At 46.0% G+C, this 144179-nt stretch overlaps 1 protein-coding gene and 1 long non-coding RNA gene across 2 annotated transcripts; both read right to left on the reverse strand.

The window, feature by feature from the left end:
- Positions 1-26095: 26095 nt before the first annotated feature.
- LOC136625121 (uncharacterized) lies at positions 26096-33517 on the reverse strand. Its single transcript, XR_010792507.1, has 3 exons — positions 33503-33517; positions 31156-31189; positions 26096-29218 (listed from the first exon to the last, which is right to left on the reverse strand). It is a non-coding gene; the product is annotated as an uncharacterized lncRNA (long non-coding RNA).
- A 6510-nt stretch (positions 33518-40027) lies between these two features.
- On the reverse strand, positions 40028-116845 carry JAM2 (junctional adhesion molecule 2). The gene is made up of 8 exons (XM_066601509.1): positions 116729-116845; positions 69133-69198; positions 66606-66722; positions 63854-64003; positions 52616-52806; positions 48322-48421; positions 44208-44388; positions 40028-40217 (listed from the first exon to the last, which is right to left on the reverse strand). Exons 1-8 carry the CDS (start codon positions 116778-116780, stop codon positions 40028-40030), a joined length of 1047 nt encoding a protein of 348 aa, XP_066457606.1. The 5' UTR covers positions 116781-116845.
- Between the last annotated feature and the right edge of the window lie 27334 nt (positions 116846-144179).

A 144179-nucleotide genomic window follows, 5' to 3' on the forward strand; every position in this document is an offset into this window, starting at 1 on the left:
ACCGTTTGAGGACTCCTCCCACCTTCAGGATCCAATGGACAACAGGGTAGATGCCCTGATGAAACGGGCCTGGCAAACAACGGCCTATACGCTGGAGTCCAATATTGCAGCAACGTCCGTGGCCAGGTCAATGTTCCTCTGGTTAGGGGAACTCGATGACCAGATAAAACAGAAGGCCCCCAGAGACGCATTACTGGAATGCATGCCTCTATTGAAATCGGCAACGGGCTTCCTGGCAGACGCATCTGCCGAATCCATGAGACTGGCGGCATTATCTAATATGGCCAGGCGGGCAGTCTGGCTGAAGACGTGGAAGGCAGACGCGGCATCTAAAGGGAGGCTATGTAATATCCCCTTCCATGGCTGGTACATCTTTGGCGCAGACTTGGAGGAGATCCTTAAAAGGGCTACGGATAAAACCCACAGCTTTCCGGACCAAGTGAGGACTGGGTTTTCTCACAAACGTCAGCCATCCTTCAGGCCATACCGGGGCAAAGGGAAGACGGGACGCTGGTCCTACCCCAAAGGAGGCAAGGGTAAGACTAAAACAACCCCTACCCCAATAGAAGAGTGCCAGGTGGGGGGTAGACTACTGAAATTTTCCCGAGAATGGCAGGGGGTTACAGACAACCCGTGGGTCTTGCAGCTCATAGCTCAGGGGTACAGAATAGAATTCTTCACCCGACCCCCCCCCCCCCCAATTTCTTCAGAGTCACCCCCACACAATCCCCGACCCTGCAGCATATTTTTAAAGATGAAATCGCGAAGCTGCTGCAAATGCGGGCGATAGTCCGGGTCCCCACAGTAGAGCAGCGCCAGGGTTTCTACTCGCCTCTCTTCCTGATCAGAAAGCCAAATGGTAGTTTCAGGATGATCTTAACCTGAAGGGCCTGAATAAATTTATTGCCTACAAAAGATTTAAAATGGAGACCGTCAGGTCAGCGGTAACGCTGATCGAAAGGGGGGACCTCATGAGTACCGTCGACTTAAAGGACGCGTACTATCACGTCCCAGTCCTGCCGGAGCATCACCAATATTTAAGGTTTGCCATCAGGATAGGGAGCAGGGTGCGTCACTTTCAATTCCGGTGCCTACCCTTTGGCATTTCCACGGCTCCCAGAATATTTTCTAAAATAGTGGCAGAGATGGTGGCTCATCTCCATCTAGCGGGTATAAATATTATCCCGTACCTGGACGACTTCCTAGTGATTGCTTCCTCACCCAGGGTCCTCAGGGACAATACTAGCAGAGTCATCTCCCTTTTCCAGAGATTGGGGTGGATAGTCAACTTCCCCAAATCTAGCCTTCTCCCTGAAGACGCGGAAGACCTTCCTGGGGGTACAGATAGACTCAGTGTCACAGACTTTGTCCTTACCCCCACCCAGACAGGAGAGTCTTAGACTGGCAGCGCAGGAGGGCGGCCAGGGAAGGCAAATCGTAATTAGGGATGCAATGAGGCTCCTGGGCCTCATGACCTCCTGTATCGGCATTATCCCTTGGGCCCAGGCGCACTCTAGGACACTACAGAGATCCATCCTGGGTAACTGGGATGGGGCATCCACCTCTCTGGACAGGAGAATGCCCATGTCTCCAGCTGTCTTAAGGTCCCTCCGCTGGTGGCGGTCATCCGACATCCTTGAAGCAGAGTCCCCATGGGTGGCAGAACCCTTCATCCCCGTAGTAACAGATGCAAGCCAGTCTGGTTGGGGAGCGCAAGTAGGGCAATGCCTGCTCCAGGGCGAGTGGGGGCCGACGTTGCGTGCCCAGTCATCGAACTTCAGAGAACTTAGGGCCATCTGGGAAGCGCTTCACAGAACCCAAGACTTCTTAAAGAAGAAACATGTAAAAATCTTCTGTGATAATATGACCGCAGTTTCACTTATTCGCCACCAGGGAGGCACCAGAAACCTTCACCTGCTGAAACTAACAGCGCGGATCTTCCGATGGGCCGAGACCACGGTACAATCCCTAACAGCGGTCCATCTCAAAGGGTCCCAGAACCAGACAGCCGACTTCCTAAGTCGAAGACGCCTGGACCCCGGGGAATGGTCCCTGAACCAGGAGGAGTTTCATCATATTACGGAAACCTGGGGCAGTCCACAGGTGGACTTGTTCGCGACCAGCAAGAACTCAAAATGCCCAGCCTACTTTTCCCTAGAACCAAGGGACAGGGCCGAGGGGTTAGACGCCTTCTCCCAGAGGTGGGACTTCAGTCTGGCTTATGCCTTCCCACCCATACCCCTGATCCCGAGAGTTCTTCGGAAGGTTCAGCAGAGCAACATCACGCTGATCCTGATCGCCCCACACTGGGAAAAAAGGGCATGGTTTCCGGTACTTCTAAAGCTCGCCATCACGGAGCCAATCCGCCTGCCATCCAGGAAGGACCTTCTAGTGCAGGGCCCAGTTCTGTGCCCCAACCCAGAAAGGCTGAACCTAGCGGTCTGGATATTGAGGAACAGACGCTAATAAGGCAAGGTTTATCCTCCAGAGTCATTGTGACATTACGCCAGTCCCGAAAGCCCGTGACTTCAGCGATCTATAATAAAATCTGGAAAAGATTCTCCTCCTGGAGAGGGCTGGAAGTCTCCAATCTCAACACTTCGGTGGCGGAGATTTTGGATTTCCTCCAAGAGGGTCTAGACAAAAACCTGAGATCGGGAACCCTGAAGGTACAGGTATCAGCGTTCTCGGCCATTCTAGATAAACCCCTGGCGGAACATAGATTGATCCGCAGGTTTATAAAAGCGGCAGAAAGAATTAGACCAATTAGCCGTAGTACGGTCCCCCCATGGGACCTAAACATAGTCCTCCTAAGTCTGTGCAAAAGCCCCTTTGAGCCTATTGATCAGGTACCAATTAGGTTCCTCACGCTTAAAACGGTATTTCTGGTAGCTATTACTACAGCGAGGCGCGTAAGTGAACTCCAGGCCCTATCCTGCAAAACACCCTACCTACTAGTCCAGGATGATAGGGTCATACTAAAAACAGACCCCTTCTTTCTCCCCAAGGTAGCCTCAGGCTAATTATTCTTCCTTCCTTCTGCCAAAATCCCCAGAATGATAGGGAAAGAGACTACCATAGCCTGGATGTAAGGAGGGCCATTTTATGCTACCTAGAACAGACCTCATCTTTCAGGAAGGCTGATTGTCTTTTTGTCCAATTCCAGGGGCCGGGCAGAGGAAGAGCGGCTTCTAGAAGATCCATTAGCCGCTGGATAAAATCCACCATCCAGCAGGCCTACTCTTCCGGCAACAGTTCTATCCCTGAAGGACTCAAGGCCCATTCAACCAGGGCAGTATCCTGCTCCTGGGCAGAGAGGGCCATGGCGACGCCGGATCAAATTTGTAAGGCAGCCACATGGTCCAACCTGCATACCTTCACAAAACACTACAGGCTGAATACGGACCTCTCCTCCGATCTCTCTTTCGGGAGAAAGGTCCTGCAAGCAGTGGTCCCTCCCTAAGAGTTAATTTAGTATACTCCATGTCTGCCGTCAGGATGACGCCGGGAAAAGGGAGTGAATTTCTTACCGAAAATTCCTTTTTCCCGAGTCATCCTGACGGCACGTATTTCCCTCCCAAAAATTCACACGGTTTGTGTGGGCACGAACCAGTAGCCCAGAGGCTCCTATATTGGACATTTCTGTTTGTGCGGTAAATTTGTGCATATTTCCTTTGTTTAATCCGGGTAAGCTACCCTCTTATTGTTTATGTTCGAATAGAACTAACCATGTTAATTTTGTCTCGGAGCAATAAAAATCTTCCTTGGTTAACCGCGACATGTCCATGTAAGTAATTTAGAAGACACTGGTGAATGGGAGGCAGGAGGAGCCTTTTGAGTCTCTTGCTTCCTGTCCCTACAAGGTCAAGGTGCAACCTCCATGTCTGCCGTCAGGATGACTCGGGAAAAAGGAATTTTCGGTAAGAAATTCACTCCCTTTTGGGCACATTATCTGCCCCAGACCGCAGCCAATATACTCCTATGAGGATCCGCAGTTGTCCCCAGACGGACGGATTTGTATCGCGTTTTTTCACGCGCTTGAAAAAATCTGCGACCTGTTCTAATTTGGGTCGGATTCTGCGCGTGAAGCCTCCAATACAAGTGAATGGGTGCGTTTTTTTCACGCAGTACATCCGCAGTGCAGCTGCGGATGGAGTCACTGGTTGCTATGACTACAGGAGGTAGGCATGGTAGGAGGCATCCCAACACACAGCACAGAGCTTCACAGGCAAATTTCAGCAGCAGCACTGTCCTTCCAGTCACCTCATCCACCAGACAGCAGCCACAAGCGACCAGCCTGCCACAAGCCACCAGCCTGCAGCCACCAGCCTGCAGCAACCAGGCGTAACGAATAATGATCGACATGGGCAAACTTGTCGCAATGATGCAGGACTTCCCTAGCATATGGGACAGTAACTCCCCAGAGTACTTAAACAAGAATCGAAAGGAACAATCCTGGCTTCAACTCTCCGCTCAGGTTTATGGGGATGCCTGGACGAACGCAATAGAAGCGGAAAAGAAGAATTTGCGTGAGTATTATTCGCTATTGCGTCAAATGTCCTTTTTTTTTCATTTTAACCCCTTAGTGGCCAAGCAGTTTTACTTTTGTTTTTATTGTGCTTTTTTCCATCCCCACTTTTAACCCCTTAGTGACGGAGCTTTTTTGCTTTTTTCCTTTTTTTTCCCCTACTCCCTAAAAAATCGTAGTTCCTTTATTTATCCATCGACGTCGCTGTATGAGGGCTTGTTATTTTTTTGCGGGACGAGTTGTATTTTGCAATGGCACTATTTATTGTACCATATAATTTACTGAAAAACCTTTAAAAAATTGTAATCGGAGAGAAAAAAAAAAGACATTCCACCATCTTTCGGTGCATCCTGTTTCTGCAGCGCGCAAAGTGCAACCAAAACGACCTGATATTTTTATTCTATGGGTCAGTACGATTACTACGTTACCAAACTTATATAGTATTATTTTTGCTGTAGTACTTGTATTTTTTTTTTAAAGATATTTAATTTTTTAAAATTATTTTCTGTGTCCATTTTCTGCGTGCAATAACTTTTTATTTCTTTGGCGACATAGTTGTGTGAGGGCTCATTTTGTGCGGTATGTCCTGACATTTCTGTTGGTACCATTTTCGCATACAGTTGACTTTTTGATCGCCTTTTATTACATTTTGTCTCGGAAATAGGGTGACCGAAAAAGTGCATTTCGGGCGTAGTTTCTTTATTTTTTTTGACCACATTCACCGTGCTGGGTAAGGGCGCCCACCCACTGGCGATTTTTTTTTCCTTTGCGTTTTGCGTTTTTTCTCAAGAGCAATCAGTTTTGAATGTACTCCTGTCCACTGGCGTTTTTTTTTCAGTCCGTTGCAATTTTTAACATAGGAACTGTCAGTTGCATATGTGTCCTTATTTTTCTCTTAATGCACCCATGAATGTCAATGGAAATTAACGGAAAAAGCCGCGAAAATGCCGCGAAAAATGCCGCGAAAAACGCGCCGAAAACGCTGCGTTTTTCACGCACAAAAATCGCAAACGCCAGTGGGTGGGCACCCTAAATCATACATTACTTTGATAGATCAGACTTTTACGGACGCAGCGATACCAAAACGGTCACACTGCAGGACGGGCGACTCTCCGCAACGCTGGCAGAAAAGAGCACATGACCGGCTCCATTGCCGGACTTGTGTTCTTTCCTCCAGCTCTGTGGAAAGACGTCCATCCTGCATTGCGGCCGTCTTGTGCAGGAAGACTGGTGCATCAGCCGCCAGGATGCGCCCAAGTTACTAAGCCCTCCCTGTTTGTTTTTTGCAGGAACAGTTGTATTTTCCACTGGTGCCACTGAAGCGGCATTTGTTGGGTTAGTAGCCTTGTTCAGCAGACACCCGCAATGTGTAGAGGGAGATAGGTAGTATTTCTTGCCAATGCAGGATGTAAGAATGCAAAATCTGTAGTAATGAATTCCTCTTGTGAATTTTTTTGCAGTGACTGAAATAAAGTCACGCTGGAGAAGCGCCTGAAAAAAGTTACATGGATCAACCATGCCCACAAAGACATCTGCTCACCGGGTGAAAGCATGTTGCCACAATAATTTAACGGTGCTCACACAAGCAAGAGGGACAAAACGGAGTCTGGGTGTTGGTTTTTAAGCTGTTTTCCAAGGAATGGGCAGTTCTCTAGGGGTTGGGTTTACAATAAGGGGTGGCTGCTGGTTTTTCTGCGCGTTTTTTTACGCAACACATCCGCGTATATCCGCGCGTGATTTTTCACGCATCCGCACCTATCCACAAGCACATTTAGGCACCATACGCGCGTGAAAATCCGCTAGCGGAATCCGGAACGCTCGTGTGCAGGCGGCCTAATTCTGAAACTGATAAACTGTTGAATGACCCTTTCCTGCGTTCCTCCTCTGCTCTTTGTCTACAAGCGTTGGGTGGCAGCGTTGAGTGTTGATGCCCTACAGCTCCCATGTACAAGTGAAAGATATGGCATATCACCATCACTGTAGGTGCTTGACGTATACCACCTTCGTACTTGCCGTCCGGCGTGTGGTTTTAGGACCTATCCTAATGATTTGTCCTTCGTGTTCGTTAGCAGATCCTCACTCGGGTTCCCTGAAAAGCACCACCCGCTCGTCGGATACTCGCTGTTTTTAATTTTCACCTTTTGGAAAAAAATTTTAAATCTCCCTGGCCCAATCTACAGTATGGTGCAAATTAGTCGCACGTTTCCGCTCTCCTGACCTACGCGTAACGGTGGGCAGCTGAGAGGCAGTGTCAACTGCTGAGAATCGCCCCGTCCAGACCGTGCGTTCCGCTATTCTAACCGGTGTAGGACAGTCCGCTCAGGTAGAGCGCCGGGTTGCAGTGTGAGCGGCAGTCAGAGACCACAACAGCGTATAAAGTCCATACAGGCTCGGCCAGCCAGGTCTATATACAGAACTCCTCGCCCGGCGGGGCGAACTCACATGACACCTGGAGGGGATCATAAAGCCGCCTCCGAACGGTGGCGCGCACCGGCCCGAGCGCATGACGAGGTATGCGCCGTCGCGACCAACTACCAGAGTGGGGGAACCCTGGACAGCATCGCCAGACCGGGCCTCCGCAGCACGCGGACAAGCAGCCCGCACCAACTGTACCCTGGCGCCCCCAGTGGTAACCCCATGTCTAACAATAACATCTGAATTGAGGTGGAACATACTGACCAGTCATTATTAACCCCTTCAGTGTCTTAGACCGGGTACAAATCAGCATTTTTTTCCTCACCACTGGTTTACCCAGGATAGTAGTTTGCCGCCTTCTGCCGGTAGCGGACTGGGAAGCTTACGGTACTTTACTGTTTTTTTTTTTTTCTCACCTGTTCTTTAGCCCCCGTGTGGATCGAGTCTTCCCCCACCCCCAAATTGGTGGTCCTCGGCACCCGTGCCCCTCATTGTATCTACTGCTGGCTAGAATGTACATGTCCTTTCGGTAGGGCGCACCTGTTAAAGGCACAGGTTCCCCTATCCCCCACCCCACCCCCTCCCTAATAATCAGCACCCTAGTAATTTGCAGGGTTTTCCCGACAGGCGCCAGTAACACGAACCCTTCCAACCTCCGCTATCACTATACAGAAAGCATTACTTGCCGGCTGCCGCTGGAGCTGGAGCTTGCTGCCAGCAGGCTGCTCACAACATGTTTTCTTGTCCCATTTTCCAGGATTCCTGCGGATTTTGATGTGGAATTAAAAATGGCTTAAATCTGCCTGCAATTCCGCATCACAATCCGCGGTTAGACCGGCACGTTTTGGTGCTGAATCCCGTAGCTTTGCGTCTTGCGCTGCATCCGGGCGGGATATTTTCACCTATGGGAGAGGTCTTGGGGTCTTTCTGTGTCCTTTCTACTACCATGGAGGTCGTGTGTTGCGTCCCTGAGTGTCCTGGAGGGCGGCAGGTGGGCACAGACGATTATATCCTGCGCCGCTCCATTTTCCTGCTCTCACCCACAGCGTCTGTCAGCGCGCCAACAGTTTATGTTCAACTTTATTGCAAAGCTGCGTAGGGGTGCATTCACTCAGGTGGGTGTGAGTCACATCGTACAGGACACTCCATCCATGTCCTGTGTGATATGTGAAAAACTGCACATCTGCATGTTGTATTCTTGTACAAAAGAGGATTCATGTGTGACTAGAAAGGATGTGAAATCTATATCCGAGATAACACGCTGACCTGGTGACCCCCTAACACTAATTCAGAGACCATGAAACTTTCACAACCCCTATCCGTGGACTATCAGTACTTACTTCTCTACTCATCCTGTTCACTGCAAATTCATCCCACCAGGTCTGTTCCTGCTCATTTGTATGTATAAATGCACGTGTCATCAGATCTACTCCATAAGCCTAAGGAAGAACCCTGAGAGGTCTGAAAGCTTGTATAGCATTATGTATATTTGTTAGCCATTACAAGGTGGTATATCTACAAGATTACTTGGTTTCTCTTGCTGGGAACAATCACATTTTGCTCTACTGGCAACACCGGACTGAACATTTGTCATTCTCATACAAGACTCTCACAAGGATAGAACACTCTGCAATCGTTCCGTCTCGCAGCGAAGCTGAAAGAGAAAAGTCGCCCATTTAAATAGACCCATTGAAAAGAATGGGTTCTATTGTCGCGCAAGTTTTGGGCATCTCGCAACACACAAAACTTGCGCTATTTTACCCTAACAGAGAAACATACGCGCATCAGTGTGCTAACAGTTTTCACCAGCAGGTGGCAGCAGACTTCTATAGTCTGCTGGTAGCTTTCCTTAGTGCTTGTATTACATTGTGTTACATCCGGGATTGTGCAGGTTTTGTGGCTCTAGTGATGCCTTATTACCACTTTCTCTCCAGTCGCTCCCAAAGTACAAACCAAATCTGCGCAGTGTGTAACCTGCCCAAGGCTGCCGGACACGGGCGAGCGCGACATCAGCGTGATATCATACTATCACACCGATAGGAGACACTTTCTAAGTATTTTACCCACGTGGTGGTTTTTTCTTCGACTATCAAACTTATTTTTGCAGCATTTTTTTCCGTTAAATATTAGGTTATTTTTTAAGATATTTTCCTCACACGCTATTTTTCCCCATTTTTTTAAATTTTATTAGAGGAAAAAAAGCTAAAAAAATGTAAAAAAATTAATTTATAGTTTTTTTTTGTTTTTTTAAATCAGTAGATTAACGCTAAAATAAAGTTCAAGACGTTCTGATACATAACATGCAGACTTTGGATCACATGGAGCATATGGCGACGGTTTTGGTTGGTGTCGGCGGTCGGGCATTTTCTTTATGTGTATATTTTTATTCTGTAATTTATTTATTTTTTACTTATTTTTGTAGCTTTTTTTTTTTTTTTTAAACATCCATGTCCCCCGTGACATCATGTAAGGCAATCATCACTAAGAGAGGTGATCTGGGTCTGCTAGTACCCTGCAGCTCTGACTTGGTAGGGGGCACCCGGCAATCACACTACATGGTGCTCATTGAGTGCTAAGGAGCCTGTGAAGGAGAAGGCAGAAGCAGTTAAAACCTCCTCTGGGTTCTCGGTTGACCCTTACAGCCGAGAACCCAACCTGCTCCTGTTTGATTGCAGGAGCTTTAATCCTGCGCTGTTCTTTTGCTATCGGCCGGGATTAAAGCCCAGGACCAAGCACTGTAAATTTACGGTACCTGGTCCTTAGAGGGTTCAAATATTAATGGCCTGACCTTAAAGGGGTTATCCCAGAAACTATTTTATCACCTATGTATAGGATGGGTGATCAAAGTCTTGTCACTGGGGGTCTTGGTGCTGAGACCCCAACCAATCCAAAGAATGAAGGTCCTGTTCCTCTTTTGTGCACCGTTGGTGGCCGATCGCACAGACCTCCTCTCCATTCATTTTGGTTTGAGGCTGCGCTCACACCAAATGATGTGGATTATGCTGCGGATCTGCACCAAAATCCGCCCCATGTGAACGCCCCCCGATGGCTGCAGATGGGAGAGCGCTTGTACTCAGCCGGCTCTGACAGTCCGATAGCGTTAGATGGAGCAGCGTGCGTGGTGAACCGCAACTTCATTCAAGCGCCTCCTTGCCGTGTACTGAGGGAGACACGGGACCCTCGCTCTTGGGATTGGTGGGGGTCCTAGTGCTGAGAAGCCCACAGTCAGACTTCTATCACCTACCTGTGGGTAACCTCTTTACCGTAGGCTATCAGTGTTTCACAGGGGATCGGCTGAGCTCCACTACCGGCACAACCACTTGTACAGACAGACCTCTATACACCACAGGAGGGGGGCGCATTTCTTGTTGTAGCGCTGCTGTCCCTTCATTGTGGAGCTCCTGGAATTCAAGGCCCCATTTATGGCATATCGCCGGTGTTATGGCTGCCGTCTTATCCTGGTGGCCGCAGCTTGCGGTCTCTCCAGGTTCTCAGCCGGTGTCATCCTTGTCTCTCAGCTGCCATAGGGGGTGCTCATGCTCAGACTTTAAGGTCGGCCTCACGCAGGATGGAATTCCGCCGCAGGACGCGACCAAATCTGCAGCGGCGGAATTCCACAGCAAATTCTGCAGGTCTAACTGAGGATTTTGATGCGGAATCACAGGCTGGTTTTTAGCCATTTTCAGTTCTGCATCCAAACCTGCAGGCAGCCTGCAGATCTTACTGCGGTGCATTATACAGCCTGCAGACTTTACCGCAGTGCATTGTGCAGCCTGCAGACTTTACCGCAGTGCATTGTGCAGCCTGCAGACTTTACTGCGGTGCATTGTGCAGCCTGCAGACTTTACCGCGGTGCATTGTGCAGCCAGCAGACTTTACCGCGGTGCATTGTGCAGCCTGCAGACTTTACCGCAGTGCATTGTGCGGCTTATTCCATTTCCTCTGGAAACAGCAAATTCTGGCGATAATCAACCAATGCACCTGCGGCCGCCGGCAGCGCACCTGTCAGAAAACCAAGTGACTATCAGACCTGTGAACAGAAGCCGATCAATCTTTGAGTGACTCCTGTTTACTGTGAATGGAGGGTGGCGGGCCGCAACGACCCCGATCCACTCCGCCTCCATTCACTGAATGACTATCCCTCCTGTGTAAGGCACTGGAGCACAGTCGGACGGGAGCTCATGTAAAGGTACCTTTAGGGTTCAAAGGGGCGGCCGGTCTGCACAGAACGTTCGCAGCATTTACATTAGCAGCATAGACTTCAATGGAGAGGTCAGAATCTGCAACAGATCCGCAGCCACAGATTTGTTAAAGTCTCGTTCATGCGCTGCTGAGAAAATCCTCCCAAACTCTGTGCAGAAGTCGACACGCCATGCGGAATTTAAATCTACATCAGGTCAATTAGCTGCAGTGGATTTGCGGTGCCTATTCCATTTCTTCAAATGAGGGGGTGAATTCCATCAAAATCCACACAAAACGGTGCAAAATCCGATTTTGTACCATAGATCTGCTGCGGGATGCCCGCTGCAAACCTGCTGCAGAAATGCCACGCTGTGTGGACATACCCTTAAAGAGCCAGCGCATGCCTTCCCATCCTGTCCCCTGCCGATCATGGAGCACCTCAGGTTATATCAAACAGCTTCCCCATAGGTCCTCCGACACGGACAGCATACGGACCCTTCTGCAATGAGCCAGCGCAAACTACTGAGTTTTACCACGCCGACACGGACTACGTGAAAAAACTCATCGTAAGTCCAATTCTTGCGCATGTCACAGATGAGGAATAGGACGCGCAAAGGCACATGGTGCGGCGAGTCTTAGTATCTGACCGCACACAGACAGGCGCGTGGTAGGTTGCATCCGCCTTTAGGCTGCATTCACTCAGAGCTCTGTTCAATTCTGAGACGGACATTACTTACATCGCATGGACAACGGTCAGTCTTTCACTGACCACAACCGCACCCGCCCGTGTAATTACATCATAAGGAAGATGCCGATGCTCTTGGTCAGGCTGAAGGTGCTTTTCATTTGCGCTGACTTCCCAGTTACTGACTGCTCTGCATTCTCCATTCCTGACCTTGACTGTTCTATCTGCCACCTGCCCCGACTCCTGGCCTTCTTTGTACCTTGCTGAACCCGCTCTGTGGGCCGTGACCTCTGGCATCTTCCTTGTCCTCTACCACTTAACTGGGACCACTTCTAGTGTACCAACCTGGCAACTCTGCAGCGAAGGCCTGATCCCACCTGTTGGGATGAAAGGGTGAAGACCGGGTTCCTCAGGTGTTGTCTCTGGTTTTGGCCCAAAATTCACCCAGTGTGTGGCACAGTGGGTCCACATCCGCTGACCCTGACAGCTGGCCAATCCTACGTCTATTAAAATCCTGGAAAAGCTCTTTGAAGTTCTCCTTCACGTGACTATTTATCACTCTGCACATGTATATTTAGAGACAAGGATAAGGGGATTCTTTCCTGATCTCACAGGACAGGATATAAATATAGACCTCATTTACAAAGCTGTCATATGCTCTTCTGCATGAGTCGTTAACCCCTTGACACTATAGGGTGTACATGTGAGACTTCCTGAGGTGGGGTTTGTATGGGGTCCATCGGAGAGCTGAGCCCACCTCATACATAGTGGGTGCTGGCTGTCTTTCACAGCTGACACCCAACCCCAACAGCCATGATGGACGACCATTTTCGTGTCTTTTCAGAGATATTCCATTGGGTTCAAGTCATGGCTCTGGTTGGGCCACTCAAAGACATTCACAGAGTTGTCCCTACACCATCCTGTGTTGTCTTAGCTCTGTGCTTAGGGTCGTTGGAAGATGACCCTTCTGCCCAGTCTGAGGTCCCTTGTGTTCTGGATCAGGTTTTCATTAAGAATCTCTCCATGTTTTGCTCTATTCAATTTTCCATGCCCCCTCACCGGTCTCCCTGTCCCCCAGCACCATGCTGCCACCGGCAGGCTTCACACTAGGGATGGTATTGGACCGGTGATGAGCGGCCCTGGTTTTCTCCAGACATAATGCTTAGAATTGAGGACAAACAGTTCCATCTTGGTTTAGTCAGACCAGAGAATCTTGTTTTTCACAGTCTGAAGGTCCTTTAGGTGTTTTTTGGTAACTCCTGGGGGCTTCCATGTGTCTTCCTGAGGAGGCTTCTTTTTGGCCACTCTACCATAAAGCCCAGATTGGTGGAGGCTGCAGTGATGGTTGACCTTCTGGAAGTTTCTTCTATCTGCACACAGGATCCTTGGAGCTCAGCCAGTGACCACTGGCTTCTTGGTCACCTCTCTTACCAAGGCCTTTATTTCCCGATAACCATAATAGGTGGCCTTGCACCCATACCCATATGAGGAGGCCAGTACTATAAAAGAAGCATTATCATTGGGGATCCTGTTACAAGGGGCCCAGCAGCTTCTATTTACACCTCTGACCAGCTTCATATTGATGTCCACGTATGGACCTGATATTGACTTGTCTGCCCGCTCTTGGCTGTATAGTATATAAATGTTGAGGTTTATGATGGCATCCATATTTAGTTCCAGGGTTCTCCTAATGGGAAGGGTCTTTACTCCCAGTGAAACTTGTGCCACCTCTTGAAATATGCGGCCCTGTCACATGGAGCCAATCTTAGAAATAATGTCTCACTTAATGTAATCTGGGCACAAGCGGGCGTGATATGAATAGCGCGGTATGTGTAACGTCAGCATTGTATGGGCTGCGTCCTAGGTTTTTCAAGTATGTTGGCCAAATTAACTCCCAGACTATACTGAGGGCTCGGCTCTGTCCATCGTGAAATTGATTTATTATGAGCTATTTCTAATGGTCCCTGGTGCGCAGTTGGACGGTACTAAAATATACCGATACGTCCTTCTAAATTGGGCAGAGTTATTTACTGCACATTGATTTCCACAAATCTATGGCAGCTATGCCATCCTGTCATCAGCGCTGAGCTGCAGGTTTATGATGAGAAGTGAGAATACCTTCATATGCTCAGCTGTCACAGGATCACGACTCTAAAATTAAAGGGGTTGTCCACTTCTGGACCATCGGTGACCTATTCCCAGGATACGGCATCAATAGTTGATCAGACTGGTGTCCTTGTGCTGTCCGATGTGAGTTGCTCCCATCCAGTTATGGCTAGTACGGCTATGACTACCTATCGATGCCCTTATCAATGGGGTGTGTCACTACTAACATTGAGGGTATGGCCCAACATAGTCACCACATGGCTAGGTTGCGTCTTGGTTGCGACAGTCAAGTGGCTTCGCTTCTGATTTAAAGGCTTGTGCTGAGATGGAATCTCCTGTTCATCAGCCCTGTTAGGACATGTGAATGTCATAGAGTGGGCTCTCCTGCTCCGGACCTCCCTCTACGGCCACACTAGAGAGATGGTCAGTAAGAGCAGCTCATGTTTGGGTGGACCTTCTACCATTCTTGTAGTAAATGGGTGGCCATTCATATGAATGGCAGTACTATAATGCTTCTCTACTTTTTGCCTTGATCATCCCATGCCCACGTTCTGAAAAGGCTTTGCATGTCGACGCAACCCATTTAGGTCTTTACTGACTGATCATTGTAAATGGCTGCATGGTTATAGGCAATATGGACACCTACTAATAACCTACAGCCAGTGAACACTTAATTCATTCTGCTGCGTGGGCTTGCATCAGCGGTGGGGTTCTTGGCCGCAACCAAGACCACTACAAGAGACCGTGTTCTGACACTTTCCAGTCAGTGCAATTTGCTCTTAATGCTTCCTGCCTCTTCAGTACGCAAAACTTGATGCCATGTTAACTCTTGAAGATGGCGCCCCTTTAAAAAGATTGTCCAGTTGTAACCTATTGATGGCTTATCTTTAGAGTAGGCCATCAATAATAGATAAGAAGGGGTCCACCACCCAGAAACCCTACTGACCAGCTGTTTGCTCTTGTGCACCAAGCTGATTTTTGCAGGAAGCAGACAGCTCCGTTTCCACTGCAGTGGCCAGGGCTGGTGTTACAGGCAATTTACTTCAAAGGAAACTTTGCCTAAAATACCAAGCCTGGCCACTGCAGTAGGGACAGAGCTGTCTGCTTCCTGGCCTTGTGAACAGCTGAATGACAGGGTTCCTGGCCATAAGACCAATGCTTATCTACTATTGATGGCTCATTCTAAGTGTATCTCATGCACACGGTCATGCGCAGTGGGACTCTTTTTTATTTTAAATTCCCCACTCTGTTTCGTAGCGGGGTTGTCTATGACTCGCCACCCACATGCCTTGTATTGCGTATGGACAGTGTTTGTCTATGATCAGCTTCTACGATGAAGTAAGCTCTAAGCTGGACCTGGGAGAGTCTATTGATCTTGTATATCTAAATTTCTCTAAAGCATTTGACACCGTGCCGCATAATAGGCTGATATATAAAATGAGAACCTCGGATTGGGCGAACTCGTGTATCTGGGTAAGGAACTGGCTCAGAGATAGAAAGCAGAGGGTGGTAATAAATGGTTCGTACTCTGATTGGGCCACCGTCACTAGTGGGGGCCACAGGGCTCAGTATTGGGCCCCATCCTGTTCAATATATTCATCAATGACCTGATAGAGGGGCTGCACTGTAACATATCAATATTTGCAGATGACACAAAATTATACAATATAATTAATACAACGGAGGACAATGTGCGGCTACAAACGGACCTGGATAAGCTGGGGGCTTGGGTAGAAAAATGGCAAATGAAGCTCAGTGCTGATAAATGTAAGGTTATACACATGGGCAGGAGAAACGGATGTCACCAATATACACTAAATGGGGTACAGCTAGGGAAAAGACCTGGGGGTACTAGTGGATTATAGACTAAACTGGAGTAACCAATGCCAATCAGCTGCTGCAAAAGCTAATAAAGTCTTGGGGTGCATTAAAAGAGGTATAGGGGCGAAGGACGAGAACATTATCCTCCCACTATATAAGGCACTTGTCAGGCCCCACATGGAGTACTGCGTACAGTTCTGGTCATCGGCGCTCAGGAGAGATGTTGACAAGGAGTTCTCTCATGAGATTAATGCTGCCCGAACCGCATGTAACGTGACCCTGAGACAGAGAAGCCTGTTGTCCCCCGTGAATGCTTTATTTTGAAATGCGGTGGTGATGTTTCAGAATAAATGCACTTTGAATTCAGACTTGAAGCTGAGCTGCGAGTCACGGGGGCGGGCCGGACTATTTCTCCACCACTGAAGACTGCCAACTCCTCTCCCTATCCCCAAAAAGGGTAGTACTTACCCCTCCTCTGCCCTGGGGACGCAGCAACCACCATGGTAACAATGTCTGTTATTGCCGATAATGTCATCGGAAGTCACCTGACCGCTGCACCAGCGCTGTTCTGAACTCCTGGCATTATGGCGCCTAGGATGTTAGCGCTGATGCCAGGAGAAGAGCGGTCATGCTATTGGCTCCAACAGTCAGGTGACTTTCGATGACATTAGCAACAACAAAGACTGGGATCACAGCGGGACTGCGGCGCTATACCCCCGGCAGAGGAGGGATAAGTATTGCTCTTTTTGTTATTTCAACACAGTTGGAACTATAGGGATGTGTGGCCGACAACGAGACAACCCCTTTAAGAGATATAGTAGACCTTCACTATCTAATTTATTCTTTTAGTTTTTAGTGGTCAGACAGAATGGATTGTTGGCCATTCATTTATATACCTAGTCGAACGAAGAGCAGGTACCATTGACTTGATTTTTGATGTGAAGAAGTCGTTTTTAACCCTTTCCAATCCACTGTCTGACCTCTGAAGACATTATGATTTAAGGCTGTACAGGTCTGATGTTGGAAGACATCTGTCGGGGTTCTCTTACTGTATATTGCCAGCCTCTCTGCTGTCGGAGCCTATCCAACGTGTCACCTCATGCAGTACTGGCTTTAGCCAGCATATAGCGCCATTGTATAACAGCAGAAAAAGAGTAATCACCCTAGGAAAATTAGGATACAAATTGGATTGGAAAGGGTTAAATATCAAGCAGCTCTTCCCTCACGTTAAGATTGTCTTTACTGAAATTACTCCTGGGTTACTTTGGACTTGTTAGAGTAGCAATATATATGTTTCTTAGATCAGCCTAGCCAAACATATATATATATATATATCTACCATCATGGGAAACAGCTAGCAGTTAAATGGTTAACGAGCTCAATAATATACCCTGGTATGTGCAAGCAGAATGTTGAGCTGTACACCCCTATGCATATTTCTCACAGGAAACTTATCTAGGAGAGCTGCTTATTATCTTCTCTCTCGTATTCCTATGGTTTAGGCAGGGATATTAATAAAACCTGTGATAGTTGAGTCTTAGAAACTACGTGTTTGGTAGCTGCATACACCAGCAACATTAACATATGTTAATCATTAGCGTCATTATATACTAAACCAATCATGAGTTGTTATGATGTTGGGGACCTACATGGGTATCAATGCGTCTTGTTCAACTATATCTGTATCGTTATGATGTGAATAAAGCAGAAGGGTATTAGAGAATGACTAGCATCGGCTGAGACACAAATACATCTGCATGCATGCAGCTTCTCATTATAACCAATTTGGAGCAGACCAGTGAACTCTTCTGGAATAAGATATTATTCCCATAACAGACTTTAGATCTCAAATTTGGGGGGAAAAAATGAGAAAATGACTAACTGTTCAGTGTTTATGCCATTATTAGGATGTTGTTCCTACAGCCGTGTGGAGGGTGGTCAGCCAGGACTCTACAGGTGGGATGTCTGATATCTATCCAACATTGGTTTGGATCTTCTGAATTTAAATCTACAGGAAATGATTGATATTGTAGTTGGTGGGATAAAGTCAGTCATGTCTTAAAGCCAACTGGCTGATAGGGTTAAGACTCTTTTACAAGGGCCAACAATTCATAGGAACGCTCATTTGCCCGATTGTCGGCTCATGTGAAACCGCACCTGATGAACAAAGAAACGGTTCATTTGTTGATCACATCTTTTGTGCAACCCAAAATATAAGCATTCTCAGCAATTTATCAACCTGTGTCAACAGAGATCTACTGCCGGCAACAATTAAAATAGCACTCAGAATTGAGGGGAAAGTTATGTACCCCATTAAGGTATGAGTGGTTTGGGTACTCTCTTACCTGGCACTTGGTTGAAGATGAAACTGCTCTGATCCTGATTGCCAGCACATCATGTGACCACTGCCCTGAACACCCTGTGCTGCCCGGATTACTGTGAAACTGGAAACTATGCTGGGAAATTGGCGGTTGTAGGATAGAATCAGAGTTTCATATTCAATAAAGTGCGGTGTAAGAGGAGGGTGGCACTACTCATACCTTATTCTGGGATAGAAGTGGCTCTCCCCACTAGCAAAAATAAAAATTCAGAGCGCAATTAATGTTTCAAATTGAACTTTGCATCCGCACCATCCATAACAACTTGCCTTTCATTATGTGGAAACTGTCAGAACTCTCTGAACTGAAGCAGGAAGAGGTCTACAGAGAACTTCATGTCACCGTGAAGGAGACCGGTCTCTCAGCATAACAGGAGAAGACTATTTTTAAAACTGATGACAGCACCCCACATGGAGATCTTTCTAAAGATGAGGCTCCTGAGACGCATCCCGCAGCACTGGACCAGATGGAGATGAGACGGGAAGATGTTACAGAAATCCCTCGAGGATTCTATGCCTCCAAATCTGCAACTCCGATCGGTGAAGAACTGCCACCCCGAGTATAATGTAACACCTTCCGTTCAGAGTAACACTTGCTGTTCTTAACGCCATCTTACCAGCTTCTGAAGAGATTTACAGCAGTAATTCCACTGCATCCGTACTTGTCGACCTCAGATTTTTACGTAAACCCCTCTTACAATGCTCTGTAGCACGCGGAAACAGATACGGAACTCTTCTTATTACCATCTTATATAAAGACCTTCTCAATGCTCTTTGCCACCAGATGTTTTACCACATAACACTGACTAATGCCACCTCACGGAACGCATCATAACAGATTAAAACGAGTATAATAATTTCTAAGTTTTTTACTTTATGGGAAAGTTTATTAGTTTCCACTTTCACTTAAAGGCGTTGTGCCAAGATGTACAACCTCTTTGAGAACATTGGACCACCAGCTGATTACCCCAAGTCCCTCGCTTGGCACTCCTGGCATACAGCTGCCGGCGGAAGACACAGTCAGCTTGACATTTGCTGCAGGGGAAGCACATGAAAGGCCACCCAACAGGACGACAGAAGGTCCGCAAGGGCATGAGCTGCTCTTAGTGTGCGACTCTCCATTCTGGGACTTAGAGGGGGATCATCACTTTATCATTTATATGCCTTAATAGGGCATATGAACAGAGGATGCCATCTTGGCACAAGCCCTTTAATTTAACCCACCAAGGAACAAATTGTCTGGACCTAAAAGGTTATTTCCATCTTCCAAAGAGCTGGCATATCGCTAGTAGATGACATCGTTTTCTGATCGGTGGGGTGAAAGGGTTGGAGGAGCCATCATGGGGCAAGAATATGGAGCTCTTATGATATGTTTTATTTGTGTATATTTCCTTTACAGGTGGAGCTCACGATTTAATAACCTTTTGGTAACCTGGTATTCCGCCACTTGCAATATTATGTGGTGAGGAGCCATCGTGTTGTGGGCTGTAATGGTTCTCAGGTCATTTTAGTCATCCATTCCCCTTCCAGTATGGTGTGAAGGAATAACGCTGTGATTGTTGAGGAACTTGGTAGAGTCAGTATAAGAAGTTCTAAAAAGTTGTGAGCAACAATCTGGGAGGCAGAAACACACGGCAACAGCACTCAAATACATGTTTTATCAGAAAAACACATAAATCTAATGTATATATGAGCTACATTAGAAGATGTAAGCTTTATAGTGTATGGATTGATCAAAGTGTATTGGCCCATCCACCAACGTCCAGGTGACCATGCTTTCAGTTGGGTTCTTAGACTAATACCAGGCATATGGTTTACTTATAACCTGTGAAAGATGGGTGCCTACCTTCTAGCATACATCTCTCTTGGGCTAAAGCCTACAAATAAAACCAAAGAAAGTAGGATACCAATTTATATGATCCAATTAAGGGGACAGGAAGCTGATGGGCGAAAGGGCACGACAAGGTGGAGGCAGCCACAACTCCACCAATGTACATGCCGCACAAACAAAAAAAGAAATAAGTCAGCACTTTTAATTATGACCTACATTTATATTTGGAAATGCCTGGTATTGGTGTTGGGACTCATCCGTGAGCACGGTCACCTGGACATTGGCCAATATACTTTGATCTAACTATGTACTTCAGAACCTTGCATCTTCTAATGCGGCTCGTATATACATTACAGTTATGTGTTTTTCTGATAAAATATGTATTTGAGTGCTGTTACCATGTGTTTCTGCTTGTATAGGTTTAACGTGCACCTATAGATTTATAGTTGGGAAGTGTTGACTTTTTCTTGTTTGTATGGCTAAACCCGGGAGGGTCATCATTGGGCTGTGCCTTTGCTGCAAGCACTTTCCCCTCAGATGAGTATTTCAGCAGAGTGGGTCAGGTGGAAGACGACTCTGACCAAGAAGCAGAACTGTAACAGCTAGGGACATTGATACGCCACCACCAACTGAGCACCAAATGACTGGGAAGAATTGTGACTGGCTAGTTTTAAAGGGATTCTGTCAGCAGGTTCAGTATTAATAGCAATACCCACAGTGGCCCTAGTAGTAATAGCTTGAAAAAGTCGCTCTTTTTTGCGACGAAACGCGTTGCATAGTTGTTTGTTTTATTCTTTATTAAACATTTGTTGGGAATACCTTTACCCCAATTGCTGTACGAATGGTTCCATAGAGCGCCGGGTCCTTTTTTTTTTCTAGAATTAATAGTGACTCCTATAGATGCCCCAGTAGTAACAGTAACCCCCATATTGGCCCCAGAAGTAATAGTGTGTCTCATAGTTGCCCCAGTAGTAAAGGTGACCCCTATAGTGGCCCCAGTAGTAATAGTGGCCCCCGTAGTTGCCCCAGTAGTAATAGTATCCCCTCTACCATAGTAGTCCCAGTAGTAATAGTGACCCCCATAGTACCCCAGTAGTAATAGTAGTGGACCTCCAGTGGGACATCAACCTGACTAGCAGTTAACTCACTCAAGTCCTCAGCTCCCATTCAGTAGCTGCCACAACGGTATTCAGTCTGTGACACCTTGCCTCTGTGCCTGGATTCTGAGCTGCAAATAGGTTTATGTCTGAATGCAGGAACGCAGACACAAGGGGGAGAGGTAAGTGGTCACAGACTGGAGCTACAGGCTGAGTGAGTTAATGGCTTGTTGAGTTGTTGCCCGGCCGGCTTGTAGTTGGCAATTATTTTTTACCAGCCAATAATATGACGGGCAACCCATCACCCCTCTGAGGTCTATCTGAGGCGGCGGGCTCAGGTCGCCTCATAGGAGGGTCGCCCTGATTTCTAAGATGAGAACATGGTGCACCTACCTCCCTATTGTAGTAGTGTCCTCTCCGGCCCTGTCGGATGGGAGCTTCTATACCCTCTAATCAATAAATCTTATACACAACAGTCGTACCGAAAAAGAAAACCCTTTATTTCTGACAGTATTCTACATCGTTATACATCTTATAATCTCCAAAGGTGCTCGGCTATCTAGATCTCCGTCCTACGGCATGCACAATGGAAGATGAATATGCTAGAACAGACGTCGCGGAGACGCTATAGTGCAATTCATATCAGAAGCAAACAAAACACATATCAAACTTTACAGGCCGGTGAGGGGCGGCAAACTATATATAGTCAGTAGAAAAAATGTTTACATTCTCGGACGAACTTTAAATTAAGGCACATTTATTATTCTTAGACAAAAATAAAATTTCAAAGAAAAATAATCTTTTTTTTTTTTTTTTTTAATCAAGATGGAATCATTTTCATCAGTATTGGGTCGTACATGCCAAGGCCAGTGACCGGCACTACAGGGGTACCCATCATGCTTCATATATCACTTGTATTCACTGAGCTCCACCCACAACCCATGGACAGATGTGGCGCGGTTTCTAGAAGAAATCGGCCATCTTTTTCCATGCCTGAGCAACGCCTTTAGCATTTCTAAATACATCCGTAATGCAAGTCTGGATGTATTACAGCCGCAGCATCAGCATTTGCCTCCGTATTGTTATTTTCTACTAATCGATACGGATCCATATTTGCCCAATAGAAAATAATAGCAATACGGAGGCAAAAATGCATGAAAAAATAGGTCATGCTGCATTTTTTTAAAAATACAGCAATGTGAATAGATCTATAGATTTATATTAGCTTGGTTATTACGGTCCCCAAAACATGGACCAATACAAAGCTAAAATACGCTCATCTGAAGCCAGCCTTAAAAGGGGTTGTCCAGGGAAATTAGGTTGGAAGTGCTGGTTCTGACACCCTGGGTTCATGGAAGTATTTTCCATCCCTGGACAGCCCCTTTAAGCCTTAATTGTTTGTATTATGAACAGTTAAAGGGGTTTTCCAAGATATTTGATTTATATAACATCCAGCTCCCTGTCATTCAATAATAAATAGACTTATAGTCCCTACTCTCGCTTAGTCCCACGCAGCCATTCGGTCCTGCTCCTAGTGTTTGTGTACAGGCTGCAGTCCCGCCCAGTTAACGTAACAGCACAGGGCCTGCAGCCAATGACAATGAATCACTGGGCTCTGTCATTGGCTGCAGCACATGTGACGTCCCCTAAACAGGCTGGGGAAGCCTGTAAGCGTGGCGTTGGACAGAGTGGGAGTGGGGAGAGGAGTGTATAAGCCTGTGTGTTATTTTAGCGTAAGGATAACTTAATTTTATGTAAATTAAACATCCCCCCCCCAAAAAAACCTTTAAAAGATGTCAACCCTCATAGGTGCCATTTTATTTGCCAAGGTGAGTGGTCATCCCATTGCAATATGAAGCAGTTTAGAGGTATCCCAATGCTAATCACTGGCAGTAATATGCACAAGCCCTTATACGTTAAATAAATAAGATTGCAGAAATTAAAGGACTTCCTTAATCCTTATCCAGAAGACTCTGACTGTCCAACAGGCTATTGTAACGTCTGGCTTTGGGTGAAGATGAGGACTTTCAATACTTGGTTGATACTGGGTTGCCAATGCATACATTTTTTCTTATTGGTACATCAAAGCTCTATTCAAAGCCTATCTCGATCGAAAGTAAATGTATGACATATAAGGACGGTCCAAGACAGACTTGCACTTCTTCTGTTTAGCTGTAGGTTTAATTTTCAGTGGGGTCCAAGGTACCTAATCTGACGCTGCATACTACTTACATAGTTTCTAGCAATGAGGAACTTGGGGTTCCTCCTACCGTAGGTATAGAGTAGATTATAATCTACCCCTTCCACCCTTGGCTTGACATTGGTCAAGTCTTTATTTGCACAGAGTACGGGGGAGGGGGGAGGGACATGACACAGAGACGTAGCTAGGCCTTCCATCACCCGGAGAAAAAAATTACTTTGATGCCTTCCCCCATCCTGGAAACTTCAGTCTTCACTTCCAGGTGCAGGGAGCCTCCTACCCCCACTCAACACCAGAATGACAGCTGTAAATTCAATATTCCCCACCCCACTTCAAATGGCTTTAGCTCTGATTCTATAAGTGCTGTACACATGCCAAGAATCCTGGTTTTAAAATGATACCAAAAGCACGTCACTAGCAGTGATAGAACCAGAACTACAGCAGTTTGAATTAGATCAAGCTGTAATATCCTCTTCCTGCAGAACCAGCTTTGTTCCAGGTAAACTGTAAGGGGATTAAAATGCTAGGCTGGCACCCCCCTGCCTCTCAGTCTTGACTGCACCCGGGGCACATGCCCCACTGCCAGTCCCCCTCCTTCCCCAGCTATACCGCTGCATGACACCACTCACCAAGTGATGTGGGTCCCAAGATCTGGAGTTAGTAAGCATGGATAACCCAAAGATCTCCATATCATGAATGCCCAAGTAATTAAAACTTTGAGGGTTGAGAAATCATGCCCAGCTTGGTCAAAAACTTTTTCTCATACTGACGGAAGAGATTTACCATTTTATATCAGAATTCTAGAAAGTCTTCAATGCTGGTAGTTATATACAGGCAGCATGAGCATATCCAGTATACTGAAACAGCTATAGTGTTACTGGGTGTTATTTGTCCTGTTAGCTAAAAACATATTTACACATTTTTGGGGTGTTCAGATAGTTCAACCGAAAGTTATATCCAGGGTCAAGGCATACATGACTTCATTTGAACACACGGTGATATAACCTTCACTTTTGGTTCTCTTTCTAAGGGCTGATAAACACGGCAGTGCTTTGGCTGTTTTGACTAAAGCCCTAATAGGGCTCCATTGACATATATGAGGCTCTACTGTAGAACCGAATACCTCTGAGTTTATATGGAGGCACATGGAGTTTGTTTCTGCAGGACTGTGTACAGACGGTGGAGGGCCTGTACTTCATCACATGGTGGCTGTGTGCATGAGTCCTTAGGAAGATCCCAACCAGGCCAACTTTAGGTCTTCACCTTCGTGAAGATGCACCTTCATCATAATCAGACCTCTGATGGATGATCATGGATCCAAAAAATGTAATTGTCCTGCCACAAAAGTATTTCTGTGCTGTGTGACGCATAACAGGAAAAAAATGTAAATTATAAAAAAAAAAACTTGGCAGAACTCCGGGGCAGAAATCAAACTATCTGACTCCATTGATGGTTGTGACTATTAGGTTGATTGGATCTGATTGGAAATTTGAAAAAGCATGCAATAATTTGGAGGTCTCATCTAACCATATATTATTCACAATAGAACATGGAACATATCAGGAGGTGAAAGGGAGACATTCTTCTATTTCATTTTAAAAAATAACTCATTCAGAAATTGATGGCAGCAACACATCTCAAAAACGTTGGGACAGGGGTAATAAAAGGCTGGAAAAGAAAGTGGTACTAGTAACAGCTGAAGAGTCAATTTTCTACTTAATTACATAACTGTGTATAAAAGAGCACGTTAGAGAGGCAGAGTCTCTCAGAAGCAAAAATGGTCAAATGTCACCAATCTGTGAAAAACTGCATCTAAAATTGTAGAAGAATTTCAGAAAAATGTTCCTCAACGTAAAATTGCAAAGACTTTGATGATATTTTGTACTGTAGATGGTGAGATATTCAAAGGGTTCAGAGAATCTGGAGAAAATCATGTCCTCAAGGGACAATGCTGATGGTCAATATTGGATGCTGGAGATCTACGAGCCCTCAGGCTTCACTGCATTAAAAACAGGCATGATTCTGTAATGCAAATTACTGCATGGGCTCAGGAATACTTTCAGAAATCATTGTCTGGGAACACAGTTCACCGTGCAAATCACAAATACAAGTAAGGCTTCTTTCACACGAGCGCAAATCGGCCATCCGTTTTCACAGCCGCCCGATATACGCTACGTTGTAAGTAAAAGATTGGGTGAACGAACGCACAAATCAAACGTTTGTGCGCCCGTTCATATGGCCTTGTTAGGCCGGCGCAAATGTGCTGACCTCACCAGGCCATCTCCCATTTCCCCTCCCTCTTCAGTGCAGGCTTACCTGTCTTCATTCTGTGCAATGGAAGGGGGCGTGACAGGGGTGGAGCCAAGCGTCAGTCCGCCCTGCCTCTTCCCATTGATGGCTATGGAAAAGGAGTGGGGAGAGGGCGGGCACTCAGCTCCGCCTCCGTCCTACCCCCTGTTCATAGCATCAATTGGAGGAGGCAGGGCAGATTGGTGCTTAGCCCCACCCCCATCACGCCCTCTCCCATTGCACAGAACAAAGAGGAGGAAGACAGGTAAGCCTACACGGGTGGGGGGCGTGGAGGGGGGGAGAACAGTGGGAGGGAGTTTAGCAGCCACGCTGCTAAACTCCCTTCCACCTACGGCCGCTGCCACGGGCTCCCGCAGCGGCTGGACATCTTCCGGCCAAAACATAGTTCCAGAACTATGTTTTGGCTCCGATGTAAAAATGCCCGACGCTATATTGACTTGGCCGGGCGTTTTTACGTCTCACCAATATGCCCATGTGATCTGATGCATCAGATCACAGTGCATATCGGCCGGCTGTGACCCCCCCCCCCCGCTCTCCCCCGCCGGCACCCGAATATTTGCAGTTGAGCAGGCAGATACTCGAAAAGGACAATACTCGCTTGAGTATTTGTCCTTAATGAGTATGCTCGCTCATCTCTAATTATGAAACAAAAAATCTGGCAAAAGACAACGAGGACTGATGAGCAGCGAGAATCCGACATCAGACAAGAATGGGACAACATTCCTCTCCCAAAACTCCAGCAATTGGTCTTTTCACTTCCCAGAAGCAGAGATGCTACACAATGGTAGTCATGGCTCCGCCCAACTTTTGTGAGATGTGTTGCTGCCATCAATTTCTAAATGAGTTAATCTTTTTACAATGGAATGGAGATCTGCCCCCCCGCCTCTCTGATAGGTTCTGGTGTGGATAAAATACAGTTAGATGAGGTTTCCAAATCCTTGCATTCTTATTTCTTTACATTTATTTATATTTTACACTTTTACAACATTTTTGGAATTGGGGTTGTCATTTACAGCTGCGTCCTGCCGGCACTTACAAAGAATAATTCCAATTGGACACTTTACGGTGGCTTTACACGGGGCAACTAATGTCCAAATAGTCACTTGATATAGCGAATGTAACTGTTGTTCCGTGTAAACAAGGCCACCAACCGGGTGACGAGAGAGAGTTCGTTCACTAGTCGCTTCGCGTCAGCTCACCCAAAAATAGTTGCTGGTTGGTTATTATCTGGTGTAAACAGGTAATCGGTATCGCTCAACGGCTAGCCAACAAGTTTATATGGAGGCTGTATGGCGGGCGCCTCCCAACAAACACTGATTGGCTGCCGTCTCTTTTCGAACATTTTGCCCTCCCACTTAACGCTGATTGGTTCCCGAAAACATATAAATACGGACAAGTGATCCTCGACTGAACACTCCCTGCTGGTCTTCTTTATGTGCATTCAGTGGACTTGGCAACCAATGAGTGTGTGTTGGGCAGAGGTCAAAGTTTCAAATACATGCCCGCCAAAGAACCTCACGCCCCAAAACTAGTCGAAAAATGATATTTTGGCCAGTGTAAATGCTCCAACCCTTCATTCAGCGATCACAAGATTGAACCACAAGGGAACAACATTCGCTCTGTGTAGAAGCCCACAAGCATTCGAACACTTTAGTGACTATTCGGATGATGGTTGCCCCGTGTAAAGCCGCCATAAGCCATTCTCTGCAAACATTCCCCCGGTGTATTTTATTGGGTGGCCACATTATAGGGGGTGAAGAGGTAGCAGTCACATCCGAGCCCCGGTGACTGAAAGGGCCCGACGCCCCTCTAGGAATATAGTATTTTACATTGTGGCCCAGCAGCTTCAGGTTACACCACTGCGGGCGAATTGTGTGACTACAAATAGGTTCACTTACGTTACATTTACAATTGTGAAATTAATAAGGTGTCAGCAAACCAGAAAACTACAATTACTTAGTGCTCTAAAGCTGCGGGTGTGACGGTATATAGTGATTATGGTCCGTTATGAAATACAGCACTCAAGAGACTTGTTACCCATTGCAACCAATCAGAGAGCAGCTTTCATTTCCATAGCTGCTTTATAAAGATGGAAGCAGTGCTGTGATTGGTTGATATGGGCAGCAAGGCCTGTTTTGAGAAGAGAGGCCTAGTGTGGGGTGTGATGGTGAATTAGGCTTTATATATAACGACAGCAGACAAGAATCGAAGGGGTTATTCCCATCAACCAACCTGATCGCCGGTCCTACTTTCTAGCTACTACAGGGTAAAGGTGTAGCTTCAGGGGTGCAAAGATAGCAGTCACACCTGATGCCTATGGGACAAAAGCCCCTCTGCCATATAAGACGACGCCAGTAATATAAGGCTAGGGCTACACAGTGAGTTTGGTCATGCCAAAAAATGTGTACAACTTGTCTGTCCCAATCCAACAATTTGGGATCTTTTGCGACTGTCGTGTCATGGTCGCGTTAGTACGCAATGTGACCCCACTGGCATTCGTTAGATGCAATGTTGCAGTTCAACATTATGACCAAAGCCGCGGTGTAGCGCTAGCTTAAAGGGGTCGTTCAACAATTCACTTTTATCACCTCGCTGTTGGATAGGTGACAACATTCTGATCAGTGGGGTCTCAGATGTACAAGGGTTCTGTGTCCCCCTCTTCTCCTCACTGCACCCCCACAATAGGGAGAAGATTAAATGAAGTGGTGGTCACGCATGCCCAATACTGCACCATTAATCTCCAATGGGATACTGGAGATAGCCAAATGCTTGTACTCCGCTATTTCCGGCAACCCCATTGAAATGAATGGAGCAGCGCCGTGCATGCTCGACCCCCACCCCATCCAACCTCCACACCACTGTGGGGACTGCAAACGAGGAAAGGGGAACATGGGACCACCGTTCTTAGGATCCACTGTGAGACCCCACCGATCAGACATGTATAGGTGATAAAAGTCAACCTTGACACAATCCCTTTAAATGTTACATAATGGGTGGGGCAAATATTTATCTCGGCCCATGAGCTTCAGGTTACCCCTCTAGTGCTGCAATCTGATTGGTTGTTACAGGTAACTCCTCAACTTTTTACCTGCACGCGTTTTTATACTTCGGCCGACCTCCTACGCACTTTCCATTACTCTACGGCTACTTTAAGGCATTTATACGTATAGACTATACAGAACTAATGTAAATAATGTCTCTTTTTCTAGTAAATTCTTATTAAAATAGCTTTCTGTTTGAAAGGGTTAACATTACTAGACATTCGACAGAGTCTGTTCTATGTTAGGCCACGTGAGAGGATATAGCTATCAGCCGCTTTATATACAGGTACGACATTCATGCACTGCTCGCTAGTAGAACAATGTGGTTCCCGATACGTTTCCAGGAGACGGCGTAACGTCTTCCGCTGTCGTAATGGCGGCCGCTTCAGTAGGAAGATACTCAATAGGTTACAGTTGGACTGCGTCCCCCATCCTGATTAAAGCACAGAAATCCTGTTTTCTCCCCAGAATATGGTTGATTACGTTTCTTTCATGTAAAAATAGATACTTTTTCAAGTCAATCGTATTCGCAACGGCGCGTGCCATCCAAGTGAGATCGTCGCTGACATGGCCGGCGCCGCAGAGTATCTTCTCATATCACAAAGGACTTTGTGTGCTTGAAATCCTGCAGAACAGAGAGAGATGTTATATCGCTATACGCTAATTACTGAAAGTTTCTAGAATATCTTAACTATAAAGGAACTTTAGAAATACTTTTTTTTAGTGGTTTTTGTCCCACTTTTGGGCTTTTTATGCCTTTTCTTCCATTTATATTTACTATTAATTTCAGGCTCTTGCAGATTGCCCTGGGGAACAGACAGCAGCGTCAGCCCTTCACGCCGCGGGGCGTTCATTTACATTCTGGGTGCACAGGGTTTGTATGCCCATCCCATTCCATACACAGCTGGTGTATTGGTTTAGCCCTTTAAATGCCCTGATCGGTGTTTGGGGGCCTGAATGGCCCCCCACAATGAGATTGTAAGGTGCCATTTGGTTGCCATGGCAGCCTGTGACATTTTGAAGGCTCCCAGGTCTGCCTTGAATGAATGCCTATCAAGGCATGTTTGTGGCGGGGCAGTGTTGTGGCGGTGCAGGGTTGCAGCAGCGAGGCAGGGTTGCTGTGGCGGTGCAAGGTTGCTGCGGATGGGCAAGGTTGATGTGTCGAGGAAGGGTTGCAGCAGCGATGTGGTGTTTTGCTGCGGCTGGGTAAGGTTGCTGCGGCTGGGCAAGGTTGCTGCAGCGGGGCAGTGTTTTGCTGCAGCTGGGCAGGGTTGCAGTGGCGGGGCAGGGTTGTGGCGGTGCAGGGTTGCAGCGGCAGGGCAAGGTTGCAGCGGCAAGACAGGTTGCAGTGGCGAGGCAGGGTTGCAGCGACGGGGCAGGTTGCAGTGACGGGGCAGGTTGCAGCGACGGGGCAAGGTTGCAGCGACGGGGCAAGGTTGCAGCGACGGGGCAAGGTTGCAGCGACGGGGCAAGGTTGCAGCGACGGGGCAGGGTTGCAGCGACGGGGCAGGGTTGCAGCGATGGGGCAGGGTTGCAGCGACGGGGCAGGGTTGCAGCGACGGGGCAGGGTTGCAGCGACGGGGCAGGGTTGCTGTGGCGGGGTAGGGTTGCAGTGATGGGGCAAGGTTGCAATGGCGGGGAAAGGTTGCAGTGATGGGGCAGGGTTGCTGTGGCGGGGCAGGGTTGCAGTGATGGGGCAGGGTTGCTGTGGCGGGGCAGGGTTGCAGTGATGGGGCAGGCTTGCTGTGGCTGGGCAGAGTTTCAGCGATGGGGCAGGGTTGCAGTGGCGGGGTAGGGTTGCAGTGATGGGGCAGGGTTGCTGTGGCGGGGCAGGGTTGCAGTGATGGGGCAGGGTTGCAGTGGCGGGGCAGGGTTGCAGTGATGGGGCAGGGTTGCTGTGGCGGGGCAGGGTTGCAGTGATGGGGCAGGGTTGCAGTGATGGGGCAGGGTTGCTGTGGTGGGGCAGGGTTGCAGTGATGGGGCAGGGTTGCTGTGGTGGGGCAGGGTTGCAGTGATGGGGCAGGGTTGCTGTGGCGGGGCAGGGTTGCAGTGATGGGGCAGGGTTGCAGTGGCGGGGCAGGGTTGCAGTGATGGGGCAGGGTTGCTGTGGCGGGGCAGGGTTGCAGTGATGGGGCAGGGTTGCAGTGATGGGGCAGGGTTGCTGTGGTGGGGCAGGGTTGCAGTGGCGGGGTACAGTTTCAGCTGCAAGCTGTTTCTGCTGTGTTGCAATGCAGCCTTAGAGTCCTGACTGTGAACTACTATGAAATTTTGGTTTGCACACACAGATTAATAAGACTGATGTTGCAGATATTAGGATCGCTCGGGCCCGTATATCTTACATATCGTTAGCAGCACATTCCATGTTTACGGGGGGAGATTTGCAACCAACAAGAGATTATATTTTGCATGAAAGGTGCGATTAGACGACAAACGAAAGTTTCCCCATCGCTGCCGAGTTCACACACGGCAGTAATAACACTACACCAAACATGCATGAACACGTGTGTTGGGCTGACAATGCCCTCACGTGGCTGGATGCGTGGCGGCTGACACAATACTTACACTCTCTGCCTGCGTTGCTGAATTGTGTTCTTTCCTAATAGACAAAAAAACTAATTAATTGAGATATTAAAGCCTAAATGTAAAACATCCGCAGCATGTAAATACATCCATCCATATTCAATGCAATGACTCAATAACTAATATAAATCCACTGAAGACTCCGGTACCCACTACTTTAATCACTTCACTTAAAGGGGTATCGCCATTAAAGACATTCATTCACTATCGGCGATCCAGAGAACGGTGCACACGAATTCCTCACGTGAATGAAGCAGCGCATGCTTGACTGCCACTCCATTCACTTTTATGGGACAGAAGGAGATAGCCGAGCGCAACAACCTTCACCTGTCCGATAAAACTGAATGCGGTTACGTGTTCCGCTCACTTATCCCCCCCATTGTCTAATATCTAACCTGTGACAGCCCTTCAGATATTTGTAGACAGCTATTAAGTCTCCTCTCAGCCTTCTTTTTTGCAAGCTAAACATTCCCAGATCCTTTACCCGTTCCTCATAGGACATGATTTGCAGACCGCTCACCGTCTTGGTAACTCTTCTCTGAACTTGCTCCAGTTTGCCTATGTCTTTTTTAAAGTGGGGTGCCCAGGACTGGACCCAGTATTCCAGATGAGGTCTGACTAAGGAAGAGTAGACGGGGATGATGACCTCACGTGATCTGGACTCTATGCTTCTCTTAATACATCCCAGAATTGTTTTTGCCTTTTTGGCTGCTGCATCAGATTGTTGACTCATGTTCAGTCAATGATCTATTAGTATACCAAAGTCTTTTTCACATGTGCTGCTGCTTAGCCCAATTCCTCCCATTCTGTATGTTTTTTTTTCATTTTTCTTGCCCAGAAGTAGGACTTTGCATTTCTCCTTGTTAAATACCATTCTGTTAGTCGCCGCCACCTGTTCAAGCTTTTCTAGATCTTTTTGAATTCTCTCTCTTCTCTAGTGTTAGCTATCCCTCCTAGCTTTGTGTTGTTGTCGAATTTGATCAGTTTCCCCTCAAGTCTGCATGTGGTCTGCTGTTGTCCTCCAAGCAACTAGACCCAGCTAAACTCGGCGATCGTCCCAGTTACAGCAACTCTTCTCAGAGTGCATTGGAAACATGCAAAGTATCTTCCTGGAACTCCAATCCCTGGTCAATTATAGGGAGCATTTGGATGCACAGAACTCAGGATAGCTGGTGGTCCTAGAGGTCAGACCTCCAGCGATCAGGCATTAATCCACTCTCCTGTGGATAGACTAAAGTGGTTGTACCAAGATTGAATTTTATCACCTATCCACAAGAGAATGGAGGTCCGTGTCCCCCTCTCCATTTCACTGCACTCCCCCCAAGGAGGAGACTAAATGGAGTGACGGTCGTGCCACTCTATTCATGTTTATTGGCATTGCAGGAAAATAGCCGAGTGCTTGTACAAGGTTATTTCCATCAGCCACTGCTCCATGCCATCTTCTTCACAGTGCAGGGAGTACAGTGAGAAGGAGACGGGGACATGGGATATCTGTTCTCAGGAACAATGGAGGTCTCACCACTGAGACACCCACCATGGATAGGTGATAAAAGCCAATCTTTGTACAACCCCCTTTAATGAGAAAACCGCTTTAAAGGGTATGTCCACCAATGCATCCACTTTTATATTGCACCATTGCATCTAAAATATAAAGGAAGCAACTCTGCAAAAAGTTTTAATTAAAAATCTACTGTTTTGTATCTAGAGCCCTTTATACAGACTTGGTTACAGACTACAAACAAACTGTGTGTACTCTTATCCTGCAGTCTTCAGTCGCTCCCTTCTATCTGCCTACCTTTCTACTGTCTGTAGATCAGCAAAGAGTTGGATGAAAGGACATTACACATCATTACAGGATCAGACTACACATTTTGTTTGTAGTCTGTTACCATGGAGACACATAGGTCTGCAGAGAAGTGTGTAAAAGTGGTTGATTTTTTATAATCAAGGCTTTTTGCATAATTCTTTTTTTTATTTCCATATGTCCTGGGGCAATAGAAATTAAAGAGTGGACAAATCCTTTAACAAAAAGCTACGTGGACCTACTAAAATGTAATCCCACAAGTCACCGACCAGCCTAAAGCAATTCATAAGCAACTGTGCAGATTATGGCCTATTAACCATCCATATTGTTGACTGAACACAAGTTCCCATCATTCTTCCGGCTCATAACACAAGTGAATGAATCACATTCATCAGTCTTTTCTTCTTACTACTTGTCATCTTTAGTACCAGGGGCCACAGAGACCGGGGTACGGCTCTTATATGAAGGGGCATCTCCAAATTACAACCAAACCATCACTTAAAGTGGTAGAAATAGAATACTTACTTAGATTTTCCACCTGTAAGGAGACAAAAAATTAAGAAAAGCGTTAAAGGGACCACATGTCATGTGACCTAGGAGTAAATACTGAGTAGTATTGATAAAGTATAACTAACTACAAAATTAGAACACGGCACAGAAACTGAAAAGACCCCCCAAAAAACACACATCCAATAGAGAAGTACCGTAGCTGGTAATGATATTTATCATCATAACTCAGGACGCATTAAAGGGGTTTTCGAGGACTGGAAAAAAATTCAACCGCCATGGAATGGTGGGACATAAAGAAAAAAGCCCGTTCAGCGCTGCAGACCTGGACCCAGCCGCTATGAACCTGGAAGACGCTGCCGTCACATGACTTTTATTGAGCATGTGACCACTCAGCCAATCACAGGCTTTAGTGGTGATTCTGCCATGACTGGCATGTGACTGCTGAAGCCATTGATTGGCTGAGCAGTCACATGCACAATGGAAGTCACATGACTGCCGCCAGCATCTTCTGCGTTTGGAGTGATGAAGAGTCATTGAAAGAAGTATGGCTTTTTTCACGACGGTAGAAAGTTTTTGGGAAATTTCGGAAAACCCCTTTATTATTTATTCCAAAAACTCTGAGGACTTGTGATGGTGCCATTATTTCAACACTGCATTGTACTATGTTTTCGAGTTAAATGGCGGAAATATTTTATGCGCTATGTGGGTGTAATATTTGGGCACACTGTGGTGGTACTAGAGCACATTGTACTGTGGCATTCTGGGCACTCTATGACACTGAAAAAGTTATTATACACTTTGGAGGGCATAGTATTGCGGTATTATTTAGCTTGGTATTATCAGGCACTGTGTGGTGGCGCTTTTGGGGTCTTTATGGCACTATTTAGTCACTGAATGAAGTTACTGCATTAATATCGCGCACTGAGTGGGGGACATAATATAGTGGGTTTATTTGGGCATGGTATGGAGGTTTTATCAGGCACTGTGTGGTGTGTTTTTGGGCACTACATGGCACTATTATTTAGGTACCGAATGAAGCTGTTACATTACGCACTGTGTGGAAGACATAGCGGTGTGCAGGCATTACTGGCACTGTATGGTGGTGTTTTGGGGGGCTGTATGGCACTGCTCTTTGGGCACTTGTGCAGTGTTCTGTTATTATCTGGACACTGTATGGCAGAGTCAACAACCTTTTGCACCTTGTGAGCCACAATCAGACCAAAAAAATTAACGGAAAGCAATTTTTATTCAAGAAAAAAAAAATTGCATTTACTTTTTAAAACTAGAAAAACAGTAAAAAAACGATATAAATTTGGAATCACCGTAACCGTACTGACCCATAGAACAAAGTTCATGCCAATTATACTGCACTTTGAACGCTGTGAAAACGAACCCCCACAAAAAGGACGCAATTGCATTATTTTAAAGGTCTCCCCACTTAAAAATTTGCTAAAGTTTTTCTGTATGTTATATGGTACCAATAAAGAAGACGGACCGTCTCGCAAAAGACAAGTCCTCATACAGTTATGTCAGTGGAAAACTAAAAAAGTTATGGCTCTTGAAAGGCGGGGACGAAAAAAACCTAAATTTAAAATATCCTGAAGGGGTTAAACCACCAGAATTGGCACCATTTGGTGGTTAGGATGTGTCTGCCATAATGTCAAGGGCCGTTACATGTAATCATTAGTCAGGACTCTAATGCTGAGTGAGTAGTCGGGGCCCCCTGCTCATAGTAACATAGTATGTAAGGCCAAAAAAAAGACGCATGTCCATCCAGCTCAGCCTATTACCCCCCAATGTTGATCCAGAGGAAGACGAAAAACTTATTTTGAGATTCTACAGTTGTGTTTTGGCTCCAGGTATCGTGACAATCACCTCGTTCTTCTTAGAAGCAGGACATACCGTAGAAGTCGTTTATTCCATATTTGTCTTGCATTGTGTAATCACCAGCAGGGGGCGCTGGTTACTCATGTAACACACTCCATGTACAAAGTGGATTCCAAAACAGAAGGATATGCTAATTGCACCTCTCAAGTCAGGAAATCTTGGAGTTCCTGTGAAGTTTTTGTTCCAATGTATTTTGCGTAACACAACAAACCGCAATGTAAATAAACACGGCGGTCACAATCTGTTACGTGAGCTGAATGATTGGTAGAAGTGCACCTCGGGGAGCAGATCATCCTTTTTAAGCTGTGGGCAGTGATACAAGAGCAGATAGGCATTGTGGGAAAGGAGGAGAATACATGATGTGCCACATTTTGGTGAACATTCTTTTACCTGACCCCACGAACATCATTGAAAGAGCACCTGTCGTGTCCTCGGGTCAACGGAGCCGGCTGGAGGACCTGTCGTGTCCTCAGGTCAGTGGGGGCTGGCTGGAGGACCTGTCGTGTCCTCGGGTCAGTGGGGCCTGGCTGGAGGACCTGTCATGTCCTCGGGTCAGTGGGGCCAGCTGGAGGACCTGTCATGTCCTCGGGTAAGTGGGGCCGGCTGGAGGACCTGTCATGTCTGCGGATCAGTGGGGCCGGTTGGAGAACCTGTCATGTCCGCGGATCAATGGGGGCTGGCTGGAGGACCTGTTGTGTCCTCGGATCAGTGGGGCCGGCTGGAGGACCTGTCGTGTCCTCGGATCAGTGGGGCCGGCTGGAGGACCTATCGTGTCCTTGGATCAGTGGGGCCGGCTGGAGGACCTGTCGTGTCCTCGGATCAGTGGGGCCAGCTGGAGGACCTGTCGTGTCCTCGGATCAGTGGGGCCGGCTGGAGGACCTGTCGTGTCCTCGGATCACTGGGGCCGGCTGGAGGACCTGTCGTGTCCTCGGATCAGTGGGGCTAGCTGGAGCACCTGTCGTGTCCTTGGGTCAGTGGAGCCGGCTGGAGGACCTGTCGTGTCCTCGGATCAGTGGGGCCAGCTGGAGGACCTGTCGTGTCCTCGGATCAGTGGGGCCGGCTGGAGGACCTGTCATGTCCTCGGATCAGAGGGGCCGGCTGGAGGACCTGTAGTATCCTCGGGTCAGCGGGGCCGGCTGGAGGACCTGTCGTGTCCTCGGATCAGCGGGGCCGGCTGGAGGACCTGTCGTGTCCTCGGATCCGTGGGGCCGGCTGGAGGACCTGTCGTGGCCTCGGATCAGTGGGGTCGGCTGGAGGACCTGTCGTGTCCTCAGATCAGTGGGGCCGGCTAGAGGACCTGTCGTGTCCTCGGATCAGTGGGGGCCGGCTGGAGGACCTGTCGTGTCCTTGGGTCAGTGGGGCTGTCTGGAGGACCTGTCGTGTCCTCGGATCAGTGGGGCCAGCTGGGGGACCTGTCGTGTCCTCGGATCAGTGGGGCCGGCTGGAGGACCTGTCGTGTCCTCGGATCAGTGGGGCCGGCTGGGGAACCTGTCGTGTCCTCGGATCAGTGGGGCCGGCTGGAGGACCTGTCGTGTCCTCGGATCAGTGGGGGCCAGCTGGAGGACCTGTCGTGTCCTCAGGTCAGTGGGGCCGTCTGAAGGGCTTGTCGTGTCCTCCGATCAGTGGGGCTGGCTGGAGGACCTGTCGTGTCCTCGGATCAGTGGGGGCCGGCTGGAGGAACTGTCGTGTCCTCGGATCAGTGGGGATGGCCGGAGCACCTGTAGTATCTTCGGATCAGGGGGGATGGCTGGAGCACCTGTAGTATCCTCGGGTCAGCGGGGCTGGCTGGAGGACCTGTCATGTTCTCGGATCAGTGGGGCCGGCTGGAAGACCTGTCTGTCCTCGGATCAGTGGGGGCCGGCTGGAGGAACTGTCGTGTCCTCGGATCAGTGGGGATGGCTGGAGCACCTGTAGTATCCTCGGGTCAGAGGGGCCGGCTGGAGGACCTGTCATGTTCTCGGATCAGTGGGGCCGGCTGGAGGACCTGTCGTGTCCTCGGGTCAGTGGGGCCGTCTGGAGGACCTGTCGTGTCCTCGGATCAGTGGGGCCGGCTGGAAGACCTGTCTGTCCTCGGATCAGTGGGGGCTGGCTGGAGGACCTGTCGTGTCCTCGGATCAGTGGGGCCGGCTGGAGGACCTGTCGTGTCCTCGGATCAGTGGGGCCGGCTGGAGAACCTGTCGTGTCCTCGGATCAGTGGGGCCGACTGGAGGACCTGTCGTGTCCTCGGATCAGTGGGGCTGGCTGGAGGACCTGTCGTGTCCTCGGATCAGTGGGGCCGGCTGGAGGACCTGTCGTGTCCTCGGATCAGTGGGGCCGGCTGGAAGACCTGTCGTGTCCTCTGATCAGTGGGGCCGGCTGGAGGACCAGTCGTGTCCTTGGATCAGTGGGGGCCGGCTGGAGGACCTGTCGTGTCCTTGGGTCAGTGAGGCCGGAGGACTTGTCGTGTCCTCGGATCAGTGGGGCTGGCTGGAGGACGTGTCGTGTCCTCAGATCAATGGGGGCCGGCTGGAGGACCTGTCTTGTCCTCGGATCAGTGGGGGCCGGCTGGAGGACCAGTCTTGTCCTTGGATCAGTGGGGGCCGGCTGGAGGACCTGTCGTGTCCTCGGGTCAGTGAGGCCGGAGGACTTGTCGTGTCCTCGGATCAGTGGGGCTGGCTGGAGGACCTGTCGTGTCCTCAGATCAATGGGGGCCGGCTGGAGGACCTGTCTTGTCCTCAGATCAGTGGGGGCCGGCTGGAGGACCTGTCGTGTCCTCGGATCAGTGGGGGCCGGCTGGAGGACCTGTCGTGTCCTCGGATCAGTGGGGATGGCTGGAGCACCTGTAGTATTCTTGGGTCAGCGGGGCCGGCTGAAGGACCTGTGATGTTCTCGGATCAGTGGGGCCGGCTGGAAGACCTGTCTGTCCTCGGATCAGTGGGGGCCGGCTGGAGGACCTGTCGTGTCCTCGGATCAGTAGGGTCGGCTGGAGGACCTGTCGTGTCCTCGGGTCAGCGGGGCCGTCTGGAGCATGCACACGGCTGGGTTGGATTCTGACTGCAAGATTTTCGCAGCGGGATGCAACCTGTGCCCCTGCAGTGACCTCTTGCGTACCCATCCGGCATCTTCTCTCTCTGCTCTGCGATGTGCTGGCTGGGGCACAGCCGCACATGTGCAGAGCAGAGCCGGCGCATCAGCGGTGATGTTTTTGTGCGAGCCACTGCAGGGCTTGCACAGAAATAGGACATGCCGCGATTTTGTTGCGGAATTTCCATCCGTAGGCATTGGGCCTTAAAACATGACAGATTTATCATAGTAGCTCGGCTGAATGACACATCTCTCGAATTTTTAGACTGTCAAGTGTAAGTTTAGACCACCTATTAGTTGGCTTAGTTTATGGCAAAAATTGTGCAAAAATTTTGGAGCAATTTGGCACAATTTAGGACACAAACCCTTTCAAATGAGTCAGAAAAACTGTCCAAAACCCTTGTATTTTCAATAGTAGATAATCCCCTGTGAGATGTGCTTTCTTTAAAACTGAAACCATCTTCTCCTGCTGTCCTCGTCTACAAGGTCCTGCGCAGACGCTTCCTCTTATCCGGTAGGTGTACTCCGAGGGTTCACCAGTACGTCGCAGCCTTACACACGGATCCCCCCTGTAATGCGGGGTTGTTGCCTGCTGAGCTTACACTCAGTCACTTCCTACAGCATCCACTCATTGACGGCTCGGCTGCCCGCTTCCTGCCTTTGTGTATAGTTTGGCATCACATCTCATTCTCAGGGCGTCAACGTGTTTTGCTTACTTTTTTCTCAAACGCAAGAACAGAAATAACAGGACCCGCCGCCCCCCTCACCTCTACAGCGGATTGTTCATTACCGCTACATGAAAGGTTAGGGAGATCAGATCAGGAGAAGGTAGCGAGCGCTGCATGACGGGGCAGATCTCCCTTCTGGCAGCGGTGGGCGCTCTATATATCCCCTGTGGCTCTGAGGGTCAGCTGACAATATGCGGTGAATACGCAGCTGTCACTAATATTTACTACTAGAGGTTGGCGCTCTGACCTCCTGGCATGGAGTTCAGGTGCCGCATCTGTCTGCACCGGCGGTGGAAACAATCCAGCGGTTGAGGAAAGAGTTTTTATTTCCATAGGAATGGGGCTTAAAATGTTAAAATCAATCATGCCAAGCCTTGTTTTCTGCCAACCACAGACCCGATGGTCTCAAGAGAAGCTGACTTTTTTCTTAAGCCCTCCCCTATGTACATCGCATGGTGCAGGGAAGAGTATGGAGTGGGCTCAGAAGCCAAGCCCAATGATTACAAGGCATGTGCCAGCCTGTAATGGCCAAGATCAGAGATAACTCCAATCCGGGCCACTTTAATCCTTAGTGGCTCCTACGGTCACCCAATGGGCAGCCCTCTACTCGTGAAATTATTGTAGGGTTTTGAGCGGCTTTCGGGACACCTGAGGGCTTAACAATATTGTGCAAAAAATTGAAAGTGTGCTGCCTGATCATCAGAACGATTCCTGACATCCTCCTCTGACCCCTTTTGGTGCCGAGTTGTTTCCGTCTACAGGATCCTCTTGCACTGGATGTTTTCCTCGATCATGCCACTCTTGGTATACTTTCTACACCATTACATGAGAAGATCCCCGGCGGTTGGCGGTGAGACAATGACTAGTCTAGCACCGATGATCGGACCTCGTTGGGAGTCGCTCCGATTTTCCCATCTAATGTGGATTCACACTGAAACTGATCCACGGAAAACTTATCACGTGACTTTATGCCGCACTCCGGGGTTACGGGGAGAATCACTATACAGGGAAGAGTAAACCATGAGAGGTCCAGATCTCTAATAAAGGGACCACTGACAAGAGTAGAGGAATCTGCGGGCAAGAAGTGAACATCTACAACAGCTTCTAATTGCCAGTTCTGGAATTCCTATTTCTTGAGTCTTTGCCCAATGAGTCGGCGCTCCGGTCCAAGTGTCCTGCCCTGCTGAAGCAGAAGAAAAATGCTCCCTCAGCAGTCCTGAGGCCACATCCCCTGCTGGAGCTTCTCGGGGCCCGGACTCCTTTGCTAGGTATTACTAATCATACAGTTAATTTATAGAAAGCAGCCGCCAATTCATTACCAGGCATCCAGTCAGCCTTTCCATCTCTGGCAGCCGGCCACGCTGAAATGATGATTAACGGGGATTTTATAGAAATGAGATGCGCATCCTGCAGAGCTTCTTCTGGGACTCAGATACTAAGTCTGTAGGAGCCGGAGGGATGGCTGACAGCTCCAAACCTTGTTTGGGAAAGGGCCAAAGTGTGTCCTGTGCACGGAGTGAGCGATGTCCTCCGGTACACAGATGGCCTCATCCCCAGCTGGGATTCCTTAAAGGCGATGTCCATCTTTGCAGCCAAAATGCTTTTATTACTGAATCACAGTGCATCCAAAATGAAATATATAGTAATTCTGCAGTGGGTCCTAATAGGGTTGTCTAAACACTTAAAGGGAACCTTATCACCAGGCTCATGCTGGGACAGGAACGCACATTGCAGGGCTACGGGTCTTATTTGGACATGCTGCAACATTTGAGAATAAGCATACTTTGAAGATTGGCATAAAGTGTAACTTGGAGTCATGGGGCCTCTCCCTGCCTGCATAGACTGATAGGTCTCTCCTTAAAATATGAAAGCGAGGAGAGACCTGTCATTGTGTTCTGGACAGGGAGAGGCCAGTGGAGCTCTGCCTCCATGACTCCAAGCCTCCACCCCATGACTCCAAGCCTCCACCCCATGACTCCAAGCCTCCCCCTCATGACTCCAAGCCTTCTCCCCATGACTCCAAGCCTCCTCTCCATGACTCCAAGTCTCCTCCCCATGACTCCAAGCCTCAGCCCCATGACTCCAAGCCTCCTCCCCATGACTCCAAGCCTCCTCCCCATGACTCTGGGCTCTGTTCTATGCCAATCTTCAAAGTTGCAGCATTTCAAAAGAACACATACACCCCTGCAATAGCCGTGTGTGTACTAGGTTCATGCTGTGCATGGTGTGGACTACACAAACCTGATGACAGGTTGCCTTAAAGGTTATCTATCTATCTATCTATCTATCTATCTATCTTCCCCAGGCCCATATTTATAACTATGAACTGGAGGGCCAGTACCTAGGGCGTCCAGCCACAGGTGGAGCAATCAGAATTTTCCTGGAGCAATCAGAATTTTAATTTCTTGAACCTCACATCTTATCTCCCTAGACTAATGCTGTCTGCCGCACAGGTAGTGACGGGTGGTGGTAGGGGGTTGCGGAGAAGGGTTTGGCTAATTGTGAAGAGTATGGGAGCCAGCTCATCCATATCCAGCAGGGCAGGGAATGTTCAGTGTCAGTAGCCCATAGATCATAACATTAGCGGATGTTGAGAGGAGGGGGTGTCCGGACTCCATGTCTTCTGTCCATGTGGTAGCAAACTGCAGTGGAGTTGGGTGCTGTCATGGTTCCTGCTCATATGAGGTGGAGAAGGATTGGAGGTACAAGTGCCCGGAGGCAGTGGCCCCTCTACGACCCAGTGCGCTGCCTCTCTTTATCAACAGGCATTTATGACCATTCCTATGGATAGATGATAAATATCCTTTATGGGAAAACCCATAAAGCCAACAAAATGGCTGCCGTCCTTGCAGCTTGTAGAACCCTTCCTAAATTGGGAGAATATATCTCTTGACTAAAGGGGATTAGTCTGAAGACTGGGAGGAGTCTGTGGTGGGTGGAGCCTAACAGCACACTATTTGGTCTTCTTAGGCTGAATGGTAGCCTGGCAGGAATAGAGCCGGGAGTTGTATCTCCTTAAGGAGAGCACCTAGAATAAACACCATGGCATTAGGCTCCCCCCCCCCCCCCCCCCTCAGTCTAGAGATGCGTTCTCCTGTCCCTACGACAGTTTGCACAGCTTGTATGGACCGTGGCCATTTGGTTGAGTTCCTGGAAAAGTCCTTTAAGGCCCCTAATATCGTCTTTCACTGATATGAGAGATTTTTAGAGGTTTCCCCTTTTCAGATCAAGAAACGTAGCCGAAAGTAATGAAAGACGACGTCATCCGGCATACATCTAAGGCTCCGCTCGTACTCCCTGCGGGGCTCCTGCTGCGATTTGGGCTGCCTGGTCTTTTTGACAGTAAGGATAGCGCGGTGTGAAGTCCGACTTTTACAGTCAAAAATACCAGAACCCCGATGGAAGCCTGAAGTCAAGATTCTAACATGAATATCCGTACGTGTGTCAGCGGCCGGGGCTGTGAGGCCGTTGTATGACCCTGAGACATCACAATGCATAATGCAGGTCGCAAGGAAACGGCTCCAAATACATTATATTCTCCAATACTATTAATACAGCAGGCCGCACCCCATTCCCGGGGTAATGCCATCTGCAACTAATTATAACTCTGGAACATCATGTATGACCGCTCCTCATGCAATAATATCACACTTTACCTACATATCATACAATAAGAGAAGTAAATAAGAAACGGGGGAGTCATGAGCTAATGTGTAACTAGAAGAATATCTTTCTCATATCCATCTATCTATCTCCTATCTATCTCTCTCATATCTATCTATCTATCTATCTATCTATCTATCCCATATCTCTCTATCCCATATCTCTCTATCTCATATCTCTCTATCTGTCTCATATCTCTCTCTCATATCTCTCTATCTCATATCTCTCTATCTGTCTCATATCTCTCTATCTCATATCTCTCTATCTCATATCTCTCTATCTCATATCTCTCTCATATCTATCTATCTCATATCTCTCTCTCATATCTATCTATCTCATCTCTCTCTCATATCTATCTATCTTCTATCTCATATCTATCTATCTATCTATCCATCTATCATCTATCTATCCATCTATCATCTATCTATCCATCTATCATCTATCTATCCATCTATCATCTATCTATCCATCTAATATCTATCTATCCATCTAATATCTATCTATCCATCTCATATCTATCTATCTATCTATCCATCTATCTATCTGTCTCATATCTATCTATCTCATATCTATCTCATATCTCTCTATCTTTCTCATATCTTTCTCATATCTATCTCATATCTATCTCTCTATCTCATATCTATCTCTCTATCTCATATCTCTCTATCTCATATCTCTCTATCTGTCTCATATCTCTCTATCTCATATCTCTCTATCTCATATCTCTCTCATATCTATCTATCTCATATCTCTCTCTCATATCTATCTATCTCATCTCTCTCTCATATCTATCTATCTTCTATCTCATATCTATCTATCTATCCATCTATCATCTATCTATCCATCTATCATCTATCTATCCATCTATCATCTATCTATCCATCTATCATCTATCTATCCATCTAATATCTATCTATCCATCTAATATCTATCTATCCATCTCATATCTATCTATCTATCTATCTATCCATCTATCTATCTGTCTCATATCTATCTATCTCATATCTATCTCATATCTCTCTATCTTTCTCATATCTATCTCATATCTATCTCTCTATCTCATATCTATCTCTCTATCTCATATCTCTCTATCTCATATCTCTCTATCTCATATCTCTCTATCTCATATCTATCTCTCTATCTCATATCTATCTCTCTATCTCATATCTCTCTATCTCATATCTATCTCTCTCATATCTATCTCTATCTCTCTATCTCATATCCATCTATCCATCCATCCATCCATCTCATATCTACCTTCTATGTCACCACTTTGGATTTCTCCCGGATTGGTATATTTTGCGCACGCCTGTGTGAATGAGCCCCTTACTGTTAGACTAACTACGAGGGGATATCCAGGGAGTGAAATGTTCCAAGACCTTGATTTCAACACCTGTGAGATTGTGATGACGGCCGGATCCATTGAGTCTCTGCCGATAATATGGGACTTACCTGAGAAGTACCCCCTTCTCTGTGCGTAGCAGACCCCGCAGCCACACAAGACGATCACAAAGGAGACGATGACCACCGCCGATATGATGGCAGCCAAATTCAGGTCATCTGCAAGATAGGAAATAAACACTGAGTCTGCGACCCCCGATATCCAATTGCAGAGCAAACGGCGAAATTCAAACTCCTGACGTCGCCCCCATAAATCTGTCAGGGACCCTCCGGCTGTTTTATGGACCTTGTAGCCTGAAGTCTCCTGGCAGATCTGCAGAGACTCCGTACGGTATTAAACATTCCTTGCGGCCCTGGATATTCTTTTTCACTACAATGCCTCAGACTGCAGGGTGTGCATACTGCTGCAGACACCCAATGTAGCAAATAGAATTGATTAAAAATCCCCCCCCCCCCCCAAAAAATATATTCCAGACCAGGAAATAAAACCCACAATAGGGTCTGAATCAGAAGAACCATATTCTAGATTTCTATAGTATTAGGTTTTTCTGGGAGATAAGGAGTTAATCTGAGGAGGGGCGTGTCTGGGTTTCTACATTCTCATTGGTTCGCTGTATTTTACATTGGTGACAACAGTCGCAGTTCTTTGTGCCGCGAAAAAAAAACTCTTCAGCTGGAACCTTGTTGCTGTTTTTGATGCGTTTTACAATAAAGATTGAGTATTTTATTTGCTACACTGGAATATTGTTTCTCGGATTCGCACTCTGACCGCGGGGCGTTCTGCTCCATGTACACAAGTCACTTTGGGTATTGAGTCGACATCACAAACATGGACATCCCACTCGGGGAGCAGCTTTGATTGTTTCTAAAATTTCCTACCAACTTTTGTCTACAGCGGCCGTGCAGATCTATGCGTCTCCATGGCGACTATCTACAAACTCCGCATAGTCACCTGCTACAACCTTCCATTAGGCTCTACAGTCTGTAGGAGACGGGCGGAGGGAGTAGGGTGACGCCTGACTGCAGACTATATGCAGGGTCTGGAACGTTCCAGAGGAGCGCCGCGGGGCCTGTAGGTCTCCATTTGGCGCTCTCGGCAGGGAGAAGTAGTACTGACTCTCCCCCACCCCCCACCCACGGACTCGGAGTTCTGCATATGTGGGGTGCAGTCAGGGCTATTTGCAAAGTTGCTTCATTTTTTGTTGCAGATTCACAGAACAGAATCTAAAAATATTTCCTTTATTATATAATGATTGAAAACAGAGCAGAACTTCTGGCTTTGCAGCAGAGGTGTAACCTGAAGCTCCCGGGCCCCGGTGCAAGACCTGTAACAGGGCCCCCAACTATAATGCTTTATTCATAGTACTGGACTCCCTATATGGAGAAGAGAGGCCTTATGGGTCCCTCAAGGTTCTTGGGCCTAGGTGTAACCGGGACAGCTCACACCCCCTCCCCAGTGTAGGGCTCATTTTAGCGGTAGGTCTTATTTTCAGGAAGACATAGTAGATGTGGATCTGTGCACCAACCTCACATTGACAGCGTCCTAATAGTCCATAACGACTTATTGCAAACATACTGACCCGAGTCTAATGTCGATGCTGCACTACAAAGACCCCGTCTGATGGGAGAACTTCCATTGGCTGCAAGTGGGGTCTATTGTTTGATAATGCCCCAATCCGACACCCCAAAAGAAGCACCAACTGTTCCTGGACAACTTGGGTACTTCTAGGAAGCCCTACATGTTCCTCTGTTCACGCTCCTAGGGCTTAGTCAGATGACCGTATTTACGCAGGTATTTCGGCACTTCAAAAATCGCCCATAAAACGCGGCCAGGCGAAGCGTTGGGGTCATTGGGTTCATTCAAACGTGCCGGGAAAAATAGCACCTATGGGCGCCGCGTGAAAGGATAGGTCTTGTTCTATCTTTCGATGTGATACGCAGCAAGCGCCCACAGACTTCTATGGAAACTGGTAAAAAAGCTCGCCGTAATTAGGCATTAATTGTCATTTTGAGGGTTTCTGCCAATCGTTGGTTTACATCGCATATTGTTTAGCGTTCCCGCAGCAGCGCCCCGTGTGCAGGGGGTGAAATATGCAAATAAAGATCGGGACTCGATCTCTGCAAATCTTTATTTATGTGAATATACGGTGCGTACGGGCGAACGCAAAAACGCATGCGGCCGTGTGACGGAGGCCTCTCGCTCGCACACTCTCAAGCTCAACGCGTTTTTAAGGTCAATTTAATAGACTTCTCCTCAGGAGCCATAATGCTAGAAATTAGTATCTCGTTAAACTGTCAGGATAACGACCGCGAGGATTGTCAGATCGCCGTGTTGTCTGGCAGCGCGTCAGCGTGTAAATCTGCTGGCAGACAACATGGCGATCCAATAATCTTTCCTGTTGTTATCAGGACAGTTTGCGCACCGGCCGCGGTCCGATACAGAGGACTTCTATAACCTCGTGACCGGCGGCCATAGCGACCAAGTTCTGCTCTGTAATAAAGGAATTACTTTTACATTCCATTCTGTGAGTTGTTGACGTTTAGCATCTCGCCGCCTCCGGGACGTTCCGACAGCTTATTTTACTGCACATTCATCGGAACGATACAAAAATGGTTGGAAAATGTATTAATATCGATTAATGTGATAACAGGAAAATGGATAAGGAACACTATTTTTTCTCCTCAGGGAGAGAACCTAGAAGGTGTGTGAGGAGACTTATAAGGCCATGCATGCTCCTCTGGGTAATATGCAAATAAGGAAGATGGAACAATACCTCTACAGCGCCACCTATTGGATAGCAGCATTCCTGCAAGTCAATGTTAGACTCCTTATAAAAGCCTGGTAACAATGACTGGGAATTGAAAGCCAAGCCAGAATCCATACACAGACAGCTGTTTCATCAGTGGCTTGGCTAGTGAGAGACCTGTGATGGGGGGCAGAAACACTATCTTTTTTTCCTTAGGAAGAGCACCTAGATGGTGAGGAGACTTATAAGGGAAATGTGAAATATAGATTGAAATTGAGCAAACTGAACTTTAATGTGCATCTGTGCATTCTTTCATTATATATATATATAAATAATGGTCCCTTTATTAGAGCCCCGGTCCTCTTATGATTAGCTCTTCCTTGTATGTAAATTCTCCCCGTGACCCCGGAGTGCAGCATAAAATCACCTGACAAATTTTCTGTGGATCAGTTTCAGTGTGAATCCACAATAGATGAGAAAATCCAGCAATCTTAGCGACTTCCAATGAGGCTGGGTCATCGGTGCTAGACTAGCCGGGGTCTCACTGCGAACCGCGGCAGGTTTTCTTGCGGAACGGTGTATAGAGTATACTGAAAATGGCGCGGTTGAGGAAAACACCTGGCAAAAGGGGATTCTGTGGATGTAAATAACTAAAAGGGGTCAGAGGAGGATGTCAGGAATCATTCTGACCAACAGGTGCTGCTCAGTGAACAGCAGCCAAATCCACCAACCGGGCTGCAATTAAGGCTAATTTCACACAAGGAACGTGCTGCAGTATCAGCAAGTGTTTCCTATTGTTTTCAATGGGAAACATGGCATCACTTAGCATGGATGGGCTATAACATCAGTCGACCAGCTCCAGCACCATTGTTATATAGGAGTAACAGAAAGGCGAGACTCCAGTGGGAAATAGTGCAAAAATTGTATTACTGAGCAGCAGAAAACCATCTCCTGGTCAGATGGACCAGATGTCTGTTGCCCCGTGCCGATGGGAGGTCCTTCCTGTCAGCTGATCAGAGCGTCAGGACCTCCATCTACTTTGTGGCAACTGCAAGAAGCTTCCTGTCCGCAGGGGCCGATATTCCTGCAGAATGATTTCATCACCTGGTGGGATCTATAACACGATGAATTACTGCAGTTGGTCCAACGCTCTACTAGATGGGGGGTCTCTAATATAGGGGTCGGTCAGTGCGAATCACAGTAGAGTTCAACAGATAGTAATAGGAAAGTATATAAAACTGAGACGTAAGGGCGGCGAATCCTCAAGATCTAAAACCCCTCCAGATCTAAGATTACTGGACTCGGTATTATCTCCATCACCTTCCCCGCACGGCGGACTACTCACCCACTTGCATTCTCTTTGCCGGACACTTCTGTTTCCCGATGGTGTTGCTGGCCTCGCAGTGATAGTCTCCGGTATCCTCCTTGGTGACTCTGTTGAAGTGCTGCAAGAAGACGCAGATTGTCATCCCCTGATCAATAGTCCCCGATGCTAATTAATACGGTGGCGTGCCAACTCAGGACTGCGGCGTAGAGCCGGTTACTGCCGGCTAATAGACCGAGTCACTGAGTGGATACATTAAATGATACCGTTAAAATATATAACTCGCCCTACAGAAACCAAAACCTCATCGAGGGGAAAATTAATAGAAGTTATGATTTTTATGAACGTGGAAAATTAAAAATGGAAAAAGAAACAAAAAAAATCTCTGGTCTTGAAAGGGTTAAGAAAGCCCCTTAATGAGTCTCTGTAGCAAAGATGGTTCTACTCTGAGTCTCATGCACCCCCATAGGGCCAGATGGGGGGATCCTGGTTACTCTGGAGGCACAATGTGTTTATAGCTAGACAACCTAATTAACCCCTTCCTGCTGCAGCCTCTTTTTCAGTTTCTCGTTTTCATTTTTTCCTCCCCACTTTCAAAAGATGTTAACTCTTTGTGGCTCCATGAGGGCTCGTGTTTTGTGGGACGAGTTGTATTTCTCACTGGTACCATTTAACATGCCATATAAAGTATTGGGGAAATTACTAAGTAGGGAAAAGCGGAAAAGATCCCCACAATATTGTTTTTTTTCGGGGGGGGAGGGGGGGGGGATTTGCTTTTACGACATTTCCGGTACAGTAAGAATAACGTTATTCTGTGGGTCGGTGCGATTACAGCGACACCAACTTGATACAGTTTTTATTTATTGTAGTAATACCTTTTTTGCTTTTTGCCGCCATCTTTTGACTCCCATAACTTTTTACTGTTCTATCGATGGGGCTGTGTGAGGGCTCATTTTTTTGCGAGGCGACATTTGGCTGTTATTGGTTTTGGGGTATATACAACTTTTTGATCATCATTTTCTTCTTCACCTTTTTTTGCAATCGGGATGACCAAAAAAAAAAAAAAAAAATCGCAAATCTGGCGCTGTGCGCTGTTTATTTCTGACGGTGTTCGTGGTGCAGATTACCAATGTAATAAAATACTAAACTGAAATTTTATGGACGCAGCGATCCCAAGCGGTTTAATTTTTTTTACATAATTACTGGGAAAAGTGGTTGTTTTTTTTTTACTTTTAGTATTTTGTATTTTTTACAGTAAATGTACTCATTTTAACTTTTTTTAGTCCACTTGATAGGACCGCATTACTGTATTCTGACAGGATCTTCTTACTAGGCACTCGCTGATGGCAGCTCTGGGGGCTTCAGAATGCTGATAGGGGCATTTAAAGGGTTAAAAGCTGTGATCTGTGTTCTCTACACTTGAGGGTGTTGGCTGTCCTACTGAGCCAGCTCTACAGACTGACACCCAATATGCGCCATACATGTACATCGCATGTGTGGGAAGGGTTAAGACAGGGGGGCAGATTTACTAACACGGTCTAAAAGTGAGACCGTGCAAACTAAGGGCTCGTTCACATGAGCGTGTTTGTACCATTTATTACACGCACAATGAGTGTAATATGCAGTGAATAGAATCCAGTGATTACAATAGATTCGTTCACACTTTTTTTAATGTGATATGCGATTGCGTGAAGAAGAAATACTTGGTGTGCATTATGCAGCATAGAAGCCCATTGAAATCAGTTTCATCACACCGACTCATGCTGGATGGTAAATCTGTCACATGTTAAAGCTGTTTGGTTTACGTTTTTGTCATCTATTAGTTGTCTTAGTGTAAGCCAAAATCTGCAACAAAATGTTAACACAATTTAGGCCACACCCTTTTTTTCACAAAGCCACGCCTTTTTTTTCTAGAGGAGTTGGAAAAAGGGGCAAAAAGTGTCTGAAAGTAAATGTATTGTGAATGATAAATCTGTCAGGGCCAAAGATTTTTTTCCTCCTCCGTTTTCATTTTTGCCTCCCCACTTTCAAAAAAATTGTAACTTTTTTACTTTTCTGTCAGCTCGGCGAGCACTACGGCTCTACGTGGGGTGAAATGAAAAAAAACCAAACACATTTGGGCCATTTTTGCAGGAGACTTTGTTTTTACAGCATTCCCAGTATTTTAGAAATAACACGGTAACTTCATTCGATGGATCAGTGCGACTACAGCGATACCAAATGTATATAGTTTTTAACTACTTATTATAATGCATCGTTTTAATAGATTATTCCTTTACAGATGGGGAAATACCAAATATGCATATTTTATGGTGTTAATTTTTTATGCAAATACTAGGAAAAAAGGTTCGTTTGAACTTTAAATATATATTTTTTCAGAAGTAAAATAATTATTAAGCCCATTTTTCGTCCCCCTAGGGGACTTGAACTTGCAATTGTTTGATCATTTTTTCCAATGTAATGCAATACTTTGGTATTACAGAAATATTGAATATTTGCCGGCATCCTATTAAGCCCTGCCACAGATTTCCATCCATGTGTTACCATAACGACCGTCAAAGGAAAAGCATTAACCATGATACGGCTGAATATGAGGATAACTGGACAGCTTTCAGTCAACTGCGGAGTGACATGAGGAATTCACATCATGGTGTGATGCAGCACATCAGATATATACATCACATAGGCGGCCATGGAGAAGACGGCCGCTGAGGCAGTTGGCCACATAGGAAAAAAGATCCTAGTTCCAGCACCTTGCAAGCAATGTGATAAATATATCTAGTTATGCGAGTTGTTCATAATATGTTCTCTTTAGGTTTGCTCTTTAATTTAGTTCTTGCCAGTTGCTGCGTATGTTCTGCCTCACCCAACCGGGCTGGTGCAGCCGGGCGTGGAGGTCAAAAATAAACGTCTAGTGTTTAATACTTTGAGCAATAGCTCCATACTAACGCAGGCCTGTCAATAAAAGTCATTGGTGGTGGCCATTCTGTGGGTTAGGATACTAATATAATGCTATGTATCAAGACGAATGGAGCACCTTATGGGACTTTCTGGAATACTTCATGAATCCTGGAAGCCATTTTGCTCATAGGCTATTATATAAACTAGTTCTTACTTGTGATTGGGTAAGCTCTTTAGATTAGGGAATGTTCACAGGTTCTCCCAAACATAATATGGCACTTATAGCATGTATTTCCACTGAGGTGTCAGGGAATAACAGCTTTAATTATTTAGTGGGTTAATTATTATGTCACTAATCAGTGACATAAAAGAGCTCCACCCCAGAATTATAAAAGAGCTCCACCCCAGAATTATAAAAGAGCTCCACCCCAGAATTATAAAAGAGCTCCACCCCTGAATTATAAAAGAGCTCCACCCCTGAATTATAAAAGAGCTCCACCCCAGAATTATAAAAGAGCTCCACCCCTGAATTATAAAAGAGCTCCACCCCAGAATTATAAAAGAGACCCACCCCAGAATTATAAAAGAGCTCCACCCCTGAATTATAAAAGAGCTCCACCCCTGAATTATAAAAGAGCTCCACCCCTGAATAATAAAAGAGACCCACCCATGAATTAAAAAGTCCCACCCCTGAAGTATAAAATAGCCCTAGCCCCGAGTTACAAAAGAGCCCTACCCTTGAATTAAGGCTTCTCCTGCTTAGGACCCCTCTATGAGACAGATTATGGAACCTCTCAGTAAGAACTTTTCCCGATTCTGCATGCATTATATCTGAATGGCCACATGTCATACTAGCCAGAACCGGCCACACCGGTGAAAATCACCTTTTTTGCCAGGAAGTTTTGAGCTGAGCCCACCACAATCAGCGGATCGCTGCCTTGATTGCATTTTCAAAAGGGTCATCTTATTATGGAGGGTTCTAACAGCTGAGTAAGTGACACTATGTAGGGGGATTTGTGTCAAACTCTCCCCTCACCATCTGATCAGCACTTTTGCGGTCATTTAGAGAAGTTGGTCAACATTATTGTCTTTTAAGGGCCTTTTAGAAACGTAATAAATCAAAAAGGAGCCTTCTTGCTGACAGTTTCCCTTTTATTCCTGCAGCATGGCCGCCAATACAATGTGAAGGTACAAGAGATGGACATCACACGGCCCTATTATGGCCTAACGGTCTGTTCACACAAACAATGTTTCATATGGACCAACGGTTCGTGTGAAAAAGACTGTCGCATGTTCTGTTCCTTTAATTAGAACATGCAACGTGCAGGGTCCACGGAGATCGGACAGCAAACTGTCTGATGAGACTACAGGCGCACCACACATACGTATATATGAAGGATAAAGGATTACTTACCAGTGTGCCTGCTTTTTTATCCACCTTATAGGTCGCATTGGTTGACATGGCGCTTAGTTCCAGGGCGAGGCCATTCTTATACCACTTGTACTCCGACGCTGGATTTCCTTCCTTCTCTCGACATTTGAGCTCCACCACACTGCCGCTCATGGCGGTGCTAGGTATGTCGCACACCGGGACGCTGGGGGCCACTGCGTATAAAGAACATACTGACGTTACATCATAGTGTGGAATACAAATCTCTGTGCAGACACTGAACCAGCAGGAGATACCGGCCGATGTGAGCTTAGAGCTAAGAAGGACTCGCCATAGAATAAATGCCGGTTGTAACTCAGAACTGGTCTAAAAAAGCAGAAAGAAACTGAAATGAAGACTATAGGAGTATCTACAGGCCTACAGGGCGAGCGACAAAGCTGCATGCCAACGCCCATTACTGAAGCCATTTCCCTTGATCCTCGCTGTCTCTTTCGCCCGGGATGCGCCTTCAAAAGAAAATATTTGTTCATCTGAAAATAACATTTATAAAAGAGCTAGAAGATGAATGAAGGCGGCCGTGTGATGTCCCTGCGGCTCCTGATGGAACATGGCCGCGCATTCATCAGCCTGGCATGTTTAGATTTTCAAAAAGGCATCCGCACCCCCCCTTGTATTTTTGGAGGATGGTTTCCTCTCCAGCTCATGAACAAGCAGCTGGCAGCAGAAATATTTATTTTAGGCTGGATATAGACAAAATCAAAGTTACGACCGAGCTTCACGTCTGTAAACCCTCAGCGGGAAAACAATAAACGAAAGTACAAATATGGCGCCCCGCGTACAGAAAAATCTGCAGGACTGACTTTACTACATCAACGGTTAGAGGCTGCAGAAGACTATGAGGTGAGGCTCCTGGGCCAAAAACAAAATGTGTCCCAAGACCCCCCAGTTATTGTCATAGGAGCGATCATCAGCCAGTGAATGAAGGCGGAGCGGGCTGAAGATCGCTCCGGCTACCCGCCTCCATGCACAGTAAACAGGCAGTTGCTTATAGATGAACAACTGCCTGTTTAACCCCTTAAAGGGGTTGTCCCGAGGCAGCAAGTGGGTCTATACACTTCTGCATGGCCATAATAATGCACTTTGTAATGTACATTGTGCATTAATTATGAGCCATACAGAAGTTATAAAAAGTTTTTTACTTACCTGCTCCGTTGCTAGCGTCCTCGTTCCCATGGAGCCGACTAATTTTTGGCCTCCGATGGCCAAATTAGCCGCGCTTGCGCAGTCCGGGTCTTCAGCAGTCTTCTATGGAGCCGCTCGTGCCAGAGAGCGGCTCCGTGTAGCTCCGCCCCGTCACGTGCCGATTCCAGCCAATCAGGAGGCTGGAATCGGCAGTGGACCGCACAGAAGAGCTGCGGTCCACGAAGACGGAGGATCCCGGCGGCCATCTTCAGCGGTAAGTATTGAAGTCACCGGACCGCCGGGATTCAGGTAAGCGCTGTGCGGGTGGTTTTTTTAACCCCTGCATCGGGGTTGTCTCGCGCCGAACGGGGGGGGGGTTTAAAAAAAAAAAAACCCGTTTCGGCGCGGGACATCTCCTTTAAGGACACGGCCCTTTTTTTCCCATTTTTGTTTTTTCTTCCCCCCTTTTATCCTAATTCTCTTATTTAACCATCGATGTAGCCGTCTGAGGGCTTTTTTTGCGGGCTGAGTTGTATTGCTCAGTGGTTCCATATAATGTACTGAAAAACATGAAAAAAAATACTAAGTGGAGTGAAATGGAAAAAAAACTAAATTCCGCCATCTTTGGGTGCGTCTTTTTTCTACAGCATACAAACTGCAACAAAAATGACCTGATAACTTTATTCTACGGGTCAGTACGATTACTACGATACCAAACTTGTAGGCTGCATTCACACAGGGCGGATTTGCTGCGGAAATTCCGCACGGAATTTCGTCGCGGCAAATCCACCTGCGGCCGCTAATCTCGGGATTAGGCAGCCATGTGAACGAGATTTCTCAGAAATCTTGTCCACACGGGACGGCCAATCCGCTGCGGTAAGTCAGGCTGAAACCGCGGCTGTGGCGACCGCAGCCGCGGCTTCAGAAGATGCAGCATGTCCTTTTTTTTTCCTTTCCGCCGCGGCTGCGCTCTCCTCTATGGGAGCGCTGGCCGCAGTAGAAGAACGAGCGGCCGGGCCGCTTCAAAGCCGCCATGGATTTTTCCACGGCGGTTCTCCCGCCGAAAATCTCGCGGTTTTGGCTGCGGCCAAACTGCGGGATTTCCGACGGGAATACGCCCCGTGTGAACCCAGCCGTATACTTTTTTTTTCCCAAAGACATTTAACTTTTTACAATTATTTTCTGCCGCCATCTTCTGACAAGCGTAACATTTTTATTCTTCCGTCGACATAGTTGTGCGAGGCCTCATTTTTTGGGGGACGTTCTGTAGTTTTAATCGGTACCATGAAGGAATAATTCACACTTTTTGATTGCTCTCATTACATTTTTTATTGGAGACAGAGTGACCAAAAAAAGGACAATTCTGGCGCTGTTTTTTTTTTTTTCTGATGGCGTTCACCGTGCGGTGTAAATGGTGCATTAGTTTGATAGATCGGACATTTACGGACGCAGCAATACCCAATATGTATTTTTGTTTTATTATTTAGATTCTTTTACTATTAATATGGCAAAAGGCTTTTTTTTTTACTTTTTATTTCTTTTATTTTTTTTAATAATTAATAAAACTTTTTAAAACCAATTTTTATATATTTTTTTTAGCCCGCAGAGCAGACAACAACTTCCGATGCTTTGATCGCTCCTGCAATATGATGTCATGCCATAGCATGGCTTGATAGGTAATCTGCAGTGGTAGCCCTGGGCCTTTCAGAATGCCCCAGGATGCCATGGCAATCGCATGACAACCCGCGATCTCATCGCAGGGGGCAGTGCGGAAAACCTGAACATCGGTCGGGGCATTTAAATGGCGCCATCCGAACTGACGGCGACATTTAAAGGGTTAACAGCTCCGATAAGTGGCGCGGCTTATTGGAGCTGTTGCAGCGGGTGTCGGCTGTCAGAAATAGCTGGCACCTGCATTCAATGGAGCGGGATCGACCCCTGATCCTGCTCAATACAAATCCTGGACCTGCAGGATGTAAGAGGTTAAGCTGAACGATGCAGCGGCGCACCAACGATAATTTTGAGTTCTGCATGAAAGATTCTATCAGCGATTTATCACAGATTGGGTCTTAGCTGGGATTTGGATAAGAAAAAGTTAATGCAGGTAAGATGGTGGGTGCTGTAGGCCTATGTCAGGGCAGGAGATGAGACGGCAATTGTAGGGTTAAAGAGTTAGGCCAGCTTCACACAACGGGTTCCTAGTTGCAGGCATTGATAGGCATGTAAACTGTTTTTTCGTTCACACTCGCGGATACGAATTGTGTATTCTGCGAACGGAGGAAAAATCGCAGCATGCTGTGGACTCCGCGCGGACGGCCTCCATTGAAGTCAATAGAGGCCGTCTGACCGCAGCCCGTACGTAACTAACACTGCGTGTGAGCTGCAGGTACCTGCGTCATCAGTAAGCAACACTGCGGGAAACTGCACCGCGCATAACCGACAGCGAGCTTTACAGAATAATCAGGGTTGCCGCCTGCTGCGAGGTCCGACCCGGTCGTGTGAAGCCGGCCTTACTGCGCCTCTGTAATACCGCAGTGAAGTGTAACCAATCCGCTTCAGGTAAGCAAGGAATGTCTTGGTGTGGATTATAGAAGAGACTATGTTGCCTTTCGTTGGGGGTTCGGTCTTGGGGATCGATTCCACTGGACACATATGTATCCATACGATAAAGTGTTTTCTGAAGGAACAGCCGGGGGATCGTTGGACCCTACAACAATTGTACTTTCACCGCATGCGTTCGCATGGCGCCATTCTCATGTAAACCCCATGATCTAATGAGCGATGCAGTGTAAAAGTTGATTACAGTCCCTTCTGCAGGCGTCACATGCAGCCGCCGGTCTTATACTGTGCGAGCGCGGTGCCAAGCCCTTTGTGACAGGCGACAACTGCAACGTATTCTGCTTACAACCGTCCATGCGGACAGTGCCGGAGGCAGATAGTGCAGTGGCCCGGGTTTACCACTTGTAGGGCAAAAACACATGGGAGCATGCGCAACTACCCTCGCCACTATGGAGCATAGTTGCGCATCAACCGGGGTTTTAGGATTTTTTTCCCAGCCATTCAAACTCTGTGGTATAGAGCACGAGTTTGAAAAAACTGCGGGAAGATGGGTCCCGCCCATACTATTAATGGGCGAGAGTACCGCTAATGAAAACCAAACCATTGAAATCATGCGGCCGTGATTATCATTGAGCAATACAACTCGTCCCGCAAAAACAAGCCCTCATGTAGCTGCGCTGGTGGGAAAATAAAAGAGTTGGCATTTTTTGAAAGTGGGGAATATTAACCAAAAATGATGGGAAAAATAAATAAAAGGGCCGCGTCATTAAGGGGTTAATCCTAATTATATTCATTTTAGGGAACTGCTGGTTATGTAACACATTTTAAAGGGGAACTCTGTGGGAAAACTTCTCGGCTATATACCCCGCTGCCGTCTACTTCGGCTGTAACGATGCAGTGTTCATCTGTGGAGCCTCATGAATATTGCGGCTCCTGCGGAGGCGAGGGGACGGACGCACTTTACATCTTCATACGTTTTAGCCTGTTTTTATAAAATTCATCGTATGTTTCCCCTTCCAAGGAAGGAAGATAGAAGACGGGTGACTTCCTTTTTGCACGATCTGCCAGCATTTCCATTATGTAAGTGCTCTTCAGCGTGATGTGTTTTTTGGAAGGGTCGATGTACAAGAAGCAGATTGTAGGTTGACAACCGTAATTGAATTTAGCATTGTCATTCAGTTACTATGAACCATCTTGGTGTCCGAGCTCATTTAATGTCCACCTTTCGACACCATATATTGTTCACCGACAGAATAATCTATATTACTTAAGTGACTTTGTGAATTCATTATATTACTTGTCCTAAACTGGTCCTGAGTTACATCCTGTATTATACTCCAGAGCTGCACTCACTATTCTGCTGGTGGAGTCACTGTGTACATACATTACTTATCCTGTATTATCCTGTATTATACTTCAGAGCTGCACTCACTATTCTGCTGGTGGAGTCACTGTGTACATACATTACTTATCCTGTACTCATCCTGAGTTACATCCTGTATTGTACTTCAGAGCTGCACTCACTATTCTGCTGGTGGAGTCACTGTGTACATACGTTACTTATCCTGTACTGATCCTGAGTTACATCCTGTATTGTACTTCAGAGCTGCACTCACTATTCTGCTGGTGGAGTCACTGTGTACATACATTACTTATCCTGTACTGATCCTGAGTTACATCCTGTATTGTACTTCAGAGCTGCACTCACTATTCTGCTGGTGGAGTCACTGTGTACATATGATACTTATCCTGTACTGATCCTGAGTTACATCCTGTATTATACTCCAGAGCTGCACTCACTATTCTGCTGGTGAAGTCACTGTGTACATACATTACAGATCCTGAGTTACATCCTGTATTATACTTCAGAGCTGCACTCACTATTCTGCTGGTGGAGTCACTGTGTACATACATTACTTATCCTAAACTGATCCTGAGTTACATCCTGTATTATACTCCAGTGCTGCACTCAGTATTCTGCAGTGAAGTCACTGTGTACATACATTACTCATCCTGCATTATACTCCAGAGCTGCACTCACTATTTTGCTGACGGAGTCACTGCGTACATACATTACTTATCCTGTACTGATCCTCATTTACATCCTGTATTATACTTCAGAGCTGCTCTCAATATTCTGCTGATGGAGTCACTGTGTACATACATTACGGTACTTATCCTGTATTATACTCCAGAGCTGCACTCACTATTCTGATGGTGGAGTCACTGTGTACATACATTACTTATCCTGTACTGATCCTGAGTTACATCCTGTATTATACTCCAGAGCTGCACTCACTATTCTGCTGGTGGAGTCACTGCGTACATACATTACTTATCCTGTATTATACTCCAGAGCTGCGCTCACTATTCTGCTGGCGGAGTCACTGTGTACATATATTGCAATACAAAAATTGGTAGTACTGAATCTGACAAGTCCCGGACCTGAACATCACTAAATAAACCCTGTTAACAATAATGGAGCCCATCTGGCTTCAGTGCTGCTCTGCAGCATTGTTCCATGTGACATTGCACAGCATGCTGCACTATTTCTCTGTGAATTGAGGATGGATCGGCACACAAGGCTCCGAATAGTGCATCCAAAGCAAATGTGAGTCTAAGCTGAGCTACTTTCATGCCTAGTCTAAACCCTAGACTTCTCAGAATAGAAATTGCCAGCGCAATCTACGCGCAGACACTGAACCAGCAGGAGGTGCTAGAATGTTTAAGCTATGAACCCTACAGAATACAGCTCTGGGCTATCCAATATAGGCTGAAACTGAAAGTCTCTGGTGGTTTATGTAGCTTAAGCCTGGTTTAGACACAGCGATTATCGCTCAAAAGATGCAAAAGATGTCTTAAGGAAAACTGCCCAATGTGTGTGCGGTTAGACACAACAATTGTCGCTCAAAAGATGGCTTTGAGCGATTTTTGAGCGAAAATCGTTGCGTCTAAATCAGCCAATGGGTTACCATGGCAACCAGAGGCCTTAACAGTGACCTCCGGGTCTGCTCTGGCTTCCAGTGTAAATGAATAGCAATAATACACTGCAGTACGGAAGTGCTGCAGTGTATTATCTCAGCAATCGTAAGATTGCAGGTTCAAGTTTCCTAAGGATGCTTTCACAAAGGCCGAATTATCCGCACGTTAGCAGTTCAGGTGCTGAATATTACGCAAGAACATATATTCCACAACATATCCTGAAGGGACATTAAAATGAGGGGAAAAAAATATAGATATCTGCGGATAGGGGATAAGTTACTGATTCAGTTGGGGTCTCACTGCCGAGATCCCCACCAATCCCAAGTATAGGGGTCCTATATCCCTCTTCCTGTGATCTTACTGCACCCCCCACAATGAGATGGAATGGAGTGCTGCTATTCCATTCATACTCAATGGGACTACTGGAGAGAGTTAAATGGCCCCTGCTCGGGGATTTCCATCAGCCTCATTGAAATGAACGCAGGGGGACACGGCAGCTCGTTCTCAGGATCGGTGGGGGGTCCTGCAGCAAGATCCCCACCAACCAGCAGGTTGTCCCCTATCCTGTAATTCTGGTACAATCCATTTAAGTACTGAACCTGAAGGGGTTAATGCATGATTTTTTTCTGAAACGCTACATTGTATCAGAATGTAACATCTATCCCTGTAATGTGGGCGTCTGTCTGGACTTCTAGGGGCATGAAGTTAGCGACGGATTCCCTTTAAGCTTCTGTAATGCCACATTTCCCAGCATGCCTTGCAGTACACGATGGGTGTTATTGCTGCACCACAGCTGGAGACAACTGTAGGAGACCGTTTGCGGGAACGACTCTGTTTACGTCTCCAGAATGTTAAAAGGAGATTAACAAGAAAGAAGGAAGAAAAAACTATTTTCCTGGATAAGAAACAAACGGGAACGTCGTCAGCGAGGAATAAAACCAGATTAGATTTCACGTATCCGAAGACAAGAAAAAGCTTTAAAACATTTCAGCGCTAAAGCCGGAGCCGCGCAAATGTACTCAGTCCAAAAAATACAAGAGACACAACAGCTTTAATGGCGAAAGGCTCTGCACACCAGTCCTTCTACTGAAGACGTCTGCATGCCGGACCCGGACAATACGCAGATGTAGCCGAGGCTTATTTGTCATTTGGCTGGAAAATAGAGTAAATACTCCAAAACGCGCCATCTGGACCTAAATCAACGTGATCTACGTTCAATTAAAAGCTAATCCCTATCCCTTTATTTTAGAGGCTGGCATCTGCTCAAGCACCACAGCCTCTATGAACAGTTGGTTTGTGGGGGTTCCGATCAGTGGACCTCCAACACTCTGATGAGCAAATTTTTCAAAAGTTCCGTCTGGCTGGTTCAATGAATTTGGGCAAAAGGTTTGGTTTGATCCAAATTAGTTTGAACCAAGACCAAATTTTACCAGTACCTCTAAAAATGGTGTATAACAAGCTCAAAGAGCCATGAAAATCCAAAGAAGGAAGAGAAAAAGCCGTTTTAGTGAGTTTGGCCAAGACAAACCGTCCAAGGTTCAGGTTCTTGCCAAACCGAACTTTTAGCAAAGTTTGACCCAAAATAGGGTTTTACTACATTCTTCGCCAAAAAAAATCAAGCATCTAGAGCGAGGTGTTGTCTTGCTGCAAAACTGGTCTTGCAGTTCCATCTCAGGCAGATCTGTAAATGATGAGAGTTGTGGTGATTAGTTGAACAGTCTTGTCACCAGAGGCCCTAAAAGTGGTTCCACCCTAGATCTAAAAAAGGCTCTCAACTGTGACATACATACTTGTGTGTATGTGATCTCTTCTTCCGCTTGTGTGGAGCTCGTTGACCACTAGACGCCTCTACGACGCAGAGAAGAGATTTCACCCCATTACCAGAGTCTGAGAGGGGGCGCATTATGGGGATGCGAGAAGGTGGATGGTTGTATCGATGAATTGTCCCCCACCGGGCTGTTCTGACCAGACTGTTAGGGGCTGTTGGGACCAGTGGTTTTGTGAGGGGACAAAAGGTGACCGAGCTCAGGACCCCCTCCAGACCACCAGTAGAGAGGAGCATCTGACCAAACTGTTAGGAGGTGAAGGACCAGTGGATGGGGACACACAAGGTGACCAGGCTCAGGACGCCCTGACAGACCACCAGTACAGAAGAACGTCTGACCAGACTGTTAGGGGGTTTGGGACCAGTGGATGCGTGAGGGCACACAAGGTGAACGGGCTCAGGACCCCTGACAGACCACCAGTAGAGAGGATCGTCTGATTGTCCAACAAGCACCAGCAGCTCCAACTGTTTCGTTATCCGCCATCCAGAGAAAGATGGCGCCATTTCCAGGCGCTTGGCTGAAGGACATTGCGTGTTCTGCCTTTGACACCTACCCATCGTCACCTCCGTTTGCAGTTGTGTTGTGAATGACAAAACTAGGCTGCTACAGAATGGAACCTTCTAGGTTCTGCTCGAATTTTGTTTTACAATGAGTGTACTTCGTTTCGCTCAATACTACTACTGATGACCGATCCTGAGGATTAGTCATCACTGCCTCAGTCCTGAAGAACATCTTTAACACAGGTTCACTGGAATCAGAAGAAAAAGCTATTTTTTACCCTTAAAGCTGCACCATTTTTGTCCATTGTCTGGTATTTCCTGCTCATTTCTATTCAAGTGAACAAGACTGAGGTGCAGTACCAGACACAGCCATCGACAGGAGTGGCGCTATTCTCTTTTTTTTTTTTTTAATCCTGGAAACCACTTTTATACAGGTGCCCAAGACGCATCACAATGTAACTAGGCGGATTTGATGTTCCAGAGTGAAAGAAATCTGGGTGACAACCGAAATTAGACATGGCAAAGGATCATTATTACCATCACAAGAGAAGAGCTAAACTGTAGGTAAAATAAGTAAGTGCACCCCATGATACACTAGTTCATACAGCAGTAACTTGCAGTCCTCTTCTGCAGCTGCTGTAAGGATTTTGGCCATGCTTTTCCTTACAGGAACGTCAGAGTTATCTGAGGACAGTCAGCTTTTTCAAATCTCCCCTTCGGTATGTCAGTGGGGATGAGACCCGGATTAGTTTTACCTTCTCGGGGGTCCATCAGTTACAAGTTCCTTTTAAGTAGAAAACTCTAAAGTTGTATTTTGACTAGGAGGATAATTAGGACTATTTAAAGATTTGTTTATTAATAATCGTCTTCCTAGTATTATTAATGAAGGAACTGGCCACTAGGGGGCATAGTTTGGCACGACTATAAATAGTGATGATGCCCTGGCTGCTCTTTATTGAATACGCCTTGGTAGGAGTGATTTTACAAGTGGCATTGTGGGTTACCATGGCTCTACCCTTCTGTTCTGTGGAATGTTGGGCAGAGAAGACTAAGGTTACTGCAGTCACAACACGCACCAGCTGGAGCTCTGCAGCAGACTGGGGGCTCAGACATAGAATGCTGGCCTCATATACACTAACCTACCAAAAGTAACCCGACACCTGAGCAAGAATCAAAAGCAGTATATTAGTACCTAGTGGGACTCCTTTGGCCTAATGACATTAGATACTCTCTGTGGAATACTTTCTACTAACAGCTGCTATTTCCCTCCAATCATCCTGCAAACGTCTGGCAAGTTCTCTTAAAGAAGATGCATCAGCCTATACATGCATAAAGGTGCATGGGTGTCGCTATTGGACAGTGGACAATGGAAGAACATTCTATGGAGTGCGTTGTGCCAACAGTTAAGTGTGGCAGAGGTTTCGTTACGATCCGTGGCATGATCTTAGCCTTGGTTGGAGTGACAAAAACCACAAACACGGAGGTGTTGACATTCCAGACAATAATGTACTGCTGACAAGGTGGCAATACCCTGGGAATGGTCGGCCATACTTCCAGCAAGACAACGCACCTTGTCACAAATCCAATGCTGTTATACGTTAGTTTGAGGATGTGGATGTTCCATTATTGGACTGGTTGTACAGAGTCCCGACCTGAATCCTCTTAGGGATGAACTGAAACGTTGGGTCAGGAAGTATGAACAGCGTCCATCTTCTTTGAGAGAACTTGCCAGATATTTGCAGGATGAATGGAGGGAAATAGCAGCTGAAGTGTATCAGATGTTAGTAGAAAGTATGCCATGGAGATTATCTGATGTCATTAGGGCCAAAGGAGCCCCACTAAGTATTAACATATGTAATAAATACTAATGCAGATTCTTGCTCAGGGGTCCAAGTACTTTTGGTAGGATAGTATATTTATGGTCAATGCTGGTTGCAGGGGCATTTCTGAAGTGTGGCCCATTACTTCTTGTAGACCTTGCTGCTACAGATGGTGTTCCTGTTTGGGTATGGTCCTAAGGAACTTATAGTTCCCTTCTGGTTGCTCAGGCGGCACTTGCAGTTGTCAGCCAGTCTGTCTTGTATACTTACCTTGAGGCAGAATTACTACTAACCTGAAGGCAGAGAGATTTGTCTGGATCCACTATTACCTATAAATCCCTTTAGGTGGAGAACGTCCTAAAGGCGGCACTATAGACTACGGATTGCACTCACCTAATACAGCTAAATTGATGATGATTTCCTGGAAGTTCTTCCTGTCTTGAGGCGCCGTCACCTCGCAGCGATATTGTCCTGAATCCCCTCTGGTGAGGTTCCTGAACAAGATACTGGATTCGATCATCTCCGCTCGCTTCTGTAGATCAGCTGTTGGCACAAGATAAAACCATTGGAACATTTACAACATTGAAGTGCAGCTCTTTGTACGAGGACATTCAGGCGATGAGAAGGGGCCCACATTAACCCCTTAGTCACCGGCCTGTCTTGTGCCTTAAGAACCAAGCAATTATCATAGTTACATTGAAAGAGCCATAACTCGTTAAGCCAGATGAGGGCTTTTATTTGTCAAACGTGTGGAACATTTTAATGACACCCCTCGGGGGTACAAAAAATGTATTGTAGAATTTTAATTACATTTTTGGGGGGAGATTTTGGGGGTTTTGTTCTCACGGAGTTCACCATTCGGTAAAAATGACTTGATAACTTTCTTATCTTGATCAGGATGGCTACTGCGACACCAAGTTCATACAGATTTGTAAAATTTTTTTTACTATTTTAGCAGAAAAACTCCCCACATTTTTAAAGAAAAATAATTTAATCTGCATCGACGCATTCTTAGATGCACGGTATTTTTAGTTTCCCGGTGACGGAGCTCTGTGACGTCTTGTTTTTTGTGGGGAGAGTTGTCATTTTTAATGGTGCCCTTTGGAGGTACATTTGACTTTTGGATTGCTTTTAATTATGTTTTTGGGAGGCGAACAGAGACGAGCGAGCGTACTCGCTAAGGCAAACTACTCAAGCGGGTAGTGCCTTATGCGAGTACCTGCCCGCTCGTCTCTAAGGCTGGGTTCTCACAGGGCGGATTTGCCGTGGAAATTCCACGTGGAATTTCGCCGCGGCAAATCCGCCCGCAGCCGCTAATCTCAGGATTAGCCAGCCATGTGGACGAGATTTCTCAGAAATCTCGTCCAGACGGGACGGCCAATCCGCTGCGGTAAGTCTGGCTGAAACCGCGGCGCGGTTTCAGAATATGCTGCATGTTTGTTTATCTTTTCTTTCCGCCGCGGCCGTGCTCTCCTGTATGGCAGCGCCGGCCGCGGCGGAAAAGCGAGCGGCCGGGCCGCTTCAAAGCCACCGCGGGTTTTTCCGCAGCGGTTCTCCCGTCGGAAATCTTGCGGTTTCAGCTGCGGTCAAACCGCGGGATTTCCGACGGGAATACACCCCGTGTGAACCCAGCCTTAAGATTCGGGTGCCGGCGGGGGGCGGGGAGCAGCAGGGGAGAGCGGGGAGGAACCGGGGGGAGATCTCTCTCTCACTCTCTCCCCCTGCTCACTCCCGCAACTCACCGCTCTCCCCGCCGGCACCGGAGTCTTTTGAGACGAGCGGGCAGGTACTCACATAAGGCACTACTCGCTCAAGTAGTTTGCCTTAGCGAGTATACTCGCTCATCTCTAGAGGCGGACAAAAGAAAAATAGCAATTCTGGTTTTTATAATTCTTTTTACAACGTTTATCATGTGCGATAAATAACTAAATATTTTCATTATTTGGATCATTACGAACTCAGTAATACCTAATTACGTGCTGCTTTAAAAAAAATGCCTTTCTCTGGCTTTCCATCTTCTGTGTAGCAGACATTCCTTCAGCTGCTGTCTCTCTCCATAGGCATGCGCTTGGCCTACCTCTTTAAGGGCCAGTGTGCACACCCAGCTTTCTCATCCTTAGCCTCTGCCAGCTTTTCCTGTGTTATTTAACACATCTTCCCCACTGAAGGATGCCTGAGCAATAGGTTCCTAGTGTTCCAGTAAAGATGTTTATGTATTCTACTTGCTTCCCGATGTTGACCCTCTACCTAAATATCCACCTTTCAGTACTCTGCCTGTCCCGACCTAAACCTGTCTACTGACTTGCCTGAACTCCACCTGCCCTGATCTCCTGTCTGCTTACTGTATAGTTCAAACTCCACCTGCCCTGACCTCCTGTCTGTTTACTATATTGTTCAAACTCCACCTGCCCTGACCTCCTGTCTGTTTACTATATTGTTGAAGCTCCAACTGTCCTGACATTAGTCTAGTATTTCACTCCATCCTAGCCTGCTCCTCTGGTGCCTCATTCCACTGCCTTTGACCTGCCTGGGTCAGCCATCAATGTACTAAAACTAGTCCTCAGGTAACGCCCTGGAGGTTCCTTGCAGTGAAGACCAGATCCCTCTAAAAAGAGGAGTTAAAGGGTGAAGACCATGGAGCTCTTGAAGTTGCCCTGAGGATTAGTCCAAAATCAAATCAGTCAGTAATACAGTGAGTCCATGGGAAGACACAGAAAGGATGACAGGGGGTTCTATCTGGTCCAGTGTATCCGAGATGATCCAGGAGAACAAGGGTGAAGGAGCAGATAGCCAATACGTTGGAGAGATTACCGTGTTTTGTATTGTTCAAAGTGTCTGTGTTACAATGTGCAGGAAGATTTTACATATGAGGAAAGATCCCTTAGACATGGCACCCCCAATTAGCTCTCAACAGAATCTGGGTTCACTACTTCCGGTTCGTTTGTTTGCTATGGCGCATTCTCCTTAAAGAGGTTTTACTACAACTCAAAACTGCAACAAAACTTGACCTTCTATAGCCAGTGATTGGCTACAGCAGTCACAAGTCCTGGTCAGCAGCAACCAGCAAGGGCAGAGTGGCTGTGAAGCAATTGTAAGTCATGCAAACACCCCTTTAAGATGTTTGTATAAGATGATATTGCTTTACCTGCCAGTGAGTTATTATAGAAGACAAAGGAGACGTCTCCATTAAGATCCACTTTCTTCCATTCTAACCGGACAGGCTGCTGTTTTTCTAGTTGGTATGTGCAATCCAGCATTGTTCCTGCAAAGTATCAAGAAAGCAACAATTAGAAATGCCAAATGTGCCACATGTTACACTTGTCCCTTGTCCCAAAGGTCCTCGCATGCATGGAGAGGCAATTCGGCACGGCCACTGTTGCTGCATTCATTTCAATGGAATTGGCGGACATAGCTATCAGCCATCTTCACCAATTCCATTAAAATGCATGAAGCAATGGTGCACATGCTTGATCGCGACGCCACTCATGCATGGACCTTCAGGACCCCAGTTCCTGAGCAGTGGGGGTCTGACTGCTTTAATTCCAACCAATCAGAAAGTTATCCCCTATCCAGATAACTTTAAACTTGGCACAACCCCTTTAAGTGACAACGGTTTAATTACAGTAACAATAGAATGCCTCCAGAACTTGTGCTCTATTTATGTGACCAGGTCCCTGACGTATAGAACTGTCTATCCAGGGTTACCTAGCAGAAATATGTAACGAGGAGCTTCTGCGGAAGGCAGCCTGACCTTGCCATTATATCACTGCTGACATAGAGGAATTGTACTGCAAGGAGACAACAAAAATAGGCTGAAGGTTCCCTGAAGTGTAAATATGAATTAATAAGTCTGGACTCCAGTAAAGTGACCCAACTTTCTTGCTGTTATCGTCTCAATAAGCTAGTCATGTTTTTCCGGATTTTTAAAGGACCAGTATTGGGGTACGTTAAAGAGCTGCAGCCATGACTTAGCCTTTTTGTACCTGAGGGGTCCCTTGCCACTATTTAAAGGGACAGTGTAGGGGTGTGATGGCAATTCATGATAATTGCACAGGAGCCTCAAGTATATCTTAAAACATTTGTGTCCCTGTTCATGGAACATTTTTGAAGTTCCACTAAATCACCCAGAAATGCCCAGAAAAGATGCCAGACATGCTCATTTTGGGAATATTCATATGGATGGTTGGGAGGATGATTTCACACGAGTTAATGCTGCTTTATAGTTACAGAGGTTGTCCAGGGAGGTAAAATCATTCCCCGGACCTGACACCGAGTCCTGTGGTACGGACATTCTCTGGTCACGTCATTGCATTCTCTGGTCACCACAGTTGAACAGGTGAATCTCTGGAGGGCCCTGAGCTAGGGTGAGCCCCGAGCCCCCCATATAGGATCTGCACATATTGGGTGAATGCGAGTCTACCAACTTCTGCCCACTTCAGCGGTAACAGGGCCGCACAGAAACACAACCACATTTCTATTGAAGTATATGGAGAATACAGCAGCAAGGAATTTGTAAACGGGTATCAGGTAATATTTACACGGGTCGATGTCCGTACCCGGCAAACCCAGGAAGGTGCCAGGGCCCACTGAGCCTGGAGGTGCACCCAGGGGTAGGCTCAATTTTGTCCTTGTTCTCTGAAATTAACTGTATCTGTGTCTTTAAGATGTAGATACAATTCACTATGACAGCTGCATTAAGGGAGCCAAGTACTTCCTGTTCCACTGCCTGGCGCCTTGATGATGTCATTGCACCTCCTGCATCATTCAGCATGATTCTAGGTCAAAGAAGCCAAGGCAAAGGAAGAGGACACCACATGAGAGTGATGGCAGTGGGTGATTTTATTTTTCTATTTTATTGCCAGGGCACAGTAGTGGGGCCTATAAGTGACTCAGGGGGCACAGTAGGGCCTATAACTTACAAAGTGTACACATCGGACCTGGTAAATTACTAAGGGATCACAGCCAGGCCTATAAATCACTATGGGAGCACAGCACGGCCTATAAATTACTACAGCAGGATTGATAAGCTACTACAGGAGAACGAAGAGGTCAATAAATTGCTACATGAGCACAGTGCAGCCTATAAATTTCTATGGGAGCACAGAAGGGCCTATAAATTATTATGGGAGCATAGTGGGCTTATAAATTACTATAGGGGCACAGTAGGACCTATAATTTACTACAGGAGCACAGTACTGCCTAAACATTTCTAAAGGGGCACAGTGTGGCCTATAAATTACTATGGTGGCAGGGCGGGTCTATATATTACTATGGGGCACACCAGGCCTATAAAACTTTACTACAGTACAACGGGGCGTATAAGTTACTAAGGGGGCACAGAAGAGCCTATAAATTACTAGGGCGGCAAAGCAAGGCAAGGCCTATAAATTAATAAAGGGGCACAGGGTTGGGGAGGGGGCATAAATTAGTACAGTAGCATGGTAGCCTATAACTTGCTAAGGAAACACAGTGGGGCCTATAAATTACTACAAGAGCACAGTGGGACCAATAAATTACAAAGGGGGCAAAGCAGGGTCTATAAATTACTGTGCCCATGTAAACCTGGAGCCGCCCTGGAAGCAGAGACAGATGTGAGGTCACGTTGAGCCAATGACGATGCAAGCAGCGATCAATGTGATCAAGGATAATCGCTCAGAATGGTTTTACAGTACCTCCAAATTCACTTTGTCTCACATTGTAGCTCTTTGACTCCACGGTAACGGCAAACGCTTCCCAAACTGTAAAATATAAGACAATTACGGATGAATAATCCATTACATACTAAGCACCAAACGATTGTCTGACGGCTTGTGTTATTGGGGAGGGGGGGGGGGGGGGCTCTATGTTTCCAGAGTCTCCAGGGTTTCCCAAGTTAGCGAGGATGGATGCTACGGGATACAGACATACGATCACAGGACATATTTGCACACTAGACCCTTTTACGGATGGATTTTGTTCTCTGTTAATGCCACCATGTCCAGGACATAACTAACTGTTTCTGAAATGTTCAAGGCCACAAGAACTCGGTGTACTAAGTCCCATTGTAAGGGCATGTCAGTGATTTAACCTGTTGATGCCATAGCTCCTACATCAGAGCCTCTTGTCAGAACATGACGCCATTAAAGCTGTCAACGCGTGGGGCTATTTTCGTTGGTCAACACTCAAATGTGCTAATAGAGAAATTCCATTCACCCACAGTAATAATTACATCAGCTGCCTAAACTGGGAACTGCCCCACAACGTGTCCTTTACATCTTACTTGACATTGGCCGCATTTATGGCCTGGATCTTCTCTGGTCCACCTTATAATAACTTATATCGCCATTAACCGCAGCAGCATTTCGATGAAATGAATATGGCAAAAGAATAAAAACCGACCTCAATAGTGTTCAGTTGCTCTTCATTTTGGTTTCTTTACAGACCTCTAACTAGTTTGGTAATGTGCCTACTGGTTTTCATGTGACCCACCATGGAAAGGTCCACCATAATATGTTAAAAAAAAAATTCACCGGATTTATCACGCTACATACATTAATACGCAATACAATGCTGCTTCTCAAGTGCCCAAACACACAACTCACAATTCTTAGCCTAGACAGCCAGTTCGAGCAACATTGTGTCTAAAAGGAACAGAAAAACAAGACTCCAGTAGGCAAAAGAGGGCAAAAATTGTATCACTGAGCAGCGGAAAAACATCTCCTGGTCAGATGGAGACAGATTTCTGTTGACCGAAAAGTCAGAATTTGGCACAGGCAACATGAATCATCGATGAAGCCCTCCCAACATGCTGGTGGAGTAATGGTGCAGGGAATGTTTTCTTGGCACACCTTGATCTTCTGATACCCATGGATGGCCACTATAATAAACTACTGCAGTTCTGAAGGACAAAGAGGTCCAATGCAATACTAGATTGGTGCCTCTAATAGTGTAAGTTAAGGAGATCCACAAAAGCTTCAAAACCTCCACTGAATGTCCATAAGATCCACCATTTTCATTAGCGCCAACATATGTTTATGAACTCCTTATAGGTTCCATCAAACTTTCATAAGATCCATTATAGGTTCCTAAGATCCATCAAACTTTCATAAGATCCATCATAAGTCCATGAAATCCACCATACTTTCAGAATATCTACTGAAGGTTCACAAGATCCATCCTAAACTTGTGGTTGTCACCACCCGTTGAAAACAGCCCCACTGCCCAGTGTCAATTATGCTGTAAAAATACGGATACATACACGGCTCCCACTCATACCATTGTATGAAGAACACTTCTCAGTCTGAACCGCGTGAGACAGTTTATATGGTGATTGAGTTACATGCTGTATAACGATGTGAGATGAACGGATCCACGTAGCGTGCCGGACGTTTATATATCCGTATTGCTACTAAAGCTACCTCAAGTTGCCGTAGACTCGGCGTGAAAGAAATTTGCAGGTCCGGTGAGCTGACAAACTTTGTGTTTTCTTAGTATGCTGTAAAAATAATAGGCTAAGACTTTGCGGATTACGAAGAGCGGAGTGTCGCACTGCAATGTTGCGTCTAATGATTGTCAATGCTGTCACATTGCGATCTAACACAACAGTGCAGAAATCCAGATTGGTTGGCGTTTGGTTGCGAGTCGCATACAACTTTTCCACCATAGACATCAATCTAAATGGCGTGTGACTGTGAGTGACTTGCTTGAGATCTATCTGCAATCTAGTAGACCGTCAGAAGGCCGCAAAAAATAGTTTGCACAATTTTTTGGAGACTTTGTGTTGCCTTTTAATCCTGGCCTAACATCAACTATAAAAATATTTTGCGCAAAAAAGTGACTTTTTCATTTTTATGGCATTCAAGCATGACAAAGTGGGCATGGGTTAGTAAGAGGTAGTGTGGTGCCTCTACCAGACAGGTTTATGGGTTAGTAGGAGGTAGTGTGGCACCTCTACCAGACAGGTTTATGGGTTAGTAGGAGGTAGTGTGGCGCCTCTGCCAGACAGGTTTAGGGCTTAGTAGGAGGTAGTGTGGCGCCTCTGCCAGACAGCTTTAGGGGTTAGTAGGAGGTAGTGTGGCACCTCTACCAGACAGGTTTAGGGGTTAGTAGGAGGTAGTGTGGCGCCTCTACCAGACAGGTTTATGGGTTAGTAGGAGGTAGTGTGGCGCCTCTACCAGACACGTTTAACTATAATCTACACTAGAAACTGGCTAGTGTAGGTTGCCCTTTTTTGACGCACAGATTGTCCGCGATGCCCCAAATGCATAATACATTAGGCTCATCTCACTCCAGCAAAATCTCTTATTAAAAGACGTTTTCTGACAACCAGCAAAAAATACCCCAAGGTAATAAAAGCATAAAAAAATGAAATAACCATCCGTAACCCCCTTCACCTTGCTTCTGGTCCAGCTGTGCTGACTTGGTCCCCTCCATTGCTTACTGATAAGGGAAGCAATGATGTCACATTTATCACTCACGTACAATTGCTGACCTCAGCAGCCGCGCGCTGTTCATGATCACATGACCTCCTACGGCGGCATTTGTGTGCAGCAGCTCATGAGCGATGAACGTGATATCTTGTGTCGGGGAGAGGGCCGAGTTTGTGGCGTTGGACTGGAGGCAAAGAGAAAAAGTGATTAATGGTTAATAAATTTTTTATGCTATTCCCTACCCTAGTGGCATTTTTTCCTGAAAATCCACACAAAAATCTGCAAAAAAATGCAATTTTGATGTGGAACTGTCCCACAGACCAGACCCTCGCAGATCCAGTGGATAGGTGATCAATAGTTTGGTCCCGGAAAACTAATTTGACACCGAGTGTCAGATGCCTACTGCCTGCCAATGAAAGGCTGCAGCATCACTGCCCATTCTCCTGGCATCAGCACTCACATCCTGGACACCATGATGCAAGGAGTTACGAACGGTGATGCTGCGGCCTCTGATTGGCAGGTCATGGTCACCTGACTTTCGCTGTTAAAAGAGACCAGTGGAATCGCTGGGTTGCAGCGCCGGATCTCCAGGACTGAGGAGGGTAAATACCTGTTTGATTCACATGTTGCGTAAATCCTGCGTTTTGTCCTCAATTAAAATGTTGCTGAAAATCCGCAGTGGAAACGACTATCATCACATTGAATGGGACTAAAGCAAATCCTGTTCACATGTAGACGAAAAAACACTGCGGACTTTCTGCTGTAACTCTAAGCTGCAGTTTTGCTGTGGATCAACTATGGAAATTCTGCAACAAATCCACAGCATTTCCACAATGTGTGAACGCAACATTAAACTATTGATGACCAATTGCACTTGAATGGGACGGAGGGGCTCTCAGGCCGTGTGACAAATGAATGTGACGTCACTGGCCTGAGAAGAGGCCGTGGGGCTGACCGGAGCACCGCGACCTCTTAAATCAAGTGATCGCCGAGGATGCCCAGTGGTGGAACCCCACTGATCAGCTATCCAAAGAACGGGTTAGCAACAGTTTAGTCCTGGAAAACCCCGTTAACTGATTTGGCTCTAATTTTAAAACCTTAATTTGCAACCGGACGACATGTTTATTGTGTTACATTGTTGCTTATTTATTCTTTAATGTGAACTTTGCGGTGCAAGACTATAAGTATATTGTGGCTACTACTACAGAGGCTCTAATTTAGTCCTTGAGCCATGGAATTTGCAAGAAGAAAGGAGAATAGTGTGGATATACGGGAAAGATGTACATAAACAGTTATCCGCCCCTCCCCCTGCCCCTAATATCTGCGGAACAGACTAGATTGGAACAGACAGCATGCTAGACAACTGCACGTCTCGGGCTCGCATGACATATACAGCGCCTGTTGCAGCCATTCTCCACAATGAACCACGTTTCATTACATTTTAGCTCAACTGCAATTAATGAAATCACTAAGGGAATGGGGGAGTCCGTGCCTCATGCCTCAACCACAGGGGTAACCAAGCTGCCGCCCCCCAATTATAATGCTCCATTTATAGGACTGGTCTCCTTGTATTGGGAACGTTAAGGAGAGCACAAAGTTGATGATGAGAGCCTTATATAAACCATGCAAAAGTATGCAAATACGGGATGGAAAAGTACCTCTACTTTATCCCCGACACAAACTGTCTGTAGATGGGATTCTTTTCCTTCTGTAAGAAGTCTTTGGTTTGGCTTATATCCTTAAAGGGGTTGTCCCGAGGCAGCAAGTGGGTCTATACACTTCTGTATGGCCATATTAATGCACTTTGTAATGTACATTGTGCATTAATTATGAGCCATACAGAAGTTATAAAAAGTTTTATACTTACCTGCTCCGTTGCTGGCGTCCTCGTCTCCATGGTGCCGACTAATTTTCGGCCTCCGATGGCCAAATTAGCCGCGCTTGCGCAGTCCGGGTCTTCTGCTGTCTTCAATGGGGCCGCTCGTGCAGAATGCCGGCTCCGTGTAGCTCCGCCCCGTCACGTGCCGATTCCAGCCAATCAGGAGGCTGGAATCGGCAATGGACCGCACAGAAGAGCTGCGGTCCACGGAGGGAGCAGACCCCGGCGGCCATCTTCAGCAGGTGAGTATGAAGACGCCGGACCGCCGGGATTCAGGTAAGCACTCTCCGGTTTGTTTTTTTAACCCCTGCATCGGGGTTGTCTCGCGCCGAACGGGGGGGGGGGGGGGGGGGGTTAAAAAAAAAACAAAACCCGTTTCGGCGCGGGACAACCCCTTTAAGGAGCTTTTAGGTGGAACGATTATGGTTTTAAAAAACTGTTCAAACGACTGGAAGTTAGTAGAGATGAGTGAGCATCGCTCTTCTTGAGTAACTGCATACTCGTCCGAGCAGATGCGGGGGAGGGGGCAGCCTAAAATGGGATCGGGTTCCTCATTTTGTTTTGGACATTTTGATATATACTATGTATGGTTTTGGTTGACAGGCCGCATACGGTGACGTTTTTGGTTGGCATCGGCTTTGGGTTATTTTCTTTCTAATGTATGTATGTATTGTTGTTTTATTCTGTAATTTTTTTTACTGATGTATGTAATTATGTTTTTTACCATCTATGTCCCCCACAATGTCATATAAGACCTCTGGGGGACATTTTTATTTGACACTTTCCCACTGTAGCTGGGGCATCCATAGGAGCCGTATCCATAGGAGTCCCAGTTACAGGGAAAAACATCCCCTGTAGTGACATTAGTCATTGGTAGAGCAGGGTCTGCTGGGACCCTGCAGCTCTGCTGTAGAAGGAAATCCCAGCGGTCATGTGACTCCCAGGCTCGCGTAGTGGAAGAAACACTTTCACTTTTAGTACATATCACTCATTGAGCGCTGTGTACTGAAGAAAGGAGGAGGCAGAAAGGGTTAAAGTCCACTTCTCCCTCCTCAAGTTTATCAGCTATGAAGCAGAAGGCTTTAATCCCTGCCGTAATTTTACATATGGCTCGGTTTAAAGCCCGGGACCAAGTGCCATGAGCTTACAGTGCTTCGTCCTAAATAGGTTAAATCTGGCATAGATAGTTCTGCCTCCTATCTCTTCCGAAAGCATTAAATCTATCATTAATCTTGGACCTTTTTTCGACAAAGGTGTACAAGATGAATGACGCGGACACAGACAGTGCTGGCTGCCTCTCTCCCCCTATACATAATTAGGGCATATATAGTACTGCTTCCATGTGTCTTGCTGTACATTATGTAGGCAGAGATAGTACTGCTTCCCCGTCTCTACCAGTAAATCTATATATATAAAATAGGATTTATGTATGTATGTGTGTGTGTATGTGCCACCATAACTCATGAACGCCTGGAACAATTTCAGCCAAACTTGGTGCATATATAACTCATCCCATGAGGACAATTTTTTTTTTGGGGGGGGGGGGGGGATAAGACAGCCCCCTACCCCAAGACAGATAGAAAGAGAGAATGATAGAGAGACAGAGAGAAACAGACAGAGAGACAGAGTAGAGAGCGATAGACAGACAGAGCTATAGAGAGACAAATAGAGGGGTATAGCAATAGAGAGACAGAGAGAAAAAGACAGAGAGAAAGAGCGATAGACAGAACGAGAGCGATAGTCAGAACGAGAGCGATAGACAGAACGAGAGCGATAGACAGAACGAGAGCGATAGACAGAACGAGAGCGATAGTCAGAACGAGACCGATAGACAGAACGAGAGCGATAGACAGACAAAACAAGAACGATAGACAGAGGGCAATAGAAAGACAGAGAGAGAGCGATAGAGAGACACAGAGAAAGCGATAGAGAGACAGAGAGAGCAATAGAGAAAGAGAGAGCAATAGAGAGCGAGAGACAGATAGAAAAAGAACGAGAGAGAGATAGCGATACTGAGACAGAAAGAGAGAGAGACAGAGAGAGATAGAACGACAGAAACAGATAGAGAGAGAGAAACAGGCAAAGAGACAGACAGACAATGAGAGAGAGAGAGATAGACAAGAGACAGACAGACACAAAGACAGAGAGAGAGAGTACTGTTTTTACTTGTAAATGATGTACAGTAAGCACGGATAGTACTACCTCCTTGTCTCTACTTGTAAATGATGTACAGTAAGCACAGATAGCACTGCCTCCCTGTCTCTACTTGTAAATGATGTACAGTAAGCAAAGATAGTCCTGCCTCCTTTGTCTCCTACCAGTAAATGATGTGTAATAGGCACAGATAGTCCTGCCTCCTTTGTCTCCTACCTGTAAATGATGTACAACAGGCACAGATAGTACTGCTTCCCTATCTCTACCAGTAAATGATGTGTAATAGGCACAGATAGTACTGCCTCTCTGTCTCATACATGAGGTAAACAAATACTGTATAATTGCCTAATAATTGGAGGCACTTCCCAATGCAGAATCTGGTAAGGAAAGAAAAAACATGGCTGCAGAAGTAGAAAAACAAATAAGCACAACTAAGTGTATATGAAGATATAAGTTATCTGACAGCATTACGGGGTAAACTGAGGTTTTTCTCGACATTTTCTTTTTCTTACTCATTTTCATGTTCCGAAATTCACATGTGAGAACATCCGTCTGCCATCCATGCTCTAATAGAGCAATTTGTGTTAGTTCAGTAGCCGGATACACAGCCCCCGGCCACAGCAAATATCTTACTCAATGACCCTAAACTATTAAGGGACACTGCCGGCTAATGCTCGGGCTCTTATTTTGCTCCTTATACAATCAGAGTCGTTAGTAGATTCCGCCAGACTTTTAATTAGAATGTTCATGCAATTACTGTACAGGGATTAGGCCGGAATGCGGGACGAGGTGAGGACTCTGCATTTTGGCTCTGAATCTCCGTGGTAAAATTTGCAGAGATGTAGATAATTGATTCAAGAGGGACACCAAATAAAATGTTCATGCTTCATAAGCCTCCAAGTAAGCATGTGATCAAATTAAATAGACCCGTCTTTCAGAAAATCCGCCGTGAAAACTAACCACGCATCATCACTTTGGGAAATTTCTTAAATCGAGATTTTTTTCCATTTGAAGAATAGCTGTGGGTCACTCCATGCAAACAGGAAAATGCAAAGATGGATGCTGCGTTAATAAAAACGGTGGAAAGAGAAAGGTTAAGTGTCATGCAACAGGCAGAGAGTTAGATAAGACAATAATTAGATAAATCATGGTCAAGATATAAGCTGAGGTCAGGACAGGAGACGTCGGGAAAGCTGGGTATACAGGTAGGGGTCCCATCAGGGGTCAGAACTAAAGGCACCTTTGAAGAACCTAATGAAACATATTGCTCAGGTACCATCCGTTGGAGGAGGGTGTCTTACCTGGGAGTAACCAGGATTAGCTGGGAGCAGGAAAGCTGAGTACATGCGCTAGCCCTTTAAGAGGCAGGCTGGCCGTGCACACCCCATGATGGCACTGACAGCAGACCGGAGGAGGTGAGGGAAACCACTGGCCATGGCCATTACAGTAACATTCTTCCTGTTTACTAGACCAGATATGACTGGTTACTATAGAGCTACTGCATCTGACTGGTTCCTCCTCAGTAGGACATATAATATAGACACTTGACATGGCCTATTCTAGTGTATTAAAGGGGTTGTCCAATAATTTAATAAAATGACCATCATTCATGGGGCCTGTGGAAACAATGCATCTCTAGACTGTAGGAGGAAGAGGCATTCTTTTTAGGCCGAGTGCCAAATCTTCCAGGAACAAACAGTGTGGAGTTAGGTTCCAGCTCCCAGCTTTGACTCCATCCCCTCTGGTCTAGAGAAGAATTCACCCGTCCTAGTGTATTGGAGTCGGTGGTAGGAGGAAACTATTGACATAAAGATGAAGGACATGGCTGGCTTTCTCTTGCTGGTTTTTACCTCCATAAGCTAGAGCTTGTCCTTCCTACTTAACAGGTATGTGGGCCATGTACAGGTCAGGCCTGGGTTCTGGCCACACCGGTTCAGATGGTGGTAACATTAAAAAGAGAGCTCAGCTGCATGAGGTACATTGGGGGATCGAAGGGAAAGCCACATATTTAGGTGTAGAAGCCATTTCAATAACAGATAAACCTTTATTCGAACAGCAATAAGCATCTTAGTTGGTCTATTCGTTTACTTATTTCAAGGAGGACAGGAACAGAGGAACCGATTACCGGTACCAAAATGCGATGCATGAGTCTGTTACATTGTATCAAGTGTTTGTTTTCTATTTCTCTTACAGGGGACAATGATCCGTAGAGCTGTGCCCTGTAAATGCTGGACCGCGGTGGTCCAGGAAGAAACTCCTTATTGCCACACCCTTCCTACACTAGGAGGGATGTCCACGGACTGTATGGATGGCAGCTGTGGTGTTGAATTCATGGGCAACCCCTTTAAGGAATAGACATATAGCAGGGGTGGCCAGCTAGTTGCAGTGCGACTGCCAAAATTTGCATTACAGCCTTTTTTCTGAAGATACTGACAAGGTTTAGGGTGTATTTACAGGTGCAGGTTTTGCGGTATTGTTGGGTTTTGCACAGATCCCAGCAAAATATGACAACAAAACGAGCGTGCATAGATACGCTCCAATGCACATGTGAGGATGGACCGAGGGGCAGGCTGGGGCTTATCCCCATCTGGTGAAGAAGGCCAGGCCGATGAAATTGTCCGGTTCTCATCTGAAATTGGGATACTTTTCTCAGTTTGGGCAGATAATTGTATCATCATGGTTATAGTAGCTTTATCTACATACGTAGACACCAGGCTCATTAAATTCCCGGGGCTGGGATAGGGCCACTCGATGTCGTACTTGGGCAAGTGCAAATTTCCTGGAAGGGAGCTTGTGGCATGGCGGTGTATCTCAGACTGCAGGGTTCGTAACGAAAGGCTTCGGGAGGTCTGCGCCGTGCAACAACCTTTAATGATTGTGAGCATGCAGAGTTCAAACAATAACAACAGCCGTAATAGGGCTGCAGTAATAAAGAACAATGCTGGAAACCAGGTCAAGTATCGCTCAGTCTTTGAATCCCGAAATAGGGAAATGTAAAAGAAAATGTTCTGTCCCGTCACCTGGACTCCGGATGGGTCTATCAATGAACTCAGTTGGATTACTTGCGAGGCCGATTGGTTGCGACGCCTGAAGGCCGATGCAGGTTAGAAGCAGGAGGACTCTTAGAGGCAGCAAGCTCTGGGCTTTACGGAAACATGAGGATTTCAAAAAGGCCTGAAGGACCAATTACACCCAGTTCTATCTCATCTTCCTGCCCGTAGGTCGTAGCAGTTCACCTTCACACTGCTCTATGGAGATACCACGCTCATACCGGTACTACTCTCTCAGTATTTCTGAAGACACCACAACTTAGCTCGGTTTCCAGTTTCCGGTCCGTGATTTTGCGCCCAAAGCCATGCTGCTCCTCCCACTTCTTAAAGAAACAAACACTTACATAAAACACAAGTATCAACATGTAACCATTTTACAAAATCCATGACTCCCTTTACACACATAAAAAGTGGGCGCCCTGTTAGGGGATTGGCGGAGAGGGTGGGCATGATTTGCCTGTTAGGTCCTTTTACATGCTCCAGTTGATGAACGTTGATCAAGGAGATCGGTACTCAACAACCGGGACTTAAAATAGGCTGATTCAGATTCTATTAGGAGAAGAACGATCGGTCATTGATACAATCATTCTTCCCCATTGACATTGGTTGGCTGCACATCTTCCCATTTACACAGGGAGATGTGCGAACAACTAGCAACCTTTCCTCTACTCACATAAATGATATGAATAGCCAATGAATATTTGTTCGTCCCTCGGCTAATTGTTTGTCCCTTTAAATGGCCTGACGATCGGGCAATCAAATGCTCAGGTAAACGATCTTGCCCGATAATTGGCCGTTGTAATTCCTGAGCACTAGATAGCGGAGTTCATCCATTTCCCTGCAATATCTACTGTGTGGAACATTTTTCCTCTCCATTTCTAAGTCTTGAGGAACTTTTTTCATCTGCACATAAAAGCTGTAGAGCTTTCCCTTCATGAACCTCTTCGTGTATCACGGATGAATTGTGAGGCGACGATCCTCTTTTACATGTAAACATAAAAACTCCAAAGCAGATGTTCCATTTGTTGGCGCTGGGTCAGGAGAGCAGAAGAACAGTCTGTGGAGAACCGTACTGCCAGCCAGCGGGATGTTCTACACCGTCGCATGAAGGTCTCCAATATAAATCCTGTTACACAAGTCTTCTTCCAGGAGTTTGATAAGTACATGATTACGAAGCACGTCAGAGGACAGGACAAACAGAAGGCAGGTTATATATCAAGAGGAACCCTTCCATATAGAAGAACTGCAGCCGGTTCCATAAACTACGTCCTCAACAACGTGGAATATGACGCCTGGATGCGGATGTAGAGCTGAGATCGGCATTTTACCCAACTCATGGGGTTTTAAAAAGAGGTGTAATCTGGTTTTACACGGTGTAATGGTGGACCTCCAGGCCCCTTCCCAGCAAGGACTTTGATACAGATTGAAGTATTCTGTGCCTTGTTTCTTTTTTAATAGTAATGTCTCTTTAAGGGCTTCTTCAGACGACTGTGATTTGTCCCGTTTTGTGGTCATCAAAAATTACGGCCCCAAGACGGAACAAAACCAAACCACTGATTTCAATGGGTTTGTTCTCACTATCGGGATTCCCGCACGTTAATGCAACGCCAAGAAAAGATAGGACTTGCCCTATCTTTCTTGCATGTAGGTTTTCTATGAGACAGATGGGGCAGGACCTATCTTCTCGCTCTTTAGTTCAAACGCGCACGCAATGGCGCAGAGTTTGAATAGTCAAAAAAACCAATGATTTATTCGCTAATACGCTCCATCGCGGCACGTGTGTTAGTAAATGCGCCTGTCTGTTTAAGCCCTAAGAAAAAGGCACGGGGGAGAGCTCTTCTCGTGAGACACATGGAGGAGGGATATATCCGTAAGTACCTGTTTCCCTGAAAATAAGACATACCCTGAAAATAAGACATAGCATGATTTTCCAGAATTTTTGAGGATGCAAAATGATTTTTCAGGCTTTTTGAGGATGCTTGATATATAAGCCCTATTCCAAAATTAAGCCCTGCTAACAGTTAATTTAAAAAAGTCAATTTAAATAGTGTCCAGGCAGCTATACGTGTAAAAAAGTTAAATCTTTTTGAACAAAAATTAATATAAGACACTGTCTTATTTTCGGGGAAACAGGTAGTAGTTGGAGAGCAAATGAGAGAGCAGTTTGTACCGAAGAAGGAGGGAAAAGAAAAAAACGGCAGATCTTCTGTACCGGTGACCAGCCAACGGGGCTACCTGTCAGAGTTCTGCCAAACTTAAGGGGGCACCACACCCTCTATGAGGGTTTCTTCCAACGGCTGTGATTTTGGTTAAAAACAAAACAATTGCTTACAATGGTTTCCTTTTTTACTAGTGGGATTCTTGCACATTAATACTAGGACTTGCCCTAGTTCTTGTATGTACGAGAAAGATAGGGCAGGACCAATCTTCCCACAGTTTTGTTTCTTCAAACTCGCACATACTAGCGGGGAGTTCAAGTAGTCAAAGAGAAAAAATGAAAAAAAGCCAGTTCATGCACTAAGACGCTTCGTAGCGGCTCGCGTATTAGCGCATGCACCCATGTATTTTTGCCCTCTGGGTGAGACGCTCGCTGAGAACACGCGGACTTTGGAAGGAAACATCACTGAAGAGAACTCTGCCGGCGCTGACCTACGCTGCCCATGCAATGTGCTTTGACGCTGGTGAGATACAACCTCTGTCCGGGATTGTTTAGGCATTAAAGAAAGTTTGCAGCAAATCGTGAACCCCGTATAATCCGGTCACAACCGATAACAAGTCCCCTACACATCCCTTATACAGGAACTGCTTGCAACTAGGTCTTCACTCAAGCCCATCTGCGGTTGTTCCCTCCAGCTCCGTCGGAGGCCCACCATCCAGGCTTTTTCTTACAGCCCTGCTACCTCTATACCTGAGCACAGCTCTGAAGTTGCAGTTAAAGTAAATGGTGCTGTGCTGTAGTTCCCACACAGTGAGTGGCATGTCAACATGCACAATCTCTTTCAGGATTTGGAGTCCAGGGTGGTCATTGACCAGTAGCTCTGATCCTCCCTCGTTACATCCTCTCGCTCCCTTCTCCCATATTGCATCCATGATATGGAACTTTTTGAATTGGACCATTTGGCTTGATGCAAAAAAAATCATTTTGTTAAAGGGGTTTTCCAACACTGGGATATTGATGCCTGTCCTCTGGATAGGTCATCAATGTTAGATCAGTGGGGGTCCACTGCTTGGGACCCACGCCAATCAGCTGATTCAAGTGATGCTGGAGGGGAAGTGAGGATCTTTGGTGAGCTGCAGCAATGTCCCATTCTGACCAGTTCTTCACAGTGAGTTGCAGGGCTTGATGACAGGGTTGCTGCCCGGCCACAGGGGAGGGCACCAAGAGGGGGGGCTATTATTACTATTTTAGCCACTGAGAGGGAGCACTACTCTCAGTGGCACCAATAGTAGGAGGCTCTACTACTATTGGGGCCACTGAGGTGAGGCACTATTACTATTGGGGCCACTGAGAGGGAACACTATTACTATTGGGGCACTATTACTATTGGGGCCACTGAGGGGAGGCTCTATTACTACTGGGTTCACTATAATAATTGAGGTAAAACATGTTATGGTAAGCCACTCCCCCTAACCACACATCCCAACCCCCCCACCCCCCACCACCACCCCTTTTACCTTGGCTAGTATTTTTTGCTAACAAAAGGTGGCAACCTTATGAGTACTAAAGCCAAAAGCCAAATCAGTCGGTGACTCAGGGGGTCCACACCTGCTGTGTTACAATGGCAGATGGTTTGAGAGCCAACAGCAGCCAGCGATGTATGTTATGCTCTAATCGTAGAGCCAGGTGGTAGTTCTAACCACGTTGGCCTAAAATGTATCCTTGGACTTCGAAGAATGCATCAAGATGCTGCTACCGTCTGATCCCAACTATGTGGTATGTGGAGAAGTCTAGGAATGTCGGCCACAAGAGGCATCTCAGCCATCTTGTCATCTGCATTATGATTTTACTATGAAAACAATCTTCCCAAGGTGTCCGCGTGAGTCCTGGCGAATCGTGGGTCTGGTCTGTTTATGTAGGACCCCTTTTTCTTGACTAGAGCATTCCTCGTTTTACCTCCTGTTCTGCTTCCTAGACAGAGGAATGTAACAGCTGGCCCCGGGCATTTGGGATGTGAGACTTCTAGAATACACGGACCTAAATAGCGCTGAATGGTATGAAAACAAAGTTAAATTAAAAAAAAAAAAAAGGTACTTTCCTGGAAGGTTAGGATCTTTAGAAGACCAACAAAGGCAACTATATCTAAAGCCGCCATCATCAGTCATTTCCGAGGCGATGCATACAGAATGCCCACTTTATTAAAGACCCACATCTAGTAGTGCATTGGACCTCCTTTGCCTTTCAGAACAGTCACAGTTCATGGTAACGTCCATCTACGGGTAAGAGAGGACCGGGATGCGCCAAGAAAGCCTTCCCCAAAACATTACTCCACCAGCCTGACAGGAAGGGATCATGCATTCATGCTGCTGACCTCCCATCGGCACGGAGCAACAGAAATCTGTATCCATCTGACTAGAAGATGTTTTTCCGCTGCTTGGTGATACAATTCTTGCGCTCTTTTGCCCGCTGGAGTCTCGCATTTCTGTTTCTCTTAGACACAATGGTGCTGGAACCCACCTTTCCTAACATGTAATAAAGAGGGGGTTGTCTTGATGGGACAACCCTTTGACGCCCATTTCACAGCTCTAATTCAGATTTTCATTATATTTATATTGCATATTAGACACGGGTTTGTTTGTCCATCATCCTTAAAGTTTTTCCGTTTCGACATTACTGATGACGCATCCTCAGGATAGGTAATAAAGAGCATACCGGCTGGAGTCTGCACATCAGCTGGTCTGAAGATGGATCGGGTGGCTGAAAGGCTCAAAACACTGTCCATAGAGTAGTGGCCTGCTATGGTAGTGCAGCACTCTTCTGTTCATTCCAATGGGAGAGCACTGCACTACCATACTGGGCCACTGTGCTACGGGGGGCGTTCTGGACACTTACAGCTGGCCCACAGCTGCTTCAGATCAGCTCCTCGACAGGGTCCCAGGCAGTGAAGTCCTACTGATCTGCTTTTGATAAGCATCCTGAGGATGGGTCTTCAGACCGGGAAACCCCTTTAACTTACGACCAGCGAACTACTGTATGCCGAATTTTCAGGATTGAGGATGATCCTCCTCCTTCTAGCTCCATCTGAACACGTGGAGGAAAGGGGGGGGGGGTGTTCTACTATTAAATAACCGAACCCGTATTCTTTGGTATAGAAACCACTGACATCTCAAGTTATTTCTCCTACTTTTCCTAGTGATCTCCAGATAAAGATCTTCCGAGACAAAGTTCCTTAGAAGGTCATGAAATTAATACATGATAGGGACTAGCAAAAGACTCCATCCAAATATGTCCCATCGGCAGGACATCTTCACAGTCACATCAGATTGTTGTTCTAACACTCATAACTGCGACAGAAAACATGGAGGGTCTGAAACGTGGTGAAATCTATTTGATGCCATGTCCAAGTGGATTTTACCAGCAGCCGGACTTCATAGAACACTCAGAATGCACTACAACATGGCGTCAGTATGCCGATGTAATAGGTGGAAACCAGGACTTCTAGATGTCATCTCTGTACCGTTTCTTCTTCATTGTCCAACAACATTGTTGCACAGAAAAAAGTTTTGGATGATGTACATTCTATGTAATCTCTACTGAAGCGAGGACACGGCGAGCGATGGCTGACGGGGCTTGGATTCTTCCCAACGGGGTCAGAGAGTGTTTGTAACGAAGGTGTGGCGACTCCATGGAGGCTTATGTTCTGATTGATAATAACGTTTTCTTTATTGTGTTATTATGAAAAAAAAACAATAAAAATGTGTCTTTAAGCCTGGCAGTGCCGCTCCCCGCTTGAGAGAGAAGTCACATGATAGGAGGTGGGGTTAAAGATGAATAGCAGCGGGAGGAGATGATTAAGGCCTGAGGCTGGAGAAAGAGTTTGTGGAGGTAACAGCGCCTGTGGCGTTGGACAACAAAAGAAAGAAAAGACAACTCCTGAGGAGGGATCGCAGACTCTACACATGTTAGTCTGAAGGAGCAAGTAGGGACGTTAGCCGGAAGTGACTTCTCTCGAAGGCAGGAATACGCTAACCGGGGCGTCTGAAGTATCCGTTAAAGTTGTTTACCCTTTAGTACAGTTGTAGCCATGCGGCTGCAGTGCACTCCAAGCCACTTACATTTCCACTCAATAATTACCCTGCAATCTTACGACCCTTCATTTCGAAGGTACCGTGTTTACCAGAAAATAAGACAGGTTCTTATATTAATTTTGTTTTTTACATGTATAGCTGCCTGGACACTATTTAAAAATCATGCTAGGGCTTATTTTCGGGATGGGTCTTATTTTCAGAGAAACGGGGTATGCTATGGCTCGCCCTGTTGCACTCCAAACCGCAGACAGATGCCCCGACGTTGAACCCCACCCCCGTACATCTTCAATCTACTTATTAAAGAAGACCAGTCGTGCCCTCATGTCAGCGGGGCCCTGCTGCATAGAATTGCAGTTAAGGGCCCACTGTCTTCAGCAATTTCTTTATTTTTTTATACTTGTCTGTTTACCATGCCTGCATGTCCCCTCCCTAATATCAAACAGCAGAGAAACAGAAAAATGGGGAAGACCACCTTAAAATCAAAAGGCATGAAACAGGGTGCAAACAGCAGCAAACAAGGGTAGGGAGAGCCTGGGGTATTGTAGAAAACTTGTTGAAAACTCTGGTAGACTTTAAAGTTGAAGATCAGCAAAACTGCTTGATTAACAAAAATTAAAACTGCCTGATGCAACTCAACAAAAATGACATTCAATATTTCCCTTTCAGTCGTGCTTGTCAAGATCATTCAATATACAAGGTACACGTCCCCTTTGTGATCTCGGAGCTCCCGCATAAAAGCGCTGTCAACTTACTTATGCAAATAAGTAAGAAGAAAGAAAAGCTGCAGGAGACGACTCAAAAGCCTGGGAAGCCTCCCAAAACTGCACTGGCTGCACTCCCTTACTGCATGTAATCTAGGGCCAAACCCTCCAGGAACCCAGATCCGGGCTCTGATCCCCCGATGCTTACTTGTCACAGTTCACTTCAAACTTTTTGCACCACCAAAAACAACTTTTTGTTTAACAAACGCATGAGCTTTACAGCGCGCCGCACTTTCAGGTGACTTTTCAGAGTAAGTTGCCATGTCTGTACACGAGGAGTAACACTATATCTGTCCGTTACATACTTGTATCCTGCGCTTATGACTAGGTTTCCCCTTTGAAGACTGTGGGGCACATTTATAAAGTGTTTTACACAAGTTTCTGGCATTAAAAAAGTCACATTTTTGCAGAAGTGGGTATTTATGCAAAAATGTGCAACTTTTTCACTTTTTTTAATGCGGCCTTGCCACTTTTCCAAACAGTGCATGGACCTTGTCGGGTAGGGGCGTGGCCACCCCAAACTGTCGGATTTATGAATAATACTAGCTGATATACCCGGCTTCGCCCGAGTTAATTTGGTACTGGTGTTTATCTGGTGTTCACACGTAAATCTTATGAAGTCGTGGTTACTTTAGAGATACTGAGGAAAAACATATGTTCACCATTTTGCATAGTTCTCTGCGTTACCCAGGAAACACCACGTGGAGGTAACCATGCGACGTTTCCTTCATATAAAATGACATCAGGAAGTGAGAGAATTAGATTACGTACATAAAATTTGGACACTAATTCTTCTGCGCTAGAATTGAATAATCGAGTTGGGACCCATTAACTTTTCCTATTTATGACATAATCAATGCTCGTGCCAAATTTCCCGTTTCTATGACACCGGAAAGTGAGAAAATTACATTCCGCACGTAAAATTTGGACGCTAATTCTTTTGCGCATAGAATTGAATAATGGAGTTGGGACCCATTAGCTTTTCCTATTTATGACATAATCAATGCTCGTGCCAAATTTCCCGTTTCTATGACACCGGAAAGTGAGAAAATTACATTCCGCACGTAAAATTTGGACGCTAATTCTTTTGCGCATAGAATTGAATAATGGAGTTGGGACCCATTAGCTTTTACTATTTATGACATAGTCAATGCTCGTGCCAAATTTTTTCCTTTTTTAAAAACATTCTTATATTTTTTTAAAAATAATAAATGAAAAAACTGTATTAATTTGGTGTCGCTGCTATTGTACTGACCCACAGAGTAACGGTAACATATCATTTCTGCTGCACCGCCAATGCCGTAAAAACTAACCCCCCCCCCCCCAAAAAAAAAAAATGGACACTTAAATTTTTTAAAAGTGTTTCAATACATTATATGGTATATTAAATAGTACTATTAAAAATACCGCTTGTCCCACAAAATACCAGCCCCCAGACAGCTATGTGGACAGAAAAATCTAAAAAAGTCATGGCCTTTAAGGGATAAAAGTGACTTTTAAGTGGAGCTTCCCTTTAAAACGTCACCAACTCTGGTTGCAATATGAGCTGCATGGCTAATGATACAGAAGACATGGAATACAATACAGATGAGCTTAGATGTTGTGTCTAAGGGGTTAAGCTCTAAAAGGAATTCCTATTAACACGCTCATTAATCAAGCGGAGCGATCTGTGCCACGTGCATGGGATATACCGCGAATTAAGGCTCAGATGTCAAACATCCCTAAGTTTGTTATGACAAGTGAGTGGAAGAGTTTACTCTACGAGTGTCTCTATGCATTGGGGCCATAGAGATCCCAGAAGAGGCCAGAACGATTAGGAGCGGGCAGCCTGTGATCTTTGGCAGCCCGCGTTACCAGCTGGATCGGTTTGATGGGCTTTCCTCATATTGACTATCGCGGTATATACAATCGGGTGTTAATAAGAACATATGCAAGATAATTAGAATGAAACCTTGGAGGTGCGGCCTCACTGCAATACTCATTCTGCAGAGCCATTTAGAAGATTCTCTCGAAGGTCTAACTTCTGGCAAAAACTGAAAATTAAGGAATGAATGATGTTAAAGGGGTTGTCCAGTTGTGCACTATTGACGGCCTATTCTATGGCTTGTAGTTCATCATGCAGCCTATTCCGTCTCAAGTGAAAAGTCCTTAACAGCCATAGAGCTGGTCCCTCCCAGCTCACAAAAGAAACTCACACAGAACAGCTTTCTGTGCCCCTAGTTAGAGCCACATATGGAAGGCATGCCTCTTGCTTTTAAATACTCTCAATTCATCTTAATTAACAAATAGAGGCACCCTTTCTCTGTCAGATGGACTTCTACTCAGTCCTCTAGTGGTCACTTCCAACAGTGTCCTGCCACAATATATAGGCGTTACCTTTCATTGTATGATGCCTGTCCTGCGAATGAGGTGACAGCTGAGAAGTTATCTCTACAGAACAGGAAGTGTCAGACTATAATTATGCTTAGCAGTCAATGTGCAGGAAGGTGGAGGAGGTGAGCTGTGACATCACCTATTGTGAATGATGGGTCCTGTGTAAGGATGAGCAAGCATACTCGCTAAAGCACTACTCGTCCGAGTAATGTGCTTTAGCCGAGTATCTCAGTGCTTGTCCTTAAAGATTCGGGTGCCGCCGCGGAGCGGGGAGCTGCAGGGGAGAGCGGGAAGGAACGGAGGGGAGATCTTTCTCTCCCTCTCTCCCGCCCGCTCTCCCCTGCTCCCCGCTGGGACTCACCTGTCAGCCGCGGCGCTCCCCGAATCTTCAGGGACGAGCAGAGAGATACTCGGCTAAAGCACATTACTCGAGCGAGTAGTGCCTTAGCGAGTATACTCGCTCATCCCTAGTCCTGTGTTATCCTTGTATAGGAGTCACCTCTCAGTGTAATCCTGCCTGTGATAATAATGAGATGACAGTTGAGAGGTTTTCTCTGCAGAATTGGGAATATCAGACTATTATCAGGCTTAGTGGTCAGAGTGAGAACTTCAGGAATTCAGGATTTTTTAAAATATAGATTGTAACATCAAAAATTGAAAAAAATTCTTTAAAAAGATATGCTTAACATAAAATCTTGAGTTTGGCATGAAGTCCTTTTCTGATAAAACATCACCTTTAATACTCCAGAGTTTTTCTTTTGCTAATCAGGAAGAGGAAACCCCCGGTGACCATTGTTTTTCCTCCATATCAAAGCAGGTACAGGAACAGCTAAAGCAGCTGTACAAATTGAGGACCTCACCAAACAGCACCTTGTATCTTAGCTTCCTGGACCCCTACTAGTATGACGTGAGGAAGTAAAATATGGGGGTTATATGAAGTCACAAGTGAATTTTCCAGTTTAGAAAGGCTTTAAAGTCGTTGGACAATCCCAAATTCTTAGAAGGATCCCTTGGCAATAAACTGATCAATTGTCCTCCAGCGATCAGCTGTAATCTGTAAGGAAACCTGATAGTAAGTGTTCAATTTCCCTGCAGCGCCACCACAGGGGAGATCAAGTATTACACAAGGCCTGTTCAAATCAATGGATTTTCTGTATGATGCAGGACAGACTCCTCCAGAGTAAGAGACTTTGTGTAGCTGCTGTCCACTCTGGCCAAGAGATGAGAATCCTGAACAGAGGAGCCCCGTTTACTAACTTGTAGAGGGCCAGCCCAAAAGAGTTCACTGGTTGCTGTGGCAATGGACAGACTATACAATACATAGCAAAATATACAACAAATTCACTGTGTGCACCAAAAAGTGCACCAAATTGTCGCAATCACGCCCAGAGAGGATGATGATGTCAGGAATACATAAGGCTTTTTAACCAAGCCACAGGGTCAGTCCAGCAAGTGTGAAGAGAGAAATTCAGATCTATAAAGAGAGGCCATTCTCTCTGCAGAGTCCTATCTTGCTGAGGGGCCTGTTAACCAGGGTGAGGCAGAGTATTTGGGACATTGGCCTCAGAGACTGTGGTCCACAGCTTCAGAGAAAGAGAGACTTCAGATGCTGGTATTATGGAACGATGCAGGAGCTACAGTCTGCCAACAGGGCAGAAGCTACATGTGTTGATGCAAGCGAGCTTGCAACAGTGCACTGAGCAAACAAAGACCGTCTGAACAATATCTGGACAGCGCAATTTCATCTTATAATCCCTGAACCGTAAGTGAGGTTGACCTCCCTATAAATAATGGGTGTGAACACTCATAGGTACCGAGTCAGTCTAACAGGCCTGTTATATATGCATATATCAATGTTGCAGCAATTATTACTTGGAGACATCACTCGCAGGTCACAGACAAAAGGCAAAACACTGCGCAGCAACATAAGTTCCAAGACTAAGGACACCAAGTATTGTTTATTATACTCTTAGCACTAGTTTCTCAAAAGGACTGTATATCATAACCTGTGAACTGTACATTGCTATTACTTTGCAAAGTAACATTAAGACTGTTTTCCAAACCCCGTTTTTACTGCTTGTATGAATATTATCGAGTTGCTTATTTACCCGTATAGCGGTATGCGTTACATATCTGTATTCCTAAAGGGAACCTGTCATGTTCCCACCGTACCTTAAACTAAGTTATAGAGCTGTTTTAGGGGAGGCGAACAAAACGGGGTGCTGTAATGTTTATACTTATCTGCTCCCACGATCCAACGCTGTTACCCTCTGAAGATCGCGCGTGCTGGAAAATCGGACTCTTTCCAGATTCCCGCGTGCGCTCTCCTATACAAGTCTATGGGAGAAGTGCACTCGGGGGACTTTGAAAACAGTCCGATTTTCGTGCCGCGCACCAACTTCAGAAGAGAACACAGCTGGATGGCGGAAGCTGGTAAGTATAATAAATACGTACATCACCCAGCGCCCTGCCGGGTCCCTTAACAGCGCCACAGCTTAGTTTATGGTGCTATGGAGATGTGACAGGTTCCCTTTAAATAAACTTTTTTAACTTTTTGGTAATTCCGTTGTCTTCATCGTATCCTTAAACCCGCATCAGGTAGCACTCCCCGCAACAAACTCAGCGCATAAGTAAATGGGAGCTGCTGCTCTATATGAGGGCACTAATACGGATTTGGGGGCCCTGAAGCTTCAGGCTTCACCTCTGTAGATGTCTTCAGTCTGATTTTTTTACTCCCAGTGTTTTTGGCTTTGTTCTTAGATTTCCACCGAGCTAAAGTGAAAAAAAAAAGATAAAATGAAGCGTTTGACGGCGAGCCAGCGCATGACTCACCCACTTCACTGCAGCGATTAGAAGGGTTCACGTTATTCCGTTTGGTCAGGGAGCCAGGCTGATGCTGTGAGATGCAGTTAGGAGAGCGGAGCGCTGCTCTTGAGGTTCATTGTTGTTCCACCGGGGTGACAATGTTATGTTTTCTCTACAGACAAAGCCTGGCTTGTAAAATCACCATAACAGCGGCAGCAGCAACTTTATTACAGCCCAAACCTGCTCCACCCACAAGCACCCGTTATTAACGCCTTGAAGACGGTTATCTTTAATTTTTGGTTGTTTTTCATGTTTGATTTTCTTCTCTAAACTTTCAAAAAACTCCTAACTTTTTTATTTTTCCGCGAATGTAGCCATGTGAGGTGTTTTTTTTTGCTGGATGAGTGTATCTTTCAGTGTTACTATTTAATGTACCGTATAAGGGCGCCCACCCACTGGCGATTTTTTTTCCTTTGCGTTTTGCGTTTTTTCTCAAGAGCAATTAGAATTGAATGTGTTCTTGTCCACTTGCGTTTTTTTTTTCAGTCCGTTGCAATTTTTAACATAGGAACTGTCAGTTGCATATGTGTCCTTATTTTTCTCTTAATGCACCCATGAATGTCAATGGAAATTAACGGAAAAGGCGCGAAAAAGCCGCGAAAAATGCGCGGAAAACGTGCCAAAATCGCAAACGCCAGTGGGTGGGCGCCCTAACAGTGGAAGATAAATAGCAATTTTCAAGAGGCGTGAAATGAAAAAAAAAACACAGTTTCGCCATCTTAGAGGCGGTCTTGTTTTACGGCATGAGTAAAGTGAGATAACGTTCTTCTGCCGGTCGGTACAAATACGACAATACAGATTTTTTTTGTTAATTGTACTACCTTTAAAAAATATACACTTTGAAACCATTTTCTTTTCTGTCGCCATTCGCGGACTGCCATAACTTTTCCATTTTTTGCCCCAATGCGGCTGTGTGAAGGCTTGGTTTTCCAGGACAGCTTGTGGTATCAATTCGGCATATATATGGGAAAAGGGATTTTTTTTTAAATTTAATATTTATTATATGTGTAATTAATAAAAAAAAACCAAAAACTTTTTCTTCACTTCTCTTTACAATTCCCTCAGAGGACCTGAACTTGTGATCGTTTGATTACTGCAATACTTCAAGCATGTCTTCGTATGCCTGAGGAAAGACCCTGAGTAGGTTGGAAAGCTCGCTGTAACATCATGCATTTTTGTTAGTTATTAAAAGCTATCGTATCTACAAGATGACTTGGTTTCTCTTACTGAAAACAATCCCACTTAATAAGCAGAAATACATTACAGCCCTGGGGGCTTCGGTTATTGCACTATTAGCCTAATAACAGTCTGGCACTTCTTGTTCTGCACCTTTCAGCTTTCATCTCATTATCATCACAGGCAGGATTACACTGAGAGATGACACCTACATATAGATAACACAGGAGCCACCATTCACAAAAGGTGATTTCACAGATCACCTCCTCCCCGCCCTGCACACAGACCACTAAATAGTCTGACACTTTCTGTTCTGCAGAGGAAACTTCTCAGCCATCTTCTCATTATCGACACAGGCAGGATTACAATGAAAGGTAACACCTCTATACTGTGGCCGGACAGTTTTGGAAGTGGCCACTGGGGGCTCAGTGGAAGTCCATCTGGCAGAGAAAAGGTGCCTCAGTTTGTTAATTAAAAGTCACTTTAAATGGTTTAAAAGCAAGAGGCATGCCTCCTATATCTGGCTCTAACTGGGGGCACAGAAAGCTGCTCTGTGTGAGTCTGTGATGTGTGACTCTGGTTGCTAAACCTTGTTTTGTGAGCTAGGAGGGACTTTCACACGGGACGGAAGAGACCGCATGATGCACCGCAAGCCGCGCTAAATTCAACATCCACTGCAGATTTTGATGGAAAATTGAAATTAGCCTAAAACCTGCCTGCAATTCCACATAAAAATTTGCAGGTACAGACGATAAAATAAAAAAATCGACAATCAGAAAACTGATCAGAAAATTAGAAAGGTTTCATTACTAAAAACAAACGTCCCTTTAAGTGTCTTCCATTCACTGCTGCTGGAGCCGACTGATCGTCATGATTTTACAGATTTGGATCTTTAATTTCCCATGATTTATTTTGCTATTTGTTACATTCCCTCCTCTAATCGGTTTTTCCTGCGCTGCATGAAAATGAATTGAAGATATTTCCCTCAGCGCTGCGCCGGACGCTCCTGTTGTTGATTGGCATGCATACTCATTTCCCATCTATGCTGTAATCCCGCGCAGGCGCTGTACCAAGCCCCGCCCACACCCGCGCACCTCAGCTTGCTGAGACTTCAGTGGCGTACTGCGCATGCGCCTTGAGGTTCATTACTCCCTCCAGGCATCTGAACCCGGAGTAACGATCCTCATGATGCATGCGGGTGTGGGTGGCGTATATTAAGGCGCCTGCTTGAGATTACAGTAAAGCCACCTGCATGTAGGCGGGTCAGACCCAGTATGCGGGATCTTGCAGCGGGATCTGACCCGGTGACTGGCAGGCGACCCCAGTGTCGGATGTGCCGACCGCTATGCCGGTGCACATGTGTAGTAGGCTCCCGCGAGTATTCTGCAATGATGATTGAAGAATGGCCGCAGGAGGAACAGCTTTCAATGACTTCAATGGAAGCCATCTGTGCGCAGGCCGCACAAAACAGCGGCATGCCGCCATTTTTTCCCCATGAGTAGAACATCGCATTGGGCTTTCTTCATGTTTTTTGTCTAATTTTTCGACCAGTGAAAAACACATTAAAAAACGGAATGCGATATTAAAAAACCACAAATGTTTTTAAGAAACTACATTTACTACTAAAAACCGTATCTGGATTTTGATGCATTTTTAATTGTGTGTAATGTATGCAATTATGTACAAGAGATACAGCATGGTCTATATCACTATATACAGGGAGATGTACAACTTATACCAGCTGGACATATATGATTATATACAGGAGATACCCAGGTTATACCAGCATGCTCCATATCACTATATACAGGATGTATAACTTATACCAGCTGTACATATATAATTATATGCATGAGATACCCAGGTTATACCAGCAAGGTTCATATAACTATATACAGGGAGATGTATAATGTATACCAACTGGACATATATAATTATATACATGAGATGCCCAGGTTATACCAGCATGCTCCATATCAATATATACAGGGAGATGTATAACTTATACCAGCTGGATATATATAATTATATACAGGAGATGCTCAGGTTATATCAGCATGCTCCATATCACTATATACAGGGAGATGTATAACTTATACCAGCTGTACATATATAATTATATGCATGAGATACCCAGGTTATACCAGCAAGGTTCATATAGCTATATACAGGGAGATGTATAATGTATACCAGCTGGACATATATAATTATATACATGAGATGCCCAGGTTATACCAGCATGCTCCATATAAATATATACAGGGAGATGTATAACTTATACCAGCTGGACATATATAATTAATTATATACAGGAGATACCCAGGGTATACCAGCATGCTTTATCACTTTATACATGTTTCATATCACTATATACAGGAGATGTATAACTTATACCAGCTGGACATATATAATTATATACAGGAGATACCCAGGTTATACCAGCAAGGTTCATATCACTATATACAGGATGTATAACTTATACCAGCTGTCATATATAATTATATACAGGAGATACCCAGGTTATACCAGCAAGGTTCATATCACTATATACAGAAGATGTATAATGTATACCAGCTGGACATATATAATTATATACAGGAGATACCCAGGTTATACCAGCATGTTTCATATCACTATATACAAGGAAATGTATATACATCTCCTGTATACAGGGATATCGACCATGCTGGTGTATGGATGGTTTCACATCTGCATTCGATCCTTCGGTCGGAGGTTCGGTCACAGATCAGGCTCAAAATACCGGATGATAAAGTGCTCCATACGGCGCTTTTTCTTCTTTCCAAAAGCCAGGCAGCTTGGCAGAAAACGGACAGACCCCATTATAGTCAACGGGGTCTGTCTGACGCTGTTCGATTTTGTCCAAAAACAGAGCCAATCAGCAGTGGGGATTCCCTTTTACAGCTCCATGAATGCAGCAGAAAAGTGGGATCCGGAATTCCCTGTATATAGTGATATGGAGCATGCTGGTATAACCTGGGTATCTCCTCTATATAATTATATATGTACAGCTAGTAGTATTCTGTGAGTTATGTCTCTGTACATTTTCACTGTCAGTTCACCGCCGGCTGGACCAATCACGTGTCCGGCGGTACACTGACAGACTAGAGTTGTGCCTAATCACAACTGCAGTCTTTCTTTGGAAAAGAGGGCCGCGCGCTGGGGGAGTCTGCAGCCTGTAACTGGCTTCCGACTCCCCGGGTAACAGTCCCTCCCCTCCCTGATAAGATGAGACCCGATAAGCATCAGACAGGGGGCTGCACTGCATAGAAGCTGCTACAATACACAGAGGGGACCTCCAGAGTGTGACAGCCAATCAGGTGAGGGGGCAGGGATGGAACAATGGGTTTTCTGCTGGAGTGACCCTTTAAGCTATGTGTAAATGTAAGCCTGCATCGGCTTGTGGGTTCATTTAGTACAGGTACCATATTAGAATTCATTATGTTAATGACATTATAAACAAGCTAAATATAACCCCGCGCCTCTCAATGTCGTTGTAATCTGCATATTTAGCTTTATTACAGCCAGAAAACAAGGATGAGACGCGGAATCGGTGCACTTGTCAAGGCAGCAATCATCATCCTGAAGGCTTGGGTTTTTTTTTTAATATTGATGTGTAAATGTCTAAAATCACAGAAAATGTTACATTGTATAAAAAAAAAGATTTACATTTTTGGAGTCTGTGAAGCTGAAACACGAAATGAAGACTTTAAGGAAGAAATGTTCATCACTATGTAATAATTCTCCAATCAGAACAAGCTGTTGTGACCCAAATTTTGCGCAATTCGTAAAACCTACTTCGTGTTAGGCCCAATCCATTGCAAGGCCACTTTCACATGGATGGGAAAATCGCGTGAGATGTGTGTGCTGCGAGACACACGAATCTCACACAAATATGAACCCCATTCTTTGGTATGGGGTCATATACATGAGCGGCATGTCCTGTCTTTGTACATTTCAAAAAAGTTATGAAAACTTTAAAATGGACTTTCAAACCGTGCAATTTGATTTCTGCAACCCCTTTCCATACACCCTACTGCCATGATGTGCTGATCCCCCAATTCTGCATCCCCTTCTATTAGCTAGTGGTAAAGACATACAAGTACAGCTACCTGCTTTTAGGAGCCAAGTTCATCTGTATTTGGTCTGATTTTAAGGGGTATGATCAGCTTTTAGGCCTTTTTACACAGGAAAATCGTTCATTCCCCATCATTGCCCAGAATAAATATCTCAACGGTCAGCCTACATAAGAGAAAATGCTTGTTTCTTGGTTGATCACATCTTTTATGTGCACATAAAAATGATCGTTAGTAGACAACACCTCTCCTGACGATAATAATGGAAACAAACGCTTGTACCAATGATCAGAAGTGTTAAATGCTCTGTTCAGACACAATCCTCTGCTTCTGTGTCTGGCAGGCGAGGGCGTCGCCCTGCTCTCCCTGTTCACTGAACTTACATTTACTCTCATAAAGCACTCCTAGGATTAATTGATTCTGGGCCTCCTGCTCAGCTGATGCACCTTTTCTAATCATCTCCCTACATAGCTGCCCTGGGCCTTTCAGACAGTGCTGTAGTGTTGTTGTGTGACTCGCGTCTATAACTCCATGTTAAGCTGCCACTCCGTCAGTTTCTTTGCTACCTTGCTATCTGCTCATGTTCGGTGTCCTCCGTTCATGTATCCAGCTGTCTATTATCATCGTGAGTCTGCTTCTCTGTTTATCCTTGCAGCTGGTACCTCCTTTGTTCCTGTACGCCCCAGTATTGTTCTGTCATTTGTTTAATAGGTGTTCTATCCTGTCAGGGTCAGTCAGCGCCTAGAAGAAGACCGTGGGGTCGTCCTTGTTGGGACGAGTACTCTGCTTATAAGCAGGGGTTTTCCTCTCCTGGTTATTAGTTTGGGGCAAGATACTTTCCCTAGTTTCCATCTGCGTACGCGGTTCGTACATCCAGTATCTTACCTCCCACCCTGGAGTCGGCTGTCAACCGTACTGAACTAGATCATCACCTATCCAGTAGGTTGACACAGTGGTTCCACATCCACAGTCGTTACAAGAAGTCAGGAACGTTTATTCGAGTCCCTATTCTTCCCCAGCAAATGCCCGATGTAAAAGATCCTTAAACGAGCTCAGATGAACTTACTATATCGCCAGTCGTTACAGGCAGTTTTTCTGTTCATATAAAAGTACCTTTACTCCATCAACTTGCAAGCTACGATAAGGTTGTCCTACGTGGGCTCCTTCTTTCATCTACTGCTGTTTTGGAGCTTCAAGTCCGAGCTCCTACTTTCCCATGGCTTTGCATGCCTGTAGAGGTCCTGCCTTAGTGAATGATTGTGAGTGCTGCTTGTACACTATATTTTTATACTTGGAGGAGAATGTGAAGAGCCCAGACCAGGTTATCACCTTATCTAATGGTCAATCAGCCCACTATACTTGGTGGAAGATGTAACAATCTTAGACCAAGTTATATCTTTACATAACTTCCACCCAGACCACCATATTTGGTGAAGAACAAAGAGTCCAGATCAAGTAATTGGCTTATGTAATGATAACGGAGACCACCATACTCGGTGAAGGACATAAAGAGCCAAGAGCGGGTTATTGGCTTATATAATGGCCTCACAGTACCATGTTTGGTAGAGGACATGAAGAACCAAGTAATAGCCACACAGACCATAATAATTGGTGAAGGACATGAATAGCCCTAGGTATTATCTTATCTATTGGTCACACAGGATACCATATTTGGTGAAAGATGCCACAATATTAGACCAAGTAAACTCCTTACATAACTTCCAAACAAACCATCATATTTAGTGGAGAACATAAAGAGCCCAGACCAGGTTACCAGATTTTATAATGGCCACACAGTCAACCACAATTGCTGGAGGAGCATATGAAGAACTGAGACCACGTCATCGGCTTATATAATGGCCACACAGTCCACCATACTTGGTGGAGGACATGAAGAACTGAGACCACATTATTAACTAATACAATGGTCACACAGTCCACCATACTTGGTGGAAGACGTAACAGTCTTAGACCAAGTTAACTTCTTACATAATGGCAACACAGACCACCAATTGTGGAGAACGTGAAGAGCCCAGACCAGATTATCGGCTTACACCCACCAAACTTGGATGCAACAACTGTACAGAATGTCCAGCTTACCATGAACAGAAAGGAGCTATTGCTATATTTTACCAACAAGTTAAGGCATTTACCCAAAGTCAACATTATAGTGTTCACTGACATATGAAAGACGTTTTCAGTAGGTTTGTAAGCTTCAGCATCTTAGAGATGAGTAGGTAGATGAGTATGGTGCCCAAGATAGAAGCTTTGCGCACGAGTGGAGCCTCCATTGCAGACTCCGTCACAACAGACACCTCGGTGCTTGAGTACTGGAGTTGAGAAATAAAAAGTTCTTACGCCAAGTTGTGTTTAAGGATGGAGGCGGCACATTGGGTCCTCCAACCAACTCCTTATAAGCATCAAGTAACTTGAGGCACTTATCACGTTCCCCGCCTTTGATCCCTCCTGGCTGTCAGATGGATACTGAGCAAGGGATAGTTTAAGATCTCGATTTCCTAAGCGATTACTTCTGAATATAATTTTCAAGTTGGCAGAAATTTCAAGACCGCCCTCGTAGTGACCCGGGCGCATTTAGCCCCATGCCGTTCCTTACTGCCCCCACCCTCTTTGAAGTACGAAAAAAGCCACCAAGACTTATTTTAATACATGATCCCAACTCTTATATATGTGAGATATTGGACATTCGAGGGTCAAGAAGGGAAGAGAATGATGTGCAGCATGTTCAGAGTTAATCAGCTGTCGTGCCACTTTCCAAGACATAAGTGTGACCTTACATGGACACATAATAAGAGTCCAACTGCAGGGCGGCCAGTGTAGTACAGCTGTCTTACGGGACCTCAAGACGCATCACAAGGAAACACCACCAACTAAATATTCTTTAAGAAAGACGATGCTTCTTACGACTTGCATTAAGTCTAATGATCTACTGGAAGGCAGAACTATGTGCAGATTTGGCCAAGAGGATCGCTAACCGTTCGTTTCCAGTTTTCTTAATTAAAATCTAGAAACCAAGTTAAATTCTGGATTTGCTGACAGAGGAGACCTGCATAATAACTCATCGCTGATTGAATTATTGCCACTCTCCCTAATTACTGCAGACTTTCCTACTTGCTATATATAAGCATGTCTCTAGCAGAGTCCGGCGACGGGGCAGTAACATGCTAGTGTGTAAATTTGCAAATTGACACAAATGATTTCACAGTCTGTCACCGGGCAACACAATATCTATGTGATTTAAAACATACGTTAGCCACTATACACATGTAGAATAATCTACCTAAAAAGCTGCATAAACATCGTATTACTTTTCTTGTACCAATCCGATCCAACATAGAATTGGAGAAAGTCCAGCACGGCAAGAATCACATGAAAAAGCTTGATTATGCAAAACAACAGGAGTAAAAACCATAGGTCTAAAAACAACCTACACGCTTGGAGCAATAACTTGTATTCATGACATGTTGTAAATTACATCCTGTAAGTGAGGGCGACCTCAGTAAAATTCGTAAGTGTGTACATTACTAAAGTGTGGATAGGCGATAACTTGCAATTCTGGTACAACTTCTTCTGCCCAGTACCCTTGCCAATTATCTGCTTTCCAGGACCCATGCGCATGTCCACAGAGCTGATGTGTGCTGGAAGTAAACAGCTCCGTACACACTGCAGTGGCCTGGCATAGTATTGCAGGCCCAATTCCTGTTCAGTTCTTCTAGTTGCCTGGCCAATAACTGATCAGCAGGAGTTTCGGGAGGTGAACACCTACCGATCAGTAATTGATGATCTATCCTGAGGATAAGCTATCAATCATTTAGAGATGGACAACCCCTTTAAAGGACCAAATATAATATTCTTCAAAATGGCCCCCTGTCTGTATATAGTATATACAGGGATTGGGTTTTATTTTAAACGGATCACTTCACGGCAAAGCTCTTCAACTCTTGCTGACTAATGAAGTGGTTGGACATCCCTCTTTAACCATCCATCCTTCAACCTAAATACGTACTGGGGTAACGCAACGCTACAGAAGTGACTAGTAATATAGCACCGCTTCCAATTTTCTTTGCACGCCGGCGTCATGTTCCTAATTGACTACAGCGGACAGCGTGTCCTGATGCACGCAGAAGGCTCCTCTTCCACCATGTACAACCACGTGCGCACGCCGCATGTCTGGAATGTTTCTCCAACCCGAGGAAGCCTTTCAGAAAATCCTGAATGGTTATATATACACTCCGTATATATAGACGCCGCTGTGGGCAGTAGTGGGACTATATATAAATGTCAGTATATCAGCATGAGAACGGAGTGGCATTTCGTGTCCTGACATGCTTAGAGGGGAAGAGATGCCGCTGAACACAAGTGATATTCTATGATGATATCCAATATGTACTAAACCAAGAAATGCGCTTACCGAGGACGGGAATACTTGTCGCAGGTGGAAAATACGAAAATATAGGCTTACGCTAAGAAATGTGCGGCTTTTATTAGAAGCAATCAATCGGTTTATATGTTTATGACCAAGATAGCGCTTGTGCTGATCGAGAGCCCTAACTACTCCATCCATCCGTCCATCCATCCGTCCATCCATCCGTCCATCCATCCAAGGGTCGAAGTTTGTCTATTTATCTATCAATCATATATTGAAAAACTTTTCAAAATTTGTGGCGTAAAATGGAAAAGAAAATGCAATTCTGCCAACTTTGGGGGAGACGTCTTGTTTTTAAGGCATACGCACTGCGGCACAAAGTACCTGATAACTTTATTCAGTGGGTCACTACTATTACCCTGTTTCCCTGAAAATAAGACATTACCTGAAAATAAGACATAGCATGATTTTCCAGAACTTTGGGGATGCAAAATGATTTTTCAGGCTTTTTGAGGATGCTTGAAATATAAGCCCTACTCCAAAATTAAGCCCTGCTAACAGTTAATTAAAAAAGTCAATTTAAATAGTGTCCAGACAGCTATACATGTAAAAAAGTTAAACCTTTTTGAATAAAAATTTATATAAGACACTGTCTTATTTTCAGGGAAACATGGTACTACAATACCAAATTTGTATAGTTTTTTTTTATAGTGTACTACTTTAAAAAAAGTTACCTTCTGTTCTCTTCTGATCACCATAAATTTTTTATTTTTTCATTGATGCAGCTCATTTTTTTCAGGATGACCCGTGCGGTATTGGTTGGTTGGTACCATTTTGAGCTACTTTTTTGTTTACTTTTTATTACATTTTTTGGAGACAGGGAAACCAAAAAAGTACGGTATATTATGGTATTATATATATTTTTTCTTCTACATATGGGAAAATAGGGATTTTTAAACTTTTAATATCATTTTTTTTAACTATTAAAGAGACCCTGGGGTAGGCCTAGGGTTTCACGGCACAGGGGCAGGAGGGGCATATTACCTGCAGTTCTTCTCTGCCGCCCCACCAGTTTCACGCCCTGTTTTCAGCTGTCCAAGATGGCTGCAGTAAATTTCTGCATACTGAGCACTGCTTTCTGATTGGCCAGTGAACAGCTCTGGCCAATCAGAGAGTAGGTATAGTGCAGTAGTAGTCTACCACTATCAATGCACTGTAGGGGATTAGGTAGTGTGAAGATTGCATCGGCCATATTGGATGGCCAAAAACAGGACGCGACTGGTGGATCGGAGGGAAGGCAAAGAACAACCGCAGGTTATATATTCAGTAGTGATAATGAACCCGGTGGTAATAATGGCCCACCGTGGTAATAGTGCCATAGTGACTTCTGGAAGGGGGCATTATTTCTAAAAGGGGCACTATTTCTAAAAGGCGGTATTAATAAAGGTGGGCAAAAGGGGCAGTATTACTGACAGGAGGCACAAGGGGGGATTATTACTGAGTGGGGACAGAATGCATTATTCCTAATTGGGTGCACTATTACTATGTGAGGGTCACTATAAATAGCACTTACTGTGTGGAGTGTACAGGAAGCAAACAAATGGGGGCACTACTATTATGGGGGTACCACAGGTGGCATTATTACTATCTTGGGTACTATAGAGGGGGAATTTTATAAAGGTGTAGATAACATATGGAGGGTGATGGAAAAGTGAGGAGCTGAAGATGTCTGTGTGCCAAATTCTATAGAGAAGTTCTGGCAGGGAGAAGTCTTTATGGCGGTCTGGCCCAGATACAGGAGAATAGAGAAACTGCACGACTCCAGTCAGAGAAGACATCACCTGTGATCAGTGGATTTAATGGTCCTGTAATCACTTATATGATGTGTAGAGTTGGTATCTACCGTCATATGGCCACTGTCTGTGCTGTTTCAGATTTACTGTTACAAGTATTAAAGTATCAGAACGCACTGCAAAGGGGCCCACTGAGATTTTAGCCTAAGAGCCCCATAAACCTGGAGCCGCCCTGCAGTTACACTAGTCTGTAAATCTGTAAGTAAATACGCCCCCATGGTTTGGACATGAATCTTTAATGTTCTCCTCCACATTCATGGACAATTATTCTACATTTATTAGGTATACAGACAACTTTTCCCATATAGAACAATATTGTTACCAACAGTCACTTAGTTCTGCCCGGCCTTTCCCTATAATGTTACAGTGGAGATTATAAAGTCTAACAATGCTGTTTCTGTGGTCCGCAGTGCAGACGAGCGGCCGGCACATTCCCAGCAGATCAGCGAGGAAACACTAAATATCATGGACATGTTCTATAGTGTCCAAGGAGACCCCTTCCCAGAGCGCCTCCTCTACAGGCGCACGGAGACAATGCCAACGCCGCCGCCCAACCCTTCATTCATCCTCTTGTTATGAGGCTCACCCAGGGGGGATTCTGGGAATACACTAAGCCCAAGCGACAAGAGCCGCCGTGACTTCAGAGACTCGTCCGGAATAAAGGGAACACAAAAACAGTGCGGGACTCATCAGCAATTAGAACAATCAGTTTATAAACTAATTACCGGGGGTTAGGCTCTGCTCACACCGGCGTCCGGGTTTCTGATCTTCTCTTTCGCCGAAGAAACCGTAGAACGATACGAAATGTTTCAGTGTTCTTCCCTACAGATTTCAGGGAGGTTTTAAGGACTCGCTGTTTGTGTTCGTTCTGTCAAGTTTCCGGTTTTTCCCGTTTCACGGAAACAGTAGTGCGGGCCGCTGCTTATGGGAATATAGCACAGCAGACAACGCTATTGTTTCTGTGAAAGAAAGACAATGGAAATCTGATGTGAAGCCTACGGTTTGTATGTAGAAGGCCACTTCCACAGCCGCGCTGGTATTACCATTGTTAGGGGCAGTCCTTGGAGCAGAACAACGAAAATACCAAAACCATTGGACCTGAGCAGCGAGAGATGGACCCCGCTGAGTTTAATGGGGTCCGTGCAGCTTCCAGCTAGGGTTGCCACCCGGCTGGTAGCTTCCAGAGAGCTGGTGCCAGGATTTTACAGTCCTTATTAGAGGCTGGTAAAACATACTCACTTGCACCGAGCAGCTCCAGCCGGGCCACAACCGGACCAACCAGTGCATTCACCTATCTGGAGTTCAGTTCCAATTGCCGCCCATTGTAAACTCACAGAGAACCCGGACTCCATCCTGTTTCCAGGCTCTTGCACTTCAGAAATTGCCACTGAACTCACAGAGGACCCTGGACAACCCCCCCCCCCCCCCCCCCCCCCCGGTATCTGTGCTGAGTACAGTACATTTACGAACGTCGACGCCAGGAGGAGGAGTCTAGGGACTTGTGCAAGTACAGCGGGCGGCAAACGCCAGGTGGTAGGATGGAGTCCAGGGTCCTCTTTGAGTTTACAGTGCATGCGCCGGCTGATGTGGCTTCTTCCAGGCCGGAGCTTACACTGTGCGGGGCACTATTACTACTGGGGCAACTATGGGGGTCAATTTTACTACTACTGGAGTTGCTAATAGGGGTCACTATTACTACTGGGACAGCTAACGGGGGTCACTATTACTACTGGGCAGCTAACGGGGGTCACTATTACTACTGGGCAGCTAACGGGGGTCACTATTACTACTGGAGTTGCTAATGGGGGTCACTATTACTACTGGGACAGCTAACGGGGGTCACTTACTACTGGGGCAACTAACAGGGGTCACTATTACTACTGGAGTTGCTAACAGGGGTCAATATTACTACTGGGTCACTTATGGGGGTGACTATTACTGCTGAAGCCACTGTGTCACTCTTACTGATAGGATTGCTAACAGTTTGTAACATCGTAATGCATAGGAGTGCGATACAGTTCCGATTTTCTCAGACCTCAATCACACTTACCCGCGTTAATACAGCCTTAGTTTATGTCTGTTTTGATACATTTTTGAATCCGAATATGAGATTGTAGACAGATCCGTTAAAAAAGGAAAACCCAAAACGCAGATCTGAGCAAAACCAATGCGAAATATAAAAAAAGGCACAAAAACTTTTTCCTTTGCAGGAGTTTTTTCTTGTATTAAGGGGGTTTTCCCGGCAGTGCCCGCTGGCAGTGCCGGAATACACCGAGGTCGGAGTGGGCCGGCGCTCGTAATTGTCGATGGAAATACTTGCAGCTCTTAAAATGTGCCCAAGACAAAACAGAAACTAAAAACTCCAAGTGTCTGGTCTTTCTTTACGGGTTGTCGGAGTTGTATCATCTTGGTACAACCCCTTCCCGTGCACAACAAATAGTGATATACCCCCGCCGGCGCTCGGTACCCCGCTCGGTCTGTGTTTACAGCTGCAGTCTCGCCCCTTCATCACCTCACATCTCCAGAGACATTTACATACATGGGTGACTGACAGCAGCAGCTGCTCTTGTGAACGGCGGTCTTCTAACCCCACTTTACTTCAGTAGCAGGTGGAAAACCCAAAAAATGTCTGGAATTTCTTTTTATATAAACGGTCTTGTACAAGAGAAGTCAAAGACAGAAACAACGGTTTACAGAATGAGGTTTCTTGACAAGGCTAGTTATTACTGCAAGCAGAGGAGCAAGAAGGTTTCTTCTGCAGCAAGCTGCCTCCCGGGTGTAGGTACTAGCCCATGGCCTCCATCAGACAGGAGTGTTGTGTCCAGGCTTACAGGGGTTATCCCACCAAAGTAAGATATCCTTTATCCTACAAATAGGGGGAGCTTACCGATTGGTGGGTTAACCAACTGGTCCACTGATCCCAAGAACAGGCATCCAGTGTGTCCCTGAATGAATGAAGTGGCAGTTGCACATGAGCACCACCACTCCATTCATTTCAATAGGACTGCTGTGAATGATGGGCACTGCAATAATTGATAGTGCCCCCGACTGCTGGGCCCCGGTCTCTGGCGGTGCTGGAGCTTTAAGTTTTAAAGGATTGTCCCAATAATGAATGGAGAGCATTAACCCCTTCAGGATCGCCTCATGTAAAATTATGTCTCTGTGAAGGTTGTAGCATGGCTGGTCATTGGCGGACCGGCCTACCAGGAGCCTGGTGGGGCATATGGCAATGACCTCAGCAGTTGTTTTTAATTATGGCAAGTGCCTTTAATGGTTTTTCACGGTTTTTGTTTTTAAAAAAGTAAAAAATGATAATAAAGCTGCAGCCGACCGTCATCCACAAAAAGAGTTCTGCAGTCCTTACTTGTATCATTATTTAGGGGCGGCGAAAATATGCTGCGAGGTCGGGTCCCTGCAGTCCAGCCAAGATCTCAGCTATCTTCAGCAGTCCCATTAAAATGAACCGAGTGGCAGAGCACATGTGCAACCACGGCTCGGTGCATTCAAGGAAGCTCTTGACCTCCACTGTTGTCATTGTGGGGTAATCGGTGGTTGTATCCCCACGGTACGGTGAGATCTCCCATCTTCTGATAATGGGGATAACTTACCTTGGTGCAAAAACTACTTTAAATGGGTATTCTGTGATGGGGCAAAAGAAGTTGATGGACGGTAGTCCGCCGCTCACGATCCCCGTCCATCAGCCAATCGCCTGGCCTGCTGCACTCTGCAGTGGGTCAAACGTCATTATCAATGGTCAGAAGAAGCAGGGAGAGTGCCGGTTTCACTCCCATTGAAATAAATGGGAGCGCCATGCTGCCTCTACACGTCCTGCTCAGGACAGGACATGATGTCCTGACCATGAGAGGAGCAGGAAGCAGAGTGACGCTTCCATTGACTCCAATGTGAGTGAAGACGTCACTCCCCCTGCATCTTCTGATCATTGATTATGACCCCCGACCTGCTGCATTCTACAGTGGGCCAGACGATCGGCTGATTGGCAGGAATCCCAAGCGGTGAACCCCATCCATCAACTACTGATGATAACCTAACCAGGAGATTAGAACACCCCTTTAATTTTGGAGGTGCAGCACCTGTATTCGCCCCTTCCTGCCCCAGGACTGTACTGAACCCAACTTAAAGCAGATTTGTGTAGCTGGGAACTTAGTCCCATAAAGCCAGCAGGATCCGGGCGTTACATCCAGAATACACAAAGAGGAGTCCAATACGCTCATCTGAACGAGTCCTAAACTCCAATCCTGACTTATCGCTACACTTCTGTAGCGCTGCAGGGTGGATGGCGGCGAAATGTGTTCCTCCAGGAAAATGTATTGAGGCAATCACGGCAAGTGCTATTAGTAGATTTCTTCTTGAAGATCACCGCTCATGTCAGCGGGCCGGCCGTATAGCTGTAACCCCAAATTTGTGTATCTTTTGTTTAAACTCCCCCCCCCCCCCCCTTCAATGCAAGTTCCTTATGTCTTCAGCCCTGGCGCTATGAATGTATCAAGTAGGTGGTCCCCACTGCTCACTGTCAATCAAGTCTGATGTCACCCACTTACAATAAACAGTGCGGACCCCTGACATGAGGACAGTGCCGGCCTCCGGTAAGATGGCACCCTGGGCAGGATTTTTTACCCTCCCTCATCTGTCATAATAAAAAGATGATATACATTGCACTAATAGGCAAAACACCAGAACAGCTTAGTGAATAAATACGGTAACAGAACCAAACTTATAACATAAATACAATGACAAAACCAAGCTGAGTACATACATGCAGCACCAGAACCAACTCATAACATCAATACATCAACCAATGTCATGGTATAAGTACAGCACCAGAAGCAATATCAATACATGGATATAATACCAGAACCAAACTCAATACATAGAAGCAATTCCAGAACCAAGCTCATAACATGCATACAGCACCAGAACCAGGCTTATAATGTAAATACAGCACCAGAACCAAGCTCATAACATAAATACAGCACCAGAATGAAGCTCATAACATAAATACAGGACCAGAACCAAGCTTATAACAAATACAGCATTATCAATCTCAGTACATGCATACAATACCAGAACTAAGCTCATAACATAAATACAGTAGCAGAACTAAGCAGTTGTGTTGTGGGGGCACCAATAGGCTCACAGCAGCACTTTAGAATATCCGAGGGGAGGAGGATGATTCATGTAATTCCACAAGATGCTGCCACACAGAGGAAGATCATCTGGCCAGGTGGACTAAGAGGGGCGACCGCTCAAGCCTATATCCGCCTGACCCCCAACAAGCTGGTGGTCAGCACCCCGTGCGACCACATAGGCTGCACCTAGCTAAGGCTTGAGGATGTGATGGCTCCTCTATAGCTCCAGTGTCCATACTAATATACCATATGGTAAGTCATTTCTCATCTACGATGTCCGCACATAGACTTCTTGAACTCTACGGCCCCCCAGACACCGGCTCGTATTGATCACATGTAGCACAACACCACCTTGCAATTTAAACATCGTTCCTCGAAATATTTAGATGACATTTTTGTGGTCCGCACGGCATAGTTGGCTAAACATTGTGCCGCGCGCTCCGGTATGTGCGCACATGGCTCATGGGAACACTGCTGCACCCGACCCTCCACGGGCGTCACCTGTCCACCAGCAGTGTCACGCTCCTTTCTTAGCCCCGTCTGACAGGCCGACAAGACATCTGCTTGCAAATAGGAGCTATAAAAACACCACCGCCCCCCCACTGTCCCCAAAAATGTCTAACTAATTCAGAGGAATGCCAACCATCTCATACTGCTGGTATCTGAAGAGGGACGGGACAACGGAGCGGCCGGCGTGACCCGTAATTATGGGCATCTGATAAACCCCTGTCTACAGCCGCCCCGCTGAGCCGGGAGCAAAACCCAATAATTGGTTTAATTCATTTATGGATAAAATAATAGTGTTCTTCCTGTTTCTTGGGCCGTGGCCAGACATTACCGTATGCAGGTCCATTCTTATATATAGCAGCATGGCAGAGCTGTGTTTGTCATTTAGCACAACGTGGCAGCATTACATTTCGCTTTAACTGCGAACGGAAAGTAACCGCAGCGCTAAGGGGATCCAAGTGTTGGCTCGGTACAAGTGTGGTGTGCAGGTGTAATACAGACGCCGATAATATATATAATATGTATACTGCTGTGTTATACACGGACTGGCCACTTTATTAGAGACCTCATCTAGTAGTGCGTTGGACCTCATTTGACCTTCAGAACTGCAACAATTCGTCATGGCGTAGATTCTACTTGATTCTGCGGGAATAATGGCCCCTGCGGAGAGGAAGCTTCTTGTAGTTCCTGCAGATTAGATAGAGGTGCTGACATGTTCTGACCAGCTGACAGGAAGGGGTCAGCGATTCATGCTGCTTGTGCCAAATTCTGACCTCCCATCAGCAACAGAAATCTGGACCCATCTGACCAGGAGATGTTTTTATGCTGCTCAGTGATACAATTTTCGCGCTCTTTTGCCCGCTGGAGTTTCATCCTTTCTGTTCCTCTCAGACACAATGGCGCTGGAACGGGTAGTCTGCTGTTATAGCCCATCTGTGCGAAGGAACAAGTTGTGTGTTTCTGCATGTTAGTTGGAGCGCGGATAGTATCGGATCGCTCCTGACTGTGCAGCGCCTGTTCATCACAATGATTCCTGACATCCTCCTCCGACTCCTATCCACGATGAGCTGTTTTCATCTACAGGATTCCCTTTCACTGGATGTTTTTCCTTGATCATGCCATTCTCGGTAAACTCTTCATGTCGTTATATGAGAAACTCCCCCGCAATTGCCAGTGAGAAGTCGCTCCGATCGCTGGATTTTCCCGTCTAATGTGGATTCACACTGAAACTGATCCGCGGAACACTTGTCATGAGATTTTATGCTGCTGAATTACCATACAGGGAAGTGCCAATTATGAGAGGGTCGGAGGCTCTAATTATGGGCCCTTCAGTGTATATGGCAGTGTTATGTGGGCACCATATGGTGGTATTATTTGGATACTGGACGGAGATATTATTTATGAACTGTGTGATGGTATTATTTGGACACCGAATGGCAGCAGTGTGCGCCCGCTGCACCGATATATTATAGACAAGGCATGGCAGTAGTGTGCGGCCGCTGCACCGATATATTATAGACAAGGCATGGCAGTAGTGTGCGGCCGCTGCACCGATATATTATAGACCAGGCATGGCAGTATTTGTGTAGAAACAATCACATTTCATATATATATATATTACAAGATGAATCGTCTAAAAGTTGGGATATGACCAGTGGTAAGCGAACTATAACGGGTGAACCTTATTTTGGGTCAAACTTTGCTAAAAGAAGGAAGGAAAAAGAAGAAGAAAAGAGAAGGAAAGAAAAGTAGAAGAAGAAAATAGAAGGAGGAAGGAAAAAGGAGAAGAAGGAAAGAGAAAATGAAGAAGGAAAGAGAGAAAGAGAAGGGGAAGAAGGAAAAAACAGGATGGAAATTAGAGAAGGAATAGAAGGAAAAAGAAGGAGAAAAGAGAAGGAAAGAAAAGTAAAAGAAGAAAAGAGAAGGAGAAAGGAAAAAGGAGAAGAAGGAAAGAGAAGGGGAAGAAGGAAAAGGCAGGATGAAAATTAGAGAAGGAATAGAAGGAAAAAGAAGGGGAAAAAGGAGAAAAAAGGGAAGCGAAGGAGAAGAAAGAAAGAGAAGTGGAATAAGGAAAGAGAAAGAAAAGAAGAAAAGTAGAAGAAGAAAGAAAGAGAAGGGGAAGAAGAAAAAAGCAGGATGAAGATTAGAGAAGAAGGAAAACAAGGTAAAAAGAGAAGGAGAAAAAAGAAACAGCAGGAAAAAAGCAAAAAGGAAAAAAGAAACAGAAGGAGGAAAAATTGTTTCCTCCTTTTTCTTCGTTCTTTCTCTTCATTAACTTTACATTAAGAACAGCCCACAGGTACTTAGATGTCCTTCTAGGTGCCCTAAGAGGGGAATACATGGATTTTAGGGCTCTTGGACAGTGTATACACCAGTTTTAGGGGTTTTGACGAAATTCAGTGAACTGGCCGAAATGAACTTTTCAGAAGTTTACTCCTCACCAGTGTGATACAGATGTAAGACTACCTGAGGCCGTCATTTCCTAGAACTGTCCTGTGTCTGCCTGCACACCACGAGTCGGGTATAAAGGCCCGCTCTCCGCTGCCTCAGCACCGCTCGGCCCCCTCGGTCACATATTTACCTCCAGTATCCTACTAGATAAACCACATGACGCGCGGCATTCCACATTCCTCAAATGAGTAACATACAAAAGGTGACAATGGGAGAACTGCGGGCAGCAGCTGCTCCTGCCATCGCCGGGTGTGAGGGTCTGCCATGTGTGTCTACCAGGACCTGCGGGTAATTATTTGGGACTATATCATTCCTTGCATTGGAATCCCGCAGACGGTGTTAAGCTGGTGTGTGGGGGGAGGTGGGGGGTCACATTTCCAAACAGCATATTTAGGATCACACATAGGAGAGTGGGAAAGCCGTAGCCGTCTGTATGAGCAGCAGAGAGACAATATCACTACTGTTGCCTTGTAATTGTTTTCGAAGTACTACATCTCTGACATAAAGGGGGCCTCCATTCATATTTTTCAGTTCTTATCTATCTATCTATCTCATATCTATCTATCTATCTATCTATCTAGATAGCATGGTGGAGCAGGGGGTAGCAGTGGGGAACAGGGGGGAGCTCTCTCTCTCTCCCCCCCCCCCCCCCCCCCTCTGCAACCCCCGTGCACCCCCGGCGCCCCTCGAACCTTTTCGTCCGAGTAGTCAGTTACTCGGGAACAGCGGTGCTCGAGTCCAAAAACACCCGAACCGAGTAAGTTCGCTCATTTCTACTATCTATCTATCTCATATCTATCTATCTCATATCCATCTCTCTATCTATCTCCTATCTATCTATTCATCTATCTATCTCATATCCATCTATCTATCTATCTATCTATCTATCTATCTCATATCTATCTATCTATCTCATATCCATCTATCTATCTCATATCTATCTATCTCATATCTATCTATCTATCTATCTCATATCCATCTATCTATCTATCTCATATCCATCTATCCATCTATCTATCTCATATCCATCTATCTATCTCATATCCATCTATCTATCTATCTATCTATCCATCTATCTCCTATCTATCTATCTATCTCATATCTATCTATCTATCTATCTATCTCATATCCATCTATCTATCTATCTATCTCATATCTATCTATCTATCTATCTATCTATCTATCTATCTATCTATCTATCTATCTATCTCATATCCATCTATCTATCTCATATCTATCTATCTATCTCATATCCATCTATCTATCTATCTCATATCTATCTATCTATCTATCTATCTATCTATCTATCTCATATCCATCTATCTATCTCATATCCATCTATCTATCTCATATCCATCTATCTATCTATCTATCCATCTATCTCCTATCTATCTATCTATCTCATATCCATCTATCTATCTATCTATCCATCTATCTCCTATCTATCTATCTATCTCATATCTATCTCCTATCTATCTATCTATCTATCTATCCCCTATCTATCTATCTATCTCCTATCTATCTATCTCCTATCTATCTATCTATCTATCTATCTATCTATCTATCTCATATCTATCTCATATCCATCTATCTATCTATCCATCTATCTCCTATCTATCTCATATCTATCTATCTATCTATCTAGCTCATATCTATCTATCTATCTATCTATCTCATATCCATCTATCTATCTCATATCTATCCCATATCTATCTATCTATCTATCTATCTATCTATCTATCTATCTATCTATCTATCTATCTATCTATCTATCTATCTATCTATCCATCTATCTCCTATCTATCTCATATCTATCTATCTATCTATCTATCTCATATCCATCTATCTATCTATCTATCCATCTATCTCCTATCTATCTATCTATCTATCTATCTATCTATCTATCTATCTAATATCTATCTATCTCATATCTATCTCATATCCATCTATCTCCTATCTATCTCATATCTATCTATCTATCTATCTATCTATCTATCTATCTCATATCCATCTATCTAGATGTATTGTAACACTACATTCTCCCAGCTCTCCCCTCTCTGTTCCCACATCATACAAGCTCCGCATTGTGGTCGTTTATATGGCGTTTCCTGCGATGCTGATGATTTCATTACGATGTATCACACTCGGCTTTTCCCCATGTGAGTCAGCTTATACGGTTTATCGCTGGTACTGGGGGCAACTGAGGAAAAAGCGAGTTTACTGGAAATGTACTAAATATCTGGGACTACAGAACATATGATGCTGCAGCAGCTCGGAATAGAATATGTGCCAAGCTAAGCTGGCGCTGCCTCCTCTGGGCAGCCGTCCCTGGTAAGACTCCGGAAGACAGCGGATCTAGAGAGAGAGCAGATTCTGGGGAGACGATGGCATCCAGTTCACTGACACTAAAACCCATCCCCACCGAGACGGCCGTTCCCACCCACGTCATAAATCATCGATACAGAAGCCGGCGCTTACTGTTGGGGCTCCTGCAGGCGGGCATGCTTGTACACAAAATCTGCGTGCGCTAAACACAGAGAATACAACCCACTGACTTCAATGAGTTTGTTCCCATAAGCACGTTTTGCACATGCAGATTTTGCGTGCGCCAAAAAATATTTTCCAGCATTTCGTGCAGCAACTCTGCCACAGAAGTCTATGGCAGGTGAGCAAATATGCCAGGGTGATGCATGAAACACTGCGCAAAACGCGGCGGTGAGCATATTAGCGCTAACGCTTGTCTGAAGCCGCCCTAATGGACAGCTGAAGCATTTGCACGTGATTTTCACATGTATTTCGCACTCATGGAAGTCACGTTATTTTAATAGGAAAACGAAAAATCACTCACATGAAAATCCCATTTCCGTGCCAGGGCGATGCGATTGTTGTATACTCCCATAGGAAGTAACGATGATATCGCCCAAATATTAGGTCAGGCTGCGGTCTCACAGCATTGCGACAAGGGGGGAAAAAATAAAAATAAAAAAAAAATAAAAAATAAAAAAAACGCCCGTGTAAATACATTCATTGCAAATAGCAGTTCTATAGAGTCGCCTGTCTGACCGCACCCAAAAAGTTTGGAATGAGGGGAAAAAGTTGAAAGTTGAAGCAGTTGAGAGTAAAGTCATATGCACACGGCGGTATTAGCCTGGGTTCACACGGGGCGGATTTGCTGCGGTTTTGCCGCGGATTGCAGTTGCATATCCGCACTGCGGCAAAACCGCTGCGTTTGCAGTGCAATGCAGCACAAATGAGTTTTGCAAAAAAGCTGTTCTCACAGGGCGGATTTTTTCCGCACAGCCGCAGTGCGGAAATGCAACTGCGGCGCGGTTTTCAAAGATGCAGCATGTCCATTCTTCTGTCTTTTCCGCAGCGTTTTTTGTCCATAGACCTCTATGGACGCAGCAAAATCCGCACCAAAATACGCGGCAAAAAGTAAAAACTGCTGCGGAAAAAAACTCTTGTGGAATTTTCCGCAGGAAAATCCGCAAGCCAAAATTAACCTTTGAAGCGGTTTTGCCGCAGAAGCATTTCTTCTGCGGCAAAACCGCAACGGAAAAACCGTGGCAAAACTGCAGCAAATACGCCCTGTGTGAACCCAGCCTTACACATCTGTATGAGTGTCTAGAGAAGTCCATGGGGCTATACTGCACCTCCGTATATAGTTCCATACAGTGACACAGGGAGCGCCCATGGTTCACTGGCGTACGAGTTTAGGCATGCAGCGACTTCATGGGTTAAATTAATGGATTCCCCTGTCTAAGAAAAGCAAAGTGCAGCAGCTGCAGTAGATTTGTAGCATCATTTGAAGCCGAGCGATCAGGTTGGGACACAAAGGGTTAAGTAATACTGAACTCATTGCTACATGGCCACATCCATGATGCCCTAGGGCACCATCCATTGTACCACAATTACAAGCTACCCCTATCTACAGAATAGGGGGGTAACTTGTTGATCGTAGGGGTCTCACAGTTGAGACCCCCAGCAGTCTTGAGATCGGGAGTCCTGTGTCCCCCGTCCTTCTCCCCTGCAGTGAGGAGGCTGAATGGAGCGCCGGTCGCACAAGCACACAAGCGTTCCATTCACTTTCAATAGGACTGACAGGTAGCCGGGTGGCACCTGTACAGGTATCTCCGCCAGCGGCGTTAAAATGAATGGAGCGCTGACCGCACATGCTCACCAGCGCTCCCTTCTTGCGGACATCAAGAGTGTAATTCTCGAGATTGGCAGGGGTCTCATCGGTGGGCCCCCCACTGATCAGCAGGTTACTCTCTAATAGCTAGCAATTGTGGCGCAACCCCTTTACGTCACATGACTTACAGCTCATTCACACTGCGTATGCAACTTCAGGGCTGAAACAGAGAAACGTCTTTCCGCAGGTTTTTGCGTGCGTAAATCACGTCCGCGAAAAATGAGGAAACAAAATTAGTGATTTCAATGGTTTCGTTTTGATTATCGCGATTCTTATGTTAATACTCCGTGCGAGAAACGATAAGCAGGACCCATCTTCACGCTATTCTTTCTACCTGCGCACAATAGTGCGAAATTTGAACAGTAAAAAATTATTTACCCTAGTACGCCCCGTGGCGGCGAGCATATTTGCGCATACGTTTATCTGTTTTAGTCCTCATTTAAAGCATTTGCTGTTTGTATTGCCAGTGAAAAAAAAAAAACGGACAGAAAATACGCCGTGTGAATGAGCCCCACATGCTGACATTGGAGGCTCAGATATGAAAGCTGTAGGAACCCCGCATTCACGGACGTCTACCGGCCTCATCAAAAGTGAACTGCGCAAAAATCTCACAATATTCACTCAGTTTTAACAACCGACCGCCTGATGAAGGACGCGGCACTCGCTTTACACTCTATTGGAGCGGAGAAAAAAAAAACGGATCGCGCCGGCACGGAGATGCGATTTTCCTGTGAGCCCAATGTGAATTTTATTTTTCATGTTAAGCTATATAGATAGCGTGATTTTCACACGCGTGAGCATCACATGTGCGCCGATTTATTCTCCTTCCAAAACACATCGTAATCGCAAAGAAAAAAAAGTCGCGGGTTTAAAACTATAATATCAGTCCTCACTGATCGGACTGCTATCCCCTGGTACGACCCCTCTAAGTGTCACTTCAGGGACCTTACACACAAGACGCAATTGTCCGCAGGACGCAGCGCCGACGTGGATTTTGTCAATCAGTGCGGATTTAGTTGCGTTTCTAACTGCAGAACATTCGCAGAATTTCTAATGGTTTTTTACGCAGACTTCAATCGTGAAATTCCATCTCCTGTATATTACAGCAATTCCGCAAAACGTCCTTTTCCGACAAGCTTTTGCGCTGCGGAATTAAATCTTGCGGATTTCAAAGACGAGCAGATTTTAACAGGTGCCGCTTTCAAGCCCCATAGGGATAACACCGTGTCCGCGTGGAGTAATTCCGTCCCGTGTGAAAGGTCCCTAAATTGCGTATTTAACGCGTCAAGTGTCATGTTAACATTTGCTACAACTGTAGAAGTGCGCCAAGCATCACAATGCGCCCAGCATGCCAACTTGTATGAAAAGGATGACTAAATCTCTCCTAGTGCAACTTAGGTAAAAGTTGAGAGGTGACGCTGAGCCGTTAACCCTCTTCTGCCACCGCTACGCGTGGGCACTGCAGCGCTGGCATACATTTATGTCCATGATGACACCAACACAAGGACAACACAAGTCAGCAGAATACAATAGCCCAGGAGAATGTGATGATACAATGTTTCCATATCCCGGCAGCCAAGGTGATACAATGTAACAACATCCAGCTCTGTTATTGTTAGCAGAGCTTCTTGTGTCCCAGCCAGGACGATAGTGGAAGCACAAAGCCCAGAGACCTGTCCCAACTCAGGAGCCCCCTGCAAACCAGAGAGAGAAACCCCAGAAACTTACAGCAAAGAGCCACCAAGTGTCCCAGAAGTAGGAGCCGCGCCGGGAGCCGCATCCTGTGCAGAGGCAGAAGTGAGGACAGCTCGGAGCCAGAGTCACCGACCAGCTCTGCCGCTAACGGGGAGGTCTGAGCCCAGGAATAGGAAATGCAGCTCCGCAGCGCCCTCTGCAGGCAGATCAGGGCATGGCATGCACAGTCCACAAGTGGCAGCAGATTGGGCCATTGTTCAGGGCTCAGGGGCAGGAGAAGCCTGGAGAAATGGATTTTTAAGAGGTCTTTAACCCATTCATCACTAGGTGACTTGTTCTCTTTCATTATGCACACATTGAAATAGAAAGCTTGAGTTATTCTGCCAGATTGCAGATTCCCCAATCTACAGGAAATGATGGGATAAATTATATTATTCTTTAAAATTGGCCAAAAGCAAATCTAAAAGCTAATAGGGTTGTCATGTAATGAATCCAAATATCCAGCGAGTCCAAAAAGACATAGCTAAAGACTCAGGGGCCCCGAGTGCAAAAGTTCACCCCCACTTCAAGTGAAACTTCATCTCATGGTTCAAAGCTGCGTCCCCTGAGCCACCATTGCAATCTACTGTAACTGTGCATCCCCAGTGCTGCAACCACAATCTAATAGTGTGTCGCACCTGCAGTCTGATTGTGCATTCCCCGTGCCATCTCCGTAATCTAGTTGTGCATCCTATCGTCCCTGCAATATAATTGTGCATCCCCTGCGTGTGCCGCAACCACAATATGCTAATTGTGTGTCGCTGTACCAGCCCTACCATCTAATTGTGCATCCTCTGTGTCTCCCCTGCAATTTAATGATGTGTTCCCCGTGCCGCAACTGCAATCTAATTGTACGTCCCCTGTGCCATCCCCGCAATCTAACTGTGCATGATCCCTACAATCTAATTGTGCATCTCCTGTACCCCTGCCTTCCAAGTAATGGCACCCCCCTGTGCCCATACCCCCCATCAGTCGGAAGAATTTACAGCTAATAATGTAAGCATAATTGTTAAACTACCCCTAACCCTAACCCTCCATTCCAGCACAAACTCCTTCCACGCTCCTAGGACCTTGCAGCAGGCAGGCAATCAGGAGCTTTGTAGCCAATGAGGTACGGGGGGCGTCACCTGGCTGTAAAGCAGCCTAACACTTGACTACACCCACCACTTCCGGTGGCGTCAAGATACAACAGTACCTTGTCTAGTACCATCTTTATTCTGTTCCCCCTGTGGCATGCAGCCTTGATGCTCCTCCCCTGCCTCTTCTATGCAACAGAGAATGCTAGAGGAACCAAGGAGAAAGAGTCAAGGGAGGAGGATCCAGGTGATGAGCATGCTGCAAATCTGGAGAAAAATCTGAATGCATTCCATTTTTGTTTTAACTCCTTCCAGCTATGTGCTATCCCTGAAATCCACAGATAGTACATGGCGGAATTGTATGCACATGCGAACAAGCCCTTACCCTGTCCAACCCTGCCCTTCTGTGTATTATGTGGTTGTCTATTCATTTGAATGGCAGCTGTAGAGGAAATACTAGTAAAGGACCAATGGCAGGGGGTCTGAAGCTGAATATGCGTCGACCAGCAGATCACTGGGCCGGCTTCAGGTTGAAATAAGGATTGTCGAAATGAGACAACCCATTTAAGTTCACTGCATTTGGGTGTATTGTTCCTGGGTGACCCATTTGTTTGGGGCCCTTTGGGGTAGCAAGGCTTTGTGATGGTAGGAGCTTGGAATGCTATTTGTAGATGGGCCCGGTATGAGAGTGCTGCTATTGACAGCTGACAGCAGTCAGTATGTACCGTAATCAGAGGGGTGCTATTGGGCTAGTATGGCAGACCGGAGCCTACTGAACAGAAAAAGTACTGCAGTATATAGTACTGTACAAGTGATCAAATCCTTGTGGGGACTAAATTAAAATGTAAATATATTTAATAAAGTAAGTAAAAGTCTGAAATATTAGAATATTGCATTATTTATCCTACATGGTGAAGGCCGTGAAAGAAAAAAGGAAAGCCAGAATTGCAATTTTTTTCTGGTATCCTGAATCCCCAAAAAATTGAATAAAAAGTGATCAAAAAAACATATATTTCCCAAAAGGGTACTAATGAAAACTGCTGAGTTTTTAATCTACCCTTTATCCGTATGTAAGGGTTCCAGTTTTGTATAGTATCAAAATAATGTTTGTTTCTTTGAGTGAAAAACACCGTACCGCGGTTGTACAATCAGGTGAAGCGAGAGGCCAGAAGCTGGAAGTACGGTAGTAGGAAGCCATCCTTAGGTGGCATAGTTGGCACTAGCTTCATGTGAGCAGACGTGTCGGACTTTACTCCTGGGTAGAAGGAGTCAGCTACAGCGAGGTTGTCTCCGCGTGCCACCAGGCTGGGTTCCCACAGTTCTAGATGTGAGTCTGGACCTTCCTCTGCAAACCATCTGCTGCTTCAAATATATCCAGGAAAGACTCGGCTGCACTTCTGTTTCCGAAGCGATAAATCTGTTTGAGTTCCTGGCATGGAACGAGCAGGTTCGTCTGTTCCCGTAGCGCGCACCATACGTTACGGCTCACGCCTCTTTATAAATAAGGCGCATCTGTCTTGCGCACACGGTGTAGGACTGCTGGCATGTAAAACACACGGTACAAGCTTTTTTGGGTGGCATTTTCGGTCATGCCTAATTTTCCTTTTTCCCTATACAAAACCGTAGAGTAAAAGTCTGAAAATATCAGCCCACTCACTGCCAGCTGCGATGCGCAAAAAATGCACATAAAAAGTAAGAAAAAATGCCACAAACAAATCATAATGGAGCTTATTTACTAATATTGTCTAAATGTTAGGGAGTCTTTAAATGCGCCAGTTTCTCACAGCAGCTCTGCTGAAAGCTAAATCTGTTGAATTTTCATTTTACACCAAAAACTGCAACATTTCGGCACAACTTGGCGTAATGTTTGTGCAACCTAGGCCACGCCTCATATTCACAAAGGAACATCACTTTTTTTGGACACAGCAAAAAAAAGAATGGCAGTAAATGACAATCATGCAGCTTATAATCAAAGAAGTAATACTCTGCCGCTCGCGGATTGGTAAGGTGCAGCGTCCCATAGGGAGACCCTGGACGACTGACATACGTGGGGAGCTGGGAGGGTAAAGTGCTGACTTGTCACGTTGGCACTCACCGTGCTCCATCCCAGAGGGACACATGCAGCCAAGGCCAGGGTAGCACTGCAGCCTACCCCAGACACCCCTAGGATAGGGAATGTCATGTGTGAAGCCACCGTATGACCCCCGGAAAATAAAGGCAGCCACAGACAGTCTTTGCAATATCATGGGTCTCTGGGAACGATCAGAGCCCAGCAATAACTTTACTTTGAGAATAATTAAAACAATACAAGGCAGTTTAATGACAGACTTCTCAGTGCAGGTAAATGAATAAACTTCAGAGATTAATGACTCGTAGTACCTCCACCCAGCCTTAGTGACAAGTGGGTGTGACAGACAAACAGGGTGTACCTCTACACGGTGACACAGACGTCAGATAGCCGCATAGGAAGACAAATGAAATCACTAGTACCTCTGCACTGTGCCTTGCACAACACTGCAGACTTACTGATGCTCTCTTCTCTCCCTCTCTTTCTGGGACTCACTCCATTCAGCATCCATTCATAGCTACAAGAGAAACCCCTCCTTCTCCTCCATGCTTCAGCACACGAGGACTGGGAGTGCCCCCATGTGTCTGAACCTCCTGTACCACCCAACTCCTAAAGACATGGACTCCCTCTCACAATCACTCATATTTATCATCTCTCTCATACCACATGACATAACTGATAGATTTACATGCAGGCTTTGGATTTTTATTAAAGATTAACCTCTCAAGTGCCACAGCTGTGCAACACTCACACTGGAAATGACAAGACAGCTTTGCACAGTGCATCTACATAAGACATACATGTATGACATTTATGAAGGGGACCAGGATGAAGTACTGGGTCACTACAAAGGCAGAAACACAGTTTGAGTAAACTTGAATAAAGCTCGACTTCGGTTAAATCAATAGTAGATTGGCGAAGGCCTGTCGCCCAGGCCCTCCCGCTGCTGAGGTCTTCACCAGACCAGTGTTCTTGTGCACTGAGCTGAGTTCTGCAGGAAGCAGACAGCTCCATCCTCACTGCAGTGGCCAGGCTTGGTATTACATGTACAGTTTCTATTCACTTCATTGGGAACTTTGCCTGTAATACCAAGCCTAGTCACTGCAAAGGATAGGCCATCAATAGTTTACAACTTGACAACCCCTTTACTGTCACGACAATAGTCTAGTCCTGACTGCTGGAGCCCAGAATTCATCACTACTGTTCGAATAACTAGTGTTTAAATACTCACTGAAATCCCAGTACTGATTCACAGCAGGCCTGCTGACTATTTTGGCTTTTACTAAGGCCAGCCTCACTTACACATTATTGCCGATGAACTTCACATGTCCTCCTTTGGCCTCCTGGTGCCCATGTGCCAGTGCTCACCCAGCCCCCTCAGCCCTTTGAACAGTCTTCTTGGCAGTCTCTGGCACTCTGCAGGCTATCACACCCTTCCTTCAGCTCATTTGACAGTCTCACACCTAGCCCTGCACTCTCTGCAGTCTGTGTGGACCGTCTCACTTCAGCAGCACCTATATACACAAGTCACTGCTGCTCTTCCACATACTGTGGCACTGTGCCCTTTGTATGGTCCCTGGGACACCTAGAAGGTTTGGGCTGATTCTTGGCATTTTGGGGACAGAGCTAAGCGGCAGCAGTTTGGCCACTTATCTCTAGTTAGAGGGGAGCGGGGCAGCACTCGGCGCTCTTAGAGATTAAACAGTTACTGAAATTTCTGAAACAAATCTAGTAAATCTGAAATATACAGTAAAGCTCACACTACAGCCAAGACTCCTGTGTATAGTAGACATTTATGGAGACTGGTTATATAGGAAGTGACCCCGTGACCCTATAAATGACAGCGATATAAGACAAATCTCGAGCTGTAAGTACCATTTACAGGAATCCACTGATGGACTCACGATCTACTAAAGTCACATGTATGAGTCGGCACATAAATGAAGAGCATATATTATAAGTACTGGAATAAACTATTTGCCCCCCTCCTGGCGCCCCCTGTCATTATGTATGAGAACACGTTTTACTGTTTAGTTACTGCCGTATTTGTGTAGTTTTATACTCTAAAAAAATATTCTATGAACTCGTTACATGATTAAAGGGGTTTACCGAAATAATAGAATCCCGAGGGGTGCTACTGCTCTTGGTAATGCATGCAGAAATAATACGCACATGGACCCTGGCCAGGGGCTGGCTGGAAAATTGTAGCCTATTGGGCAAGTACACAGCACTGGCCCATGATTAGCGGCCAAACCTAATATGTTCCCATTGTGGAATCCGATGTGGACTTTTCCACACTGACTCCGCCTCTAGAACTATGGCAGAAATCCACAGGCGGTTTTAGCCCTGTCAATAATCAAAAACTGTGTGCAGAATTTTCTACGCATGTTACTTCTTCACACGGAAGCGGATCGGAAATTCCACACGTGGATATTGTCCATAGACAGGGCTAAAACCGAGTGCGGATCTGTTGCAAAATCAAAGGCAGTATAGCCGCGGATGTCCGCCCCGTAGTAGAGGCAGAATCAGTGTGGAAAGATCTACATCAGAATTCACTATGTGAACATACCCTGAGGGTGGAAACACACTGCGGATGGCCACGTCCAGCCAAAGCATGGCCATACGAATTACTGGCAAAGCTGTGCAGGCATTGGCCGCCACAGGTCAATGTAATATGGCCATATATAACCAGCCACATTGTGTCTTTCAATTGTTAGCTTGTTCATTTAATTTAAAGAGAGCACCAGAACCAACCTCAGTACATAAATACAGCACCAGAATCAAGCTCAATACATGGATACAGCACCAGAGCCAAGCTGCTAATAGAAATATAGTATCAGTTCAAACTCAGAACATAGATACAGCACCAGAACCAATCTCTGTACATTAATACAGCACAGGAACCAAGCTCAATGCATGTATATAGCACCAGAACCAACCTCAGTACATAAATACAGCACCAGAATCAAGCTTAATACATGGATTAAGCACCAGAGCCAAGCTGCCAATAGAAATATAGTATCAGTTCAAACTCAGAACATAGATACAGCACCAAAACTAATCTCTGTACATGAATACAGCACCAGAACCCAGCTCAATACATGGATAACGCACCAGAGCCAAGCTGCTAATAGAAATGTAGCATCAGATCAAGCTCAGAACATAGATACAGCACCAAAACCAAGCTATCAACATAAATACAGCCCCAAAACCAAGCTCAGTACATAAATACAGGACCAGAAACCACATCATACCATACATACAGCACCAGAATCAAGTCCAATATATACATACAGCACTAGAGCCAAGCTCATAACATAAATAGGGCAACAGAACCAAGGTGAATACATAAATACAGCGCCAGACCCAGCACATCGCAGAGCAGAGAGAGAAGATGCCAGATGGGTGAGTCTAAACTCAATAACAGGGCACGGGTCGCATCCCACTGCTAGAAATTCTCGCAGCGGGACTGAGCCGGCCGTGTACAGGCAGCCTAATAGTGCTCTCTATGTTGCCCCAATAAGTAATAGCACTCCACTGTTGTTACAAAAGTAATAATGCCCCGTGCTGTGGTCCCACTAATTAATAATGCCCCTGCTGTGGTCATACAAAGTAATAGTGCACCTGCTGTGGTGCCACTAAGTAACAGGACCTCCATGTGGACCCACTTAGTAATAAGACCCCATCTGTGGCCAGAATTACTAATAGGCCCCTCTGTGTGGCCTCAATAGTAATAGTGACTCCCTTAATGACCGCAGTAGTAATAGTATCCTCCTTAATGGCCCCAGCAGTTATAGTGACCTCGTTAGTGGCCCTCGTAGTTAGTGACCCTGTTAGTGGCCCTAGTAGTTACAGCGATCCTGTTAGTAGATGCAGCAGTAATTCTGACCCCCATAGTCACCCCAGTAATAACAGGACCCTGGACTCCTCCGCCTGGCATCTGCATTCGCACAAGTACTGTACGCAGCGCAGATGTTGCTGGGAGGAGTTGAGGGTCCTGAGGCTCACAGCAGGCAGCGTCCAGACTGCAAATGCTATTGGAAGGAGTCCAGCGTCCTTTGTGAGTACAACTAGCGGCGTCTGGAATGGTAGATTACCTGCCGGGCCGGTGGTTCACCAGCCAGGTGGCAACCCTAATAGTATTTTGTATTGTGGATCATGTAAGATATCTGACTTTTCAGACTTTCAGAGATGATCGTCTAGTTGTAGCGTCAGTCAGTAGACCCGCCAGATTACTTGGTGTATCCAGAGATCCGGTATCAAAACTCATAAGAGCGTACACCCAGGAGGGCAAAACATTACTGGATAGATGCAATGGTAAGAGTAAAAGTGGAAACCCAATGACAGACAGGAGGGTGTTGGAGGGGATTGTGACCTCTAATAGGAAGACAACTGCAGCCGGAGGGACCGCCTAGATCAGTCATCGTCTCCAGCATCCTCTCAGAGCAGCGCTGCGGCCATCATTGGTTGTACCGGACCCGAGGGTCATTTAGAAGGCTTGCACCTCTTAATACCTTTGTCGCATTTATGGAGGCTCATAGTCTACTTAGGCCAGTGTATGACATACCGCTTTAGGTAAGGACAGTCTCACGCGACCGGATAGGAATTGTGGATTCTGCAAGCGTTTGATCCGCGGATCAATCATATTCACATTAGCGGGTCAGAATCGTGTAATCCACTCACGGAAAATAGAACACAACACGTTCTATTTTACAGCAGATATCGGTGACATAAAGCCCATTGTTCATTATGGCGGTGGATATACCTGCAGCTCGTGCGCAATTACATAACGGGCTGCAAGTATCCGCATCATCGCTAAGTTTGTGGGTAATGTTGCTGAGTTTATGGTTACCAAGACCTGCATTATGTCGAAACGCGTCCTGTTCCTGATATGTGGCCCCATTTATAACTAAAGCATGTTTGTTCACGCGTGAAGCCAACCTATCTTAGGCTCATTCCTCCTGAGTTTATGGTAGTCTTCGCAAAACTGGATTCCTCCATCCTTTTTCTTAACACTAAGGGAGCCGCCCATGGACTATAACTATCCCTGATCCTATTAGCCTCTTTCATGTCTTGAATCTTCTCTTTCACAGTCGGATACGAAGAAGGAGTCTGAGGTTGATATTTCCCCTTAATTGGAGGATGACCATTCGTGGGGATAGTGTGAGAGATGTGTCTCATTAGATCGAAGTCTGTGGCATGCTTGCTGAAGGTTGTGTGGTTTTGGCGAGCTACATCCAGTACTCCTTGTCATTGTTTGTCGGGGGCTTCAGGAGTGCCCACATGGTTAGACCACCAGGGTGCTTCAGAGGAAGAAAACGCCTTATTCACCTGCCGGAAGGATTGTAGAAGACAGTCAGAGTCTAGGACGTCCTCTGGCTGGAGCAAGGACACTTGGGCTACAGCGCAGTATTTCGTTAGAGTGACGGCAGTGTCACCTGTATTGAGGACCCTAACAGGCAATCAACCCGCGGAGACAGTTGCCAAACGTCTGGCTGCTATAAGAAAAGGGTGCTCTTCAGTGTGTATGGATTCAATAAGAGCCTGGCAGTCTTCTCCTTGCAGACCAGCTCTGGTTGGCACCACAACAGCATTTCTGTGCCAGGAGGTATGATGACAAGTCTTACATCCTTGATCCCTGGTCTTCCAACTCTTCCCCTGGGGTTTGTGAATTTCTGTTGGGTGGAAAGAACCTTAATAATCTTCTCTACTACTTTCTGTTGGGCTTGAGAAGCGGAAGAGACCTGACTTGGGAGAGCTTCCAGTATTTCTCCAAAACAATTTCTAAGCACGTTCATCCCCAGGATCATGGACGGGGCATTTCTCTCTGCCACGTTAATCACCAGTATACCCTGATATACTAACTCGGTCTGACAAGCAAGAATCATGGCAAGAATCATCCCAATACCCTATTACTGGTACGGGTTTGCCATTAGTGGCGATGAGATCCAAGAAGTGTTCTGTGGGTCGTATGAGAACCAAGGGGTCCCAGTATCACTCGAAGAAGGCCTTTTGTATTGTAGTCACTGTAGAACCAGTGTCTAATAGTGCTGAAATGGGTGCGCCTTCTACAGTTATCAGGATTTTGGGGCAATGGCCAACGTATTTGGACATCCAGTGTTGGTTATGCTGAGTAGGACCTACTTTCTTTCCTCCCTGGCAGCGGTCCATGGGCCTGGGGGATTGCTTTTTAACTCAGGCATTCCATGGAGGCACATCCTGGATGTCTGAAATGTTTACAGATACAATTTGTTTTTCTCCAGGGGGAGTTAGTCCTATCTCTTCGGAATGTTTCAGCAGTAGGCTGGGAAGGCCAACGAGAATACAGACATGAGGCTTTAAAATGATCCCGGGTGACGGAACTGGAAACATGTATCTCCAATTCCCCCATCCGTTCACACAGAGTCGCCGCACCCCGCACCATTTTCGCCAGTTGTTTATGCATTGCTTCCAGTTGCTGGCTCTGGAGAACTTCATCCTCCTCATATTCAGTTGCGTGTGTGGTCTGGAACGAAATCCGAGGTTCGACGCATCTTAGGGGTCTGATTTCTCCCAGTAAATCTTCAGAGGTGTCAGGAATTTCTATCTCTGTAGCTGTAGGTTTTGTACCCATCACCCAAATGACTAACTCTTTGAAATCTAGGAAACTGATATCTGGGTGTTAGACTTCTTACATTCTCAATTGCCTCCGGAGGTCTTTGGAGATCACCCCTTCAATAAATTGCTTCCGTAGCGTTTGGTCAGGAGTGTAAGCTTCTAGCGGGTGAGCATGAATTACAGCTTTCATTACTTCCCGAAGGGAGCAGGCATAGTCCCGAAGGGATTCACCTGAGTGCTGCTTCTTATTAAACAATTCTCTTTTCCCCTTCTGAAGTGGTACAGGTCTCAAAAATATTTTGGAGCCTCTCAAATATGTGTTCTACGGTTCTTTTCTGAGACTTAGGCCTGGTCTTAAAGGGGTTGTCTCGCGCCGAAACGTTTTTTGTTTTTTTTCCATAGGCCCCCCGTTCGGCGCAGGACAACCCCAATGGATGTGTTAAAAAAAAAATATACATATTACTTACCCGAATCCCCGCTCTGCGACGTCTTCCTTCTTCCTACTTCTTCTTTCACCAAGATGGCCGCCGGGATCTTCACCCACGATGCACCGCGGGTCCTTTCCCATGGTGCACTGTGGGCTCTGTGCAGTCCATTGCCGATTCCAGCCTCCTGATTGGCTGGAATCGGCACACGTGACGGGGCGGAGCTACGATGACCAGCTCTCCGGCACGAGCGGCCCCATTCACCAGGAAGAAGACCGCACAGCGCAAGCGCATCTAAAAGCGCCAGAAGAAAGCGAAATTAGACGGATCCATGGCGATGGGGACGCTAGCAACGGAGCAGGTAAGTGAATAACTTCTGTATGGCCAATATTTAATGCACGATGTACATTACAAAGTGCATTAATATGGCCATACAGAAGTGTATAACCCCACTTGCTTTCGTGAGACAACCCCTTTAACTTCCCTTGCGACTGCTCCCTCTAACTGTCCTATCAGTATTTCCACCTTCTGCTCTGTGACTAGGGGATACAGTTTGAATATCGCTACCATCTTGCTGCGGAAATCTCTCAGGCTGTGTAATTTTCTTGTGTAACGGGGTAACCAAGGGGCATCCGGATAAGAGGGTAGAGTTAGAGGCATTATAGCGGGAGTAGTGGTTGCGGAGCTTGGACCGCTGGGGTCTGCTTTTTCCTCTGAATTTGACATTTTCATGGTGCAAGAGGGCTTTTCTAGGCTCTAGAGTAAAGAGGATTGAATTTTGTCCCACTTGGGCGATTTTTGAAAACACGAATGCTGGCCCTTTAAATTTTCAAAATTGCTCCAAAAGGCACAGAAACATGGATCCTGCTTGTGATGCCAAAACCCTGCAACAGGCGACAAGCGGGTAGAGGTCTGCACTCTCTGAGCGGTCTCTAAGAGGTGGCTGAGGAGCCGTGTCACGGTGACAATGAGTGCAGCACGCTCTATGTAATCTTGCGCACAGATGAAGGCGAGTAACAGGAAATGAATGACTAATGGAATTAGATGAATGTGACGCCAGTGTCTGGTTAAAAAAGCTCTTGGTAGCGAAATAAGACTAAAACATGTATGGAAGTAAATTGCAGGCACACCATTTACTTTGGGAACATGGCCGTCTGCAAGGAATATTAAACAGTAGAACTTGCATATGCACAGTTGAACACTTGCTACATGGATAAACAAGCCCTGGGAAAGCAGCACCTAAGATAAGGGGGAGCTGTAGAGAGAACTGACTATGACTGTAAACAACAACCCCTATCATCTGACGTACAGTAATTTGCCAACCTGACATATGAGCTAACAATCTCCAGGACTCACTCATTTGGTCTTATGGAGATTCTCTGCTGTCTGCAGCATGTGAGTTAGTGGCGTCTCTGGCTGTTCGTTGCAAGCATGGCTTGCAAGGGTTTCGGGTCTTTTCTCTCAGCATCCTGGATGATTGTTTAGCAGCTGCACACAGGGATGCTTCACAGTTGGAAGTAAACTTCTTCAGTTACAGTGCATGGGAGCCGCCAACGTATATCGGCCAAAAGGTAGGGCAAGACCTATCTGTTCCGGCCGCGTATAAAATTGTCCCCGATGTCCTATGATTCCCGGCGCAACGTTTTTACACGGCTTAAAATCGGTCATCTGAATGAACGCGTACAAACGCCCGACTGAGCCCGCCCTCACGCACACTTGCTATATGGCATTTTTTTTAACTCTTAAAAAACACCCTTGTTAAAAATTCCGGCTTTATTTAAAGTATGTGGAAAAAAAGTAAATCAAAGAACTCGCTTGTAGCTCATAAAAACCTGGAAGGTTGGCTTCAGCAGGCATGTGATCTAGACTCAAACCGAAAAAACAACCTAAATCATCATGTGACTGGGATGTGAGGAATCATCTGACGGTATAATCCCCGTCCGTGTGCACAGTGTTATAGACGTGGGGCGAAATACATAAGAAAGTGAATTATATCCTCAGGTCCCTGAACATATTCACCTCCTCATACCGCACATGGGAACTCATCACCAAAACAGGTGAAAAGAGGATGTCAAGAATTGTTCTGCCAAACAAGCACTACACAAAGAAACTGCTGCTGAGTACAAAGCTGGAGCTCCAACTAATGTTTCCGAACGTACAATTCGCCGTTCCTTCGCACGAATGGGCTATAACAGCAGACGATCAGTTCCAGCGCCATTGTGTCTAAGAGAACAGAAAGGATGAGACTCCGGGGGGGGGGGGGGGGGGGGGAAGAGCACAAAAACTTGTATCACTGAGCAGCAGAAAACATCTCCTGGTCAGATGGATCCAGATTTCTGTTGCCTTGTGCTGATGGGAGGTCAGAATTTGGTACAAGCAGCATGAATCGATGACCCCTTCCTGTCAGCTGGACAGAACATGTCAGCATCTCCATCTAATCTGCAGCAACTACAAGAAGCTTCCTGTCCGATATTTCTGCAGAATGATTTCATCATCTAGTGTAGTCTACACCACAATGAATTGCTGCGGTTCTGAATGCCAAAAAAATCCAACACCCTACAAGAGAGAGGGGGGGGGGGGGGTCTGTAATAAAGTGATCATTCAATGTTTCTTATAATGTACGGACGTGTAAAAGCATTCCTACATGCTTTTTGCCACAACAAGCCTAGTGACCTTCCCTAATTATAATGAGAACAATTCAGAAGAATTCCTCATCTTGCATCCATAAACATGGAGTGTAGCTGTATACAGGCTGACAGAGAGCAGACGCGTCCTTTCTGTTTAGAAGTCGTATCTCAGAGGGAGGCTCGTTATTTAATTAACACAAACATCACCGGCTTATTGTAGGACATTGCTGGTTACAAGCGGCACAGAGCTTTACTGTTGAGGTTCTACAACTTCTATATACTGCTTAGTATTGATAGCGCCTTTCAGGATGTGTAAGCTGCCCGTGCCATAGGCACTAATGCCACCCCGGACCATCAGAGATGCAGGCTTTTGAACTGTGCGCTGATAACAAGCTGGATGGTCCGTCTCCTCTTGATTTCCTCTCTGGTTTCAAAGAAGAATTTCAAATTTTGATTCATCTGACCGCAGAACAGTTTTCCACTCTGCCTCAGTCCATTTTAAATGAGCTTTGCCCAGAGAAGACGCTGGATTGTGTTGATATATGGTTTCTTTGCATGATGCTGTCAGGGTGCTGGGGTCCGGGTAACTGGAAGTCCATGAATCTACCTGCAATCCCTGTCTCTACCTACTTGCCCCCCTAGGCTAGGCCCTAGGGCGACAAATGGGCGACAGTCCCTAGGCTCGCTAGGGATGTGGAGAAGGAGCCAGACACACAGACAAATACAGTAAAACACACAAACACAAAGGCAGGTCAGGCAATCCAGGTCGGCACCAGGAGAAAACGAGGTACAAGGGGTCAGGCGAAGGCAAAGTCAGGTCCGAAGCAAGCGAGTCAAAATAGGAGTCAAATACAGGTAACACGGGTGTAGCTGGAGACCAAACATACACTAGCAAAGGTCAGGAGGAAACTGAGCAGTTTAAATGCTGTCAGAACTCCCGCCCCAGCAGCTGATTGGGGCGGGAGCCTAACAGCAGCAGGACCCAATCACAGGACGCCGGGAGTGAGCAGCCCCTGGCGCCTGCTAAAAACAGGCAGCGATGGAAGGAACGTGCCCGGGTGTCATGGCAACAGGGACGCTGAGCGGGGCGCCAACCCGCCGCGTCCCTGGCAACCCGGCTAACTAGGTGCACAATCCCTGCGCACCGGGGCTCCTCTGCGCCGCAGCCCAGGTAATAGGACCGGCAGTGCGGGCACGGAGACCCCCAGAGCCACTGGACCTCACAGATACAGCTTTAACTTGTATTTGTGGATTGTATGGTAAACTGTCTTCACAGACAATGCATTCACAATGATTGATCACAGTAATTTGCATTACAGAATCATGCCTGTTTTTAATGCAGTGAAGCCTGAGGGCCCGTAGATCTCCAGCATCCAATATTGACCATCAACCTTGTCCCTTGGGGACATGACTTTCTCCAGATCTCAGAATCCTTTGATGATACTATGTACTGTATATGGTGGAAAATTCAAAGTCTTCGCAATTTTACATTGAACGCTTTTCTGAATTTGCTCTTCAATTATTAGATGCAGTTTTTCACAGATTGGTGAACCTCTGACATCTAGGACGTTTTGTTAGGCATACAGTAGGGCATTCTGTTATAGGGACAGGTTCCTGACAGGGTTGCTATCAGGATAGCTCTGTATTAGGATGTAGGGCTGTATAGGAGCACCTGATAGGGCATACCGGGGCGAGCCATTTGTCCCTCAGAATTGATTTTCTCCCTCCCATCGCGGATGGATCATCTTGGGCCATTTGAGGACCTTGGCTAACAACGTCTGGATTGATGAGGATGGTCTTCCCCTTACTTATTTTTACGTATCATGTATGTGATCTTGTTTCTAACCATATTTTTTTAATGACTATATTAAATATTATGTTTTAATTGTCACATATATACACACCTAAAGTTCTCATCTTTGGCTGTAAAGATACATGCAAATCCTGAACATCGGTCGTGTCCCTTGTGCACATGAATTGTGCAGATTCTTTGACTCTTGTGATGACATTATGTACTGCAGATGGTGGATATTCAACGTCTTCACAATTTTACGTTGATGAATATTTTTCTGAAATTCCACAATTATAAATGCAGTTTTTCACAGATTGGTGAACCTGCGATCATCTTTCTTCTGAGAGACTCTGCCTCTCTAACATACTCTTTTTATGCACAATCATGTGACTAAGGCCTCATGTCCATGGGGTTGGTTTAGATTCCACATGTGGGATCCCGCAGCGGAATCCGACCCTTCCCGCGGCCCAGGACTATGCATACCTCTCAGGTCTTCTTTTTTCTACTGCAGATGTGCGCAATAGAGTTCTTTTTTGTCTTCAAATTCCTGTTTTCCTGCGGAATCCGTGGCCTGTCCTCAATGTCAATTGACTTCAATGAAAGCCGTCCGTGCGGGAACCGCACTGAAATGGAGCATGCTGCAATTTGATTTCTGCATCCAAAGATCCACAACTCAAATCCGCATGCTATAATTTAGCTGCGGTGCCCATGTTTCTCTATGGTTGGCTTGAACTGTGATTCGACCACGCGAATGCTCCGCACGGATTCCACAGTTCAAATCCTCCCGTAGACATTGGGCCTTAGTAGAACTTTTAGGCCTCATGTCCACGGGGAAAATCAGGCCCGCCGAGGATTCTATATGTAGAATCCGTAGTGGGTCCCTCCTGCCCCGCGGACCTGATGCCTAAAAATAAGAATAAACTCACCTGCTCCGGGCGATACGGTTCTTTCTTCTTTGCGGCCGGATCTTCTTTCTTCGGCCCGGCGGATGTGCTCGGCATGCCGGCAGCGTGCCACGCGCATGCGTCGGGCACATCCGCCGGGCCGAAGAAAAAAGATCCGGCCGCAAAGAAGGAAGAACCGCATCGCCCGGAGCAGGTGAGTTTAATTCTGGTACGGGTCTCCCGCGGATCCGGACGGCTTCCATAGGCTTCAATAGAAGTTTGCAGGAGCCATCCCAGCAAGAGACCCGCATTAAAATGGAGCATGTCCGGATTTATTCCTGCACGCGGGACCCGCGCCTGATGAGAAAAATGACATCCACAGGTATTTAACTACCTGCTGGTGTCTAATGCATCCCTATGGGGCGCAGGAAAAACGCTCCGGATTTTAATTCTTAATTTCCCTGTGGACATGAGGCCAAAGGATGTTCTTCATTGGTTGCGGTGTGGATTGTACTACATTGTAACCCAGCAGTGCTGTAGAGCTCATAACATAAACCTCACTTGCTAAAAAAATAGCATTAAAGGGATTCTCGGGGACATAAAAAAGGTTTGTGCAGCTTGCTGATGCGATTTGATTTGTGGAACCCACGCGGGAGATCTGCAAATCAAGCTGCCCATAGGGATGCATTAGCATCCGCAGGACAGTAAAAAGCATGAGGATGTGATTTTTTTTTTGTGGCGTGACGATCACATGTACAGGAAAAGTTCGCAGCATGCTCCATTTTCCTGTGGGTCTTGCACCGACAGCTTCCATTGAAGTCAATGGAAGCCATCCGATCCGCGGACTGCCCTCAGCTGTCACTGTGGACGGATCTGCAGGAAAGCAGCGGATTTGAAAAAAAAAAAGTACTGCGCATGTGCCGGGTGAATCGGCCGGCGCGCTTAGACACATCCGCCGTCCTGCAGAAAGAAGATCCGGCGGAGGAGACCTGCGCTGGATCCGGAGAAGTAAGAAACTATCTTTTCCTCTCCATGTCCGCGGGCACGCACGGATACCGCTGCGGGATTCAGCACCGCTCGTGCAAGTGGACATGAGGCCTTAAGTGTTACTAGCTGCAAACTGTGTGGTCACAACAAAGCCAAGGGCTGACCGCTGCATGGGGCCATACCCTCAGAGTGGAAATAATCAACAGATGAATGAACAGCTGATCGCCTCATCTACTGGGCCTCCCAGATGTTCCGGATTCGGTGGGAAAGTCACGAATTTGGGATTCTGTCCCACCATTCCAGGGGGCCTGATGTATGTCCAGATACCATAAAGGCCTCTCAACTATGCTGAATTTGAGGGAGAGTCCCAAATTTAGGAGTCTGTTCTGGTGGCCTGGTCCTGCTGTATGTGCTGCTGAGCCCCACCACCAGGAATACACATGCTAAGCTGCTGCAGTGATGCTGGCAACTGACAGCGCGTCGCTCTATATAAAGGCTGACTCCTCCCCCCAGCTCCTGTCTGAGCACAGTGTGGCTGGAGCCAAGGGGAGGAGTTAGCCTCTTTATAGGCTAGCCTGCTAAACCGGGCATACTTAGGAAGACTTTCCAGTGATTGGGAGAAGGAGATGGGGCTGCAGAGTAAGCGACGTGCAGCCAGTGACAGAGAGGCCCCCAAGAGAAGAAACAAGGTGGTGCAGAGGTTGTAATGTGCACAGAGTGTAAGAGCAACCAGTACAGAGAAAATAGCCTTACTGTTGGTGTGATAGCCTGCAGAAGAGGCCAGCTGGGACAGTGACTGAGTATCAGGTGCAATGATCTGCAGGGTGCCCAGAGTGACGGTAATCGAGAGGAGCAGCTGCTGGAGGGCAATTGTCTGTTGAGGCAATAGAAACAAACGGAGCGAGCATTGGTGTGGTTATAGGGCAGCCGGATCGGTAGCAGGCGTACTCAGGACTGCCTCGCAAAGAGTATGCAGTTAAAGCAAACCTATATAGATTTAGCAGACCTGCGGCTAGGGATCCAAGGCTGATGCTATTTCATTGGGACTAGGCATCCGTCTGTGTATTAGTGTCAGGGAAATTTCTGCGTACAGCACCAATCAGGCCCACCCCAATGCCCCACTGCCGGCGGTAAACAAGAGACACCACACACGAAGGTCTGGTATAGTTCCTCACACGGGGACATAACTGCGCCCTTTATTACAGATTACATGGGATCTTATACCCTTTGGTCTCATCACTAGGAATGGGTGATGGTCTCATTGGCTCAAATTCACCGCATAACCATATATGTAAAGTCCGGATTTCCGCCTGAGACAGTGAAAGTTATATATGTAGTTGAACAGTCGTTATCTAGATACGGCGCTTCTGGGAAAACAGCCAAGCACACAGCCTTCGTGTACGGTTCCTCCTTGCGGTGTTTAAGATACATTTTGTCTTCGCCTTGCAAGGCCCTTGGAATATCTGATGTAAGGCGACAGATTAAGTTTTTCTCATTTTAACTTTGAATAGAACTTGCATGAAGGTATAAAAGCATAAAAAAACATATGGCAATATATATATATACCCTCACAAACCCCCCTAAAAACGTAATATGGAGATCAAGCACCAGGCCTTGCACTCTTCCTCGGTCATCTCTCCCTTGTGTCAGCGTTTCCCCACTGCCCGTAAGTCCCTACTCCTAGGAGGGGGGATCCCTACCTCACCTCAGAAGGAGGCCATGGACTCCCTGGGCTCATTTACGGGCATCCATACCCTCTATCTGTACAAGTTAACACCCCGCAGAGTGTGCCCTCGCTCGAACCTATGGTCTTCTGCACTAACCCTAGGCAAATGGGAATTCCACTGACAGTCCATCTTATGAGACCGGGGCAGACACAGTACTAGTACATTTCTCTATTCTTCTGATAACGTATCTGGTTGGCATTATCGGAACTGGCTCGTCATCTTTTTCAAACAAAGGAAACGTTGGTGTCACATTATCCAGTCCCTTACTCATACTCTTTTTGATCAAAGGGATAATACACGTACAGGAAGTTACATACCCCACCTCTTTCTGCTAAAATCATATCCAGGGCCACTCTAGGGCCATGGATGCAGTGGGCCCTAACTGGTCAGCTAACCCTTGCAAAGCATCCCTGGTGTAGTTTACAAACCTCTGCTGATTGTAATAGATATAATTTATCCAATCTACATTATTATTAACAGTGACAATAGCAAATAAGGACTCAAAACCTGCTTTAACCTGATCTCTAGAATTAAATTCATCTGGCACCCCCCTTTGCACTCCTATTGCATCTATGTATACATGTGCATCAAAGTTACCACCTGGAGCGTCAACTTCTCTCTTAGCATGATGCGGTGTTGGATTATCACCCTCAGTGTAGTCTTCATATTGCATATTTGATTGTATTAATTTGTTCTGATCCCTGAAACAGGGGGCTAGTGTACAGTAGTCAAAGGTGTGTGTTAGAGGAATTGTACCACATTATAGCATGTAAAGGATATACAGGATCATGAGTTTTTGAAGTGCGAAGTGTGGATCCAAGTGGGCATTCCTTCGAGCTTGACTGCAGTTGGGGTGGTGAGCAACATCTGGTAAGGACCTTTAAACCGGGTCTCTCTCTCAAACTTTTTTACATAGACCCTGTCACCTGGTTTCAGATTGTGACACTCATCTGTAGGACCTGGGAGAAAAGCAGAGACTGCAGAATGCGTTATTAACAATTCCTTGGAGAGGCTTATGACAAAATTAACAAGAAAATCATTCCCTAAACTCAGCTACTGTGGCATGTACCCCCCTGGGAAAGAACTAATGGGAGACACTCAATTCAAGATTTGCCCGTTTTTCTTCATTGCCTTTTGTATCTACTTTCCCACTACTCCGTGGATGGTAGAGTGTGTGGAAAGCCGCGAATATACCCAAGCAGACATGATGTATTGCATTATTTCACCTGTGAAGTGTGTACCTTTGTTTGACTCAATCACTTCCGGTGCCCCGTATCTGCGGATTACCTCATTCATGAGCTTCTGTGCGGTAACCTGCTTATTTACTTTGGTAAAAGAGTAGGTCTCCAACCTGAAAAACATCAACAACAACAAGCACATATTCATACTTCCCAACAAGTGGGAGCTGAATGTAGCCAATTTGCAATCCCTGAAATGCGTAGAGTGGCCCCGGCAAGTGTTATGTGGCAAATTTTACTTCTGCCCTGTTGCTTACGGCAAAGATCATGCAAAATTGGACAAATGATGCAGCAGCTACAGAAAACCCAGGAGCCACCCGTCCTCGTTCAAGCGTCGACATCATTGCTGCTTTGAGAGGTGCGTCTTTCCGTGCGTCAGCTGGGCCATCATGGGGCACAGGGATTGTGGTAGGCCAGTTCTGTTGACTGTTCGCCATACACCGCCCCTTTTTAGTTTATTTTTCCTTTTCTTCCTTGCTGGCTTGTAACTGTAAAGTCTTTAGCATATCAAAGTCCAAGTTTTTATCAAAGTCCAAGTTTTTATCAAAGTCCAAGTTTTTATCAAAGTCCAAAGTTATTGTCAAATTCTTCTTTTCTTCTGTTCTTCCATGGCTTGAGGGCCGCTGCCTTTGCTGTGTGGTCTGTGATGGCGTTGCCTCTCGCTTCTCTGGTGTAGGAATTGGTGTGAGCTTTCCACTTTGTCAGGTAGAAGTAGGGCCTTTGTGAGACTCTGCATCGCTGCACCATTCTTAATTGGCTGTCCTGCTGAGGTAAAAAACTGTCTGGCCTTCCATATTGGGCTGTAATCATGAGCTATGCCAAATGCATACCAGGAGTCAGTGTAAAGGGTTGCCGTCTTACCTTTCGCCACTCTACTCGCCTCAGTGAGGGCCTTCAGTTCCGCTTCTTGTACTGAGACATGCGGAGGCATTCTGCTTTTAGGACATCTTGTTGTGTGACCACTGCATATCCAGTGTGGAGCCGTCAATCACCCCTGGTACCATCTATAAAAAACAACTCAAAATATGCATTGTTAACAAGGGCTTTCAATAACTTTTTAAAACTTAAATTTTCTTGTTGCATCACTGCTAGACAATCATGCTGATATTCTATTTCAAAAAGATCAGAATCTTGTTGCAAAAAAATTAAAAATGGCTGATTTGCAATACCTAGATCACCTTTGCCTTCTCCTCCCCCCCTTTGAACCAGGGTACTCAATTGTAAGAAGAGTAGCCGGGTTCAAGGTAGTACACCATTGTAAAAAGATTTGATGGATGCAGATAAGGCCTGTAAAATGCTAGCACCAATAACAGAGACATGAGTTACATCGGGGCAGAATAATCTACAAACACATATTAATATTTGAAATGTGATATCCTTTAAGCAAATTCATTATTAATCTGATCCTGCCTGCAATGTCTTATCAAATTTGAGAGAGAAAAAAAAACAAAAAAACTAAACAAGAAAAAAACTTTTACTAGCTGCTCAAGATTCTCAGACCCTTCCATTGTGGACAAGAGGGATGACCCATTACTACGTACTTTTACATCATCTAGCTCCACCCCTTCGATACTGGCTGCTTGCGTCTTTTTTCACAACTTCATTTAAGCTTTACAGTCCGCACGTCCACATCACAACCAAGTAAAGTCTTATGCGTGGGGGGGGGGGACCACTTTCATCCCCAGTCAATATCTGCATCACACATTTTACATTCATCACAGCCTGAACACGGGTCATTAACTCTCATCCATCCTGGCGCTCAAGTTTGCCCCGTCACCCCCCATTGAAGGTGTACCAGTACATACAGATGCACAGACATAAAAAGTTTGACAAACAAACATACATCAGTTGAAAAACTTTGACGTGAGTGCTATAATATTATAAAGTACATGATTCTATTGAGATGAGATTGTGAATGAGCGCTATTTTTGATAAATTATGTGAAAAAGTTTGAGTGACTGAGACATTCTCTCTTTCTTATCTACTGAAGCTATTATATGTTATATTAAACGCTGAAGTATTTTAGAATGCGTGGGTATCTTTCAGCCCCCCTTGTGACCCTGAGCTTAGAGTGAAGTTTGAAAGCCCCCACCTTTGCAAAATAACTGTTATCTCTCTACGAATATGCATTCACTGACTGAACAGAGTTGTTTTAGTTTAACTATTCCCTGCATTTGAACTCATAAATAACGCATATGCTGGGACCTTCTGACAGCGCAACATGTTCTTCATTTTCAACCCCTGTATTCTTAAAAGCCCCCACAGGATGTGAGTGGGGTATAACTTTCTTACTATAACTTTCTTACACCTGTATGAAAGAGACCAAGACGTGTCCATTTGTGACCTCCGAACCCAGTAAGAATATACCTTAGAAATTGCTATATTTCCTGAATTCTAAGACTGTATAATTCATTAGATTAATTTCAAGTTTTCATTCTATTCAAGCAAAGAAGGCTACTTTCCAGGGTTAGTATTGCATTCTCTCTCCCTTGGTTATCTCTTGACCTTGAAAACCTAGACACAAGCCGCAGCTTCAAGTAAACAATCCTTCTCCCACTAAAAGCAAGCACAGTTAACCATACATATATACACACACACATATATATATATATATATATATATATATATATCCACCTAGTATTATACACATTTTCCTCTCTCTCTCTGCCAACAAATCACATGCCTTGTAACTTTCCTCTCGACTTTGCTTGTTCCCCATACTTCTCTCCCTACCTAACTGCCAATGTAACCTTCAATAGACACTCTCCCGACACCCTCTTGATCACTTACTGTACTTTCCAACATTTCACTTACGGATACTTTCTTAATACGTGTACATACTTAACTTTCTCTGACTGTCTCTCTGCTCCTCATTTTAGCACTTTCTAGTAAACCTTGGTCTTTCAAGGCACCCTTCTTGGTCCTAAAGACCTCCTCCCAGTCACCATACTGTAATCTACCGTGCGGGTCCTTGTTACACATTTTCATAAGAGTTTTCTTACATTTACAGATTGGGACCCTTGTCTCTCCGCCATCAATTCATCCGCACGGCGGCGGCCCATAAGGGGCTCCGTCTTCTTTAATAAGGTCTTACGCATATTAGAACAACAATAATAATAATAACACGCTCCATAGAGTGCATCCTTCTGACCCGAATTGTTAGCCCCTTATATACTGGCAAAACTACCGAAGGCATCTCCTTCTATGGAACCAGTCCCATAGAGTGCATCTCCTCCTCAGCTAAACCATCAACAACTAACTAAACTAAAACCGAGGGTCCCTTCTTCTATGGGACCTATCTCACAGAGTGCATCCCTCTCTGCTAAACCATCAACAACTAACTAAACTAAAACCGAGGGTCCCTTCTTCTGTGAGATGAAATGAAAAGAGAGAGAAAAAAAATTCTGCAGATACAACAAACAATTTCCACTATTGCTAAAACGCTACGGACTTCAAAGTACAAATAGACTAGTGACTAGTCCCTGGATGGGCAATTGGTGCGCTTATCACGGTCAGTGGTCCGTGACGGTAAACCCGAAGCCCACGAGTTACCGTGTAGAACTCTTAACCCAACCCGTCCGGTCACAAAACACAGATAGTCCCTCCTGCTGCAAGACTTTTAGCGTAAAACACAACATAAATATATGCCGGTCTTACCTGGAGTTCTGTGAGTTGATCAGGCTCGGTTTGCAGCAGGACGGCTTCCCCGTGGCGTGGATCCGGGTGAACTGCGCTGCACGGCTCCGGTTTTACCGCCCCACGTTGGGCGCCATTTGTCAGGGAAATTTCTGCGTACAGCACCAATCAGGCCCACCCCAATGCCCCGCTGCCGGCGGTAAAGAAGAGACACCACACACGAAGGTCTGGTATAGTTCCTCACACGGGGACATAACTGCGCCCTTTATTACAGATTACATGGGATCTTATACCCTTTGGTCTCATCACTAGGAATGGGTGATGGTCTCATTGGCTCAAATTCACCGCATAACCATATATGTAAAGTCCGGATTTCCGCCTGAGACAGTGAAAGTTATATACGTAGTTGAACAGTCGTTATCTAGATACGGCGCTTCTGGGAAAACAGCCAAGCACACGGCCTTCGTGTACGGTTCTTCCTTGCGGTGTTTAAGATACATTTTGTCTTCACCTTGCAAGGCCCTTGGAATATCTGATGTAAGGCGACAGATTAAGTTTTTCTCATTCTAACTTTGAATAGAACTTGCATACAGGTATAAAAGCATAAAAAACATATGGCAATATATATATATACCCTCACAAAAGGACTGTGATTGCCAGCAGGAACTAGCCTGGGACATCGGTACCGTTGCATTTAAGAACTTTTGTTAAAACCTTCCACGGAATCCGCCCGTTGCAGAACACGTTCCCTGATCTATGGACTGCGAGCGTTAAGGCTCTTTTACACGAAACGACTATTGTTCGAAAGTGAAAATCGTTTAGTGTGAATGCGAGCCAACACTCAAACTTCCCTTTCGTTCGTCGTTCATTTTATACAGGAATGAAAATCATATTGGCTCATTGACTTATTGTTCAGTTGGACTACCGATCGTACAGCGAATGTGTGCTGTCAGTGGCCACTATGCAAGGTAGGTTGGTTTGACATCAGCGCTGAGGATTCTACTTTCCTGCTTCGCTCAGGGAGCAAAAAAAAGGAATCCCTACTGCCGAACGGTTCCGTCTCTGGATGGTTCCCGAACCGTGCCAGACGGACCCCATTGACTATTATGGGGGTCTGTTGGCTTTCTGCCCAGCTGGTCGGAAGAAAACACGTTGTACGCAGCACTTTTTCTTCCAATATATTGAACCAGATCTGTGATGAACGTCTGGCCGGGGCTTCCGACACAGATGTGAAAGTGGCCGTACGTAGTGGTTACTGCAGCAACTGAGGAAGAGCACTTCTGTTGTGGCATCCCGAAGTGGGGCCACACTTTGGAGGCACAAAGGTGATTACAATGGGGCCACTTGAAGGGCACTGTAATTTAATGGGGAAACTATTAGTAAATCTGGGCACAGAGGGGCTATTATTACTTTGTGAGCCACAGAAGGAGCAGTAGTACTGTGAGTTGTAAAGTAGTGGCTGAAAAAAGTCATCATGGCGGCCTGGGCCTGGATAGAGAAGAAAAGTGCATGATGCCAAGGAGACGTCACCTGTGATCACTGGTGGTAAATGCACTGCAAGCACTATCACTGTGAAGAACTGGCATCTATTATTTAGAGGCATACTAGTTTTCAGTTCCACACGTTAGCCTATTCAGTAGGGGGACGTATTCCACGACGCTGTTGCAGAATATTCTGTCCCGTGTGAGAGGTCTCCCAGACTGCTATCACATACAGCGTTTCTCCCCTGCAAAGCTGGACTGGCCAATTCAAACAGCTGACGGCTGCAAGCAGTGTTTCTCGGCCAGCTACTGCAGGGTGGAATCGCTGCATGTAAAGGCTTTAGCGCTCCTTCACACGGGCGTATTACTGCATGTTACCTTTATGAGCGCCATACGCAGGGAATAGAACCCACTGACTTCAATGACTTTGTTCCCATTTCTGTATTATATGCACACGTTTCAGTTACGCAAAAAAGACCCTGCAGCATATTCTACTTTTCTGCGCATCAAAGGTCCCCGTAGAAGTCAATGGGGGGAAAGGGGGCGCAAATGTAGTGCAATACGTAAGGAGATGTGTGATGCGCTGCGGGATTCCACTGAAAAAAGAACACATCTGAACTAATTAGCCATTTCAGGTGAAGTGTCTTGTTTGTCGCGCGCAAATGATCATACACTGCGGGCAAAAAACATACTGTTATACACGCCAATACGTGCAAAAACAAAGCGCTGAGGCGCGCACAGATGCAAATATAGGGGCTCGTGTGAAGGAGCCCTTAGGTGCTGGCACATGGACGATTTTAAGGTTGTGCTAATATGCTTGGGTGCAACTGATATGGGAGATATTCTGTGTGCTGACATTTGTGAGGCTGGCACTGGTTGTTGTGACATTTGTGAGGCTGGCGCAGGTTGCGGTGACATTTTGTGAGGCTGGCGCAGGTTGTGGTGACATTTTGTGAGGATGGCGCAGGTCGTGGTGACATTTGTGAGGCTGGTGCGGGTTGTTGTGACATTTGTGAGGCTGGCGCGGGATGTGGTGACATTTTGTGAGGCTGGCGCAGGTTGTGGTGACATTTTGTGAGGCTGGCGCAGGTTGTGGTGACATTATGTGAGGCTGGTGCTGGTCGTGGTGACATTTTGTGAGGCTGGCGCGGGTTGTGGTGACATTTTGTGAGGCTGGTGCTGGTCGTGGTGACATTTTGTGAGGCTGGCGCGGGTTGTGGTGACATTTTGTGAGGCTGGCGCAGGTAGTGGTGACATTTTCGTGAGGCTAGCGCAGGTTGTGGTGACATGTGAGGCTGGTGCTGGTTGTGGTGACATTTTATGAGGCTGGCGCAGGTTGCGGTGACATTTTGTGAGGCTGGCGCAGGTCGTGGTGATATTTGTGAGGCTGGCACGGGTTGTGGTGACATTTGTGAGGCTGGCGCAGATTGTGGTGACATTTTGTGAGGCTGGAGCAGGTTGTGGTGATATTTTGTGAGGCTGGAGCGGGTTGTGGTGACATTTGTGAGGGCCTATAGAGACGTCTGTGGTTGACGCCATGTGGTGGGGACATCTGCGGTCGCTCTACTGTTATGGGGATGGCGTGTCTGTAGGGTTGTGAAGACATTTTGTGAGGGTGTCACAGGTTGTGGAGACATTCGTGAGGCAGGCGCTGGTTGTTGTGACATTTGTGAGGCTGGCGCAGGTTGTGGTGACATTTTGTGAGGCTGCTGCTGGTTGTGGTGACATTTTGTGAGGGTGGTGCAGGTTGCGGTGACATAATGTGAGGCTGGCGCAGGTTGTGGTGACATTTTGTGAGGCTGGCGCAGGTTGTGGTGACATTATGTGAGGCTGGTGCTGGTCGTGGTGACATTTTGTGAGGCTGGCGCGGGTTGTGGTGACATTTTGTGAGGCTGGTGCTGGTCGTGGTGACATTTTGTGAGGCTGGCGCGGGTTGTGGTGACATTTTGTGAGGCTGGCGCAGGTAGTGGTGACATTCTCGTGAGGCTAGCGCAGGTTGTGGTGACATGTGAGGCTGCTGCTGGTTGTGGTGACATTTTATGAGGCTGGCGCAGGTTGCGGTGACATTTTGTGAGGCTGGCGCAGGTCGTGGTGATATTTGTGAGGCTGGCACGGGTTGTGGTGACATTTGTGAGGCTGGCGCAGGTTGTGGTGACATTTTGTGAGGCTGGAGCAGGTTGTGGTGATATTTTGTGAGTCTGGAGCGGGTTGTGGTGACATTTGTGAGGCCCTATAGAGACGTCTGTGGTTGACGCCATGTGGTGGGGACATCTGCGGTCGCTCTACTGTTATGGGGATGGCGTGTCTGTAGGGTTGTGGAGACATTTTGTGAGGGTGTCACAGGTTGTGGAGACATTCGTGAGGCAGGTGCTGGTTGTTGTGACATTTGTGAGGCTGGCGCAGGTTGTGGTGACATTTTGTGAGGCTGCTGCTGGTTGTGGTGACATTTTGTGTGGGTGGCGCAGGTTGCGGTGACATTATGTGAGGCTGGCGCAGGTCGTGGTGACATTTTGTGAGGCTGGTGCTGGTTGTTGTGACATTATGTGAGGCTGGCGCAGGTCGTGGTGACATTTTGTGAGGATGGCGCAGGTTGTGGTGACATTATGTGAGGTTGGTGCTGGTCGTGGTGACATTTTGTGAGGCTGGTGCTGGTTGTTGTGACATTTGTGAGGATGGCGCGGGATATTGTGACATTTGTGAGGCTGGCGCGGGTTGTGGTGACATTTTGTGAGGGTGGCGCAGGTTGTTGTGACATTTGTGAGGCTGGCGCAGGTTGCGGTGACATTTTGTGAGGCTGGCGCAGGTTGTGGTGACATTTTGTGAGGATGGCGCAGGTCGTGGTGACATTTGTGAGGCTGGTGCGGGTTGTTGTGACATTTGTGAGGCTGGCGCGGGATGTGGTGACAT

Source organism: Eleutherodactylus coqui, chromosome 4 (assembly GCF_035609145.1).
Source record: "Eleutherodactylus coqui strain aEleCoq1 chromosome 4, aEleCoq1.hap1, whole genome shotgun sequence".
In the NCBI taxonomy this organism is placed as follows: domain Eukaryota; kingdom Metazoa; phylum Chordata; class Amphibia; order Anura; family Eleutherodactylidae; genus Eleutherodactylus; species Eleutherodactylus coqui.

Excerpts from the sequence above, each read along its gene's own strand:
- JAM2 (XM_066601509.1), bottom strand. The coding sequence starts at position 116,780 with ATGCGGCTCCCGGCGCGGCTCCTACTTCTGGGACACTTGGTGGCTCTT. Across the intron at positions 69,199-116,728 it reads ACACTTGGTGGCTCTTTGCT|TTTGGGAAGCGTTTGCCGTT; the intron begins GTAAGTTTCTGG and ends TATATTTTACAG. Across the intron at positions 44,389-48,321 it reads GGCAAAGAGAATGCAAGTGG|ATGACCTGAATTTGGCTGCC; the intron begins GTGAGTAGTCCG and ends CCTATCTTGCAG.